The sequence below is a fragment of the Eretmochelys imbricata genome, chromosome 2 (genome assembly GCF_965152235.1).
Source record: "Eretmochelys imbricata isolate rEreImb1 chromosome 2, rEreImb1.hap1, whole genome shotgun sequence".
NCBI classification, from domain to species: Eukaryota; Metazoa; Chordata; order Testudines; family Cheloniidae; genus Eretmochelys; species Eretmochelys imbricata.
The window spans coordinates 106,280,108-106,402,003 of record NC_135573.1 but is presented as its reverse complement, the minus strand read 5'-3'; the positions used below and the strand labels follow the sequence as shown (position 1 = coordinate 106,402,003).

The 121,896-nt window shown below is 42.6% G+C and overlaps 1 long non-coding RNA gene across 1 annotated transcript; it reads right to left on the bottom strand.

The window, feature by feature from the left end:
* Window positions 1-313: 313 nt before the first annotated feature.
* On the bottom strand, window positions 314-82,853 carry LOC144261234 (uncharacterized). Its single transcript, XR_013345186.1, has 2 exons — window positions 82,720-82,853; window positions 314-956 (listed from the first exon to the last, which is right to left on the bottom strand). It is a non-coding gene; the product is annotated as an uncharacterized LOC144261234 (long non-coding RNA).
* Between the last annotated feature and the right edge of the window lie 39,043 nt (window positions 82,854-121,896).

Sequence of the window (121,896 nt, the reverse complement as noted above, 5' to 3'; positions counted from 1 at the left end):
TGTGCTCCACAATATCTGTGAGAGTAAGGGGGAGACGTTTATGGCTGGGTGGGAGGTTGAGGCAAATTGCCTGGCCAGTGGTTACGCACAGCCAGACACCAGGGTGGTTAGAAGAGTACAGGAGGGTGCGGTGCGCATCAGAGAAGCTTTGAAAACCAGTTTCATGACTGGCCAGGCTACGGTGTGAAAGTTCTGTTTGTTTCTCCTTGATGAAACCCCCCACTGCCTTGGTTCACTCTACTTCCCTGTAAGCTAACCACCCTCCCCTCCCCCCTTCGATCATTGCTTGCAGAGACAATAAAGTCATTGTTGCTTCACATTCATGCATTCTTTATTAATTCATCACACAAATAGGGGGATAACTACCAAGGTAGCCCAGGAGGGGTGGTGGAGGAGAGAAGCACTAGGAGGGGTGGTGGAGAAGGGAAGGACAAGGTCACACAGCACTTTAAAAGTTTAAAACTTATTGAATGCCAGCCTTCTGTTGCTTGGGGAATCCTCTGGTGTGGAGGGGCTGGGTGGCCAGAGGCCCCACCACTGCGTTCTTGGGCGCCTGGGTGAGGAGGCTATGGAACTTGGGGAGGAGGGATGTTGGTTACACAGGGGCAGTAGCGGCAGTCTGTGCTCCTGCTGCCTTTCCTGCAGCTCAACCATACACTGGAGCATATGAGTTTGATCCTCCAGCAGCCTCAGCATTGAGTCCTGCCTCCTCTCATCACACTGCCACCACCTTTTAGCCTCAGCCCTCTCTTCAGCCCGCCACCTCTCCTCCCAGTCATTTTGTGCTTTCCTGCACTCTGACATTGTTTGCCTCCACGCATTCGTCTGTGCTTTGTCAATGTGGGAGGACAGCATGAGCTCAGAGAACATTTCATCACGAGTGTGTTTTTTTCGCCTTCTGATCTTCGCTAGCCTCTGGGAAGGAGAAGATCCTGTGATCCTTGGAACACATGCAGCTGGTGGAGAAAAAAAAAGGAACAGTGGTATTTAAAAAGACATTTTATAGAACACTGGGTACACTCTTTCACGGTAAACCTTGCTGTTAACATTACATACATAGCACATGTGCTTTTGTTCCAAGGTCGCATTTTGTCTCCCCCCAGCACGTGGCTAGCATCTCCCTCCTCCCCCCTCCCTGTGGCTAACAGCAGGGAACATTTCTCTTCAGCTACAGGCAAACAGCCCAGCAGGAACGGGCACCTCTGAATGTCCCCTTAAGAAAAGTACCCTATTTCAACCAGGTGACCATGAATGATATCACTCTCCTGAGGATAACGCAAAGAGATAAAGAACGGATGTTGTTTGAATGCCAGCAAACATACACTGCAATGCTTTGTTCTACAATGATTCCCGAGTACGTGCTACTAGCCTGGAGTGGTAAAATGTCCTACCATGGTGGATGGAATAAGCCTGCCATCCCCAGAAACCTTTTGCAAAGGCTTTGGGAGTACATCCAGGAGAGCCGCGAATGCCAGGGCAAATTAATCATTAAATATGCTTGCTTTTAAACCATGTATACTATTTTAAAAAGGTACACTCACCAGAGGTCCCTTCTCCGCCTGGCGGGTCTGGGAGGCAGCCTTGGGTGGGTTCGGGGGGTACTGGCTCCAGGTCCAGAGTGAGAAACAGTTCCCGGCTGTCGGGAAAACTGGTTTCTCCGTTTGCTTGCTGTGAGCTATCTTCCTCATCCCCAAAACCTGTTTCTGTGTTGCCTCCATCTCCATTGAAGGAGTCAAACAACATGGCTGAGGTAGTGGTGGCTGACCCCCCTAAAATGGCATGCAGCTCATCATAGAAGTGGCATGTTTGGGGCTCTGACCCGGAGCGGCCATTTGCCTCTCTGGTTTTCTGGTAGGCTTGCCTCAGCTCCTTAAGTTTCATGTGGCACTGCTTCGGGTCCCTGTTGTGGCCTCTGTCCTTCATGCCCTGGGAGATTTTGACAAATGTTTTGGCATTTCGAAAACTGGAACGTAGTTCTGATCGCATGGATTCCTCTCCCCATACAGTGATCAGATCCCGTACCTCCCAGTTGGTCCATGCTGGAGCTCTTTTGCGATTCTGGGACTCCATCATGGTCACCTCTGCTGATGAGCTCTGCATGGTCACCTGCAGCTTGCCACGCTGGCCAAACAGGAAATTGAAATTCAAAAGTTTGCGGGCCTTTTCCTGTCTACCTGGCCAATGCATCTGAGTTGAGAGTGCTGTCCAGAGCAGTCACAATGGAGCACTCTGGGATAGCTCACGGAGGCCAATATCGTCTAATTGTACCCCAAATTCGACCCAACAAGGCCGATTTCAGCGCTAATCCCCTTGTCGGGGATGGAGTAAAGAAATCGATTTTAAGAGCCCTTTAAGTTGAAAAAAAGGGCTTCGTCGTGTGGACGGGTGCAGGGTTAAATCGATTTAACGCTGCTAAATTCGACCTCAACTCCTAGTGTAGACCAGGGCTTAGATTCAGGCTAACTTGAAGGTAGGTTCTATCGGCTAGAGGGCACCAAAGCAGCTTGAACACTGACCTCAGGACTCCTGCTCCACACTCAAACCCCTGCTAAGCAAGTGAGAACAGCTACTTTTGTACTGCAGCAGTGACATGACAGGCATTGCAATATATTCAGCAGTCTATTCCAGGACTGGCTGGCCCAGAACAGGACTTAAAGATCCTTGGTATCTGTGTGGTGAATTTAGGCAGCATAGACAGTGTTTAAATGTGGAACTATTGAGCTAAAAAGCACAACAGGGTCATGGCTGTGTCCAATTGCTGCAATAAAGAATCTCCTTACTACTCATTGCAACTGAGTCCTGTCTCTTCTCTACCCCAAGGGAAAATTCAGACATTTTCACAGCGAGAGGGTAAGGCCTGTACATCCTCCCCATGCTTCTGCTGCCCATTTGACCAAATGGCATTTCTGATGGCCTTTCAGGGGCAACTTATTATTGCCTGAAAGGGATGTGCCACAATGGTTACTTCAGAGGCAAAGAGATAAGACAGGAAGGGGTGAGCAGCTCATTCAGAACCATTGGGAGTAACAGACCCATCTACAAAATGCTCCTTTTCATAACAAATGTACAATTCAATGTCAGAAGAAGGGTAGCTCAGGGTTTGTCTCCTTGTGTGTTCTCAGGGTAGAAATACTGAGCTTTTCCAGATTTAGATTCCTGAAAATAAAAACTTTTAACTTCATTGTATACCTTGGACTCTATTGGTATATTTTGTTATCTGGTTTTGTGCCCCCCCAACTATTACAGTTTCTTTCCTGATGGGTCAGATATCTGGGGCCTACAGGGAAGCCCATTGCTCTTGTACTAAAGCAAAACTGCCAGCTGACTGAATGCATGCACTGAGGCTTATGCAGCTCTTTACCCTGGGCTGCTGTTTGGTTGAGAATGGTCAGATTCCTTGATTTCCATGGACACAGTGGGCAGAGGGCCTTGTGGAGTCTCCAGTAGCCATGTCCAGTAGTTTCCACTTAGAGAGTCCCTGAAATTAGTGAAACCTGGCTGATTCCTGAAACATGCCTGAAATCCTGCTTTATCTTTGAAATGCAGACATTATTGCTCTCCAGACAATGCACCTTAAGTCCCTTTCCACCAGTAGATCTCAAAGCCCTTTACAAAGCAGGCAATCATTAGCCCCATTTTATAGATGGGAAACTGAGGCACAGAAGTCAAGTGCCTAAGGTCACACACAGCAGGCCAGTAATTGAACCCAGATCTCAAGTCCCAGTCCAGTGCTCTATCAACTAAGCCACACTGCCTAAGCAGATTATGGGTACTGCTCAATAACCAATCTCATTTCCCACTGCTTATCAATCCTGTATGAGGCTGAGGAATTCAATACTGGGAGATATTCATTGTATTTTATTGGTCCTCATTAATTACTGGCTGGTCAAAGCTCCACCAAAATAGTTTGCCTCGGGTAAAAACCAGACACAGTAGTAGTAAGAAGCAATGAAAATTTTAAGAGACACTAGATTTATAAACTGTGTCCACTTTAAACTGTCCATATCCCACAATCTGTTATCTGCAGTTTTACAGCTCTTACCACTCAAGTCTGTTTAAAAAAAAAAAGCAAAAAAAAAAGCAGTTTTTACAGAAACAACAAATTAGACTAAAGACATTTTTTATTGGCCTATGAGGTTACGCTCACAGGAAACATTTTAATAGATCAGATTTGTCAATAAATACTTGTAGAACAAGAATGAGGTTTTGTTGATAAATTGTCTGAGTCCACGTCAGATGTATTTATATCAATGGATGCAGAATAATGAAAGTATACTTTGATTGAAAACCAAAGGCATTGTCAAAATTACAAAACATAAAGATGAATTCAGTATTATTAAAAAGTTGTCCTGATGGTCTGGTAACTGTGACAACAGGATACCTGCTCTTTGACCCCCTTTTGTCCTTCTTGAGTGCAGCCCTCAGTTGACAGAACCTGCGTCCTTTACTTCTCTCTGAGTGGAACCCTGGAGACCAATCGCTCTCTGAGACTGGAACTTTGGGCTATAGTCTCTCCCCCATTTCCTAACCCAACAATTTCAGCTAAGTTTGGCACCTGTAAGCCCTTTACTTCTGGGGACCTGTGACAACAGTAAAGTAGATTCACTAAAAAACCCAGCTTCCTCAATACACAGCATTATTTATTCTTTCACCCAAAGGTGGGCAGAGCAAAGGGGTACACATTAAAGCTCTAGACACAATTTTTTTCCTTGCAAGCATTTGTAAGTTCCCTCAGCCCATATAAACCCCATCTCTGGCTGCGAGAAAATTGACTGTCCCCTGCTCTGTCTCTCATCTTGCCAGCCTGGCATCTCTCACTGACTCTCCCTTTGCTCACTCAAACCCCCTTTTTGAAGCCCAGGGTCCTGTAATGGTTTACTATTCCCTTTGATCTGTGTGTTCTCAGCCTTGGGAAAACAGTTATGTCACCAGGGTTGGGAAACAGGAGTCACCTCTTCACAGCTATAAACCTGGCTATTGCATCTGAGTGTTTGTTGGGATGTTCCTTATCTAGGCCTGACTGAGTTGCCTTTCCTGTTTGGTTCCGCTAGTAACCTCTTTTGATCTAACTCCACAGCAAGTAACCCTATCATAACCAAACACACAGAAGCATAAACAATATTCATAAAAAATAATGCAGATATTTCCCAGTTTGTCACCCCTGTGTAAGGCTCTTTAATTGGTATTTTGTCTTCTGCACCCTTTGCATGCAGCTAAATTGTGTCCAGTGTCTAACTCTTGATTCTTAGTTACCACACACACACAGTGTGAAATTTCTATAAATAGACCTTCAAATTCTCCACAAAATTTGCATGGACTCTTGCTGTGTCAGCAAACCCTACATTTGCTCATGCTACATAAGTAATTGGATGTGTGCACACAATTTTATTCACAGTTACCTGTTTGCACATGCATTTCCTTGTTTGAGCTCACAGATGTAGGATTTGCATATACCAGTTTTCTGGGTGCCACTTAGGTGGCCCAGCTTTGAAAAAAAATGGCCCCTAATTTTAAGTACTTATTATTGAACTAAAGCCAGGAACACCTTCAGGAAATCAAAATACAACACCCAAACCAAACTTAAGATTTATCAGAGCTGCGTACTTTCAACACTACTTTATAGTGCAGAATGCTGGGGAATGAGAAAGTATGACATGTCCAAACTGTCTTCATTCCATACAACCTGCCTCAGAAAAATCCTCTGAATCTTTTGGCCTAGGACAATCTCAAACCAAGATCTATCGACACAGTGCAGCAAAGAGTATCTGAACACCATCATTGTCAGGAGGCGTTAGAGATGGATTGGTCATGTGCTTTGGATGGAAACTGATTCCATCACCAGAGTAGCAATAAGATGGACACCTGAAGGAAAGCGAAAATGAGGCCGCCCGAAAACAACATGGCAAAGAGCTGTGGAAGCCAACCTGAAAAACCTGGGGCACAGCTGGGAAACCACTGAAAGACTTGCCAGAAACAGACAGGAGTGGAGGAGCTTTGTCACTGCCCTAAACGCCAGAGGTGTAATAGGAACATGATGATGATGATGACGATATTGAACTGCAAATAAATGTAGGCTGTAGAAGTAAAATGCAGCAATTTGCTGGTCTCTTGCTATCTTGGTCAGCAGAGCGTGTGGGGAGCTATGAGGAGGGGTATATCAGCCCCTGAAACAGAGGGAATTTCTAATGCTGCTCAGTGACTGATTATGAAGGGGCATGATGGGTTCTGTTAGGATGTCCCATCCATCTTCGTCCTCATCGAGAAAGATTTGAGCCATAAATTGTGCGGTTTGCTGAAGGTGGGAAATAGGTGAGGGTGAGTCCTTAGAGCCCTGCAGGGATGCAGAGGAGATGAAAGCTTCAGGGGGAAAACATGCACTTTTGTTACTGAATGAAAAAGGCCCGATGAAGACTTAAAAACAGTGATTATTTCTGAGGAAGGCCACGTCCACATACAGCCCTGGTCTACACTATGAACTTGTGTTGCTATAACTATGTCCAAACTTCCAGTGTAGAGCTTCTCCCATCAACATAGCTCCTGCCTGTCGAGAAGGTGGAGTAGCTACGCCGATGGGAGTTCTCCCACTGGTGAAGGTAGTGTCTTCACTAAGCACTACAGCTGCCACTGCAGTGTTGTAAGTGTAGACAAACCCTGAGAATTAGCCCCGATTCCAGCCATCGGTGACCACCATCAGTGTAGCTGAACAGTGCAGATCCCTAAATGAAGGCAAAGAATGCAGTAATTTTCACAGATTGAGCCTTAGCCTGGCTTGAAATTGGAGTTAGCTCAAATCAGTGCAAATTATAAACTTTTCTTGCCTACACTAGGAATTTGCTCTGATGCAGCTAGACCAATTGCTGGCCTCTTGAGCTTTCAACTGGGGTTAATGCCCCGAGTAGGCAAGGCCTGAGTTACCCAACAGTGTTTTAGTGATGTGAGAATAATATTGTATAATGCACTGTGATTACTACTAATTCTTTTGAGCCAAATCTTGAAGTCCCCACCTCATTCCTTCCTCAGGCAAATCTTCTATTGGCTTCCACACTGAGTTTTGCCTAGTCTCACTACACATATAGGTGGCATGAAATCCCATCATCTTTTTGGAGTCCAGTGAAATTTACTACGGTAGCACCAAGATCAGCACTTTTATCCACCAAGATCCATTTTCACTACCTTTACATTTGCACATTTTAAACATGACAAACTTGATTTTTTTATGTTACTTAGAGGACTGACAGATCTTGCCATTAGTAACCAAAGATTTAATTTAAAGCAATATAAACGGTGCTGTAGAGCTGAGCTTGAAGAAGTGGCAATTAAAATGCATCTGCTATGATGGAATTAACTTTAACAAAGATCTTAATGATGATATTAGAAGTCATGCGTGAAGTTTTATTCCCTATGTGTGGAGTAACAGTAAAAATGATTAAAAAAAAGTCACAAAAACCTTGACATAATATTAAACATGACATTTGGGAGCCTGATAGAATCACCTCTCAGACATTTTACCATAATGACAAAGAGAGATATCCTCCTCGTCTGCCTGTGTGTCATTTGAATCAATTTAGCCTAAATTTGCTTTTTCTTCTATTAAAGGTCATTCTTTTGTAAAGTGATTGTTATAATTGTTGTCATTCTAGATCATTTATGTCAAATTTAGACTCGATTAATTTTGAGAGAATCACTCTAATAGATGATTAGCTAATAGATTTGTGCTACAGTTCAGGCAAAATATGCAGTCAGAGGACTGTCAGCTGAAGAACATATGAATTAAGCAGAAGTTTGTCTTGCACATCTCTATATTGATTTTTTGTTCAAGGGTTGGGATTGGAGCGATTGCTATCCCCCTGCCCAGTCTCTCTCTTCACCAGTTATTCACCACTGATTTTTGCTTTTAACCTGTGTACCAGAGGCAAGACAGCCTCTGAATTGTTCTAGGAACAAACAGAAGGGCAAATGTTTCACAAGGTTGAAAGGTTCAACCAGTCCTCTGAGCCGATTTCCAGTTTTAAGTATTTATCAGTACATCATAATACATCAAATAGGAACTCCAGGAAGAGCTGAAAAGCCAAACAAAACTGAATTGCCATCCTCTGCCTGCCAACTTGATTCCTGACTACTGGTTACTTGGCAGAGTCTATTACTAACAATATCTGAGTATTTCGGTACAGAGAACAAAAAGGAATGGAGTGTAGCAAAATCGTTAGAGCACTGGCCAGAGAGCAAAGGTACCACAGTACTAATACCAAATCTGCCAGTGATTCTCTCCTATGGCCCCGAGAGAGGAATTTAATTTCATGCCTCACTTTACCTATCTGTAGTATTAACACAGTTAAGCCTGTATGGCTGCCTGCTAGCCACAGTAATCTGTTTTAAATCTGCAAAATCACAGTTCCTGCAAGATTTCATATCCCCTCTAGATTAACTTGTCTCATGCTTGGATGCCATCTGGTGACCCATCCAGTGGTTTAATTGCATTGCAGTCAACTTGCTGAGGTAGCAGCAATGGGAAGCCACTTCAAGATTAAGGTTTCTCTTCTTCTACTCCATATATGAAAATTGCAATTTTAAAATGAAGGCAATTTAATTTCCAAGTAGAGATCTGCCTATTTTTATTTGTGTTTTAAACACACAGGATGCTTTGGAAGTGCGTAAAAGGAAATCACCTTGCGAGTATAATAACCAGCTGCAAAATATGGTATCCCGCTGGTTACCATTATTAAGCAGATTCCATCATGTTAGCAGTACCTGCCTCAGAGGACTATGGCAAGGCTTAAACAAGTAACATTTTAAAGCAGTCTGAGGGCTTTAGATAAAAAGTGCTGTATAAGAAGTCTGGGGGCCTGACTCTGATCTCAATTAGGTTCTGGTCCAATCAGTGTCTTCCTGTTGACTTCAGTGGTCATTGGATCAGGCCTTTACACTAAAGTAAGGGCCCCTCTCCAGCAAAGTACTCAAGCATGTGCTTAACTGTCAGTAGGGTGACCAGACAGCAAGTGTGAAAAATCGGGACGGGGTGGGGTGTAATAGGAGTCTATATAAGAAAAAGACTCAAAAATTGGGACATCTGGACTCCCTAACTGTAAGCAAGTGAGTAGTTTCATTGAAGTAAATGACGCTGATTGCATGCTTAAAGTTAAATACTAACTATGTGCTTTAAGTCCATCTCTATTGAGCGAAGCACACAGCAATGTGCTTAAGTGCCTTGCTGAATCAAAATCTTAAACTGAGAATATAGTATTGCCAACCTAAAGCATTCAAAAATCATAGTCAGGTCCCCCTAAAAATCTTTTCCTTTGCCTTCTGGTTTTTGAGTCTTTAAGGTGCACTCAGGTCATGTTTTCCAGCTTCTCTTTGCAAACACACAGATCAGAAACTGACAATACTGCTAGTGATTCTCCTAAAAAACAATGGAGTTATGACTATACAAAACTGTTACGAGAACATGTGGGCTGTTTCTTTTCTACCCCTATTTTTGATGAAGCTACCATATATATGCCATCAGTTTTGTTTTGTTAGGGTTTGAAATCTGTTTGGCACGTCAGCTTTTACCAGTAGTGAAACAGTCCTCCCTCAATCATCAACTTTGCCTCACCCCCTCCCTTTTCCTCTGTTTGAAGAGGTCTCACAGCTTCCCATCCCTGTACTGCTATCCCTGTACACCTTCTCCAAAACAATGAATGTGAGGCCACAATCTGTACCAGCTTGAATTGGAAAGAGAAGCCTCCTGGCCATGCAGATTGCATTGGTTTTGTCTGTCTTCATTTATTTTTTACTGGAGTGGACAATGTTGAAATGCTGCCACCTTCTGTTAGACTCTTGTGCTGCTAATAGGCTGCAGCAGCATGCTTCCCCCAGCTTCCCTGAGACTGGTAAGCTGATTTATCCTGATCCTGAATTGCACTACTGCCATATAAAACATGACAAGTTAAACGCAAAGCCTGCCAAAAAATCTCGATAGGCTCAGCTTTTGTGAAGCAGCACTTGAAAAGACCATTACTACCACCATCCAACTAAAGCATGCTCGATATTTTTGACAGTGAATTATCTGAACAGCAGTTTATCTCAGTGTTCACTGGGTGTTATAACAATTTAAGGATTCAACAAATGGAAGATAAAAAAAGGTGCCATTGTTCTAACTACAGGTAGTTAGTGCGAGGTTTCTCTTTGAATTTTGAGATGATTCGGATTTACTCCCAGCTACATTTCATACGGGACCCATGAGCAGTTAGTTACTATAGGTTTTGGATGTGCTTAGTTTTTGTCATAAGGCCCCAGGAATACAAATACAGGCTCACACTGGTTCCTAGGCTGGTGTGAATTGTCACTGCTCCCAGGACAGGGACTGCAAGATCATGTCGGAAAGAACAGGCACTGTAAAACTTCCCCCTTGTCCTCCATTCTGGACCAGCATTTCTCACACTGATACCCCTTACAAGACAGAAGCAAATGCATAATGGCACCCATCCCTGCACAGGAGCAAAGGTTTAAAATCCCCCTGAAACCAACATTGTTCTAGTCTAAGCCATCTCTTAAAAGCAAGATGCTCAGCAATGTAGCATCCATTTTCTCCAACTCCCTCTCTCCCCTCCATGCCCCTCCCTCTCTAGAGGGCATCACCTACATCCTTAATTTGCAAGCTCCTCGTGAAGTCATCCTCAAATCTAGATCTGGACAACAAAAAAGACTTTCTGAAGAGTTATGTGATCCTGTAATAATCAAACTGTTTGCTTTTTGCGATGTGAGGTTTGGCTTCTTTTTAACACCAACCATTCCACAGAGAATATCTCATTCCTTTCAGAGCTTTGAAAACTATCTAAACTGTCCATTATGTTTATAAAGGCACCTGTTACCTCAGTGTCTAATCTGAGACTAGTCTCATAACAGGATTGAAAAGCATTAATATGAAAAAAGTATGATGCGAGAGTCATTTCCAACAAAACCCATTCCTTTCCACCCTACCAGAGTGCTGACTACACATTCATATGCACACAGTAGTAATTTCTCCAGTGCACTGAACATATTCTTGCCTTCACCATAAGCATCACTCACTGGAGATATAACGTAAATTACTGTTGCAATAGATGGGAATACAACGTTCCTCTGAGGTTACCTTGCTTTTATTTTCCCTATTATAGTATGCTACGGACATCAAAACTGAAACATAGTAAGGCTTGACACATCCATGTTACCCCAGCAAGTGATTAAAGTACCTCTGCTCTGCTTTTTTACTTAGCTGTGGAGAAACTGTAATTTCCCTCGACCAGAGGTGTCCCAAAATACATTGCATATTCTGAAATGGAACACACATAATTTGATTAAAATACAAGACCTGAAGGGACTTCTTTAGGGAATTCCAGAGCAACTGAGATACTTTGATGGACCTTGTGGGACATCATATCACCAAAGGCAAAGGGGCCTGTTTGAGTTCAGAGAAAAAGAGGAAGGCAGCACTTATCTAAACCAAGAAGTTTGGGGCTCATTTTAGCCTGGGCACTAAGGATTCCCAAGGGGATTCTTTTATTCTGACTCAGCTCACTGGATGTTTGCTGTATTTATATTTTAAATAAACAGCAAGTGATCATTATCATTAACACTGCAGTATTTTGATAAGGACCACTCTATCCTCACTGGCGAGGATGGTGAAGACTGGCTAGGATATACCATGTCAGACTCTCTTCTGTTGGTGTAATCGGCATCCCTGCAGTGTAGTCAGTGGAGCTATGCTGATTGACAGCAGCTGAGGATCTGGTCCAGTCATTTTAAAGTGTACTTTTAATTACTGGTGTTATAGATGTGAGAGGAAGTAGTGGGCCCTCCCCCCACCAACCTGGCAGGATAATCAATGGTATTGCTGCTTGAAAAGTGCAAATGTTTCTGTCCAACATTTTCAAGAAAAATTGGCCCCTGTGTTTCACTGAAAAATTTCAGAATGTGGGGGATTTTTAAAAGCCATTGCTAGCGAGTAGGTGAAAGGCGCCTGGTGTTTCCCATTCCCTCCAAATCTAATCTCTGTATAAGTTACTCCTTCATATCAGTGCTCAGTCGAAGAGAGTTTAAACAGAAAAGGCTGTATTGGGGCTTTCTTTTCAGCTACTGTCCACGGTGGGCAATGATGAGGAGATGCACTGTCCCCTGGGGAGCTCCTGAAGGCATTATCCCTGACTCACTGGCAGTGGTGGTCCTTGCTCCAGCCTTTGAAAAGGTGCACCGTGCACTGCCTCTGAACAACCCAGCTCTTCTGGTGAGTGCAGAGGGGGATGTGCCCATGATCACACTCTCCCTTTATTCCTGTCTTTTGGGAAACATCTTGCCACTGCTCCAAGCTAGTGTTGACAATATTGTTAGCTAGAGATAGGTCTAGGGACAGTGGACATCTTCTTCCGTTCTCTGCCTAATGTGTTTATAGGCTGTTCATTGCCGACTACTGTTTTCTCTGCATTACCAAACATTATAGGTTTCCATTTTGTAATTCCAACTTTTCCCCCTCATGTGCTATCCTGAAGTGCTCAGTTGAATCAACACTTCCCCAGTTATTTGGTGTGTTTTTTTTGAGTAGGATTTGTGGTTCTTTGACCTTTTTTGCCCCAGGCTTTTCCTTGCTGACCCAGCTTCACTGCAAGAAGCTTCTTAGAAACTGAACTCAGTGCCCTGAATACAATTATAAGCTGGCCTTTCATTTCTGAAAGATGTTGGGCTATGGTATGTCAGCAGTGAACTGCTGCATGATCTACACTTGGCCTTTGTTGGCTGCCCTGAGCAATATTAGCACTGCTTGCAGATTTCCTACTTGGGCCCATTTTTAATTTTGCAATTCATGAATGCTGGAATACATTGCTAGAGTATAAAATCTGTTATCAAAATCAACTGCTATTCCATTCCCTTTGTAACTCACACACTTGTTTTCTTTACATAGACTCTCAGCAATTGTAGGTTTGATGGCATCATTAATAAAGCATTGTTAATAATAATACTACTTTATACTTTTCGTCTAAAGAGCTCCAATTACTTTTTAAATGAAGTCACAATCCTACAGTGAGACACGGGCCACCTGCATGCATCTCATTTCAGGGGTGGGTCCTAACTAATTAAGCCTCACCACTATAAAGCAGATTGGTATTATACCAATTTTACACACGAGGAAACTGAAGAACACAGATGTTAAGAGATTTGTCCAAGGCTAAAGTTAATCAGTGGTTGACCCAGGAATATAATTCAGTAGTCACAACTGCTCTGCAATCACTTATATCCTTCCCAAACTCAACATTATGTTTGACATTTGCTGTTCAGTTGGAGAGGAAGGATGATTTAGTGTATAGGGCATGAGACTAGGACTCAGGAAACCTAGGTTCAGTTCCTGTCTGTCATAGAATTCCTATGTGACCTTGGGATAGTCATCTAATCGCTTTGTATATCAGCTCCTTACCTGTGAAATTTTTGTCCTACTTCCAAATGAGGTGGTATGAGGCTAGGATTTATTAATGATTGCGAGGGCTCTGAGTTACTACAGATAATTCTTTGTCAAGAGTCTGGCTGGTGGGTTTCACCGCATGCTCAGGGTCTAACTGATTGCCATATTTGGGGTTGAGAAGGAATTTTCCTTTGGGTCAGATTGGCAGAGACTCTTGGGGAATTATGCCTTCCTCTGCAGCGTGGGGCATGGGTCACTTGCTGGTTTGAACTAAAGAAAATGGTGGTTTCTCAGTAACTTGAAGTCTTTAAATCAAGATACGAGAATTTCATTAGCTCAACCAGAAGTTATGGGCCTGTTACGGGAGTGATTGGATGAGGTTCTGAGGTCTGCAATGTGCAACAGCTCAGTTGATCATGATGGCCCCTTCTGGCTTAAAGTTTATGAAGTGCTCAGGCTTAATGTAATGAAGGGCATTAAAAGTTGATAGCTAGAGCTGGTTGAAAAATCTGGTGGATTGGTTTCCCTCCCCCCTCAGAAAACTTTGTTTAATCTCTAAATCATAACTTTGCCTAGGAATGTGGCCATTTCAACAAAATCTGACAGACTTTTTTTAAACAATATGGAGTATTTCATTTAGATTTGGTTTCATCTCTACTTTTACTTAAGATTTATATTATGTTTCAATCTTATTAAAATGAATAAACATTGAAACATTTCATTAAGGCCTTTTCAATATTTCTAAAATTGAATATTTCCAAATTTCCATTCCAAAGTACATTTCAAAATGTTGAGTTTTTGTCCCGGTTCAGGAATAAGAGAATTTTTGAAATATTAGGGATTGAAGCTCTGTTTTCCAACCAGCTCTGTTAATAACTTTTATATCTATATTTTAGAATAGAAGAATGAATTTAATAAAAACTAAGAAAGAGCTTTAGCCCCAAATTGAAAATGGACCAGACAGAATTTCTGGTTGAAAATTTGAGACATTTGTTTTTTAAAATTAGAACATGTCTCTGCAACCCTGCATTGCATTCAGGATGAGAAGCACTGGACTGAAGTACTCAGAGAAATGAGTGCATTTGGCTCTAAACTGGCTAGAACCAGGAAGTGGAGGAGATCTGTGAGAAAGCCTGATCTCATGAGATTTCCACAATAGAGAGATTTGAATACAGTTGAATGAGCAGCAAAATTTTAAGGTAGAATACATCAGTAGGGTAAATCTGAACAGAATAAACTACAAGACAGAAAGTTTGCTACCCCTGTTTGTCTTAGTTGAACTGTGCTTTTAATTTTCGGTCAAGTCACCAGAGTAGGCTTTTAAAAATCCCTCTAGGTTGTAATGTAACTAAAAGAAGAAGAAGATGATGCAAACAAAGAATGGTCTCCTAATGAGTGTGTTGTTCTGTACACACTGTAGCACTGACAGGGTTAATAGATACGAAGAGCTAAATACAAGGTGATTTGCACAGCTCCAAAAATACCAGCTAAGGATCTGGCCCTACACATTTAGTGCAGCGAGAAAGCAGAGCTCGCTGGATATCTAGCATCTGATTCCCAGCAACTCTTCCACATTCTTTTCCTTTCGTCTTTCATAAATGCAGAAAGTAACACCTTTTCCATAGAGATGGCTCAAACTTCATGCTATGTATTCATTCTTCCCTTCCCCTGTGACACACTCCTCCCAAAGAGTCAGGCAGAAATGATTAGCATAGCTTCCCCATCCCCCAACATACAGCAAGGGGGAAAGAGGGACATTAAAATTGATGCATTTCTTTCTCCCAGCAGCTGACAGAGAGCTGCAGCCAGCCTCCCATTAGAAGTTGGAGAAAAGGTGAGCTCATCTTATTTGATTAGGACTGTCACCATCAGACAGTGTTTGCAATTAGTCCACGCCAGCCTTATTCAGGCTTTGGATTCCTTTCAGCAGTGAAAAAGGGAACACTTGAGCACCATTGAATTGGAGCGTGGCATCTGCTGCACACTGAGGGGAGAGGTTGGGGGTCAGCGCTTGATTTTGATAAAGCGTGCCAGATTAATTGTCTTCGGTAATCCTGTTTGTCATGGTAGATGTGCAGAGAAGTCTTTGTGGCACAGCCTGACATATGGGCTGGCCTGCTGCTTGCCTATTCAGTCACTCCCAGCACATGCTCTTCACAGTTGGCCTAGTTCCCAGAGCCTTGTTTTCCAGGGGAGTGGGCCTCCTGCTCCTATTCAGCTGGCCCCCGTCTCTACAAACCGGCTCCCTAATCTTCAAGCCTGTCTGGACTATTCAAAGCAATTGCATTATTCAGAGAGATCGGGGGGGGGGGGGGGTAGGGAGACAGAGAGAGAAAAGGAGAGAGAGAAAGAGAGAGAAGAAAGAGCAACGTAATTAAAAAAAAGAAAAGCATCGAAGGACTTCAGGCAGAGCACTTCAGGAGGCTGATTATAGTGCTTCTCCAAATCTGAATCAATCACTAAATTATACCCTACCTTTTCTGTAAAATAAATGCTAATAAGAGGTAACTTGGACCCTGCTAATTATTAACGGCAATGGAGAGACTTTGTATGTGTGTTTTTATTATAAAATCTTGGATTCCCCCCCTCAGTACAATTTACACTCAATGGCAGAACATGAAACAAAATGCTACGAGGCCTCACTTACGTGCCTCAGAAGTAGGGCAATATAGCGTTACAGTCACAGTGAAAAATCTAGGCCGACAATCTGGCCTGGAGTCCACTGAGGGGACAAGAATGGCTTTAATGGCCTGAGATCAGGCAGAAGCATCACCCAGGAGATTTAGCTTTCGCTCTGTATCACTGTGATCTCATTGGTTGAAATGCAGGCCACTTCATGTACCTACAAAGTCATTTTATGTAAGTGAATTTCCTTCAGGAGCTGGGAGTCTATATATTATATAGGCGAAGGGGGAAGAGAAAGAAGGGCATTGAGATGTGTCTGAGCCAGGCCTTTTAAAAGCCATTTGATAATATACTTAGCTATGAGTCCATGAACATTAAAAGGTATTATACTCTCCAGATTAGGCTGCGAGAGCATTTAGAATATGTATCTTTCACACCAAAAGTAGTCTTGACAGTTTAGCATATAAAGCAAAGCCTACTTAGAGATTTCTAATGGCTTTACCCTGAACTCCCTCAAAATTCCTACTGAAGTCAATGGGGCCAGGATTGATTTCACCCCCAGGGATTTCAGTAAGTAGGTGTGCATCCACTGGAGCAAATGGGAGTCTTTCTATTGACTTTAATAGTTGCTGGATCGGTGCCCCAATGACCAGATCACTACCCAATGACCAGATCCCCCATTCATTGTGAAACAAAATTATGCCAATTCTTAATTTTGTAATTTGCACCTATATAACACGGTGATGGCTTATGGAGAGAGAAAGATGTAGAAACAGTCAAATGGATTTAGTTTAAAGTGTGAACTGCAAAAATCAGGTGAGAACATATGAACTGGACCAAAAATAAACACTTGAGAAGCAGAATATGCACATGCTGGCTGACCTCTTTTGCAAGAGTGTAGCTGCATGGAGCCTGGTTTCATGTGTGTATTATTGCCGCTTGAAACCAAGTTATGTGTAACATTTCACAGGACTATTTAAAGTCAATTCTACTGGAGGAAACAGCATATGCGGAATTGCTAGTTTTGCTTGTAAGACTCTGTGTGTGTAACACATGACTCTTGCCTGTAAAGCTGTGTAGAACAACCCTGAAGTTTCACTTCATGGTTATATTGTGTGAACTTTTTCAGTTCTAATCCATGTGAACTCATATCCCCTGAGCTTTGATTTCAAGTTTGGCATCTTAAAAGTAAGTCCAATTTATTCCAAACCATCTAGTTCCTCACAATTTTGACCCTAAACCATGACTTGGGACATCCTATCTTCCTTGTATACTCTCTCTTCAATATGTACCAGGATCATTCTCCTCATTTACTTTTATCTGACTTCTGGTGAGGGCAGAGGTGACCTGACAATCCATCTCCAAGGACCACCACCTCCTCCCAATGTCTTCAGGAACATACAGCTGTCTGAGGCTCTCTCTGAAGTCTTGGAATAGAGGTCAGCATGGTCAGGTTGACCACAATCCACAGAAATTATCTCTAAGGGAGCTATGAGAAAACTGACTGCCACCAGATGGAAAGATTTAGCCTGCTTCTCCTAGATAGAAATATTTTATAGCTACTTCTCCTCTGTCTATAGTATTTCCTCATTCTCCTTTGGCTTGAACCTGAGAGGGTCAACACCTCCACCTCATACCAAAGTCATTGGTAGTTAAGGACAATTGGCACCTCCCAGAACTGGGACCCTATTATCTTGCTCAGTTACACTTACCAGGTGAAGTCCTGGCCCTATTGAAGTTATTGGAGTTTTCCATTAACATAAATGGGGCCATGATTTCACCCTCAATATCTTGCTCCTCATCACCATTAGTATCATTATACTCCTAATGCAACAATCATCAGTAGAGCTGTCCACAGGATGACAATTCTGTTTCATGGTAACTTTTTAAGATTATTTGCATTCCACATTAGAATGAAAAGAAAACCTTCTGAATGTATTCAGGAAAAACCCCTAAAAACCAAACAGGGTGCTCTGGTCTGAGAGACTCTCTCTGACATTCGATTGCCTGGTGGTTGCGCCATTGGTCTAAGATGTAGGAGATCTATGTTCCAGTCCCTGATATTTCCCTGAAAGTGTTCTGACCATCTCTAGTCATCAGTACGTACGGCAGCTGTCTTGCAAGTGTCTGCTTCATGGCTGTTCTGGTACCCGGTAGGGAGTTAAAATACAAATTCCCATTTTAAATAAAACAGCCGTTTGTCTTATGGAGTAAAAGTGACTGGCTGATAAGTTAACAAGGATGAAGACTGCTCCCACATCAGGCCAGAGTACCCTGGTTATACAACATCTCTCTGACAAATATATTGTGTATTTTTGTATGAGGGGCAGCTCTGCTATTTCTGCTGATGATGCTTCTACTGATCGTCCTCTTTTTGGGGGTGGGGGCAAGTGTTATGAAATAGATACTGCAATATAAATAGTACCAATCCTAGCCATACGGGGAAAAGGAAAAATTCTTAGGTTTCTTCTTCTGTGTTGATAGGTGGCCCAATAATGAAAAAACCTTGGCCTGTAAAACAGCATTCAAATTTAATACTTTCTACTCAGATGAATTTTCCTACTGATTCCAGTAGGCAATTTTGGCATCAAGTCTTTTCCTGAGGCTGCTGGTCCTTCAATAGAAACAAACAGGGTATTTGAATGATTCTAATGCAGTTCTAGAATTTCCACTAGGATGGCTAGCCAAACACAATACAATTTTCTAGTGAAAGTGTCTGAGACCTCTTCACTGAGTTTGTGTATGGCCTAATAGAGAACTATGGCCTGCGCAGTAAAATAGTGTATCCACGGGATGATAGAAGGCCACCAGTAGCTTTTCTCCCCCCCGACTCTTTCCCTATAATACTATGCTGCTGTTGGCCTCCCTCCATGTTCTCTGGAAGTGGAGAAGGATCAGGCCACTAAATGGTTCTCTCAGTAAGAGAGAAGTTATTACTTCTGCAGGCAATAAGCTAGACTTTATTAGCTTCCCCCACGTTGCTGCTGAGCCTGCAGTGTAAGATCAAAAGCTTCTCAAACACCCGACTCAGCCGAGCCTGGTGGCACTTGAACATAGGTATCTTGTATGATCTTTCCAGACTCTGATGAATTTAAGGCTGTGATAGACTGGCTGAAATAGAAATTCTACCTTTTTATGGCACAGGCAACCGACAGAACCTGAGAGGGCAATGTTACTGAGGAGATATGTTGGGTGATTTGGAAAACCCATTCTATGCTTACAGTCCTGTGCCTCCAGGTCTTTTTGATAACCCTGTAATTAAAATCAGTATTTAGAATGAAGCAATAAGCTAAGGTATTATCACACTTTTTAGCATAATACTCAAGAATGGCACTCAAATAATGGAACCAAACTAATAATCCAAACCCCTTGATAACCACAGTTATCACTTTTCAAGAGATGGTAGTGGCTGGTCATTTAAATTTTAAAATTGCCAAAGAACTATGTAACATCCTCCATTAAAAATGCATTGCCTCTTTTATATCTTCATAAAAGAATAATGATATTTTAATTATATATGCTATCCGTATTTACACAAGGAGGAACAAACATGAACTGGCCTCATTCCCTCTCTCTTCTTCCATTAGCATGAATCTGTTTCCTCATGAGTAGCCAGGAGATATGTGCTGCTGACTGAATTTTGGTCAGCCCACAGATCACATGGTGTTGAAAAGCTACTCATATACCCATTCTCACTTGTCAGTTCTTGAGGCAGTCAGAGGACTTATGGAAGGGTGAAGAGGAAAAGCATAAAGCTAAAGGGAGAATAAGCAGAAAAGAGAGGTAGGTACAACACAGAGAAACTCCTTTTACTGGTGCCACTTCCTGTTCTAGCCAGCTGGAGATCTTGACATGAAAGTACCATCATGCCATTTCCTTCTCTTGTTATTGTCTATGTGAGAGGGCTGGTGTATTAGGGTTTAGGATTGGGCCCTGAACTGTAAGGACTCATATGTTCAATGAACAGTAGTGTAGAGCCAGCTTAATTTATTATCTATTTTAACTGGCTAGTTTTCTTATTCCCGTTGCTCTGCTCCTTTATGATCCACAGCAACCTTGGAAAAAGCTAATTGTTACAGTACATAAGCAAAAATACATTAGAGAACAATGTACACAACAGGTTAACTTCACCCAGGGTGAAAATTAAATACAAAAATAAAATGGAGGGTGACACACTGTAAACCCATAGACCATTATGGTCTGTCTGGCATGTCTTTCTCTTGTTAGTACGAGGACAACTCCTGAGGTCTTTCGGACATCAATGGGACCATCCCTCATCCCCAGTTAAGACATTCAGTATTTGGGTCAACCATTATTGTTAATCATTTCAGTAATGCCATAAGGGTACAAGGAACTTTAGAAAATATAGCGTAATACATAGTCCCTCTGCTAAAGAGTTCCTCTGCTAAAGAGTTGACAATTTGACAGGTCGTACCTTGCTGTGGTCATGGATACCTCTTTACTCTTCCCTTCTTTGCGCGGTATAATAGGATATGAAGTTTACTATATCAGAAGACACAGCACTCTGTTTATTACCAATGATGCTAATATAAGAAGTATGTGGAATGTGTGTAGCCTCCCTTCAAGTTCAAGGGGATCATGTGTATAATAAATCCTACCAGTTGCAAAGGCATTTAAAAGGAAGAGTAATCAGCTGTCTCTGGGAAAAGTGGTCCCTTTGGGGCTCTAATCCTTTGCCCCTCTGCCTCAGCATCCATTGCACCATCACTATTTCCCATGTTGGCAATCGGATAAGCAAACTGTCCCATTTCTCAGAAATCTCCCTGCAAGCAATTGGCTCCCTCCTTCCCTGCCCACACATACAATGTGCTGGTGACAGGTGGTTGTTGGTTTCTGTAATTCTGGTTACAGCCCGAGTCAGACCCAGTGGCCTGTAAAGAGAGCTAGACTTTCTGAAAAGAGAAAGCTCTGGCGCTGAAAGTGCTGAGACAGACTGGTACGGGGAATCAGGACAAAAAGCATTCAGTGCTAAAAGCCAAACCCAAACTAAAAGAGCGGCTGCCAGGATCATCACGAGGACCTCTGCTGCGCAGATGTCTACTGAACTAAGCTGAAACTGATAAAGGCCCCCCTTTTCAGACAACCCTAGCAAGACTCAGCTGTCTTGCTTGATTAATATTAGTCCAAGGGTCACAGATACGTGATAGACATCGGACACTCAGAGCACACAGCCTAGCTGGGAATGGCTGGCAAAAAGTGTTTAAGCTCAGTCTTAGCAAACAAACGGAGCACCAGATTTGCAGGAATGAAAGGGGTTAGTGCTTTTTTTGATAGTAGAAAACTCTGCAGAAGTGACATTTGTTTTAAGTGTCATTCGACCAGGATTGAGCTAAATGAAAAATAATAATAATAAATAATAATAAAAAAGAGATAGCCCAATATTTTAGTACTTGCAGTAGGTATCCATGGACTATAACATTTATATTTTACTGCTTACCTCAGTCTACTTTCACATGCTTCAGGAAGCTAGAAATTGGACTTTGTTAACAGTGTGTTAACAGGCACAGTCTGTGACTTCACAAGGCATTTTATCCACTTACCCCACCGTGCGTTTATGTAAGCTTTCCCCACAACATGCTGACTCTCAGGTTGTGTTCAACACCTCACCAGGCTCTGATTCAGCAAAACACTTAAGCCTATCCTGAAGACTCATTGGGTAAAGTCAGTGAGACTTAAGCACACACTTTATTTCAATAGCCTTAAGAATATGCTTTAAAGGTAAATGCCTTGCTGAATCATGGCTCATGTTCTGAGAGGTCAGTGCACCTGCCAAGCACCTGTTAATCCCACTGAAGTCAATGAACACAGAAGCCCATAGAGCACTGGGAATTGTGGGTGCTCAGCACCTTTTTGAAGGCCTGGCCATACAGACACTCTTGGAACATGGAAAGTAAATGAAAGGAGAGATGCTGGTGGTGGTGGTTGGGGATTTCTTGTGAAGAACATTCAAAATACATTGAAAAGGCAAAAGGTAATGATTTGGTTTGTTTACATTACAATGGAGGGCATGGCTGGCTTTTCATTTTAACCCTCTGTCTTCCGGAGTTTAACACACCGCCATAAAATCCCACTCCCTAATATCTGTTTAGATCACTAGGACACACCTCTTTTGGAAGCCAAACAAAACACACACCCTAGGATAACATAACCTACTGAGCAAAAGACATGCATTTCAAAAAATGTGTACATGATGACTGACTGCAACTTATTTTAGAATCTTTTGCATTAGGATTTGTAAGGGATGAGTTTCAGAGTAGCAGCCGTGTTAGTCTGTATCCATAAAAAGAAAAGGAGTACTTGTGGCACCTTAGAGACTAACAAATTTATTAGAGCATAAGCTTTCGTGAGCTACATGCTATTACCAGCAGGAGAGCTGGGGTGGACCTTTTGTAGTTATAATCAAGGTGGGCCATTTCCAGCACTTTACAAGAACAGTAGGAGGGGAAATAAACATGGGGAAATAGTTTTACTTGGTGTAATGACCCATCCACTCCCAGTCTTTATTCAAGCCTAAGTTAATTGTATCCAGTTTGCAAATTAATTCCAATTCAGCAGTCTCTCATTGGAGTCTGGTTTTGAAGTTTTTTTGTTGAAGAATTGCCACTTTTAGGTCTGTAATCGAGTGACCAAAGAGACTGAAGTGTTCTCCGACTGGTTTTTGAATGTTATAATTCTTGATGTCTAATTTGTGTCCATTTATTCTTTTACGTAGAGACTGTCCAGTTTGGCCAATGTACATGGCAGAGGGGCATTGCTGGCACATGATGGCAGTGTCATTGTCTGGTCAGTAATCTACTGACTCCAGCACGCAAGGATGAATTTAATTTAAAAGGGAACTGCAGGCTCCATCGTGTTCAGTTATGTTAACTTTAAGAAGCATCCATGACAATTATCTAAGCCTTTTCTTTTTTTGAGCCAAACATTAAAAACCAAACAAAAAGCTAGCTTAACTGAGTATTGGGTTAATTTGAGTTAATTTGGGTTAACTATCCCTTTGCCTTGGAAAACCTAGTTTCACATTTTGCTCGGCTCATAAATGAAAGCGAGTTACTTGCTCTGTTCTCCCCAGTGGATGGTTGAGCACCTAATTCATTTCTGCAGGTGCACTCTTTTCAGGGCAGAACTGGATTTGAAACGATATTATGGTAAGAATGGCAATGAACTCTATTTCTACAACTATCCCACTTGTTTTAGTCAAGAAAGTAGAGCTTCAAAAATGGGACTAAGAATTAAACAGAAATCATTGCATCTCAGATCACCCACTCTTTGGTGACTCCCTGGGACGTCTACTTAGATTGTACACTCGTTGAAGTTGGAAGATACTGCCGTCTATAATACAACTTGCACCCTGGGGGTGCGTAAAAAACAAATAAATAATAATTCCTAGGCTCTAGAACATTAGATATGGACACATTTTCAGTCTCAGTTCTGGAGTTGGGGGGGGGGGAGAGAGTTTGTTAGCTGAATAGTAGTAATACTCTGCAATTTCATAACATGTTTCATTGGAGAATCTCAAACCACTTTGCAAACCTCATAACACTCCTTGGAGGTACATTTCAATTTAGACAGCAAGGTCAATGTCATACAGCCAAGAACAGAACTTAGTTCTTGACTCCCACTGTTTACCCACACTGTTTCCTTTCATGTATTTAAAATTCTGTTTTGTAATTATCACATGAAGTGGGGCATTTGTCATGCAGTGGTTAGGGCAGGGGGCTAAGAGAGTCAGTAATCCTGGGTTGCACTGTTTTCACTATGTGACCCTGTGAAAGTCCCACAGCCTCTCTGTGAGGAAAATAAAGCTTACTCATCTTTGGAGAGTGCCTTAAGATTAATCGGTTTTGAAAAATGTTAATAAATACAATTAGTGCCAAGACTGAAAACCACAGAGGGATTTTCACTTCAGAAAAACAAAAACAAAACCAAAATGGCTAAATCCAAACTTTCTAACCCCAAATGAAAAAGTCTCGTTGTTTTGCCCATCTCTTTTTTTCTTTTGGCCAATACAACAAACAAAATTAACTCCAGCCATACAGCTGCGGTTTTCTGACTGCCTTCAGTTTCTGCTTAGATAGCTCTGACTCAAACAATGCTTTGAGACACTGGGCCACATTCATCCCCAGTTTAACCCCACTGACGTCAATGGTATTACACTCAGAATGAATTTGCCTCATTGATATTATTTTCTGAAAGTTCTATCTACTCCCTAAATGAAATTAGTACCCAACTTCCTAAACCTTTATTTTGCAGATAAGTAGCCTGACTGTTATCAGTTATACTGGTATAACACCAAAATAACTCTACACAAGTAGATTAAGTGGGAAGGGAACCAGGCCCGTTGGTTTTACATCATTGAATTGCAGCTGTCTGTTGGTATTGTGACATTAGTCCACACCACTAGATTTGCAGCATAGTTAAGTGCCCTTTATTTTGTTTAGATCATTTTTGTTCATCTCTGCAGCTTGAGTACAACAAATTAACTCATTTTACTGAGAATTTACGTGTGGATCTCAACAATGTGGCTCAGACATACTGCAGTGCCATTACTCAAAGAATATTGACTTTCTGTATGCCATTACAGAGGATTACCTAAACAGACAATATTGAGCAAATGTTTATTATATTAGGTTTTAACAGTGACTCTATTAATCAATGTACTAGCTGGTCCAACACCCACATCAAAACCACATATGGTAGACCTAAATGTAAGCTCTTTTAAAGGAACAACAATTTGAATGTCTCACTTTGAAATTAGTTTCAAAACACTCATTTTTGTCCCATCTCTTCTACTAATGCACAGATTTCTAACAGGGTCATAAGAGAGATTATTTCTTCCTATATGATCAGAGTTCAACCCTAAGTATGCTTTCCACATAGTGGCTTATGCTGCAGTGCCCACAATATCATGGGAAGACTATGCTGTGATTTTGCTTATAAATAGAAGAACTCCCACAAAGTTAAAAATGTTCACTTCAGGCAGATAAAACATAAAAAACATTCCTTTATAAAAGTATTCCATGCCCCAATGCCTCTGGGTATCAGATATATTGTACCCTGTCAACATATAGCAAATATTACACATAAAAAAAACATGATCCAATGATAACCAGGAAGAGGGTGCAGATGGAAACCATGAGCAATCTATTCTTCTTTAAAGTGAGAAACCACCCTACCAGCTCACACAGGGCTTGATCCTGCTTAGGAATACTCAGGAATATTATTTTCATATGCCCAGTAGCAGGGCATATGTGTACTATGTTAAGGGTACTCACAGGTTACCCATTGTAGCAGCAGTTGCTCTACATGTTGCAGTGGGTTGTGTAGCTTTACTGACTTTTACTACACACACTGTAAGAAAAGAGAGTATATTGGAAATGGGGCGAGGGGGGAGGGTGGATGTGGCTGGGCAGGCCACGAGACCATGTACCTCACATGTGAAGTATGTAATAAGTCTGCAAAACAGTGTGTGTGTGTGTGTACACACACGTATATACATCACTACTTTACTACCAGCCTCAGCGCTTTGGGTTGGTGACTGATATAAAGTGCATCATATGTAGGCAGGATAAATGCACAGAAATCCCATCATAACCCTCCACCTTTTGTCAATTTTAGTTTTCTTGAGTACTTCCCAGCCACTTCTAGTCACAAACACTTCTCTATATATTCCAAAACAATGAGTGTAGCCGCTGTAAAGTACATGCAGAGGAGTGGCCAACTCCACAGCCTTTCCAGCCTGGGCTGGCATCCTAGGTCAGAGTGTCTATAGAAAAAGAGGAAAGCTAAAGTACAATGGAGTAGTTTAACTAAATGCTATTCTCTTTTACATAATATGGCATTTTTTGGGGCATCTAACCAGATGCTGTACCAATCATCCTCCATTATTCCCTCCTCCAGCTCTCTACTTCACATTTCACATAACCTGAGTGCCACCCATGCATCCCTAACTGGATCACAATAAAATTTAGACAAAGTCTGGACCCAAAGAATCCCACAGAAGGAACTAGAAATCTCTAGTTAAGTCATTTGGATATAAGTGCAAAACCCAATTTCTTGGCCTGTAATTACCGGTAGTTAAAATAGGGGTCAAGCTAAAAGAGTTATTGATTTATTGAATGTAATATATCATGTAATGTAAAGACATGATGGGGGAAAGGTCCACTGGAGAGAGAAGAGTCTCAATTTTGATAAGCTTTTTCTGATTCTACTCTGTAGCAACAGACTAAGAATGGGGCTAAGAATGACAGCACAATGATAACATAGGACCAAATTCTGATACCCTCACTCATATTGAATAGTATCTTAGTCCATGAGAGGCCCCACTGACATCAAGGAACTACTCAACATGAGTAAGGATGTCTGTCCTTCACAGTTTGCCAAAGTTAACTCCCTTGATTCTTTTCTTAATGCATTTACTAAGGGGAAGACTTTTAAAGACACAAATGGGGGTTGGGTTCCTAACTTCCATCGATTGTACATGTAAGTATGGTGCCTAACTGTTTGCCTCTAAAAGTCTCCCCCTAAGCTAATTCAGGGTTTCCATTCCATGTGGACAAAGTCCCGTGTAGGCTCACCAAAAGAAAAAAAACAAAAAACTACTGGAATGTGTTGAAAGTACAGAGGCGCTTGAACTGGGGGTGCAGGGGTGCTGCAGCTTTTTATGTGGGGATCTGCTCCTGGCCCCGTGCATGGGGCCCTGGCCAGACCCCTGTCCGTATCCTCCCCGAGACATGGCCCTGCTCCCAGACCCAGCTCGGTCCGGTGCGCGGGGTGGGGAGGGAAGGGGTGAACAAGGGTAAAGGGCTGGCTTTCAGCACTCTCACTATTAAAAAAGTGTTCCAGCACCACTGTAAAAGTATAATAATTTAGGAACTGGTTTATTTAGCTGATTGAAAAATAGGAAGCTCAGAAGTGATCCAAGGTCAAATAGTTTTGATCCCTCAAACTCTAAAATCCTCAGAATCTGTATAAGGATGATATTAAGTGACTTTTAAAGCAGCATATTTTTATATCACATACAGATTTGCATTGATATTGTTATTCGTTGCTTGCTTATTGCAAGAGTAGGGACACCAATCAATGACCAGGCACCCATTGTTAGGCACTGTACAAAAAGGCTGTAGAAAGACAGTCTCTGACCCAAATAGCTCACAGTCTATGCTGTTACACATTTTGATACATAAACCAAACTCTACTGCTTGAGTCATTGACTTGTCATGATTTAACATTATTCATATGCAAGACTTTTTTATGTAATTTTTCTAAGTGTATGTAATTTGAGGAGGCTTTTGAACTGGCATATGAGAATTTGAAAAATCCATTTTTGCTTAGTAATTATGCTGCAGGTTAATGAGATGCATGAATATGTTCTGCTTTAACTACATTTGATATTTGTTGACTGCTTTGGGAAAATAGGTGAGAGAAAGAACCATGAAGACAGGGCCATTGCTTCAGGGCAACTCAAATGTGTATTTTTTTTCTGTAATCACATATATATGCTTTGGGAGAGCATAAATGAGTCTATTCTTCAGTTGTGTCATGGGGCCAGTACCCCTCCTTGCCCTGGGATGGGGTACATGAGTGCTAGCCCCATAGTTAAGTCAATATGGTTGCGCTCAGCCACCGGGCTGCATAGTCCAATGGCCGGAGTCAACAGGACTCCCCTTGTCTTCAGGGAAGTGTGTCCCAATGGCTGGAGTCAATATACTCACCCTCAGAGGCATGGTAGTATGGCCTAGCAGCCAGAGTCAATACAATCACCCTCAAATGTAGGGTAAGGTGCCCAAGTGGCCAGTTCCTGGGGGCTGTCACCAGGGGGGGTGGTGGCCCCAGTAGGGGGCCTCAGGCCCACCTGACTCCATTAGGCACTGACCCAGGGCCCTAACAGTGGAGGAGTGGTCCACAACTAGGTCAGCGGGGAATCCCACCGAAACACACTGACCTCATGAGGGTGAGAGGTACCATTCCCTCACCCTTCCTGGGTCACTTCCTACCAGCTTTCCTGCAGCAGTGGTCCATGGGGTATCGGGGCCTCCAGGACCCTCGGTGCTGTACATTCCCTGGGGTTCTGATAGCGGCAGGCCTCTGGTCCAGGTCTCAGGCTCTTCGGCTCCTGCAGGTAAGGGCTGTAACATCCTCTGGGCTGGAGCCTCTACCAAGCATCCCTCCTCCTTGGACATCCACCCAGACTGAGCTATGCGCTCCCTTTTATACTGCAGCAGCAGTTGGAGCATGCCCAGCAGGGTCAAGGGGGTGTGGCTTCTGCTACTAAGAGCGCTGCCTTAACCCTTTCCACTCCAGTGCGGAGCCAGTCCACCCCGTCACAACTTGATACACACATTTAACTACCATTGATTCTAAAAGGCTCAGATTCATAGTCACACATTTTCACTATAGTCCCTTTCCCTATTTATGTTGATTAGCTTCTACTTTGCACAATGCATCCTGACATAAGCACCTAAAACTTGCAGTCCATACTCTGGCAAGACTTTCTCATCCATCAGTGGGTGTTTTGCCTGAGTAGGTATTGCAGGATTTTTTCTACTAAATGTATATCACCAAAGTCCCTGTCAAACTCTGAATTATTGGGGACCTGTCCCTGATATTTTTCCTCAGGAAAAATTCCCCCTGATTTGGAAGATTTGCCCGTGTAAGGACTGGTTAAAAAACTGAGTATGAATTTCAGAATTTGCCTCATATACAGTACATATATCTCTACTAACTCCAGATTTCCATCATCCATCTATACAAAACAAAACAAACAAATAAACATTACTTCCAAAAAATACTCTTGATATACTCTGTACAAATAGCCCTCCATAGAGCAGTCACCAGCTTTTTCTGAGTCCCAGAACAAGACTGTACAGTGGCATCAGTACACGCAGATGAAAGCCAAGCCGCTACCACCTCTCTGTCTGCCATTTATTCTAAAAAGTGCACTAACAATATTTGTACACATTTTGGAAGAAATGCTGTTTATATTTGAGGCTAATCTATATCTAATCTGTGGAAAAACACACACAATGCATAGACACACACAAACACAGACTCTAAATGTCATAGCTATATTACACTCACCTGTCTGGCCTTTGGGTTACATTGTCAAACTTCAGCCCTTTTCATTCTTATTCACCCTCTCCATGCTATTTTCTGGCCCAGCTCAATTAAAGGACAAATCCATTCCAGAGTGTATCCTAGGGGCTAAAATGAAGTCAGCTGTCAAACTGCCATCATGCAGCTGCCCTACTGCTGTATCTGATGGCCACTTGTCAGCTGTTTCACCCAGTCAAATGCAAACAAAGGGCCCTTTGATGCCCTGCCTTTCTCTAATCAATCTACACCTTTTCCTGTTGGACTTCAACATCTGCTTCAGTGTAATTTGATTTTACATTCAGTACAGCCTGACCCTATTGATAAATTAAATCTATCTGAACCTGATATCCTCATGCCACCATGGGGTAAATGACTCTGCTGTTTAATTTTTGATTTTTCCAGAATTGAAGTGGTCTGATTTTTTTTTTAATAATTCAGGCTTCATATCGCTGTTAGGGTAGGGGATAAGGGACCCTCTTCAGAAACACAGTAAAAGTAAATCAGACAGATTCTTACACAATTTTTGCATCTCCGTGCAGCATTTGCCAGAATTAACATTTTCCTGGTAACCCATGTCTTATCACTCTGACTTTTAAATATAACCTCCCTACAGAAATCTGATGTTAAATATTTGGGAGTATTTTAGAAACAATGATGCCTGGTTAGAAGGCTGGAGCTGAAATTCATATTATTAAGCTATGTAGTAATAAAACAACCAAGCCAGAAAAAGGGGAAGAGAAGAAGGAGATTAGACTCAACACAGTGTGTGGACTGTTTAAGAGCAGTCTCGAGAAAACACCAGCTCATAGTGCAATATCACCACACTTCACAGGCACCATTATTTCTGACATATCCAAACTTTGGAGTGTTCAATTTTGCCACCTTAACAGTATTCTTTTAATTTTAATGTATTTTCTTTATACCTAATTATATAAGGATTGCTGTAGAATTTTTGCACACAGCTAGATGCATTCCATTGGCCAAGAGACTAATCATTAATTTTAATTTGTTTTGCATTATATTCCAGAATAGAACTACAACTGTGCAGGTGCACAAGGGAGAGAGGGTGCAAGCTTTCCTCTCATTTCCGTGTAGCGTCACACAGTCCTTGCGCATTCCCTGAGCACAAACATCGGGTGAGCTTATCACTCAGCTGTGCTAGCCTCCCTGTAGAGTCATAGATTTTTAAGGCCAGAAGAGACTATTAGATCAACCTGACTTCCTGGGTATCATAAGCATTCATGTTTCACCTAGTTACCCCTATACTGATCCCAATAACTTGCATTTGACTAAAGAATATCTACCACACAGTCACTTAGTTTTGATCCGAAAACATCAGGAGATGGAGAATGCACTTCTTCCCTTGATAGTTTGTTTCAATGGTTAATTATCCTCAGTGTTAATTTGTGTACTTTCTAATCTGAATTTGTCTGTCTTCAGCTTCTAGCCAGTGGGTCTTGCTATGTCTTTCTCCACTAGATTAAAGATTTTGACTTGGGTTGCTAAAATGTAAACTACTTCCACTTTAACTGGAGAGAAAAATGTCAGTGTAATAGAATATCCTGAAGAAAACCACCCTTCTTTATTTGTGCTTGATCTCTAGTTACTCAATGGCATTTCTCATGTGTTGTGTGCAAGCTCTACAATGATTAAAAGAATTATTTAAAACATTAGTCCCTTTCTAAGCAGGAGAAGTTTCTACATTGAAGCCTTGCCACCACAAACATTTCAGGTACAGATATTGCTCAAGAAACTGACTGCATTTTAAAACAAGAGAGGGGGAAAAGACCAGACATTTTGTTTGAGTGTCTCTTTTGGACTCTTCTGTTTAAAAGAAACACTAGCATTAGTGTTTAAAGGAAATGGAGTGTCAAAGTCGCATGGATTGTTAAAGCAATTTGAGCCAAATTCACCTCTTGCTTACAGGAGTGGAAGGCTGGAGTAATTCCACTGAAGTAGATAGTTCCTCCAGCTTTGTGCCCGTATAGCAGAGCAGAATGTGGGTAGTCTTTTATACTGCTGCTTTTTTCCTTTTATAAAATTAGTACTAGATTTAGGTCTCCCGAAAGGTCTCTAATAGACTGGAAGGTCAAAGCCTTTCATCGGTTTATTTACTAGTTAATACTGTGAGCTAAAGCGGAAAAGAGTCCTGTGGCACCTTATAGACTAACAGACGTATTGGAGCATAAGCTTTCGTGGGTGAATACCCACTTCGTCAGATGCATGTCGTGGAAATTTCCAGAGGCAGGTATAAATATGTAAGCAAGAATCAGGCTAGGGATAACGAGGTTAGTTCAATCAGGGAGGATGAGGCCCTCTTCTAGCAGTTGAGGTGTGAACACTAAGGGAGGAGAAACTGCTTTTGTAGTTGACTAGCTATTCACAGTCTTTGTTTAAGCCTGAGCTGATGGTGTCAAATTTGCAAATGAGCTGAAGCTCAGCAGTTTCTCTTTGAAGTCTGGTCCTGAAGTTTTTTTGCTGCAGGATGGCTACCTTTCAATCTGCTATTGTGTGTCCAAGGATAGGACACTCCCTACACTAACAGAGGAACAAATCGACATACCCTTAGGGCCCCGACCAGGGTTATTCTCTCTATTAGAGGCCCTCACACAAACATCCCACACACAGATGGAATACAAGCTGTCAGGAACAGTATCCCTGATGATGCCACAGCACAACTGGTTGCTGAGCTCTGTGACTTTATCTTCACGCACAATTATTTCAAATTTAGTGACAATATATACCTCCAGACCAGTGGCACTGCTATGGGCACCTGCATGGCCCCACAATATGCTAACATTTTTATGGCTGACCTGGAACAACGCTTCCTCAGCTCTTGTCCACTCATGCTCCTTCTCTACCTACGCCACATTGATGACATTTTCATCATCTGGATCCATGGGAAGGAAACCCTGGAAGAATTCCATCACGATTTCAATAGCTTCCACCCCACCATCAACCTCAGCCTGGACCAATCTACATGGGAGATCCACTTCCTAGACACCACAGTGCAAATAAGTGACGGTCACGTTAACACCACCCTATACCGAAAACCCACCGACCGCTATGCCTACCTTCATGCCTCCAGCTTCCATCCCGGACACATCACACGATCCATTGTCTACAGCCAAGCGCTGAGGTACAACCGCATTTGCTCCAACCCCTCAGACACAGACCAACACCTACAAGATCTTCACCAAGCATTCTCAAAACTACAATACCCACACGAGGAAATAAGGAAACAGATCAACAGAGCCAGACGTGTACCCAGAAGTCTCCTGTTGCAAGACAAGCCCAAGAAAGAAACCAACAGAACTCCACTGGCCGTCACATACAGTCCTCAGCTAAAACCTCTCCAACGCATCATCAGTGATCTACAACCCATCCTGGACAACGATCCCTCACTTTCACACGCCTTGGGAGGCAGACCAGTCCTCGCCCACAGACAACCCACCAACCTGAAGCATATTCTCACCAGCAACCACACACCGCAGCAGAGTAACTCTAACTCAGGAACCAATCCATGCAACAAACCTTGATGCCAACTCTGCCCACATATCTACACCAGCGACACCATCACAGGACCAAACCAGATCAGCCACACCATCACCGGTTCATTCATCTGCACGTCCACCAATGTAATATACGCCATCATGTGCCAGCAACGCCCCTCTGCTATGTACATCGGCCAAACTGGACAGTCCCTACGTAAAAAGATAAATGGACACAAATCAGATATTAGGAATGGCAATATACAAAAACCTGTAGGAGAACACTTCAACCTCCCTGGACACTCAATAGCAGATTGAAAGGTAGCCATCCTGCCGCAAAAAAACTTCAGGACCAGACTTCAAGGAGAAACTGCTGAGCTTCAGTTCATTTGCAAATTTGAGACCATCAGCTCAGGATTAAACAAAGACTGTGAATGGCTAGCCAACTACAAAAGCAGTTTCTCCTCCTTTGGTGTTCACACCTCAACTGCTAGAAGAGGGCCTCATCCTCCCTGATTGAATTAACCTTGTTATCCCTAGCTTGAGTCTTGCTTGCATATTTATACCTGCCTCTGGAAATTTCTACTACATGTGTCCGACGAAGTGGGTATTCACCCACGAAAGCTCATGCTCCAATACGTCTGTTAGTCTGTAAAGGGCCACAGGACTCTTTGCCGCTTTTACAGATCCAGACTGACATGGCTACCCCTCTGATACTGTGAGCTAAGGTCATCCCTTGCTCCGGATGATTGCAATGCTGATGGAGCAGGGGCCAATATAGTCCTGTGCATGAGTGCACCTGCACAGATACTCTGAATCCTAAAATATTTCAAGGCTGCTGTTTCCTTAAAGCAAATGAGTTATCCACTTTTGCCTTGAATCTTCTGAAGACTAAACCATTAGAAAAAGCTCAACTGTTACTATCACGTCTATTGTTTGTAGTGCTTCGCGATCAACAGCAGTGAAACAGTTCAAGGTTTGGATCCTTATTTCAAATTATTTAATGGGACTGGTCCAAGTTAACAGAAGGGCTGCCTCATTCAGCAGAGCCATGGATTTCCCCTCAAGATGGAACTGTCAACCTCAGGACTGAGTCCTACGCATAGGACATGGTTTTCTGGCATGCTGTTCTACATTGGTTAAGAGTTGCTTCCAGAAGAGATCAGAATGACCATGACTTATTTCAGAATAAAATGTAAAACTCACTTCTTCCCTCAAGCCTCCCTTCAATAACCCCACCAAAAACCATTTCCAGACACGGAGAAGGGATTTATACATCATTTCATTGAATCCCTGGCTTCAGGACTGACCTTAGGGGTAGGCGATCAAGCGGTCACTCATTTCTGGGAGCACCAAAGGGGGGCATTGGAGGCAGGGGGTTGCTTGGCCTTTCAGGCAAGGATTTTCCACCCTGGGCAGCAAAACACTTAGGGCCAGGCCTGCCAGGCTTCCTGCCTTTGCTGGGATCCATCTTAGTGCCTCAGCAAGTCTAGCAATCTCTATGGATCCAGATGCTTGACTGAAGCTTTGTGCATTCTTGGACTTCTCCAGGATCAGACAGGAATTTTAAAAAAAATGGCACCTGATTTGTGCAGTAGAAAGTCTGTTTAGCCTGCCGTGAGTAACTACATAACCTGTCCCTGAATGAGGTACCAGTATAAATAGGTTCCAAGAATAGTATAGCATTTTAAGGGACCAGGATTGACAGTTGACTCCAGCATGAGTGGCTTTTGCAAGGGCACTACTGGAAAAAAGAATAATGAGCTCCCTCATTTTGGGAGAGAGGGGGTTATGTCTTGGGTTAATGGTTTTTCAAAATAAAATATACTTTACAGTTGCAAGGCAAGAGTTAAAAAAAAGTAATATAAAGAAAGTTTTAAATTGTTGTTAAAGCAATGAAAATAGTGTTTGTTTCACTTTAGGTGCAAAAGCTTTTTCCATAAAATTTCTGCTGTTGGATAAGTTTTGACAGCTGTCAGAACTGACAGATTGATAATGCTTCCATTCTGTCCTAGAAGTTTACAGAACAGATTTCTACAATCTAAGTATCCTCTTTCAGCTGTCTTACTTAGTAGGATAAAGTTACTGTTTGTTTCTGTGGCTTTTCCTTTTGCTGCTTACTCTATACGTGCATGGAGGAGTTGGTGTGACACTATCACATAGAAAACAAACATGGGGCCAAGTTCTGTCCACAGTTACTTCCTGTGAAAATCTACTGAAGACAGGATTTAGGTCTGACCCCAGCTCTTCCTTTTAAGGAAAATAAAAACTTTTTAAAACCTTGTATTCTTGCCCGGAATCCCAGCAGAGAAGACACTGTATACCCATCTGAGACTTGGGTAGCTCCACCATACCTCTGGCATAACAGCAGCAGCATGGTATCATGTCCTTCACTATCATGTCCATAGGAGAATGCCCTCAATACAAGTTAGAGAGGTGGGTGATTTGGAGGGAGCTATTTCAATATTTGTATTGTACATCTCTTCTGGTGGGTGAGGGGAAAAAAACAAACTAACTAACCCTCAGAACTAGTTTAAAAGTGGGAAGTGTTGGGCTCTCAATTTCAAAAGTCAATTGGAACTGTACGTGCTCAGCACCTCTGACAAATATGACTTTTAGCCAGATTATTAATTAGCTTCATTTTACCCAAACATCCTTTAATAGAAATAAATGGAGATATCAATGGAACCAATATTGTGCTAAAGCTAAGCACATGCTTAAGCGCTGTACAGAATGGGGGCCTAAAAGATGGAACTTAACTGTCCCACAAGCACTCAGATGCTCTGACGAGGGGCACAGCTTCTTAGGAATCTGAATAGACTAGAAAACCTTGATTTTCTAGGTCTCTTCCTTTCTACAGATCTGCCCATTATTTTGAAGATACTGGACCTTATTTACTAATGTGTCGCACCAGTTTTACACTAGGATGAGCCCCTTCAGGCGCCGATACAGCAGTGCATTTAGTTTGTTTTTTAAATACAGATATTTCCAAGTGTTTCACTTGAAGACACTAATGTGACCATACTGGCAAGCACAGGCAGAAGTTATCTACACTGTAGAGTTTGTTCTCAAGCATGCTGCATGCAAATGCAGAGATTTTTAAGGCAAGAAGGGACCATTATGATAATCTAATCCATCTGTGTAACAACTAGCCCTAGTTCCTCTCCCAAAAATGTCTGCATTAAGCCCACAGCTTCTGTTTGAGCTGTAGCATCTTTCTGAGAATAGCTTCCACTCTTGATTGAAACACTTGGCAGATAGTCACTTCGGTCTAAACAGTGCTCGAAGACAAAATGAACATTAGGTCCAGCAGTTATACTGAAGACCTTGGATTTAAGAGATTCCTGTGTTGCAATAGCAACGAGCCACTGACTCATTCTGTGACTTGGGTCACCATGACCAGCTGCCTTTTATTTCTAGCTGTTTATTCAAGCATCTTCTGCATTTAGGATCTAAATTTGTGATGTCAGGTCACTTCCCCCTGCCTCGACTCCCCCCAAAAAAACAAAACGAAAAACCGTGGCCCTTAAAGTGGTGGTGAAGGCTACTAAAAAGTATGACCTGGAATCATGATCAAATAAGATGAGAAATTAAAGGATATCCATTCAAGGCTTGGTTTGGTACATGACAACATGTCCTGATTTGAAGTGAACAGAAAGGTGGGTAAATCAGAAGAGACAGGGTCTCCATGCTTGGCCCTTTTGCTGTTGGTCTTATGCTCTGTAGCTAAGCAAAGCAGCCAGAATGAAGCCCTCAAAGGGCAGCCAAGGATTCATCTTGACACAGTAGAATCTCTCAGGTGCACAAAACCAGCATAGATCAGTCTATGACACCTGTCCCTGCCCTTTCTGCATAACGGAATGTCAGTGGGTTAAGGGGATATGCCAGAGATGGGATGTGGTAGAATGCACTGGGCTCTAAGTTATGCCAGTTACCATTGCAGATCCCATGCAGCCGCAGAGTTGGGGACAAGAAAGGTGGTTTACAACCACCTCTCCCCAATTCTCCTCAGCTGTTTAACTGTAAGTTCAGTGCAGTTTAGAATTTAGCCCAGGATGTTTAGCATAAGAAAAGAAAAATTCTTTACTGTGTTTGACTTCTCTAGAAGGGAAGACCATGTTTAATTAGGAACTTAATAGATATTTTGTTCCCATTAATAAACTGAATCACTAATGTATAGTTGAACTAATGTCATATAACGTAAGCAGGTTACCTGGAGAGATAAAAAAGCCTCTCTTCTCCATAAGTGAAGAGGTCCCCTCCTTCCAACACCACCAGCCTCCCCGAACGTGTCTCTGAGTTTTACTACTGACAGGCAAAGGATACGTGAAACGGCCTAAATGTGCTGGAATAAATGAGGTAACTTGTTGCTTTGAAATATTCTCCTTTCCAGTATAAGTGCTAGCACCATCCTTTGAAGGCTTTAGACTCCGGATAAAGTTAGATACAAAAATATCCATTAGGGTCTCTTTCATTTCTGCAATTTGTTGCTCATGCTGTCCCCAAAAGAAACCTCACAAATTAGGGATCATTTATAGCACATTACATTCTTATTTGTTTAGTTGTAGCAAACAGATGGAGGGGAAAGAATGGAGTCTTTACAACACAGGCTATGTCTACACTATGAAATTAGGTCAAATTTATAGAAGTCAGTTTTGTAGAAAGCGTTTTTATAGTCGATTGTGTGTGTCCCCACACAAATGGTCTTAGTGCATTTATCCGGCATTTAGTCAGTGGAGTGCATCCACAGTATTGAGGCAACCGTCGACTTCTGGAGCGTTGCACTGTGGGTAGCTATCCCACAGTTCCTGCAGTCTCCGCCACCCATTTGAACTCTGGGTAGAAATCCCAGTGCCTGATGGGGCAAAAACATTGTTGCAGGTGGTTCTGGGTACATGTTGTCAGGCCCTCCCTCCCTCTGTGAAAGCAACAGCAGACAATTGTTTTGTGTCTTTTTTCCTTGGTTACCCAAGCAGATGCCATACCACAGCAAGTACGAAGCCTGTTCATGGTACTGCATTGCTACACAGCAGCCGCTCATTGCCTTTTGACAGCAGACTGTGCAGTATGACAGGTAGCCATCGTTGACGTACTCTAGGTGCTCTTTTAACTGACCTCGGTGAGGTCAGAGGCGCCTGGGCAAAGGTGGGAGTGACTCAGCCAGGTCATTACCCTTTTAAGTTTCATCTCATGGTGATTCAGTCCTGCCGGCCGTCCTACTGCGCCGTCTTTTAATGAGCAGCCAGGAGACGACGTTGGCCAGCAGTCATACTGCACCGTCTTCTGCCGAGCACCCAGGAGATGACGATGGCCAGCAGTTGTACTGCACAGTCTGCTGCCAGCAAGATGTATAAAGATAAATGAAGTGGCTCAAAACAAGAAATAGACCAGATTTGCTTTGTATTCGTTTTCTCCTCCCTCCCTCCGTGAAATCAACAGCCTACTAAACCCAGGGCTTTGAGTTCTATCCGTGAGGGGCCATTCTGATTCTCCTTGATGGAAAGCCACCCCTTTGTTGATTTTAATTCCCTGTAAGCCAACCCTGTAAGCCATGTTGTCAGTTGCCCCTCCCTCCGTCAGAGCAACAGCAGACAATCTTTTCACGCCTTTTTTCAGCACTGACGCCATAGCACTGGGAACGTGGAGCCCGCTCAGATCACTGCAGCAATTATGAGCACTATAAACACAATGCGCGTTATCCAGCGGGATATGCAGAACCATAACCTGCAAGAAAAGAGAAACCAGGAGAGGAGGAGGTGACTGCGGCGCGGTGATGAGAGTGATGAGGACATGGATTTCTCACAAAGTACAGACCCCTGCAATGTGCACATCATGGTGTCAATTGGGCAGGTTCATGGTGTGGAACGTCAGTTCTGGGCCCAGGAAACAAGCACAGAGTGGTGGGACTGCTTAGTGTTGCAGGTCTGGGATGATTCCCAGTGGCTGCGAAACTTTCACATGCATAAGGGAAATTTCATGGAACTTTGTGACTTGCTTTCCCCTGTCCTGAAGTGCAAGAATACCAAGATGAGAGCAGCCCTCACAGTAGAGAAGCAAGTGGCGATAGCCCTGTCAAGGTTCCTCCCCCACTCTGAACTCTAGGGTACAGATGTGGGGACCTGCATGAAAAACCTCCTAAGCTTATCTTTACCAGCTTAGGTCAAAACTTCTCCAAGGTACAAAGTATTCCACCCGTGGTCCTTGGAATGGCCGCTACCACCACCAAACTAATACTGGTTACTGGGGAAGAGCTGTTTGGACGCGTCTTTCCCCCCAAAATACTTCCCAAAACCCTGCACCCCACTTCCTGGACAAGGTTTGGTAAAAAGCCTCACCAATTTGCCTAGGTGACTACAGACCCAGACCCTTGGATCTTAAGAACAATGAACAATCCTCCCAACACTTGCACCCCCCCTTTCCTGGGAAATGTTGGATAAAAAGCCTCACCAATTTGCATAGGTGACCACAGACCCAAACCCTTGGATCTGAGAACAATGAAAAAGCATTCAGTTTTTTACAAGAAGACTTTTAATAGAAAATAGAAGTAATTAGAAATAAAGAAATCCCCCCTGTAAAATCAGGATGGTAGATATCTTACAGGGTAATTAGATTAAAAAAACATAGAGAACCCCTCTAGGCAAAACCTTAAGTTACAAAAAAGATACACAGACAGAAATAGTTATTCTATTCAGCACAATTCTTTTCTCAGCCATTTAAAGAAATCATAATCTAACACATACCTAGCTAGATTACTTACTAAAAGTTCTAAGACTCCATTCCTGGTCTATCCCTGGCCAAGACCAGCATACAGACAGACACAGACCCTTTGTTTCTCTCCCTCCTCCCAGCTTTTGAAAGTATCTTGTCTCCTCATTGGTCATTTTGGTCAGGTGCCAGCGAGGTTACCTTTAGCTTCTTAGCCCTTTACAGGTGAGAGGAGCTTTCCCCTGGCCAGGAGGGATTTCAAAGGGGTTTACCCTTCCCTTTATATTTATGACAAGCCCTCTGGAAGCTTGCAATGCCAGACAGCTACCGGTCAGTTGGGAATCAATTTGGAGTGGGCAAATCTACTGTGGGGGCTGCTGTGATGCAAGTAGCCAACGCTATCACTTAGTTGCTACTATCAAGGGTAGTGACTCCGGGAAATGTGCAGGTCATAGTGGACGGCTTTGCTGCAATGGGATTCCCTAGCTGTGGTGGGCCAATAGACAGAACCCATATCCCTATCTTGGCACCAGAGCACCAAGGCAGCAAGTACATAAACCAAAAGGGGTACTTTTCAATGGTGCTGCAAGCACTAGTGGATCACAAGGGACATTTCACCAACATCAACGTGGGATGGCTGGAAAAGGTACATGATGCTCGCACCTTCAGGAACTCTGGTCTGTATGAACAGGTGCAACAAGGGACTTACTTCCCAGACCAGAAAATAAAAGTTGGGGATGTTGAAATGCCTATAGTTATCCTTGGGGACCCAGCCTACCCCTTAATGCCATGGCTCATGAAGCCATACACAGGCACCCTGGACAGTAGTAAGGAGCTGTTCAACTATAGGCTGAGCAAGTGCAGAATGGTGGTAGAATGTGCATTTGAGCGTTTAAAAGCGCACTGGCGCAGTTTACTGACTCGGTTAGACCTCAGCAAAACCAATATTCCCATTGTTATTACTGCTTGCTGTGCACTCCACAATATCTGTGAGAGTAAGGGGGAGACATTTATGGCAGGGTGGGAGGTTGAAGCAAATCGCCTGGCCGCTGATTACTTGCAGCCAGCACCATCGGTGTTGGTGATTAGAAGAGTACAGGAGGGTGTGGTGCACATCAGAAAAGCTTTGAAAGCCAGTTTCAAGAATGGCCAGACTACGGTGTGAAAGTTCTGTTTGTTTCTCCTTGGTGGAAACCTCCCCCCACATCCCAGGTTTCACTCTACTTTCCTGTAAGCTAAGCACCCTCCTCTCCACACTTCGATCACTGCTTGCAGAGGCAATAAAGTCATTGTTGCTTCACATTCATGCATTCTTTATTTATTCATCACACAAATAGGGGGATAACTGCCAAGGTAGCCCGGGTGGGGTGGTGGAGGAGGGAAGGACAAGGCCACACAGCACTTTAAAACTTATTGAATGCCAGCCTTCTGTTGCTTGGGCAATCCTCTGGGGTGGAGTGGCTGGGTGGCTGGAGGCACCCCTCCCCCCCGGCATTCTTAGACATCTGGATGAGGAGGCTATGGAACTTGGGGAGGAGGGCGGTTGCTTACATAGGGGCTGTCGTGGCTGTCTGTGCTCCTGCTGCCTTTCCTGCAGCTCAACTATACAATGGAGCATATGAGTTTGATCCTCCGGCAGCCTGAGCATTGACTCCTGCCTTCTTTCAGCAAGCTGACGCCACCTACCATCTTCAGCCTGCCACCTCTCCTCGGGTTCATATTGTGTTTTCCTGCACTCTGACATTGTCTGCCTCCATGTATTTTGCTGTGCTCTGTCAGTGTGGGAGGACAGCATGAGGTCAGAGAACATTTCATCACAAGTGCAGTTTTTTCACCTTCTAACCTTTGCTGGCCTCTGGGAAGGAGAAACATATCCAGCTGGTGGAGGGGAAAAAAAAAGGGAGAGTGGTAGTTAAAAAAGACACATTTTATAGAACAATGGGTACACGCTTTCACGGTAAACCTTGCTGTTAACATTACATAGCACATGTGCTTTCATTACAAGGCCGCATTTTGACTCTTATGTAGGGTACGCCGGTTTGGTGTGAGAGATCACTTATGCAGGGCTGGGCAGCAGAATTCGGCTTGCAGGCAGCCATGGTAGGCCACAGTCTTTTGGCTTCTTTAACCTTCATAACAACATGTGGGAATGGCTTCAAACAGCAGCGCCCTCATTTCCCATATGAAGTAGCCGTTGGGTTGGCCATTTAAAATGGGTTGGCAATTTAAAAGGAGAGGCTGCGGTTTCCGGGTTCACGGACAACAGAAACCCAACTAACCCCCCACCACCACAATTCTCTTGGATGATGACTTCACCCCTTCCCCCACCATGTGGCTAACAGCGGGGAAGATTTCTGTGCAGCCCAGACAAACAGCCCAGTAGGAACGGGCACCTCTGAATGTCTGCTTACTAAAACCACCCTATTTCAACCAGGTGACCATGAATGATATCACTCTCCTGAGGGTAACACAGAGATAAAGAACAGATGTTGTTTGAATGCCAGCAAACACTGGGACCATACACTGCAATACTTTGTTCCGCAATGATTCCCCACTACGTGCTACTGGCCTGGTGTGGTAAAGTGTCCTACCATGGAGGATGGAATAAGGCTGCCCTCCCCAGAAACCTTTTGCAAAGGCTTTGGGAGTACATCCAGGAGAGCTTTATGGAGATGTCCTGGAGGATTTCCACTCCATCCCCAGACACGTTAACAGGCTTTTCCAGTAGCTGTACTGGCTGTGAATGCCAGGGCAAATCAATCATTAAAACATGCTTGCTTTTAAACTATGTATAATATTTACAAAGGTACACTCACCAGAGGTTCCTTCTCTGCCTTCAGGGTCCGGGAGCCCACCTTGGGTGGGTTCAGGGGGTACTGGCTCCAGGTCCAGGGTGAGAAACAGATCCTGGCTGTTGGGGAAAACCGGTTTCTCTGCTTCCTTGCTGTGAGCTATCTTCCTTGCCTCCAAAACCCGCTTCCATGTTGGAAGGAGTCAAAGCACAGGGTTGGGGTAGTGGTGGCTGCACCCCCTAGAATGGCATGCAGCTCATTGTAGAAGTGGCATGTCTGGGGCTCTGAATTGGAGCGGCCGTTTGCCTCTCTGCTTTTTGGTAGGCTTGCCTGAGCTCCTTAATTTTCACGCAGCACTGCTGCGGGTCCCTGTTACAGCCTCTGTCCTTCATGCCATTGGAGATTTTTTCAAATATTTTGGCATTTCGTCTTTTTGAACGGAGTTCTGCCAGCACGGATTCGTCTCCTCATACAGTGATCAGATCCCGTACAGTCCATGCTGGAGCTCTTTGGCGATTCTGGGACTGCATGGTTTCCTGTGCTCATGAGCTCTGCTTGGTGACCTGTGCAGGTGAGCTCGCCACGCTGGCCAAACAGGAAATGAAATTCAAAAGTTCGCAGGCCTTTTCCTGTCTACCTGGCCAGTGCATCTGAGTTGAGAGCGCTGTCCAGAGCGGTCACAACCGAGTACTCTGGGATAGCTGCCGGAGGCCAATCGAATTGCGTCCACGCTACCCCAAATTCGACCGGCAAGACCGATTTCAGTGCTAATCCCCCCATCGGGGGTGGAGTAAAGAAACTGATTTTAAGAGCCCTTTAAGTAAAAAAATAGGGCTTTGTTGTGTGGACGGGTGCAGGGTTAAATAGAGATAAAGCTGATAAATTTGACCTAAACTCCTAGTGTAGATCAGGCTAAAGAGGAACTGTAGCCACTCATCCTCACCCTAAGCCAACCTTTTCCTGCAATCTTGTGATGTGTGTCCCTACACCTCTGGCTGTCAGATGCTGGATCACTTGATAATTGCCCTGTTCATTCCTTCTGAATCAGCTGGCATTATCCACTGCCAGAAGACAAGATACTGGGCTAGACAGACCATTGGTCTGACCCATACGGCCATTCTTATGTTCAACATTCTTATGATGGACAGACACCTCCTCCCTATGCAAAGTCAAAACTACCTAGCCAGATGCCATCTGTCACAACCAGGCCTGGCCCTGTGGCTTCGACCAAGAGTCATGCTTCACTCCTATCGAGAGGGTTAGAATCGCCACTGAGACAGACTCCAAGTAGTGTCTGATTGTGTGTAGCTGGGACTGAGCGATTCACTGTCTCAATTCTAAGAGATTTCAGGGAACCCTTCCCTGCCTACCATTCTGGCCTAAGTTTCCTCCTGTACAGACTAACTCTGCTCCAAATTTGCAGAAAAGTCTCATGAAACATGTGGAAATTCAAATAGGATTCTGGCTGAGCCCAGACAGATATCAGTGGTCAGTTAGTATAACACAATCAACCACTGAACATTAGTAGCCGGCGGGCATGACCCAACTGCTAGCCCTAAGCTCTTCCCCTTGGCACATAGTTGGGAGGAGGGAAAACCTTTTGTCAGCAGAAAAATTTGAATGTCCTGTTGCTCCTTCCCAGCTCAGCTTAAAGAGGGAAGGAAGGGCAGCTCTCTCCCTTTCAGTCAACGAGGCAGCTTATTAAAACCTGAGGAGCAGCCTTTGGGACAGCTCCACACCAAGATGGGCTACAATTGGACAGGAGGGATAAGGAGCCCTGGCATCCATCCTCAAAACCCCCTGGCAAACCCAACTCAGCTGGCTACTGCTCTGCAAAGGAGCTGGTGTGGTAGGGTGTACAGTAGATGTGATAAGGGAGTAGATGGGAGGTAAAGCTATTTTAAAAACTGAATTAAATTATGTGACCAGACTGGGGATTGCAGGGCCTTTTGTGGCTCATTATTGTAAAGTAAAGGGTATGCTGGTCTTAGAGGAGGCAGAGACTGTACCATGCTCAGGGCAGTGAGGTTGTGGCTTCTTTTCAGCATGATACCATAGAGGGTCTTGCTTATGGGCCCAAATAAGTAACAAATGATACATGTTGTACACCAGTGTTATACATGCACACACCCTCCTGGTGTCTCAGTCAGCATTGTGAGAAACTATGCAAAGAAAGAGAAGGGTTTCATTTAAAAACAAGATGTTGAACCTGTAAAAGAGAGAGAGACTCCTTGCTCCTCTTCTCTCGTTAAGCCACCTAACAGACTGTAGACACCTCTCTGCTTAAAACCAGGGGTTATCCCCTGCTCCACTATGCCCTAGGAAAAGAGCTGGGTGAATTATTCATAACAAATAATTTGGAGACAGTTCCCACCGTTTTTTCCCCCTCTTCATGGATCGTCCATAAATAGATTATAGTTCAACTTATTAGGTAATATCAAACAAATTATTTCTGCATAATAATTCTTGATTTGTACCTAGTTTACAACCTGGTAATTGCCAACATCTGACATCCAAAATTTTGAGCAGGTTTGATTGGACAGTGTATTTGTTCCATTAATGGATAAACAACTCAATCAGATTTCTGGTTCAGAAACAGATTACTAGTTTACATCTTACAAATATTCTGAAACCGTTGCTTAAACTTTCTTGTTTCATCCAGAGTTCCTTCTAGAAAAATTAATTGGCTGGAATTTTCATGGAAAGAAAATACAAAAGAAGTGTTGTAAAACACAGACTGAGCAAATTTGTTTAATGAATAGTTACAGAGCAAATGGTTAAGCAACATTAGCCCTGTTTTACCTGGGAGATACAGCACCCAGCTTATAAGCAGAGACTCCACAGCTTTAATTCTAAAATCCCTCTGACTACATTTTCAGCATCCCCAAGTCGTTAAAGTCGTTAAAATCCACAGATTTTAAATTCATTCATTGTTATAGCCATAGCTTCTGGTTTTTGTAGGCCCCATGCTATGCTAAAAATGACCATTTCATTATTACCACTAAGAGGTCTAGATCAGCATAGCACAATACAATAGAGTATCACAGAGGCTATAATAGATAATTAGATTCAAAATCAATGGCGAGTTTTAAAGAGGAGAATGACGAGTGTTAAGGGGAACACTTAAAAAATACATCTGATGTTGTTCGCCCTCCCCCTTAAAAAACAAACTCACTCATTTTTTCCAGTGTTCTTGGTACATACATATAAACATTCTAAAAATCAAGTAAAGTCCATAGCTTTATTGTTAAAAGTTGGGCAAGATTATGCTTGTTAGATTTCTATGCTGAAGGCATTTTACCAGACACATTTAAATGGATCATTGATGTTCAGCCCAGATGTCTTACACTAAGGAAGAGTCTGAGATAGAGACAGCAAAACCTGGTTGCCAAGGAGATGGCCTATCACAAAATTGCCTGAAAAGGAGCACATGTCAGGGCTTGGGACCAGGCAGCTCAGTGATGTCAGCCTTTCACGGCCTGAGGCTTAATTGATGAGGATTCATAAGAGATTTAGCTGTTGTTGCTGTGCAGGTTCATAGAGAGTACAACAAAACAGAGCTAATACTTGCCTGTAATGCTGCGACTTGCTCAGCTCTCTCATTTTCAACATCACATTTTACAGATCTCACACTTGAAGCTGGACAAATGTGAATCATTTAGGAGATATGTTATATTTGACTAGCCATGCACATTAAGGGAAACAGCATAAGAGGTAATGCAATCCTAGGCACATGCCCTATATGATCACGCTGCAATGTAGCTTTTAAAGCTAATCATATCTTTGTGGCCAGTTGGTTGGATTAACAGTTTAAGGACCCCAACAATTCCAATTACTTTAATTTTTAGTTCAAAATTGGGCTATTAATTCAAGAACATTGATGATAGTTACCTGTTGGAAAGCAGAGATGTAAAATTATCTCCAGATCCATAGCTCTGTTTATATACTTGTCTGTCTGTATTATCGCCTGAGATATCTCACTTCCTCCCCACTCTCCAACTCATACTGAATGTTATTTCTTGAGGATTTTGATCAGGTAAATCCCAAAAGGGGTGATATAGTAACAGTCGCTTTGGTTATTAACAATTCATATCCTCTTCACAAGTAAGTTTCCCAAAAACTTCAGAAAACGGGGGCGGAGGGGGGAAATCATATAATATCCAGTTTGTAATATGAGCTCTAAAGGTGGGTGGTGTAAGATATTAAATGCACACAAACATGTATGATCATGCATAGGTATAATACATAGAGAAATGTATACAAAGTAATATTTTATACATACAACACATAGGCTCCCTGACTAGTTTGGGGTCTCTAGGTGCCACTGTAATACAAATTACATTACTGATAATGATTATAAATATTGTACACACAAGATTACACAACGAAGAGGCTGATCAAGGAGGCAGATCAGAGAAAAATAAGACATTTTAGAAAAAGTCCTGATTCACATTTGCTCTAAGGCCCCTTTTATATTTGTGGCAGTATAGAGATCCCTTAGAACATTAAGGACCTGATTTTCATTTACACTATTTTGCCTTCTGTCCACTTATGCAAATTCCATGATAGGGAAGCCTCATGAATGGACTAACAGTGCATTACAGTCCTTCGTATAGAAGTTTGGATACTTTTAAACCCAGTGATTCACCTCCCTCCCCCCATCCCCAATTTATTTCTAATCTGTTCTAGGTAGTTATGTAGTTTCCATCTCTGTAGTATCTGAGCACCTCAATCTTTAAGGTATTTTCCCTTTACTATTATGCCCAGTTTACAGATGGGGAACGAAGGCACAGAGAGGTTGAGTGGCTTGCCCAAGGTCACACAGACAGTCTGTGGTGGAGCTGGAACATGAACCCAGGTTTCCAAGGTCCCTAACCACTGACCCATCCTCTCTGTGTTAGAATACAAGTGCCGAAATAGGGAAGTCCTAGAGCCATGTAGGAAGATTCTTGCTGTCACCCCTTTGAGAAAGCTAACGAAAACACCTTCCTCTCAATTTTTCCTTCCTTTAAAAAAAAAAAAATTTGAAACAACCAGAGCTAGTTAGGTTGTTTCTAAGAATGGTCTCCTTCCATTAGAGAGGGAGGTTTTTCCCCCTTCTGGCTCCACTGAAGACAGCAGCCAAGTGAAAACCTGTTACCTCTGATGTGGAGGCTGAGCTTTGAATTTAGATGTCTCATGTAGCATGTGCAACGGTGTTCTTCAGAGTTCCCTAACATTTACACTGAGCCCTGAAGAAACTGGTGTATGTGCGGGCAATTCACGTTCTTGTGGAGATCTATGTGAATTGATCATTTACTGACAGTTTTTCCAAGGAACATAAGATATTACAAATTCATTTGCTTCTATGTTCTATCCCCATTACCTTCACTGTATCGGTTAGTCTCTTTAGAATAGCAGGAATTATCACTTTGCATTTGTGCAGTGCCCAGCTCAGTGGGGCCCTAAACCCAGCTGGGATCTTTGTGTTACACTGTATTAGGAATATTTATGCAGTACCAGAACATATAAATGGTCCATCTGAGAAGTGGCCTGTGTCAGGAATGAGAAGAAATCATACAATTAGGTGAGCTAGGGGAGTTGTAAGTGTTAGGAGTGATGACAAGAACTGGCTCCCATATGATTAAGAACAGAGGTGTTTGGAGGCCAGCAGATAAGTCGGACAGTCTGGCAGCACTATTCATTTGTCAGGCATTAGAAGCTATCACTTTCAACCATTTTGAAAAGCCCCAACTCCATACATGAACAGTGGGGAACACTACTACACTTTTGAGCTCTGGGCTATGCTGATCGGCTGCTTTCTGTTGCTAATACCTTCTACAGATAGCTTTTCTGGGAATACAGTCAAAGTATAGAGACACCCCAGTTCCTTCCAAATAGTGCATGATGTCTGGTAGTAGGGAGTTTTCTCAAAAAAATACCCAGTCACAGGGCCCGCCGATGGGGTGGAAGCAATTGCCCTGACGCCCCCAGCACAGCAGAGCTAAGGTCGGTTCCTGCCTTCCCTCACTCCATATTGCTCCCGGAAGGGGCTGGAACAGCCCTACTGCCCCAGAGGGAGGAAGTCTCTGTGTGCTCCCCCGCCCCCAGCGCTGACTCCGCAGCTCCCACTGGCCAAAAACTGCAGCCAATGGGATCTGCGGGAGTGGGGCCTGGGCCTCCCACCTATGATCCACTGCCAGAGGGGCGTGCCAGTCGCTTTCGGGAGCTGCCTGAGATAAGCACTAACCCCTGACCCTCTCCTGCACCCCAGCCCCCTCACAGAGCCCAACCCCCTGCCCCAGCCTGGTGCAAGTGAGTGAGGGTGGGAGAGAGCAAGCGACAGAGAGGTGGACTGGAGAGAGCAGGGCCTCAGGGAAGGGGCAGGGCAAGGGTCTCTGGATTTGCGTAATTAGACAGTTGGCAACCCTACTGGGCAGGCATGCAGAAGCCCTGGCCATGCTGGAAGAGCGTGCCCAGTAGTGCAGTCAGCAGCTCACTGGGTACAAGCCAGCGTAGGTGGAGCACCACCCAAATGTCAGGTGGACCGCATCCATGGGGGCCCAGCTTGTGCGTTCATGGAGGGCCCATTGACTACTCTGCCCTGGGGCCTGGAATTGCTGTAGGTGGGCCTGCCCTGCCGTTTCTGTATTGGCTCCTCTCTGGGTTTCCCTCCTCACTTTATGCACTTGTAAGTTCCATTGCACTGCAAGTGCACATCTGTCCTGTGGGGGATGGGAGAGGGTAACCTTCCACGTATTGTAAATCCTTCAGACCTGAGCAGTTAGCAAATGTTTGGGGGCTTGTGGATTGTCTCCATTAGGAGGAGAAACTGATGAAGTCAGGTATTTCTCTGATGCAGCCCTATTTATTTATAAATGTACAACAAAGTCTTGTTTCCATGATCACAGTAGGGATCAACAAGCAAACTTCCATGCTCAGTATTCCAAAATTTTTTCCAGCCAGCACTCTGCCCAAAAAGCTCTTTGTGATGCTATAAGTACTTCTCTGGCTGTCCTGGGCTTTCTGCTACTTTCTCCATGGTGTTCCTAAGCGTATACATATGCACACCCTTCCACCTAAAGAAATATCCATCCCTCTCTGTATTTGCATTCAGCCCCCAGAACTCAGCTTCTGATGAGCCTTACATGTGGCTCATGTTTTGGGCAGTGGCTCCTATTGTTTCAGCTGTTTTACTCCAAAGAGAGCCTAACTGTTTCTTACATTTATCCTGAATGAAAAGCAGCTGCTACATTAACCAGCTTCAATAATGCTGGAGGTTGGATGAAACCTTAACAGTGTTTTAAGTGTTCTGCTCTCTTTATGTGGCTGACAGCATTTATGTACAGCACTGATTTCAACTTCTGGTAGGAAAAGCAGAATAACGCAGTGACTTCATGTTCTCTCTCACACGCACCCACCTCCTGTAAACCCTTCTTCCTCCGCGCCCCCTCCCCCAAACTCACAAGGGCAGGGAAGCTAATTGTCTTCCTCTCTAAATGGAATACAGATTCGAGACCTAATTAAATCTATCAGTCTGTGGTGTTGCTCCCACCCCCATGTCCCATGCTCCTAGCTGGATTCTAAACAAAATGTCATTTTAAGAAGTCACAGCAATACAGGAGGTTTACTGGCCCAAAAAGGAGGTTTTAAGAAACATTCTTATGAAAGTTCTGTTACATACAGTATAAGGTAGGCAGTTAAAATTGCCTTTTGGCACTAATAGGGCCCTAGTGGTCAAAAGAACTAGAGTACTAAAGTGCCAAAGATCATGAAGCTTTATGGAACTGAAACTACTACGACTTGTATGCCCAAGTGTTGTACTTTTTATGGAAGTATTTATAAAGTCAACAGGACTAAGGGTTGCAGGATCTGACCTAAATCTCCTGATTGACAATGGAACTCAGCCTGTGCAGAGGGGCTAGCACCAGGCTAATAGTCCACTTACATCTATTTTAGGACTTAGGTAGGACACATAATACATTATAAACCTCTTTGTTAAAAGTTTCAGATAACCAGGTAATCCCATCATGTCTCCTGGGAGGGATGGAAAGTGGAGGTTTTTTGGATTTTCAGGCTACTCAGCTGGAACACATATACAGATTTGAGATTTCTTTCTAAAAGTTTTATTGATCAAAATAGAATGTAAAAAGAAATCACAGAAAATATGGTAAACACTATAATGGAACAAATTTAATCCCAGACATTAACAATAGTAAACCTAAATCTTATTACACAGTCATATCACATAGTTATCACAAACTTCATTCTATGTTATTCTGGGTAGTGACTGTAACACTGAACTACAGATCTTTATTGTGGGATCTTATAAATTGGCCAGTCAAGATTTGTATACAACTCAAATTAGGGGCACAAATCTAAAGTTAGACTTTAGGGGGCAGATCTTTCAGAAGAACTCAGCTCCCACAGGGAACAATTAAAGATAGAGATATTGTTCCATATAATATGGTGATTAAGAAGAAGGGACATTTCCGGTTAACAATTCTCTTGGCAATGGAACTGCCTCAGGCTGAAGGGATTATGATAGCTCTGCAAAGCAGGGTACTACACCTTCCATTAGCCCCTTCCCCACTGTGCAGCCCCTTCCCCTGGTGAAGAAAGGACTATGTTTCCCCATCAGCCCCCTCCCCCTTGCACTTCCCTTTCCTGTCCTCCTAACCAGGGAAGGGGAAAGATCCTGAACTAGGAAATGGCCAGGCTCTGTTTGGGAGTGGGGGCTGCAAAGACACCTCAGGAACTGTGAGCGGAGCAGCAGGTGGAACAGACTGAGTGCCAGACATCACAGCTGGGGCTGGCTGCAGGTCCATGTGAGACTTAATGGGGGTGCAGCAGCAGCTGAACAGGGAGCCTGAGCAAACAGGCCCAATGTGAACAAATAACTGAACATTGATTTGCTTGGATCAAGACTGAACTAGAGAAGACCCCTTAGGCAATAGGCCTGAAGAGCCCTGACTCTCAATTGGACCACCCAATTGGAGACCAAAACAAGAACTGTTATTGCTCCCTTTGAACGGTAACCATTCGAGCCTCTGTACCTAGGGTATCTGCAACCTTTCCCTTCCCTGCCAGCCCTAGTAAAAACATCTTTCCCTTAGCCATGTGTCCTGGTGATTACTGAGAACCACCAGGGCTGGCAACTACAAAGGTATGTATACACTGCACACTCAACTTATGGCTGTGTATAGAGTACATATGCGGCGTGCCCTCCTAGCACGCAGTTATAAATAGTGCTGGCCGTGAGGCACGGCTTAGGCCAGTAAAGGCATGCCAGAACCTTACGATATGTACCCTACACAGCTCTCTACACACTCAAGCAATGCCTCCCCCACCTATACTGTTATTTTTATCAGCGTAGCTCCCTCCTGCCAGACCTTTTCCTCTCTGCCTCCCCCCAACCAGAGCTTTTCACTGCCATGTGTAGCTACACACTGCAGTATGGATGCACTTTCACTGCAGCGTGTGTCTACATGTACCCTACACACTGCTGTTATGTGCAGACGAGGCTCAAGACCTAGTTGCTGAAATACCTATAGTGCTTGCTTGCAAAACACAGTGCATCAGGCGTACTACCGGCAGCCTAGGGGGTTGGGGTACAGAACAAACCCAATAATTACAGGATCTATTACTGAATGCACTACATAGAAACAACACAGAATTAAAGCCATCTTAATGCTCTGTGATACAAATCTACTTTCTATAAATAGTCTTTTTACTTCATAATAGTGTATCAAATACACTACCTTAAAATCTATGTTAAACTAAGTGAAAAATTAGAGATCATGCAAAGGGGAAGGTCAAATTTTTCACAGCTCACAGTGAATTGCAATTAAGCTTTTTAGACAGCCATTTCTCAACATCAAAAGTCATTCCAGAAACATTGTGCTTGACACATCAGGAATTCCCTGTATCAGATTTTCAATATTTAATCATTAAATCCATATTTCAGTATAGTCAACCACACTTTACTAGGCCACTTTTTAAAAAATTGGTATAAAGTGCCTTCATCCCTCTTCCAGAGGGGGGAGGTAGGGGAGTGGGAGACTAAAAACAGTGTGACAGATAAGGAAGCCCAGACCTTGGCAAACATTTACTAATTCAAGTCATTTAATTGAAGACAAGACACTGTTCACCTTAACAAGTGCTGATCAACATGAATAAGGCCTATCCCAGTCTGAGCATGACAGACAGTAATTCTAGACTGGATATTTATCTCCCCGCAAAGGCTCCTCCCCAAATATTAGGATTTTAAGCTTCATTTTTCCCACTCCTCCCTTATCCTTTGCTTGTGATCGAGTACTGCAAGGTGAAAACAACATTTTAAGAGGAAGGGTAGCCAAGATAGGACATAATTTTCTCCATTCACCTGTATGTTAATTAAGGAATAGGAAGATGTGAAGCGACATCTTCTGGGAGAACAATTTACTTTATTTTGCCAGTTTCTGCAGACAGAAGAGCTCTCTTATGATCACATTGCACTATAATCAGAACTGGGATCGAAAAACCAGTGGATAATTAGATTAAAAATACATGCAGAGCCTGAGTCATGGTGCACTAATTTATCACCAGCATGCAAGGAAAAGATGCTCCAAGCTTTCATAAAACATGCTTCAAATCGGTGATTAACTCCCGTGTCAGAATTTTCACAGATGCTTTCTGGGCAGCTGATTTTTTGCGGCATCAATAATTGGTTGCAATTTATATTCCTCCCTCACTCCCCCTAAAAATATCTAATAAATGACTGATTTCTCAAATACAGTATAACTCATTATTTCCATCTTACAAAATCATAAATTTAGATGCACTGGCTTTGCTTGCTTGCAGGGTTCTGCAAACTTCATTATATGTTCTCAAATAGTTATAATTGTTTGATTGTATTCTGAATGCCTAATGAATACACACTAATAATTTGCTGTAATGCCAGATTCATTAACTCACTTACCAACTACTTGGGACTTTTGTGCACATCTAGGAAGAGTGCAGAATGCGCTAATACATTCCTCATTAATTTGCAAAACCATACAAGCTACAAAATATGATCAAGAAAACTAGAACTGCTCAATAAGACATTAAGGCCCAGATCCTCAAAGGCGTTTAGGGGCCTAACTCTAATTGTTTAAAATGAGAGGTAGGCCCCTAAATACCTTTGAGTATCAGGGCCAAAGATATTGAGTTTACATTATCACATTGTAGTGCCATGATTTTTAAGACAAGGTGTGAATCACTTAATGCAATGGCTCAAGGCCTGGATCTACAAAGGGACTTAGGCATTGCAATGTTCAGTGTCACAACACCTAACCTTTGGGCACCTAGAAAAAAAAATCACTAATCAAGAGAGCCTGAGTGAGATGCCTAGGCTTCCTAAACAATGAAGGGGAAGAGACAGGTGCTTACAAACGGGATCCACAAAAATCCAGCATGCTAAGTGGCTTGTTGCTAAGCTAGATAATAAGGCATTCCCTCCTGTGGATCTACTAAGTCCCCACCCCTTTTGCACTGGGTTCCTGTCAAGGGACCATATAATCAGCAGCCAACGCTGCTGTTTCCCTAGGTTTCTTCCTGCCCTACGTTCTCAGGCTCTTTCCTTACAACTCCTCTATCTTCCAGGGCGAAGATCCCAAAGCTTATTCATCTGCTCCCACAGAGTGACTGTAGACTCCCTCCTCACAGCCCCCTATGGCTACAGACTTGCTCTCTTTATAATAATCAGTCTGATTCAGTCTAGCTGGGCTTCATGTTCAGTTAAGCCTGGCTCTCCCACCGGATGAGGCAGCTAACATAATGTGGGCCTCTCAGGTCCACATTAACCCATTCAGGTCCCCACCACCAGAGGTATTACAAGTTTTAACCATGTCTGTGCCTCTCCACCTCATTCTCCTTCTACTCTTCTTGATTGCCTTTCCCCTTTGCCATGAGCTTATAATATAATGGGCTGTTTCTTCTGTGAATTACCCTGGTGTAAGTCTCAATAGCTCCGCTGAGTTTGGGAAACTTATGTCAGGGTTACCAACTACTGACTTTGGCCCCTTCTTGTCAAAGAGAAGGGGCAGATGGGTATGGAATCAGAAAACAAGGAGGAAAGCTGAGCCCTGCTATAGATTTTGAACAGTTCAGCAGCTAATCCGAGTTGATTTGGACAGATCACCCAACCTGGAGTATTTGCTGGGTTTATAGACCCACAATCAAATGGAAACTACCCAATAATAATAAAAGTTAATAAAATAGAAATACAAAGTATTATCTGAGGATCTCAAAGCTTTTCACAAGCAGCGGTGATATCAGCTCTGTAGTCACAATACACTGTGAAATAGATAAGCATTATCTGAATTGTTCAGGTGAGCAAACTGAGGCACAGGGGTTAAATAACTTGCCCAAGGTCCCACAGCAAGTCAGTGGCAGACTTAGGAACAGCCCACATCTCTTCAATCATAGTCCCATAACTGAGTCATTAGTCCATATTTTCTATGTGCCAAAGACAATTAAACTGTTTAAATTACAGCACATACTTTTACACTGCTTTGTTGCAGCCCAGAATAATATATCTGGAATCTGGGACAAAAGTTTAAATGCATTAAAAGCACACACATGCAGTTAGTTGTATCATTAAGCACCCCCCACCACATGAGTAATATTATAATGTAGTTTTTGAAATACTAGAGTGGTTGAAATGGGTTTGAAGAAAGGATTCATTAAGATAAAGTGCCAGCATCCCACCAGAGGCCAATAAAATTTTTCTATGGAACCCCGTTCAAATTAATTTTTCTTCTTGAAGAACATATCCTGCCTAATTATGTTTGGTATTATCCTCCTTAAGGAATTCTGATTCCTCATTGCTATTAAGGGCGAGGGGAAAAAAAGGATATAGAAGAAAGACACTCTAGGCCAGATACACAGCTGGAGTAAGTCATTGGAGCTCAACTGAAGCCAGAGGAGCTATACTCAGTTATAGCTGCTGAGGATCTGGTATATACCTATAAACACAGAGAAAGATACACAGAAAATTGTATAAATATAAAGGGCCAAATGAAGTTATGCCAGTAGAAAATTTAAGCCAATGAAGTTACACTGGCAAAGAATCTGACTGCAAAGCTCTCATGTAAGTTCAGGTCTATAAATGAACCATAGCTGTGTTGAGCTTTCTAGTTTTTTGCTTTCCAGAACTGAAGATAAATATAAGAAAGAGAAGTGTGTTAATTAGACATTTGGCTTTAAAAATCCAGAGGTTAGGCAGCTAACATCTGTACATTCTTTTTGTTCTTGAGTGGCTAGGCAAACAGATACAGTAGTTGCAACCATACTATATATAGATTGCATGCTTAAAGTGTAACAGTGAATGCAATTTGGTGGGCATGACTGATTGCTGGTTAGTTAAGTTGTTTCATCTTGGCTGTTATAAATTATGTATTTGTTTTATATATATTACACACACACCTCATGATAGTGGAAGATTTACAATGACAATGATGGCTGTAGACTGGGCCCAACTGGAAATCCAAGAAGGCCTTAGGTGTTGAACTACCTTTAACTTTAATGAGAGTTGTGCTGAACTCACATAGGCTCCATTGAAAATACCAGCCGCAGACTAGTCTTTTCTATCCTATACAGGTTATTACACCACCCTCCTGAGGAGCACCTTCTTGCAGTGCATTAAGTGACATGACTAACATCAGTCACTGTCACACAAGAAAAATATGGGCAGACATTCTGTAAGGGTCAATACCCATCTCTGTAAAACCACCTGCATTTCATTAAAAAAGTTGCATTGTGAGACAAAAGGAAAGAAGATTAGAGGAATAGGTTAAAAAAAAAAGCTTCCTAAGGGCACGGCAGGGGAGTTGATGATATTGTGTCATGTGGACTAAACAAACATAGCAGCAACTAAGCAGAAAACAAGGGACATGGCCGTGGGGAAAAGGACTAACAGGTAAATAGGAAAGGCACATAAGTCCAAGTAAAGAATGCTGTCTGAATCAGCTTTAATTTAAGCAGAGCTCTATGAACAATGGGGTTTGGAGCAGGTCTCTCAGCTCCACATTCTGTAGGGATTTCCCATTGCCTTAGATGTCGCTGGCCCATGACAGCAACCAGCTCCAGTGCACTGCTATCACAGGCTAATGCATCCAACCCCTTAGCTACCTTGGCCTTATATCCTGCACTACCGCCCCTGGCCCCCGGCCCCAAGTTGTGCACTTATTCTCCATGAGTTTCCCATGCCTTCAGCAGGGATTTTAGACCGCAGAAATTGTCTCCTCTGTCCCTTAGAGGATGGAGGAGTGTTTGGACCCTATGGCTTTGAAGTTGCAGACATTTTGCTTTAGTTTTTATCCTCCAATGTGTTTAATAATTAAAAAAGATAATTCAAAAAGGGATGCCAAGTGTAGACAGTGCTGGTTGTGTTTCAAGGGTTATTTAATAAAAATTACTTTTCTTTCCTTCATATTTATTATTTTACTTTCTTGGAAATAGGAACCGGAAGGATTTGATAAATGGATCAAAAGGTCATTGGACTTCATTTTCTCAGCTTCTGGAGCTGCTCCCGCAACCATTAGTGAAATGCTATTTTATAATTTCCTAGAGCATTGCTTTTCAGTGAATCACAACAGACATCCTTCCCCTCTTACAGCACCAATGCACTATGAGGACACTTTTCACTCTCTGAAGTGGTAGGCGCACTCATCTGTGTCACAGTAGGGTGGTTTATCTAGGAGTTCAGTCCTCTACTCAAATATTAAAAGAGCCTGAACTTTTAAATACAGGCTTAATAGACCTGCCCAACTCAACACAGGGAATATTTTCAGCTGTGGCTTAGCTGTTTAGCAAATGTTGAACATTTAATTACTTATACAACAAGAAGACATTCAGTTTAGGTCCCCAATTGTGATTTCACCCTTCCTCCAAAGCATGCCTGAGAGAGAATGACAGACTTAAGTGATCTGAAATAGCGTGGTAAATCCTGTGATGTGATTCTGCAGTGTGACTCTTGTGAAACTATACCCATTCAACTGAGTTACCCTTGATTTACACTGGTCTGAACAAGATGAAAATTCAGGTCTCCTCTGACAGTCCACTCATCCCCTTGCAATATCAAGGGAGAAAGAGTCCAATTGCAGTTCAGTACCTATGTTTTGGTTCAGGGTCCAACACATACCCTGAACATTATTGAATTATAAATAGTAAATTCCTGGTGGAAACGTAAGCGGAGAAAATGAAGAAAGTGGAAATGCTGTTGGAGGTCCTTATGGGGAAGACAGTGGGGGCTTCAAAGGGGAAGCAGGGACTGGAGGCATTTGCAAAGTCAGCTCTCTGACTGTGGGACAAAGTTATTCCACTGCTTGATTTCCCCTTCTGATCTCAGATGCTTTCTCCATCCCACCACTAGGCAAGGGAACCTGTCTCCTAATCAGCCACCTGCTTTAGGCTCCTGAAGCCTAGAGCTCTTCTGGCCAGATGGCTTCTTCCTACGGCGGGACCCTGCAGAGCTCTGGTGCTCCTGAAATGAAACATTCTAGGCAGCACCCAGGCAGCCTATGCCTATCATCACCCCATCAGGGAGGGTTTAAATTTAAGATTTATCTCCAGAACAGCGTGTACAACAAATAGCTTTCAGCACATACAATTTGCAAAGTTACCAGTTTATCATGAATAGAGCTATTTGCAGTCTAGTCATATTATAAAATCTTGTAGATAACACAAAGAAGCTGCTCACTTCTCAGTGATGGTGCTTTTGAATTAATTTGAATCCAGATTGCCTCCTGAGTATTGTTTGTTCTAATATGAAACAGTTTATGGTGAGAAATTACAGCGGCATCACTTGAGAGCTCCCTGGAACAGCATATTGCAGTTAAAGTTGAGTCAGCTTTTGCATATTGTACAGCTGTATAGAGCATACCCTGATTTTGTAGGTTAGGTGCTAGATATTGAAATGGATTGCAGATAAGTCATTTTGCCCAGCTAGAATATTTATGAAATGTGCAGCTGTAGGGAAACGAAGAATTCCCGTACCTTCCGACAACGGAAGCAGCATGATGTGAGTGTTGAAAGCCTAGCAGTCTGCCTTAACACATGTGTGCACCCACTTCTCCCATCAACCAGACATTTCCTTCTGGTCTAGCGTTGAATGCGCATCTTCAAAGATTTATACTAGGCTGTTTTAGTTGTACGTTCAGTATTTAGTCACTTACTACATATATAGAGGGCATTACATAGCAAAGAAATTTCCATTGTTACCCTAGGGGCTAAGTGCACCGAGAGTGAGATGTTTCCATAAGGTGGACACATTAGAACTTCATTAATGCACAAACACACATAATTGGTATTCTCCCTTCATCTCTAAAGCAGATTTAATAGCAGAGGCTATAGGAAAGTCTCATTAGTAAGACTTAGCTCCACAACATTGCCAGTATACTCTGAATCATGACCATAAATAATTAAGACCAAACTGTACAAAAAATAAGTAGAGTACATTCTGTGATTATCCTTGCATGTGTGTGTTCACTGTTTAGGGCCTACTCCTGGGAGGTACTGAACACTTGTCATTTCAGCTTAAATCAATGGGACTTGAAGGTCCACAGCATCTCTCAGGATCAGGCCCTTACTTGCTAAGTCTCAAAATTCTGTGAATTGTCAGGGCTTTCCTAGTCATTGGAAGAAATTAACAATGCTTCTCTTTGAGCCAAGTACTTACCAGTATTTACAAACATAGCCTTACAATTGTTATGTAGAGAATCACCCTGTACTGTTGGACCCAGGCAGAAGAGTTGCAGCTAGTATAGCATACTTAAGATCTTTTATTTCTTGTTTAATAAAATTAATGAACTTGGTGAGACTTTAGGCTAAATTAATCCCAGGTGTGTTTCCACTGAATATAATCAGTTACACAGGAATTAATCTGGGTGAGTGCAATTATCTCCTCATTAACTCTGAGGAGTTGGGATTAACTTTAGTGTTCAGGGTTAAAGATACACATGTATTTTGTGATGGGAACTCCCAAACCACTAGTACTACAAGGTTAACACTGACCAAAATGTCTGCACCAGAACACACATAGGATACTAAGCAAAATACTGTTATCCCTTTTTACTGGAGCAGTTAGCCAATTTCTAGGATCTTGTGGGTAGTTTCTGCTAGAAAGAGAAATTGATGGAGGCAGGTATTTCTTGGATGCAGGACTGTGTACTTATGAAGAATATATTAGGAATCAGACAGTTTCTTTGTTCACAGTTCCAAGCCACTTTCCAGCCAGCACTTTATCCAAAAGTATTTCGCTGGCTGGTTTGCTAGTTCTAGTGTTTCTGCTGCTTCTGTCTTACCCATGATACAAAGCTGCAGTCAAGTCAATCCCCCACACTTGCATTTGTTATTAGGCCCCCAGGAAACTCCTTGGACCATATGGCCCATCCATTGCCCAGGCTTTCATGTGGTCTAGTCCTTGAGTGGGAGTTTTCCATTGTTTCAGCTATCAACAAAGGGCACATTTATTCCTTCATTTATCCTAAATGGAAGGTGGCTATCACACCAACACCTTTAACACCCAGAAGAACAATCCCATAAAAAGACCCACTCAGAGGGCTGCATTTGGCAATCTTATACACTTCATACAAGAGGCAACAAGATGACAGAAGTGAATTAGGATCAAAATACTGATGAAACAGAATATTTCTAGAATATTCCAGAGGTATGGTGAACAGCCACATCACAGTTAACGCCTCACAGTGATAATCTGGTAGGATTCCCTAAACAGACAAGAAAAGTATGGTTGTAGGCATGATGAAGAGTAGCAGACACAGTACAATTCCCATCCTGACCGCCTGTGGAGATCTCATCATTGACCTCTAGCTCTTAAAAAATTAAACTACAAATTCCCTTAAAACCACAAGGATTGCAGCATGCCTTTCTATGAAACCAAGGCTAACAAGTTAAAAATAAAATGAGTATCCCGACACAAACCTACCCAGCCCACAGAATCCTTAATGGAACACCATTGCACTTAGAGCCGTCTGGGTTGTTTTAACTCATTTGGCTTATCTCTGTAGGAATATACACACGATAGCCACTGGGTTGTTTAAAGCAATTCATCCTTGTTTTTATAACTGTTGTCCACTGTAACTTGATTTTTGCAAGAGCCTACAAAGGGCTTTAGTGGGCCAAAAAAAGAAAAAAAAAAACCTGATAGGACCCTAGTCCCTAGGCAGGAAAAAAGGAAAGATAGACCTACTTCCCGTTCCACCCCCCACAATTTAAACATACAAAATGAAACACACACCCATCCATCTTTTCCAGCCTGCCAGGATCCTGTTATTAAGTTACAGAAGGACCGCTCAGTTCAAAGGTTAGCTAGAGAATCCTGAAACAATTTGTGAGAGCCTTCGCTTTATTTAGAGTACTCATCCAGACTGGACCCCAGTTTAAGAATGCAACAAGTTGAACTGTAATTGCCAAAAATATTGACATCCTTAGAAAGGTAGCTTGCAGTGGTGATGTAGCCATGTTGGTCCCAGGAAGACCTGAAGAAGAGCTCTGTGAAGCTCAAAATCTTGTCTCTCTCACCAGCAGAAGTTGGTCCAATAAAAGATATTACCTCCCCCACCGTATCTCTCTCAGAAATGTAATGTAATTTAACAACTGGACTGTACAAGATATTCTCATCAGTATTAGAAAAGGACCTGGGATGCATCACCATTCAACTCTGAATCACAGCCAGACTTATAACACTCATAAAAGATACTTTTGCCATATGCTAACCACTACAGGATGATTAAAATGCATGACTCGGCTCACCATCTCAGCTAATATGGTGTTTGTGTGCACATACAGTTAGAATATACATTGAACAGGTTACCCTCCTCAACAATTCCAATCATCCAGAGTAATTACTTGCATATGATAATTTCTACCCTGCTTGAGAATGTTTAGAGTATAACTTCACTTGGTGTGAGTGCAAATTGTTTCACAGGAACCTAAAAACAAGCACATTTTGCATATGACTAGAAACAAAGCCTAGAAATCAATCAGTCAATAAAAGTAATAAATAAAAGTCCCCCTTTGGCTGCTAGATTTTGTAAGTTCTGTCCAGAATTTTGCCAGCAAGAAGTGAATGTAAATGATGCAAAAGTCACTAGCTAATGCAGCGTTTGCAAAGTTTGTAGTGCAAAAATGTTAACATTAATACATTTTGATTTACGATGAGAAGCAAAGTTTTTAAAAAATAAGTGGGGTGGGTCAGGTGGGAATGCTAGATTTTTCCCCAGTAGGAGAAAAACTTCACATGAAAATTTTCAAGCCTAGAGTTTCCTCTGAATCATTCAGTGGAGAAGGCGCATAGTTTCCCCATTCCTATCCCTTGTGTGGAGAAGGCAATTGATCCAACTCGCTAAGGACCCGGTATTTAGGTCCCTAAAGATGCAGATAGGCATGTGTTGGGATTTTTCAAGCATACCTTGTCATTGCTCTCTCATCCTTCTGTGAGAGCTCAGGTGTTATCGGAACAGAACTGCTGACTGGGAAAATGTTGACAGGCATTAGCGTTCTCTGTAAAATCACCACGAAGTTGGGGGTGAGGGAGGGAAAGTACAATAATGGGACACTGGCTATTTGCCACACACTAGCTTGGGTTCACTTTCTCTTGAACTCCATCTTTGTGGTGCACCCACAGAAGTGCATAATCAGGGAGATGCCAGGGATTATGTTTCAAAGCCAACACTCCTCCTTGTCCATTTCCTTCACCCAATACCTTTGTGTTCCTAGTACTCACAGAAACAGAGGAAACAACCCAGCCCCATGGCCCATATTTTGCTTTCAGGGTTTGCTAGCTCTAACAAGCACCAATGGTTCAGCAGAATTTGACCTGGCCACCTTTAATTACAGTTTGCATCATTGGTATGGGTGCTATCTGAGAAAGAACTGCAGTCAAACACAGGAATTGTCACACTGGGCTCAGTCCACTGGTCTATCAAGTCTGACAGGATTCAGTACCAGAATATACACTCTCCTCAGCGACAAGAAAAGGAAAACGTAACAGTTACAGTACTTACAAAATGAAAGAGCAAAATGCAAAATGTCTGCTTTCAGACTGCAGCTGCTTGACCCAACCAAATTTAAAGAGCCAGTCCTACAGAGGCATGCTGAGAGAAGAGGGAAACATTGTAATAGGGAAAGAGATAGTAAGGAGTGGGCAGCCACAAAAAATAGTACTCCTGTGAAAGGGTTGCTTGTGTGTGACGTGCACAACCACTATCTCACATGGGTCAATAAGGGAAGATTTTCCCAATCCCCACATCAGTTACTGGTTTCCTCATGCCCTGAAGCATGAGAGTTTCTATCCCTTCAAAAATAAACAAACAAGCAGATTACAGCTTTTGAAATACACTAGCTTCTGGCTGACACAGTCCCAATTAAGGAAGGTTACTGGCAAATTTGAATCACTGAAGCACAGATGCTTTCAATGCACCAACTTTCTTCTTCTCCAGCTACACAAATAGTCAGTCCTTTCTTCTAAGGTCCTCTATAGCACTGATCACCCTCCTCAGAACAGGTCAACAAGCACTGTGAATTAAGTGATAGTGCCTGGAGCACATATATGGACAGAGAAACTTAATGTTGTGTTTAATGGACCATGCCGCATACATAGAAACCTAGTGGTCACAGCAGAGATAAAACCTGCGACCTTCAGCACCAACTGAGATAAAGAGAACTCCAATAGGTGTATGTATACATAAGATGCAGTAATTTGTTCAAAAGTGGGCCCTTGTTTAATACTTTTGCTTTAATTCAATTTTCATTTGCTCTGCAATGTTAGATCCCAGAGTGCCCATGTAATCACCACAAGCTGAATTCCTGTCGCACTACTACATGCAACCCTAGTTAAAAGCAGGATATAATGCTGATCATTTTAAAATAAAATTAAACAAGAAGTTTAGTCTAACATGGGAGTTAACAGCATTGAGGCAAGAAGCAAACCTAATCATGCAAAAACCCATATTCATTTATTAAACAGTTTCTCTTTTTATATAGAGTCCTGGGGCACAAACACACAGCCAACATCACTCAAAGTAAATGTACAAATTATACAGCTATGAAATAATAATAATGCAAGAGGCTAAAAATACCATAACCAGAGGCTTCGGACCACACTTAATTGTAATTGTTACTAAACACAACATATTTGCAAAATGATTGTCATGTTCTCTTACCACAAAGGTTCATAACTCTCATGCCATATAAAAGCCGTGTAGGTATTAAAAACGTTACTCCACAAGTTCCGCTAAAAATGGTTCCCAGTTCACCTTCCAATATTCTGGATGGGTATCTGTAACACAGCTAGCTGATTTGAGAGGCATGTGATCCAGAGGTTAGGGCTAGGACTCAGGAGACCTATTCCCAGCTTGGTCACTGAGAGTGCCTTCTAGGGTTGCCAGTTTTGGTTGGACATATTCCTGGAGGTTTCATCACATGACATAACCTTCAATTAAATCATAGAATCATAGAATATCAGGGTTGGAAGGGACCTCAGGAGGTCATCTAGTCCAACCCCCTGCTCAAAGCAGGACCAATCCCCAACTAAATCATCCCAGCCAGGGCTCTGTCAAGCCTGACCTTAAAAACCTCAAAGGAAGGAGATTCTACCACCTCCTAGGTAACGCATTCAAGTGTTTCACCACCCTCCTAGTGAAAATGTTTTTCCTAATATCCAACCTAAACCTCCCTCACTGCAACTTGAGACCATTACTCCTTGTTCTATCATCTGCTACCACTGAGAACAGTCTAGATCCATTCTCTTTGGAACCCCCTTTCAGGTAGTTGAAAGCAGCTATCAAATCCCCCCTCATTCTTCTCTTCCACAGACTAAACAATCCCAGTCCCCTCAGCCTCTCCTCATAAGTCATGTGTTCCAGTCCCCTAATCATTTTTATTGCCCTCCGCTGTACGCTTTCCAATTTTTTCACATCCTTCTTGTAGTGTGGGGTCCAAAACTGGACACAGTACTCCAGATGAGGCCTCACCAATGTCGAATAGAGGGGAACGATCACGTCCCTCGATCTGCTAGCAATGCCCCTACTTATACAGCCCAAAATGCCATTGGCCTTCTTGGCAACAAGGGCACACTGTTGACTCATATCCAGCTTCTCGTCCACTGTAACCCCTAGGTCCTTTTCGGCAGAACTGCTGCCTAGCCATTTGGTCCCTAGTCTGTAGTGGTGCATGGGATTCTTCCGTCCTAAGTGCAGGACTCTGCACTTCTGCTTGTTGAACCTCATTTCTTTTGGCCCAATCCTCTAATTTGCCTAGGTCCCTCTGCATGCTATCCCTACCCTCCAGCATATCTACCTCTCCTCCCAGTTTAGTGCCATCTGCAAACTTGCTGAGGGTGCAATCCACGCCACCCGCCAGATCATTAATGGAGATACTGAACAAAACCGGCCCAAGGACTGAAGCCTTGGGGCACTCCACTTGATACTGGCTGCCAACTAGACAGGGAGCCTTGATCACTACCTGTTGAGCCCGATGATCTAGCCAGCTTTCTATCCACCTTATAGTCCATTCATCCAGCCCATATTTCTTTAACTTGATGGCAAGAATACTGTGGGAGACTGTGTCAAAAGCTTTGCTAAAGTCAAGGAATATCACATCCACTGCTTTCCCCTCATCCACAGAGCCAGTTGTCTTGTCATAGAAGGCAATTAGATTAGTCAGGCATGACTTGACCTTGGTGAATCCAGGCTGACTGTTCCTGATCACTTTCCCCTCCTCTAAGTGCTTCAGAATTGATTCCTTGAGGACCTGCTCCATGATTTTTCCAGGGACTGAGGTGAGGCTGACTGGCCTGTAGTTCCTCGGATCTTCCTCCTTCCCTTTTTTAAAGATAGGCACTACATTAGCCTTTTTCCAGTCGTCCGGGACCTCCCCCGATCGCCATGAGTTTTCAAAGATAATGGCCAATGGCTCTGCAATCACATCCACCAACTCCTTTAGCATTCTCGGATGCAGCACATCAGGCCCCATGGACTTGTGCTCGTCCACCTTTTTTAAATAGTCCCAAACCACTTCTTTCTCCACAGAGGGCTGGTCACCTCCCCCCCATGCTGTGCTGCCCAGTGCAGTAGTCTGGGAGTTGGCCTTGTTCGTGAAGATAGAGGCAAAAAAAGCATTGAGTACATTAGCTTTTTCCACATCCTCTGTCACTAGGTTGCCTCCCTCATTCAGTAAGGGGCCCACACTTTCCTTGACTTTCTTCTTGTTGCTAACATACCTGAAGAAACCCTTCTTGTTACTCCTAACATCTCTTTCTAGCTGCAACTCCAAGTGTGATTTGGCCTTCCTGATTTCACTCCTGCATGCCCGAGCAATATATTTATACTCCTCCCTGGTCATTTGTCCAATCTTCCACTTCTTGTAAACTTCTTTTTTGTGTTTAAGATCCGCAAGGATTTCACTGTTAAGCCAAGCTGGTCGCCTGCCATATTTACTATTCTTTCTACACATCGGGATGGTTTGTCCCTGTAACCTCAATAAGGATTCTTTAAAATACAGCCAGCTCTCCTGGACTCTTTTCCCCCTCATGTTATTCTCCCAGGGGATCCTGCCCATCAGTTCCTGAGGGAGTCAAAGTCTGCTTTTCTGATGTCCAGGGTCCGTATTCTGATGCTTTCCTTTCTTCCTGGTGTCAGGATTCTGAACTCGACCATCTCATGGTCACTGCCTCCCAGGTTCCCATCCACTTTTGCTTCCCCTACTAATTCTTCCTGGTTTGTGAGCAGCAGGTCAAGAAGAGCTCTGCCCCTAGTTGATTCCTCCAGCAAATTGTCCCGTACACTTTCCAAAAACTTCCTGGATTGTCTGTGCACTGCTGAATTGCTCTCCCAGCAGATAACAGGGTGATTGAAGTCTCCTATGAGAACCAGGGCCTGCGATCTAGTAACTTCCATTAGTTGCCAGAAGAAAGCCTCGTCCACCTCATCCCCCCGGTCCGGTGGTCAATAGCAGACTCCCACCACGACATCACCCTTGTTGCTCACACTTCTAAACTTAATCCAGAGACTCTCAGGTTTTTCTGAAGTTTCATACCGGAGCTCTGAGCAGTCATACTGCTCTCTTACATACAATACAACTCCCGCACCTTTTCTGCCCTGCCTGTCCTTCCTGAACAGTTTATATCCATCCATGACAATACTCCAGTCATGTGAGTTATCCCACCAAGTCTCTGTCATAATTCCTTGACTGTGCCAGGACTTCCAGTTCTCCCTGCTTGTTTCCCAGGCTTCTTGCATTTGTGTATCGGAACTTAAGATAACTCGCTGATCATCCCTCTTTCTCAGTATGAGGCAGGAGCCCTCCCCTCTCGTCCTCTCCTGCTCGTGCTTCCTCCTGGTATCCCACTTCCCCACTTACCTCAGGGCTTTGGTCTCCCTCCCCCGGTGAACCGAGTTTAAAGCCCTCTTCACTAGGTTAGCCAGCCTGCTTGCGAAGATGCTCTTCACTCTCTTTGTTAGGTGGAGCCCATCTCTGCTTAGCACTGCTCCTTCTTGAAACACCATCCCATGGTCAAAGAACCCAAAGCAGTCTCTCCAACACCACCTGCATAGCCATTCGTTGACTTCCATGATTCAACAGTCTCTACCCGGGCCTTTTCCTTCCACGGGGAGGATGGACAAGAACACCACTTGAGCCTCAAATTCCTTTATCCTTCTTCCCAGAGCCACGTAGTCTGCAGTGATCCACTCAAGGTCATTCTTGGTAGTATCATTGGTGCCCACATGGAGAAGCAGGAAGGGGTAGCAATCCGAGGGCTTGATGAGTCTCGGCAGTCTCTCCATCACATTGTGAATCCTAGCTCCTGGCAAGCTAATTCCAGGAGACTCTGGGACAATCCTGGAGGGTTGGCAACCATACTGCCTTCCTGAGATGTAAGGGGGAGCATGTTTGTAGATCTATCTAAGGTGCCTCTATGGCCCCAATTACCATAGTATCTGAGCACCTCCCAGTCTTTAATGGATTTATCCTCACAACAGCCCTGTGAGATAGAGTTTTAATGTTTTGCAAAGCACTTCCCCATTGTCTAGGGTTCAAGGTACAGACAAATATTTGTTCCAGGCCTGGTGCAGGAAATCGAAATTAGGGAAAGTCTTTTGGGCCAGGAAGTTGTAATAGGCTGCAGCTGGTCAGGTGAACCTATGCAGCTGTTTCTGTATCAATAACAATTGTGGAGTCTCTGGGTTTCCTAGCAAATAAGGACCAAATATGTCCTTCAAGAGATGCTTAAGCTGCATCTCCTAGATTCAACTTCTTTATATGAACACTTGTTCCACGGTGGTCACATATGAGATTATTTCAGAAGCATTCCCACCTTGCAGGGGTATGAGACAGGGCTGTCCCCTCTTGCGTCTGTTGTGTGACTGAGCTCTAGTGCTATCCATACAGCTCAACATATACATGGCACCAGGATAGGCCTAACAGAGCCCAAGATCATGCTTTATGCTGCTGATGCTTGTTCTTGTAGGTAAATCTGAAGATTCTGTTCCTAACCAATTAAATCTAATTAATGCACTTGGCCCTCTTGCAGGATACAAAATAAATTGGGAAAAGTCAGTTTTCTTTAAGTAGAGCTGATTGAAATGTAACCCTTCTGCCCGTCAGAGTTGGCAGCAACAAGGACCGGGTTCAATATCTAGGGGATCTATTCCAATAACACAATGCAAACCGGCTCGAGCCCCCACCCAGTGACCTGGGACAAATATATACCACCCCTGCTGGGCGCCTCCAAGAGGCAATACTTCCCCTCTCACAAGCACATAGTCTGAGTGTAGCAAAAAGCCTTTTAATAACAGAGAGAAACAATGTGGCATTATGTTGGGGAAACACCACCAACAGGATTCATAACACAACCCATGAGCAAAAAAAAACCCCACCCCAAGCAAATTGGGGCATGCCCCTTTCCCTTTGGCTCTTGAGTCCAGCAACCCCAAATCACCCAAAGTCCCAAAAGTCCAATGACCCAAAAGTCTCTGTCCCTGGTCAGGGCAGCCCCAGAGTTCGAAAGTTTATCTGCGGAGCTTTACCTCCCAACCTGGGTGGAGATGGGACAGGGGTAAGAGGCACCTTACATGATCTGAAGCTGACCGCCCCACAGCTCCCTAGTAACTAGACTCCTAATGGAATCAAAATTAGCTCTGATATTCCACAGTAGAGAGAGGAGGAAGTGCAAGTAGCATGTAAGGCCCTCACCAAGGGGCCCATGCCAGCAAGTATTAATACTTGTCCCCAGCCTCTCTCAATTCACAGAGTTTTGGAACCCATGACCCTTGCCTAGCGAGTGATACTTAGTTGATGGTGAGTCCCTCCATCATAACAAAAGGCCAAGTACAGTTCCAAGCACAGTTCCCATAATCAGGGTAATAACAATTTATTCTTTCTGCCCCAATAACAGAGACACTGGGGATCCCACAGCAGCCAAAGTGACCATTTGGGCAGCTATGGCCTCATTCTAGGTGGGGTGGGTGTGCCTATGCAAATGAGATCGGCCCCTGAAGTTCTTTTCCACAACTTGCCACACCTCACCACCAGATGTCAGGGTGGAGCTCATCCTGACACTGCTTACAGAAACAAAATTTGTCAAAATCGTTTTGTCAGATTTATTTGAAAATCTCAACTTCTTTTTTCAGGAAGGAAAACCTATTTTTGGACAAGCTCTAACTTTAAGACAGGGAAAGGGAGAGAGAATTTTGAGCTGACATACCTCAGGAGTTCAGAGTAAAGAGTTCAGGCTGATCAAGGCCAGGGAGATTTTTATTTCTACCATTCAAGTGCTGCATATTTCAGCTTGATTGGGCCTTTTTGGAAGGCCTCCCAGTCAAGCTGATCACTGAGATCTAACTAGTTTAAAAATCAGCTGCTAGGCAGATAAGGAAATCTGAAAAGCATCATCATCACAGCTCCAGACTCAGCCTTCTCTGACTTGATTCCATTAGGGACCAACTTTAAAAAGGGACTAATAACATTAAAAGCTCTTACACAGCCCGGCCCCCAATTGTTTTATCAAGTTCATCAGCATGTCACTCTCTGCTCACATGCCACAATGAAATGATGTAAACTGCCTCTTTGTTCCAAGATGGAGGAGCCAAGCCTCAGGTGACAGAGCCTTCTTACACTATGCCCTGGGCTACTCTCCTCCTTCCTCTGTGTTATGCAGATTCTGTGCAATCATTCAGTTCCAGCCTTATCTATTCCCAATTACATGTGGATTAAATGCTGTGTAGCCATTTTATTACAAGTGCAAATTCACTGCTGTTTAATCTTGCCAATGCTCTATTTCATTTTGATATATTCTGACTGGCTTGCCTGTTAACAGTAGGCTGAAGAATATTAACCAGCTGCACACTTGGTTACTAACTCAGACTTTTCTATATGTCAGTTATTTATATTACAGGACTATTAGCGGATATATTCACATCTTTATGTTTATTTTGAGGAAATCAGTTCAGGAAAGATGGTCCAGGGAAGTGTAAATTCTACTTTGTACGACCAGCAAAAGCACAGATCCTCAAAGGGATAAACACAACAACAGGCTATAGTGGGTAGCAGTGGGGAATGAGACAACATTAAACAAGAGAAAAAATTACACCTGTAAGGGAAGAAATACAGATTGTTTGCTTCGTGTATTTCTTGTTACAGTTTGTATTTGGGTATTTTATATTTTTAAATGGGCTAGGGACAGTGAGAGAAGACTAAAGCTGGCTGATAGAAGTAAGCTTCGAACTTTGTTGAACTTACACAGATAGGTCTGAACAACAGTCTTGGTCAATGAAACATTAAATGAGTTAAGTTTTCCCCAGTTGGAACTTTAGAGAGAACACCCATAAAACTGCACATCAAAACATTCACCACCAAGCTTTGTCTTTGGTCATTTCTTATCTACAAGGTCAAAATCAGTATAGTAGGTCAGGATTTAAATTTCAGTGACAAGGTACAAAGGAGCAGAATGTGCCAGTGTTCTTACAGGATTATGTTGAAGGGGTTCATATGGAAATAGGACAGTAATGGAGAGTCTTATCATGAGGCTGATTTAATACAATGGCACAGCAACCTTTATGTATGCCAAGAATGAAAGTAAATTATAGTAAATTTCTTCCCTGTTGTTTCTTAAATATCTATTTATCTTATAGTGTAGTGTCACTCTTATCTCCCATAATCATCTGCTTAAATTTACCTAATAATATTTTATACATGGCCCATCTAAGACTCTCAGACCCTTAGTGAGCTAATGGGCCAGATCCTCAGCTGGTGCAAACGAGCATCACTCCATTAACTTCAGTGGAACTATGACAATTTCACCAGCTGTAGACCTGGCCTTTTATTTCTCAAAGCTATTACAAGATAAACATACGTTCTTCCCAACCTGCTCTACAAAAACAATCCACATAGTATGGAGGGTCCAAACCCTCTCCTTTTGTGGGGTTTGATTGTATTAATAAAATAAAGAAAGCAGAAATGTAACAAAGATCAGTTCAAACCTCTCCAGGTTTGACTGCTTATGAATTTCTTCTCTCAGGATGACTCCCCCAAAGAGCTGCTTCCGCCACTCCTATATCCATGTGGGATAATGGATCCCCTTCATCAGTGTGTCAGCAGAATGTATTTAACCCTTTCCCAGCAGAATGAACATCTGCTAACAGGGTAGAGAAACCTGTAACAGTAACTTATATATAATCCTCTCTTTTGTGCCCAATTAATTTTATAATGAAATACTGAACATAACCTCTTGTGTATTTCAGTATGACTACAGAAGAGACTCCCTCTCTCTGAGGTTATGTCTGCGTTTCAGCTGGGAGGTGTGGGTCCCAGCTCACATAGATGTACCTGCATTGGCTCTGTTTGAACTACAGCAAATAAATAGCAGTATAGCACAAGTGGCAGCTTGGACTAGCCACCCACATAGCTACCCAGAGTGTCTGAGTGGGTACGTGCCCCAGCAGGTAGTTCTGCTAACGATAGCAGTATAGCCCAGGTAGCATGGACTGCGGCTCGGGCTAGCTGCCTGAGTACCTACCTGCCCAGAGCGTCTGAATACATACTTGGGTGGCTTGCCCAAGCTGCCACCTGTGCTACACTGGGCAAGATAAGCATTCATGCACCTATCTCATGTGCAGGGGCCAATGCAGTAGGTGGTCTCTGAGCATTCAAAATCTGGCTGGAGGAGGAGGGTGGTGCAGGGCTTGACCTTTGGTTTGAGTTCAAGAAGAGGGCTCTCACCTACTATTACTTCAAGGGGTTTTCTTTTGGAGAAGGTGGGGGTAGGATTATTCCAACCAACACAATGCCGAAAAGCAGGAAATCCATCGGAACAACTGCATTCTCTTTTTCTCAGATTGGGTACTTCAGTATCTTATAATAATACTCATCACTTCTGTGGTGCTCTATAAGTAAGGCTGTATGTCTGTCACAGAGGTCAGTGGGGGCCCTGGGCAGCTAAGATTTAGTCAGGGGTATTTATAGTAAAGGTTATGGACAGCTCACAGGCCCGTGATTTTTTTGTTTTTTGCCCGTGACCTGTCCATGACTTTTACTAAAAATACCCATGACTAAATCACAGCCTTATCCATAAGCCAGGGGTGGGGAACCTTTTTCCTATCAGCAGCCACTGGCCCCCAGAAAAAAATCAGTCGTGGGCCACCCACAGGCTTGGGGCTTCCACCACAGTGGGGCGAGCCAGTGCTCGTGGTTCCAGCCCTGCGGGGTGGGGGAAGGGTGTGGAGGCTTTGGGCTTCCCCTAGGCTCTGGGGTGGGGCTAGGGATGAGGAGATGGGAGAGGACTCTGGGATGGGGCCAAGGGGTTTGGAGTGAGGGAGGGGGCTCAGGACTGGGGTGCGGGTGGGGATGTGGGGTCTGCGAGGGAGTTAGGGTGTGGCAGGGGGTTCTGACCTGGGGCAGGAGGTTCGGGGTGCGGGCTCTGACAAGGTGTCACTTATCTGAGGTGGCTCCCAGTTGGTGGCACAGCAGGGCTAAGGCAGGCTCCCTGCCTGCCCTGGCTCTGCACTGCTCCTAGAAGTGGACGGCACGTCCGGCCCGTAGGTGTAGGGTCGGCCAGGGGGTTCTGCGTGTTGCATGGCATCTGCAGGCGCTGCCCCCACATCTCCCATTGGTTCCCGGCCAATGAGAACGGTGGAGCTGGCGCTGGGGGTGGGAGCAGCACATGGAGCTTCCCTAATCGCCCCTCCTCCTGGGAGCTGTGTGGGGGTGGGGCAGGAGCTGAGGCTTGGGACTTCTGGCCCACGGTGTGGAGACTTGCCACGGGCCAGATTAAATTAAGCAGCAGGCTGGATCTGGCCCATGGGCCAGAGGTCCCCATCCCTGCTATAAGCCAAACTCCACCCCTTACAAATAGTTAGAGTAACTGGAGAAGGATGACTGGCCCATCGGCTGCTCAGGTGAGTGTCCTAATCACCAGGCTACAGAATCATTCTCGCTCATGCTCTTTTTCTACCCCAATGACTCTTGAAATATTTATCCACAGAAGAACAGCTTCAACAGGAGAGACTGAGGGAGCACCACATCAGGTATCAGAGCCATCCCTTGGGTATGGCAAATTGGGGCGACTGCTCTGAGCCCCGCGCTTTGTGGTGCCCTGCAGGCTGGTGCAATTGGCCAGCATGGTCAGTCCCAGAAGTGATGGGTTTGTCACTTCTGCCCTGGCCCCCAGGCCCTGCACCCCCCTAGGGACAGCCCTGTCGGGTACATCCTATAGCTCAGTAGTTAGAGCACTGCTCCTGAGAGGTTGGAGATCTCTGTTCAATTCCTTTCTTCTGCCTGAGGGTGAGTTTGAACCTGGGTCTCCTACATTGCAGGTGAGTGCTCTAAGCACTGGGTTAAAAATTATAAGGTGCCCAGCACCACCACTCCTCCTTCTCCAGTCACATTTTGAATGGAACTTGATCCAGTAGATGTGCTCAGAGGCTGCCTACTACATTGGGCCCGGCAGGGGATGCACCAGTATACATGACCAGAGGCAGAAATATAGGCTCCTAGAGAATTCTTACCCTGAAAACTTAGGCTCTGAGTGATTTTAGGCACCTACAGGGTTTGGCAGAAGTTTTGTGAATTGCGATGGAGCCTAAATCTGGACTTAAGCACCTTAGTACCTTTGTGAAGCCTATCCATTGTTGCCAAAGATATCAACTGAAAGACAAAAGAAAAACAGATAACTCTAATGAAGAGGAAGAGCGAGTTGAAGAGTGAATCTACATTCACAACTTTAAGAAACATTTAGGCAAAAAATCAAGTCATTTTAAACAGCTTGAGATTTGCCTTGAAAACATTAAATACTGACTTGGCATGAATTATTTTGATTTAAACAGAGTTGATTTTATTTTATTTCATTTAAAATCATATCAGATGTTACTAAAATATCCAAACAGATGCTATATCTTCTCTGTGATACTACGGTACTGTATATTAATAGCATAGTGGGCTGAAATATTAACAATGCCTTTCTCTCAGCATGACTTCATTTAGTTTTGTTCTAAATTGATTTTTGATTTGAAACCAAAACCTAAAGGTTTGATTTAACTTAAGTCAAACTTTTTTTATCCTGCTGTTTTTGCCATCTGTTTTTGAAGCAATTTTTTCGCTGTTCTTTATCATTCATTTGGTTGCATCCTCACTCCTCCATAGTACCAATTTTTAGATTTATGTCCCAGCCTGCTAGGACTGACAACAGGTGCTTCGGGACGAAGGCCCTAGAACTATTTCATTATGAAGAAGACTAAGCGAAAGTGATTCTCCTCCATTCCCCTTAGGATTCTAGCAGTGTGCAACCAGCACCAGTGGCCATATTTGGACAATGGACTTCATAGTACTCTGATATAATAGTTATATCCTCGTTACCAAATTCCAGGGCCTGCTGTCCTCTAATAAACACTTGTCTTCTGTCTTTGAACCAGGATACATTCACAATTTCCATGTTCACAAGCAAACCAAATAAAAATCATTACTATTCATAAATGTGTGCACAGTTGTAGCAACAAAATCTGAAATTTAATTAATTACAACATCTTTTTAAACTCTTGGGACTATATGCAAAATTGAGGGGAGGAAAACTGGAAGTCAGCCAGGTGATGAGGACAGGAGAAGCAGCTGCTCTACAGTATGGTCCTTTCTCCCCCTAATCCCATGGAAGTGGCTCCAAACACCAGGGGAAGCATGCAGAATCACAAAGGCAGGGCTGAGTGATTGCTTCTGTCTGTGGCCTTATTCCCTTATAAACCTGCGGGGATTTCCCAATAAGGTAATTCTGAGCCACCATCTTTCCTTCATGGGTTTCCTTCCAAACACTGAAATGTTCTGAAGGGAGTTTTAGGGCAATCCTTGGGATGGAGCCAATCAGAGCATGACTTCTAGAGAAGGGGCCATCAGCAGCAGGGAGGAGGAAAAGTCCTCTGCCCTTTATGTGTCTCCCAAGGTCAGTTCAAATCTACTGGTGGTGCCTTCCATGGGGGACAGAATCATACAAATGTAAGGCTGGAAAGCACTTCATGGGGTCATATAGTTCAGCTCTCTGCGTAGAGGCAGGACCAAGTAAACCTAGACCATCCCTGACCCATGTTTGTCTCACCTGTTCTTAAAAACCTCCAGTGACAGGGATTCCACACTCTCCCTTGGAAGCCTATTCCAATGCTTAACTATCCATATAGTTAAAGTTTTCCCAATATCTCTGAGTTTAGTATGGCTCACCCCTTCCCCGTCCAGATGGAAGGGTGGGGGCAAACTCTGCCTCCCAACAAAATGATGTGAAATAAACTGTTTCCTGGCCCCTGTGAATTCCTTTTCTCAATCTCAACCCTGATATGGTCTTTATCTTTTTATTTTTACCGGATCTATTGCAACACAAGATCTGTTTTCTCTACTGAAAAATTACCCTCTCCTCATATGAATTCATTGAATTCAACATTTGGACCACACACGTTTATGGTACCAGTGGCATGCAAGTAGCACATCCCATCCTTTGGCTTTAATTCTAGCCTTTGTCCTCCAACCTGACTGGTTGCATCCCTACTGATCACCACCATCATCAGCTATCTCTGGGATCCTGTCTGCCTTCTGGTTCCTGACCTAATTTATCAGCTTCTGGAAGGACATTCTGACCTCTAAGTGTAAACTCCTTCTACAATAAGCTACCAAGGGCAGTTTATTCAAGTTTTCCTGATGAATGATGAAAGACACACTGCCCTCGGATGCACAAACAGATGTTGGTGAAATATTCGGTGTAGCACAGCCACCTCATCTCTCAACCATCTGTACTTTCCTGGGCAGTCTGGGCAGAAACAGTGGTCAGTGCAGGCTCAGTTGTCCCACCATCTAATATGACTGTCCAGGAGGACTGCATTGGAAAGATATCTTTTAAGCAAAATACTGCTTTAATGAGCTTTGAGAAGGCAAGACCTTAAGTAGGAAGGCAGTTTCTGCCTTAATTACACCATTATTCTCAAATGTTTTTTAAACTGAAAATTGGAATCAGTGGTGGATTAGCCACTGGGCCAACGGTGCCCAAGCCCAGGGGCACCGGCCAATTGGGAGACCTCCGGAAAAATGGGAGCTCCCGCTCCCCGCCCCACCCTCCTGCCTGGTGTGGGGTGCCAGGGCTTGCCTTGCTCTGCCTGCTCAGTGCTCGTGCTGGGGAGCTAGAGAAGCCCCTGCACCTCAACCCTGTTCCCCAGCAGGAGCGCTGCGGGGGACTGCAGGCGGAAGGGGCGGGGAGGGGCCCCCACTTGCTCTGGCCCAGGGCCCCACAAACCCCTAATCCACCTTTGAATGGAATGCATATAAAATTTGGCAAGGTTGCCAGGGGCAACACAGGCTTTGTCCAGTCCATGTGCAACAAAGGCACAGTCCCAACTCCCAATGATTTTAATGGAAATTGGATCATACCCCATTTTCTCTACCCTCCCCTCAAAGAAGAAATCTGTATTTCCACAATAAACTTCAATTTGCTTCAGAACGGGTTCTGAGAAGCACAGAGAAAATTTGAGCAACTCTTTTTCAGTGGAAAAAAAAAAGACATTTAATCTGTGACCTACAGTAAAATGCTGGCTGTAATTCTGACCAAAGGAGATCAGAAAGACTCTGTTTTGCCAAGCTGCAGACTGTTAGAAACCAGCAACTGTGTCAGGTTTATTACTAGAGCTGATCTTATACTAGAAAAAATAATTAATTGAATAATTTATTGAATCAAAAAAGTAGAGTTTCTCTCAATACATTCATTTAATAATATTCAATCAGAGCCAGTAAACACCAGTGCTTCTGCACTCTGGAAAATGAACAATTCCTTGCCATAATGCTGTCAACAGAAAATATGAATTACATACATTATTCACAGGCAACTTGATTAACCTCATACAGATGAAATGTTTCAGGTATACCTTAGAATTAAAGAACAAAAAATGCCAACAAAACAAAAAAGTAATTTGCACTTAAGTAATCTAAATCAGAAATTACATCCAATATCACCGGTAATATATGTCAGAACTAAATTATGTTGGAAGATATTTATACTAATAACAAATATATATGAAATTGAAAAACACATTATTTTGCATATCCTAATAGTCTCCTTCATCTTAACAATTTGCATGTAAATAAGGGTTCTTTAAGTGTATTTTAATTGCTACACTACTTCCAGAAATACAGAGAGAATTTAAAAGACATATTTATTATTGTGCAGGGAACAAAAAGGTTAATATTCACCAAATAATTACTTAATTTGCATAGTGATTAGACTTATTTGCAATAAAACCATCTTATAAATATATAGAGGGAACACTAAACATTGGGAAGACTGACAAGCAGAATAACAGAAAATATCATAAAGAAAAGGTGAATTTTCAGGTGAAAGACTTTAAATATGTGCTTTTTAAATATAGCTTTACTGCTAATCTCAGAGTAATAAGCCACATCTTTAAAATATTCAGTGTGTGCTATGTTTGTTAGGCAAAATGCAAATGCAGATGGTAAAAAACCTCTGAAACACCTGAACATGATGAGCTCCTTGGGGGCTTTAATTTTTGCAATTACACAATTTAAAATAGCCTCTGAAGCCATTTTTTTTAATTTGTCAAAAATAAATATTGCTTTCTCCAAGCGACCTTGTATGTTAAGCTTTAGCCCTGAAGGAGTATTGACAACCTGTGAAGGAACACTCTTGAATCTCACTATTGCACTGCAAGTTCCCTCTTACCATTTTTCAAGAAATAAATACCCAGTGCTCACTGAAATTCTTGTTCCTGCAAATCTGCCAGAACAGTTAGAACCTTTGCAACTTAAAGAGGCTGGGGCAGATTCTCATTTGCACTGCTGCTGCTTTACATTGCTGCGGAAGTGCAAAGGGGCCCTAAAAGGGGCATAAATTACATTTACGGCCATTTTCAGGACCCTTTACACAGTCAGAGCAGTGTAGAGCAGAAAATGAGAATGAGAACCCATATTTGAATAAGGAACTAAGGGTTAGATTCAGCCTTTAGGCACCACCCTGTGGATGGGGTGATGTCTAGCTGCCTCATGATAGGAGGAACTCTGTGAGCCACACTTCCTCAGCAGCTTCCCTTTATATCAGCCCAGCTGGGGCCATGACTCTGCCTACTCTCTACCCCTCACCACTTTTTTGCACATAGCTCATGCTCTCCTCCATTCCTGCCCATAGAGAGAACCACAATCCAGTGAAGTCCTACCCAGCCACATCACTGGCACAGCTATGTAGGAAAAGGGCGGATTCTAGCCCCATGTGATTAAACTATGTTTACCTCAAGTAGCAGCAAGGAGCAAATGGGGCAGTTAGAGCAGAAACTGTCTCTCACACTCTTGCATGTACCTTTTCTACAGCTGAACTGGGCTCCCACCTTGACATGTCATTTGAATTCATTTTCCTTACTTAGTCTGAAAGTTTCGGATAGCTGTTTCAGTCAAAAAATTGAAGTCATATTTTGAGCTGTGTGAGCAACTCAAATGGGCCACAACACTGCTCCCAAACATGGATATACAACTATCCACTCTGCTGTTACACAAAATGTTAAACTATGGATGCCTCTAACCACATCAGACAACAATGATAGCAAATGGTTATATACACTAGATGTGATCTTAGTTTGTCTCTGTCCTTCTTAATTTCCTCTCAGGAATTATGAAGCAAATTATTGTAAGTGGGCCTGGTTCTTTGCACTTATTCCGCATAATTCCTCCCATGCACTGCTGCATCACTTACAAGTGGTTGAAATGTTCTCATTGCTTGTGCTTTGGATTTAAATTAAGAGACAGGTAAAATGGGGGATGGTTTTGGTTTGGCAAAATCAAACCATAAACGGGATGGTTAGGATTCAGGTCCCATTTTAACTGATCATTTCCAGTTTGGCAGTGCTAGTGATGATGAAGGATACGATAATTTTTGTTGTTGTTCTGGCCAAAGTATCGTTTAGCTTTTGGAGATGAGTGGCAGAACATTACGAAATTCTCAGGTCTGAGCTTCTCTCCCTCTTCTGGTACACACTAGAAGGGTGTGAGAGATGTGTATGTGTCATTTTTCTTTTAGTTTTAGGGTCACTAGCTAATAGGGTATTTATCATGAATGTATTGAGGTGGTAAAGGCAGGAGGATGTGTCTTTCTTAAACCCATCGGTTGCCAGTGTTGTGTTTTTAATGGTAAGCTTTTGAAAAGTTACGTCATCTAATAAATTGGGTACAGGTCTCGGGCGAGGAATTCCGATGTTCTGCTCTGTGTTGTGCCCCTGAGTCACTGTGGGCAAGTCAACCTACCTGTTTCCTCACTTCCTCATAAGTGGGGGCTGATATAACAGTATTATCTAAAAGGCTTCAGGGGTCACCCAAAGCAACAGATTTTGAAGACAGCATTCAGGTTCATAAATACAAATATCTCACATTCTGAATGGCACATTTAAAGGACTGACGCAGCAGGACTTGACTAACTTAGAACTGCAGATACTTCTAGTGGTGACAGAACATTTACAAGCAAGCAATAATCATTTACAGTAATCATTTCAAAACCGTGATGTATGATTTCTAAGTCATTGGGGGTAGGGGGACAACACCCAACATGACAAGCCCTTTCTTCTTCTTGAAAACACACTACCAGACAGTTTGCTTTTTCTCCCTAATACTTTGCTTTCTATAGTTGATGCTTCATAAGGAGATTTGGTTTTAAACTGTTCCTGTGTCTTTAAAACTCTTACTAAACCAGAAGAATGCAGTGTGTCTATTTGTGTAGAAATGTTCAGTAACTGTGATGGAAAAAAATACCCAACCTCCCCTGTCCCCCCCAGGAACCAGCTGTAGCCAAGCATATATAGCAACATGTACAATTTTCCATGACTTTAAGCAAGAATTCTATGCATAGAAAAATTCATATGGAGTCAGAGTAACCAGAAAAGCATTAAAAAGTAGATAATTAGAGGCTGATTATGAAGACTTACCAGATGGATATGAAATTAAAGTTTAGAAATGCTTTTGTAGTTTTACAAAAGCAAAATTTAGCTGCAGTCAGCAATTTTGCTGTCTATAACTGTTACTCTGTATGATCAATTACACAGTTACTCAAGTCAGCTGTGGATGCTGGGACTGCAGCAAACTCACTATGTGCCTGATCCAATTTAAAATGTTTCACTGGCCATTGGATCAGGCCCTTTATCCACAAATCAATCAACGGGATAAAAAGGAATCAGGAAATAAAGTAAACAAGCAACAACATACTTCTAATTTAGAATATGTAAGTAACAAGCACTTTAATAAAAAAGCAATTCCTTTTATAATTAAGAACAATGTTTTCTGGCTTCCTTTCAATACTTTCTTTGAGACAGGAATGTCTATAAGGTATAACAAAAAATTACATTATTGAAGCAGTAATGTTAAGATTTTATTACAAAAATGTCAAGAAATGCAATGTTAAGATTCCCATAGTAATGTTCACTTTGACCTCATTTGTATGCAGTACAAAGGTATCTTTTGCTACATGAAAGTACTAAGCAACACATCATACTAAGAAAATAATAATTATGGTGAAAGAATTGCACTATGTGACTTTTTACAATTGTATGTCCATTAGATCAGCAAGGAAGAGTAATAACTCACTGAAAAGCTGAGGCTACTTTCAGAGAACATGGGAATTGAGAAACTCTCTCTGTTTCATTGCAACAAGACAGGTGCATTGTTTTTTTACCGTACTTTGCAAAGCACAAAGTGCACTAGAGACAAAAGTTCTCTATTTATTAATGGAACAAATGCTGTATAAACAAGACAATGGCAGTGCTGTTCCCCGGACTGTCTTGCCACTGTGCCTCAAATCAGATCCAACAGGACTACTTCTGTGGATGAGATGTCTATTCAAGCCATTGCCTCTGTATTGAGATTGCCAGTGGGAATAACTATTTGCACTTTAACTGATATGGACATCTCCCCACTAAACAATGAATTCATTTCACATAAGTCACTAAACTGATGGTCACAACTTTTGGTCACTACCACGGGATATGAACTAGTACCCTAGATTTGAAATCTCCATATCCCATTTCCTGCAAGTTCCTTTGAAGGTCCATTTCAGATATAAGCATGTCATGCATAAGCTTCTGTGACTGTATTATGGGGCAGTGATCCTGATGTACAGTGCTCATGAACTTCTGCTGCAAAGAAGCCCCTTCCCCCAGTGGGTTGTACAAAGAAATATACTGAACTCATGGAAAAGGTGTTATGAATTTTAATTTTGTATCTTCCAAGAATAATGTCCTTTTTGCTGCCAAATTCTCAGGCTCAGGACTCTTGAGATTCCTCCAAACTTGATTGTCAAGTGCGGCCATGGTGGCCACCAGGGACTTCATGTACAGCCAGAACAATTGTCGGAATAAAAAAAGTTCATGGATATTTACAACTACTTTGCTACCAAAAAAAGCTATGAAAAAGTATTTTTACATCAAACTTTTAAATCGATATAGTTAGTAATAACTGTGTAACGTTCGTAGTATTAGTACAGTAAATATTCTTTCCACTGAAAAGATTCATTTTATTTACATGACACTTACAAATAACCACACAACTAGACTGTCACTTGTATAATATTTTAACAGTCAAAACTGCAGCCACTCTGAATTTGCTGTGGCTGCACATGCGGCCACAACAAACATTTATTTGCGATCCACTGCTCCGCTTAGTCATCTGACAAGGAATAGGGTGGAGAAATATAATATGCCTACCTATTACTGAAGGAAAATCGATTTGGTTATATTACAATGAAGAAACTGATGAAGAACAGTCCATCTGTGTACAAATATGACCCCTGCAATGCCGCCAACATCAGGGTGATCTGCCAAATGAGTACCATCTGCACAAGTGAAAGCTCTTCTATGGGCAGATTTAACTCACAATTTGTATAGGATTTTAAAGGGACACCATTAGCTTGAAATCTGGGCAGTCCTAAATGCAATTGCAATTGCAGTGTACCTGCTCCTGAGTCCCTTTGCCAATTTCTCTGGTTTGACAATCACATTTTCCAGTTTTTAAAGTGTATTTTCTCCCCTGTTGCTTTGTAAAAGACTCACAGAAAAAAAGAAGAAAACAACTGGCTGAGTGGGAAAACTGACGACACGAAGTACTGCCGAATGAAAAAAGTAAAATAAAAAATAGAAAAATATATTTCCTCTCTCTACTTTTCTTTCAGTAATAGTAATTTTAGGCGTTACTTGTAACAAAAATGGGTAAAAATTTTCAGACGTAACTGTGATTTATGTCTATGGTGTCCCTTTAAAAGAAAAGATGCAAAGGGAAATTTTTCTCATAACAAAACCTTAACTGTTTTCTATCTCTGATACTTATGTGCCCCCACCCCATTATCCTAGTATCTGTGCATCTGCTGATCGTTCATGTAGTTGTCCTCACAACACCCACTGTGAGGTAGAGAAGTGTTATTATCCCCATTTTACATATAATGAAGCACAGAGAGGCTAAATGACTTGACCAAAGTTACCCAGGAAGTCTGTGGTAGAGCAGGAACTAGAATCTAGATTTCTGAAGTTCTAGGCTAGTGTCCTTCCTTCCTTCCTTTCTCAGGACTCCTGTAGGCCACAGGAGGTAATTGCATTGGCAGCCATATACATGTGAGAGATCAACAAGCTGATAGGAGGGACTAAGCATTCAAAATGGTGGTAGTGGCCTGCCTCTTCTACAACATATTTTGTTCAAAAGAAGTGTGACGCTATTCATTTTTTAAAATTATATATAAACTTTAAAAGATAATTGATACATGCTGTCAATAGGGTTGCTAACTTTCTAATTACACAAAACTGAAGACCCTAACCCCGCCCCTTCCCTGAGGCCCTGCCCCTGCTCACTACATTCCCCCTCCCTCGGTGGCTCGCTCTACCCCACCCTCACTCACTTTCACTTAGCTGGGGCATGGGGTTGGGGTGCGAGAGGGAGCGAGGGTTCCAGCTAGGGGTTTGGGCTCTGGGGTGGGGCCAGGGATGAGGGGTTTGGGGTGCATGAGGAGGGTTTGGGGGGGCTCAGGGTTGGGGGGCAGGAGGTTGGGCTCGGGGTTGCGGTGTGGGCTTACCTTGGGCAGCTCCCAGTCAGTGGCGCAGGGGGCTAAGGCAGGCTCCCTGCCTGTCCTGGCTCTGAGCTGCACCCCAGAAGCAGCCAGCAGATCTGGCTCCTAGGTGGGGGGTCCAGGAGGCTCCGCATGCTGCTCTGACCCCCCAGGCACCACCCCTCAGCTCCCATTGGCCGCGGTTCCTGGCCAATGGGAGTGAGGAGTCGGAACTCAGGGTGGGGGCAGCGCGCAGAGCCCCATGCCCCCCCCCCCCCCCCCCCCCCGGTTTAGGAGCCGGACCTGCTGGCCACCTCCAGGGCGCATTGCGGTGCCAGGACAGGTAGGGACTAGCCTGCCTTAGCTCCGCAGCACCGCCGACCAGACTTTTAACAGCTCGGTCAGTGGTGCTGACTGGAGCCATCAGGGTCCCTTTTCAACTGGGTGTTCCGGTCAAAAACCGGACACCTAGTCACCCTAGCTGACAATGGACCAGGTTCCAACTTGACAGTGACAGCTCTTCCAATCAGCAACATTAAAAAAAATCCTCCATTTTGAGGGGAGACATGATGTATCAGTATAGGCAATACAGAGTGCTTTCTGTTCAAGATGATTTTTCCCCTTCCAAGAAATGTTTTAAATGTTGACAACTAGGCTGTATCAGAAAACTAAATACATCAACATCTCAGAGTCTAAAACAGAATGCACACTCCACTTAATTTGAATGAGAGCCACTTACTGACACTTGTCTATTGGAAGAAAAGATGGTCTCATGATTATGGCACGATATGAACCAAACCACCTGTTCTCACTATACCTTAGTTTCCCCCTCAGTAAAGTGAGCATAGGCTAATTCATTAAAGTACTCTGAGTTCCTCGAATGAAAAGCAGCACAATATTATTATTTAAATGTTGCAACCATCCAAGCTACATAGGGACTAAGTAAGGGCAGAATATGGGCAGCTTATGTAGCATAGCACAAATAGTCATCTAACTTTCAAGGGAAATCCATCTCTGAGCCAATGGTCCTTTGAAGAAAGCTTCTTCATAATAGCTGCCCCTGTTCTCAAAGACAGAGTTCTTAAAATGCCACACCAAAAGCATAATCTAGTGATTAGATCATTAGATGAAATGGAAGTCAGGATTCACTTCTATGCTTCAGTTTCTTTCTCTCAAATAGGGATAATTTAACCATCTGTGTAAAGTGCTTTGGATAAAAGATGCTATATAAGTGAAAAATATATTTTTAGTATGGATATTTGAAGTTAGTTTATGCTGTCAGAAAACAGTGGCATTATTTACCTTATGTAAAATGCTAATTTGCCAAACTATTGGCCAATTTTTTTTCTGCTAGTACAGCTTTTTAAATTAATACAGCAGAAGTTATATTTTCACCATGGAGTACCAGTAACTAGCTGTCACTGTTAATATTTCCATTATAGATATTTACCTCTTGATGTTCCTTATCCCTTTGCTCTGTTATTGTAATGCAGCAGATTCACAGTTGAGTTGTCTATTAGGACAAAAAGTTTGTCTTGGGTTTTCATATTCACAGATAGCCAATGCAAGTGAAGACAGAAGGATGGAAAATGATGTGCTATGTGAAGCAAAAAATAAAAATAAAAATCTAGGAACTTGCACTTCTCTAGGTTATTTGCACACTGGGGAATATCCCAAGGCCACTCAGGCCTTTTATTGTCAGGCTAGTTTGTGAGCTCTAAGAAGGCAGTGCATTCCAGCTAGGTGAAGGTCCTTCCTGAAGGACAACTAATTAGGTCCACCGGATCAAGATGGCACTCCTGTTTGATCAGGAGTGTTGTTATTCTTTCTGCCAAGTTAATGTTAGCTCCTTACAGCTTCACATCTCTTCTCCTGTTTTAACCAAGGATTCTACACAGCCTCCTTTCTCATAAGATGTGGATCTATATGTATACTTGCAGGCTCAAAACTGTATGAAGGGAAGCAAGCATCATTCAGGCCTTACTGTCTTCTGCTCTTTCCACCACCCTACAAGATTAATTTGTTCAGTTTCATAAAACAATAACCAGTTCTAAAATTTTACTACCTGATTGGAATTTAAATGATCACGGGTATTTAAAATGTATTGCCCCAAAGCATGAGGCAGAGAGGAAGTCAGGATTGATAGCCAGCTGGCCTCAGGTGTCAGGGTCTACTCCCACTAGGCCCCCTCTCCAGTATTATGTGATTGCATGATAAATTTTAGGCCATTTAATCTTTATGGAAAAAAAAATCTTACAAATATTGTGAAGAGTACTGTACTAGTGTGGTTACCCTTGCAAAATTAAAAAAGATTAATTGACCTGTGGGAAAGAGATGGATTACCATTGATTACCATGTACATGTATTTGAGATGATAGATGAATGCAGTCACAACATTGATCTTTGCAAATTAGCCTGACTTTAGTCATCTATGATTTGTCTTTAGGCTTTCTACCATTAGTGGTTATCCATAAACAATCCTACATGGTTAACTGAATCCCGTGGTTTTATCTAAAGCATAATCGATACAGCGATGGTTCACGCAGAGTTTGAGTGCCATTCTGCAGAAACATACAACGTCTTTTCCTATGGGGTGAAGTTTTCTTAATGTAACATTTTATTTAGAAATTATGAATTTCAATTTAATACATATATAGATTAAAAAGTAACAATACCTTCACCAGAGTTAAAGATTTGCATAATCAGAGCCTTGCTCTGGGCCTGATTCTGACCTTGTGACATACTCACAGACTGAAAAAAACTCATGGAATTAAGGTAAACTTTATTGAATTATGGAATTAGGGTTCATACCTTTGGGATCCATTCTATTAAAAATGCAATTGTGTATGTGTTATTATATGTACTTTCTCTGGTAGGACAGGGATACTTCCTCCATTATCAGCCTTTTGAAGTCACCCCGTTGAGAGTCATACCAGTTACTAGTACAATAACTGGATTGAAATAGTTCAAACTGGATTTTCTAGGGGCCAACAGACAGAGAAAGGATTTTTGGATAAATAGAGTGATTTTCAATGGACCCAAAGCCACCACATGGACTGGACTCCTGGCCAAGAGAAGGCCACAATCCTTAGAGTAGGGTTAGAAGGTGCTAGTTCTGAGCTGAGGCCATGATGAACTTGTAACTGCAAAAGAAACCCTGTGGGTGGAGTGTTGAAGGACTGCTCCCGTCAGAGCCCATATTAAAGGTGGTGTGATGTCACCTAAAGAATAAAGTAGACTTGCACAAGAAGTGCTGTATGTTACCTTATGGAAAATTATGATAGTTTAAAATTTGTTTGCATCCTAATTCAAGATGAAAAAGTCAAAATATCAAAATTTTTCATGGAATGTAACTTTTTAAAAAATGGTCTAGAAATGTCAAAATGTCATTGACATTTAGGGTCAGAGCATAATGTTTTGACATTCCCAAATCAAAATGTTTCTTTTGTTTAACCAAACTCAAGTGTTTATTTTTGGCTTGGTTCATCATTAATCTGTGTTCCCTTGTGCTGCTGCGGTGCTGAATGGGAGTTGCAGTTTGTATACCTCATGCTCCCATTCTTCTCTATCTATTGGGATGCCCACCCAGACTACATCTCCCATGATGCTCAGGGTCATGTGACTCCCATAAGGCACCACATCAGTTCAGTTAGAGGAGAGGCTGCAGCACATCCTGGAAAATTCAAAGGATATTTTCCTATGAAAATTTTGATTTTGCAGAAACTGCAAAATTGATGGAAAATTCCTGAGCATCCATGCCCATTCTACATCTTTGTGAAGGAGTTAGACTTAGAGAAATGTCTAATTGGGTGTGAACTTACTAGATATGTCTACACTGAGATAAAAAATGACCTGGAGTACCAAGTCTCAGAGCCCAGGTCGGCCGACTTGTCTGCAGGGCTAAAAAGTACCTTGTGGACATTTAGGCTTGGGCTGCTCCCTGGGGGAGGGTCTCAGAGCCCAAGCCCCAGCCTGAGCCCGAATGTCTATTCTGCAGTGTTATATCCCTGCAGTCTGAGCCCTGAGATCCCGAGTCAGCTGCACCAGGCCAGCTGCGGTTATCACAGTGTAGATGGCCCCAGTGTAAATGGACATTCAGCAGTCCATGCAGGATCTGAATTTCTGTTTTAGTCTTTGCTCGAATTGTAGAGTCATTGTTTTGACCAGTTTCTCTGCTCAGAAGGCAATTTTAGTTGTTTGAAACTGACACCTGTCTTCCACTTTAAAGTTGTTTCTTTCTGTTTCCGAAGCCTCCAGAACTGCCCCTGCTGTTCATCAGCAATGCTTCTCCTATCATGGTATCAATAATAATGCTTTTATTCCTGAGAGAACTTCTAACATCTGTAATGTTGTGCAGTGAACTACTTCTGGCACTGAACATATTTTGGAAAGTAATCTTAAGAAGCCGTATCTGCCAAGTGGCTTATTGAAAGTGCAAATCTTGAAGCTTTGTGTCCAGGGAATCTGCCAAAGCTCTGCCAGTGCACCCAATTTACCGAAGAATTTGGCTTCTTCCATCTCAGCAATCATTTCATTCCTCATGGGCAAAGTGGAAATGTTCCTTTTTATTGTTCTTGTTCAGCTTCTAGGGATTAATTCAAAGTCTGTGCCCACCCACTTTCTTCTATACAATTACCATGCAGGGAACCCAGTCTGTTGGCTCTTCTATTCTATGAATGATACCATCTGTTAAGTTTTGCAGCTCTTCCTTCTGGTTTTTGTTTTTATACTCGAGGAAAGTTTTGGGTAGCATGCACAACAGGCACTGTGTTCTTCCATTACTAAATCTTGTATATCACCAGGAGACACTCCGTTCCTGTGAACACATCTTCAAACATTGCAATTAAGCCCATACAAACCTCGTTCAAGATTGATACTAGAGTTGTTATTTTGACTGTCTAAGGCAAACATCCTTCTAACTAGGCCAAGTATCTCACTTGGGCATACACTCACTACTGCTTGCTTTCCACAATGAATTGTCACTAATTCTTGCTTTATGGTATTTGCCTATGTATGTCTATTCATTGCAACTGTCCTAACACTAGAGTGCATTCCTCACCACAGGATTTCAGTCTTTAGACTTACACTTTTTCACTTTCTGTTATTACATTCCCTTGTGCCCCTGTGTCCATTTTGCATTTCACATGTAGGCCATTTATGCATATTTTTAGGCAGGCATTCTCTAGAGTTTGCATCTTTTCTTTGCTTTTATAATAATACCTAGTTCTTACATAGCGTTTTTCATCCATAGATCTCAAAGTGCTTAACAAAGGAGGTCTGTATCTTCATCCCTATTTTGCAGATGAAAAACCTGAGGGAAGTGATTTGCCCAAGGTCACCCAGCAAAGCAATGGTAGATCTAGGAATTAAACCCAGTTCTCCTAAGTCCCCACCCAGGATCCTATCCACTAGCCCGTATTATCATTATCAAGAGTGTTTAACCTTCACTTGAGCAATCCTTGGAATTCTGCCTTTTACCCATGCATTTTCCTGCTTTGTCTGCAGATTTTGTGTGGATCAGTTGGCCCTATTACAGTCACAATGTGGATTCCTAAATGCTAGACATTTTCTTCGCTCATGCCTGGTGCCACATGACTGATATCTTTCCTTATATGGCATGCTTTTCCCCCACCTCCACCCCCCACCCCCACCCTCTTTGCTTGTTTATATTCCACACACTGTATCCTCATTCATAAAACTATGGGGTCTATAGGCATGCGCTCTGTGACACATGAATACTGATGCTTCCTACATCAGCTACAATGTCCCCAAATAGCATTTCATGTACCTTTTATTATTTTTTTTCACCCAAGATTATATGGGCTTTCATGAAGGGGTCTTAATATTCCATAGAATTAAAAAGCCAGACATATGATTATGTTTGTGGCAAACTCCTCTATTGTTTCTCCTTCCTTTGGGATCCTCCTCCCCTACTTTGTTGTCCTTCCACTGCCAGCTCCACTCTCTCGGCAATCCACACTCCCCTCCCTCATTCCCCTCTCCTTTCTCCTGTCCCACTTCTTTCTCCTAATAACTAGGGCTGGTCAAAATGTATCCATCAAAACTATTTAACAGACATTTGGATTTTTGACTAAATTAAGTATTTCTTGAGAAGTGGGGTTTTCAATGGAAATGTATCACTTTTCATGGAAAAAAATGAACAATTTTGATTTGGAAATGCTGCCTCAACACTCTATTCTGCTTTATGGACCAGAGTTTCCAGCTTGACTATATCTCCCATTTTGCACTGTGGCTGGGGACTCCCAGGATGCAATGGCAGCTCAGCAAGAGGATGGACCGTGGTGCATCATGGCGGATATATCTGGCTAGGGAGCCCAGCCCATAGAGGAGAATGGGGACACGAATCACACAAATGACAACTGCCAGGAGGCACTGCAGTGGCATTTCCAAATGGAAGTTTTTAATCATCCACTGAAGATTTTGGGGTTTAATTTTTCACTGAAAATTCAGTTTTGCCCTGAAAAAACCCTAACATTTTCCAAATAGCTCCACTAATAACTCATCCTCTCATGCCTTTCTCTCACCCAACCTCAGCCCGCACAAACCACTTCGAAAACTCACTCCGCAAACAAAGCAACAAAAGGAGAATACAAATTTAAAAATGGAATTAGCATGCATCACACTGCTTGCATGTTGCAGCCCTTTGTCTCACCCTTTGGTTCTCTTCTCTCTCAGTTGATAAACTCTTTGGGCAGGATAGCAGGTATCTCTTACTGAATGTTCAGAACCCCGGTGCTGGTGAGAACCTCAAGATATTATTGTAATAAAAACAATTCAAAATGATAATGGACGCACCCCTGGAATGGGGCGCACAGACTCTGCTTGGAATTTTATAATGTTGTAATTGTAAATTAGAATAGTTTTAGGGTGATGGGTATGTCACATATGGGTATGTAGACATATTGCTGCAGCCAAGAGAAATGTGTAAGAATTCATTTACAGACAGCATATTGTGCTTTTAAGGTGATTTAAAACTAGAGTCAGAAGGGCCAGGGAGATGCCAATGGGAGGGTCAGATTCTGTTTTTTGTTTGTTGAGTTACGACTAGTCAGCATGTTAAATAAGCTTATTAGTCAACCGATATTATTGATTTGCATACGCCAATAACTGTGCTGAGGCATTTGCCTAGGTGTGTAATTATTTAATTTGTAAAATAATATCATGCTTCCTGGAATTTAATTTCCTATGTGTACTCTCAGGTAGGTTTAGCATACCCCACGTAAAGCTGAAAACAGGCACATCAGTATCACAAGTACCAAGTCAGTGCAGATTAAATTACACAGTTTTCAAAGACAATGCACAACAAAAAAAGCTATCCAATATACAAACCTAAACCTGACCGTGGCAGCTCTAACTACAAAATTTAAATAGGTCTCAGTAAATTGGTTCCTCTCATCAGTGCTGGGAAGCACAGTATCACTGGTGCCTCCAGGGTACAGGTTTATTTCATTATCTACATGCAGCATACAGTATCTAAGTACTGAGGACTATGCAGTTATCACACTGGTGCTCAGTTTCTTTTGTTTAGAAGGCATGTGGTACCGTTGGTGAAGACAGATTGGAGGCATATGAATTACTCTTCTGTATTTTGTAGAAATGGAATATATGACTCAGATAACTTTTTGTCAAATGGTTCTTTATCCTTGAATTCTGTATGGTGTTTGCAACGTGAATTTTTGTATGTGTGCTGGATACATGGTGGTTGGTTTTTCAGAGGGAATTTATTGCTTATCTCAGAGATAGGCTTATCACTGAGGGACGGTGTGTGATTTACATGCTTGGGCAGCCAGTGCATGCTTTTTAATATGTCAAAACTACTAGGCCCACAATTTTGTGCTGTGCCACGTTTTAGTTATTCCTGCTAATCCCATTTCTGTTGCATATAGTGAGTAGGAGTTATCATCCTTACATATAATTTGTAGGGCTGTCAAATGATGAAAAAAATTAATTGCGATTAATGACATTTTAATCGCACTGTTAAACAATAATGGAATTCCATTTATTTAAATATTTTTGGTGTTGGGGGAAGAGTGAGTGAGTGAGTGTGTGTGTTGTTGGAGGGGAAAGTGAGTGTGTGAGTGTGTGTGTGTGTGTTGGGGAAAGAGTATATGTGTGTGTGTGCTTGTGTTGGGGGAGCACTGTCTCTTTAAGCAGAGCACTTAGGAGCCTGAATGCTTTTTCAGCTAGAAACAGCCGCTGTCGGCAGCACTCATGCCTTAGCTAGCAGCAGACAGGTTTCCCCTGGTTCCCAACCCCAGATCAGTGGCGACTGACATGGCTGGGAGAAGCAGGACACCCTGACATCAGCCCCCCGCGCCTCTGCTCTGCACAGCAGACAGGAGTGGCTCCATGAGGGGGGCAGCAGAGGAGGTGGGTGGAGCAGGGCAGCGGGAGGAGGGGCACTCCTGCCCCAGGGGCACGCAGTGGCACCCCCTTGAGCACAGCACCCTAGAGTGTGATTAATGCTCGTTTTAAAAAAACATGTCAATTTGTTTTGAGTTAACCGCATGCGTTAACAGCGATTAATTGACAGCGCTGATCATTTGTATTGCAGTAGTATCCAAAGGCCCTAATCAGTATTGCAGCTCCCGTGTGCTAGGTGCTGTGCAAACACACAAGAAGACATGGTCCCTGAGTCAAAGATTTTACAATCTAATTTGTGTCTGCCCCTGGCAGAATGGAACATCTAATTATGAAGAATGAACTCAGAGCCCACTCTGCTGCCACTCTGCCTATTACACATTTGTTTTCTCAGCATTCATGGACAGTACCTTATTCTCAGTAGTTACGTAGATTGTAAACTCTGTGGCAGGGACCATCTTTTAATCACGTGTATATAGTGTTTAGCACAGTGGGGCTTCAATCCCGCATAATAACAATAGAGACCCTACTAATATATACTCTGGGTGGCAGAAGTTTGTTTAATGCAAAGTTTGTTCTTTTAAGTGTTACTTATAAAGTTATTTCTTTTGTTTTTAGAGGATCGTGGTGCAGCTTCCAGTAACCTTTTCTCTGTGTTTACAGTCAAGATTTGCTGTGTGATTTTGTTGGAAATGACCACTCCCAGCAGCCCCTAATAGCTGACTTTCTCTTCCTTCTAAATGCTCCAGGCTGAGCATCAGGGAGGCTAATGAGGCCCAGCTGCTTCCAAACTCTGTACATTAACTTTTACTTCCTCAACCTGGAGCCTCACTCTCACTCGGCCACACTCAAATTCAAAGACTTTAAGGCCAGAAGGGACCAACATGATCATCTAGTCTGACCTCCTGCGAAATGCAGGCCACAGAACCTCACCCACCCACTCCTGTAATAGACCCCGATCTCTGGCTGAGTTACTAAAGTCCTCGCATCGTGATTTAAAGATGTCAAGTTACAAACAATCCACCATTAATTTTAGTTTAAACCTGCAAGTGAACTGTGCCCATGCTGCAGCAGAAGGCAAAAAAACCCCAGGGTTTCTGCCAATCTCACCCAGGGGAAAATTACTTCCAGAATCAAAATATGGTGGTCAGTTGGATCCTGAGCATTTCAGCAAGACCCAACAGCCAGACACCAGGAAAGAATTCTCTGTAGTAACTCATAGCCCTCCCCACCTAGTGTCCCATTACCAGCCATTGGGGATATTTGCTACTAGCAGTCACAGAGCATCTATATACCATTGTAGGAAGTCTCATCATACAATCCCCTTCATAAACTTATCAAGCTCAGTCTTGAAGCCAGTTAGGTTTTTTGCCCCCACTGCTCCTCTTGGAAGGCTGTTCCAGAACTTCATTCCTCTGATGGTTAGAAGCCTTTATCTAATTTCAAGTCTAAACTTTCTGATGGCCAGTTTATATCCATTTGTTCTTGTGCCCACAAGCTCTCCCTCCCTGGTGTTTCTCCCTCTGATGTGTTTATAGAGAGTAATCATACCTCCCCTCAGCCTTTGCTGGGTTAAGCTAAACAAGCCAAGCTCTTTGAGTCTCCTATCATAAGGTAGGTTTTCCATTCCTTTGATCATCCTAGTAGCCCTTCTCTGGGCCTGTTCCAATGTGAATTCATCTTTCTTAAACATGGGAGACCAGACTTCACATAGTATTTCAGAGGAGGTCTCACCAGTGCCTTGTATAAAGGCCCGAAAACATCCCTGTCTTTACTAGAAATACCTCACTTGACTGCAGGACTGCATTAGCCTTTTTCATGGCTGCATCACATTGGTGGGTCATAGTCATCCTGTGATGAACCAATATACCCAAGTCCTTCTCCTCCTCTGTCACTTCCAACTGATAATTCCCCAGTTCATAGCAAAAAATCTTGTTGCTAATCCCTAAATATATTACCTTGCACTTTGCACCATTAAATTCCATCTAATTTCTATTACTCCAGTTTACAAGGTCATCCAGATCTTCTTGTATGATATTCCAGTCCTCTTCCATACTGGTAATAACTCCCAACTTTGTATCATCCACAAATTTTATTAGCACGCTCCCACTTTTTGTGCCAAGGTCATTAATAAAACTATTAAAATAAGATTAGTCCCGAGACTGATTCCTGAGGAACTCTGCTAGTAACCTCCCTCTAGACTGAGAGTTCACCTTTCAGTATGACCCAATTTAGGCGCCCCTTTAACCAGTTCCTTATCCACCTTTCAATTCTCATATTAATCTCCATCTTCTCCAATTTAGCTAATAATTTCCCATGTGGAATTGTACCAGGTGCCTTACTAAAATCCTGATAGATTAGATCTACTGAATTTCCTTTGTCTAAAAAATCATTTATCTTCTCAAATGGATGGAGATTATCTGGTCTCCTGGATTAGGTCCCATTAAACTGTTTGAGTTTGACTTCCACCTTGGATGTGGTAAATTCTACTTCTGTATCCTCATTTCCATTAGCCACCCTGCCACTACCCCTAAGCTCCTGTTATTATAAAATGAGGCAAAGCATTTGTTTAGGTGTTGGGCCTGGTCTAGATTATCTTTAATCGTCACCTCAATTTCAGTGTTTAGCAGTCCCACTATTTCATTCATTGTTTTCTTTTAATTTATATAGCTATAGAACTTTTTACTATTGCTTTTAATTTCCCTTGCAAGGTCTAACTCTGCTTGCCTTTTGGCAGTTCTCACTTTTTCCCTGCACTTTCTGTCCTCCAGAAGGTAGCTTTCCTTGCTGATCCATCCCATCTTCCATTTCTTGTAGGCTTTTTGCTTTCATGTAATCACCTGTTTGAGATGCTTGCCTATCCAGCTTGGTCTGCAACCCCTCTCTGCGATTTTTTCCCCCTTCCTTGGGATGCAGGCTTTGGATAGTTTCTGCAACTTTCACTTAAAGTAATTCCAAGCCTCCTCCACATTCAAATCCTTGAGTTCTTCAGTCCAGTCCACTTCCCTAAATAATTCCCTTCATTTTTTAAAGTTTGCCCTTTTAAAATCAAGAACCTTAGTTGCAAACCTATTTTGGTTTATCCTTCATTGTAGTTTAAACTGAATTAGCTCATGATCACTCGAACCAAGCTTCTCCCATACAACCAGTTCTTCTTTGAGGTCCTCACCACTCACCAATACTAAATGTAAAATGGCACCACCTCTTGTTGGTTTATTGACTATTTGGTGAAGAAATCTGTCAGCTATCCCATCCAGGAAAAATTGAGCCCTACTATTAGTAGTAGCGCTTGTCCTCCAATCTATATCTGAGAAGTAAAAGTCTCTCATAATCACACAATTCCCAGTGATACTTATTTCATTAAAAATACTAAAGAGGTCTCTGTCCATATCCAAATTGGATCCTGGGGGACAGTAGCACACCCCAAGCACTATCCCACGGGAGTCCATGGTAGCCTTCTTCCCCAAAGTGATTTTGACCCAAACAGACTCTGTTTAGTCCATTCCATCACTTCTAATTTCTTTACAGTCTACCTCATTATTAACATATAATGCTGCTCCACCACCTTTACCTTTATTTCTGTCTTTACTGAACAGCACACATCTTTCAATACCTGTACTTCAGTCGCAACTACTATTCCACCATGTTTCTGTTTCCCTATAATACCTGGTTTCACTTCTTGCACCAGTATTTCTAGTTCCACCATTTTGTTCCTTGCATTGGTGTACTGATTTCTTAGTTGTTTCTGTTTGACTCCTCCCAGATTCCTCACCTGATTAGGTAGTCATTCTGCTACCAGTACTGCATACCCAACTGTTAGTACCAATACCAATGAAGCTTTCTCCTTACTGCTTAGCACTGCTGATGAGCAATATGCCCTGTCACAACATCCCATAAAATTACAGAACAGGATTGAAGCACATTGAACTGAGATTTCAGTGTGGTTGCATTTTGAACCTGAACTCTAGCTCTGGTTCTTCCTTGTAATTGAATCCTAATCCTAATTTGGGCCCAGACACTAGTTGGTTAGCCAGTGTCTATTTTTTTTTTTGGACGTATAAATATTCTCTTTATTATGCAAGTCTAGCCAGTGATGAGCTGCCAAAATCTTAACAACGGGTTCCCTCCTCACCCCACGAGGGGGTCGTTGCCCACCCCCGCCCCCCAGGACTCCTGCCCCATCCAACCCCCCCGCGTTCCTTGATGCAGAGCTTTACCATGTGACTGGGTTTGATAACTGAAAACAGAGTTAGTACAATGGAAATGCTCACATGCTTTTGCAACAAATAAACCCTGACCTGAATTTTTGTCTGCCATTGCCTCATTCTTAGTTAGCAGTAATGAAACCATTTCAGGTACATCCTGAATTGCTGTAAGCTCTTGTAACATCTTATAAAAACATACTCCCAAATCTAAGCCTCCACAGAAATTTCACTGTAGTTGTTGCTGGTTTTAACATGTGTATTTGAGAGATTGTTTATTGATCCAAACACCTACCTTTGGTCCTTTACTTGGTTAAGACACAGTGCAAGCTAGTGTAGCACAAATTCTATACAGTTGTTACAATACAGTAAGTTACTTAGATTTTGGCACCACGCACTCTACTACCAAAAAACAATGCATTGCCAGAAGGGTAAAATCAAAGCTAAAAGACAGTGAGAGGTTCCAGGTCTTTAGAGATTCTCTGTAGGATACTGATAAGAAGATGGATAATACAACAGTGGTTTTGGACAGCCCCAAAATTAGAGTTATTCCTCACATACAGGAAGAGAGGAACCCGAAGTGACTAAGTCTCCAATGTTCTGTCAATGAATGGGTGTGTATATTAGATAAAGCCAGGGACCAGCCAATCTTCCCCTCATAGCACAATCCCATTCCCTTCACTGGTCAACTCTGTAGGATATTACTGATCCCATTCTATCTCCTCCTGACCACAGACCTGGGGCAAGGCCTATTTCCTTCCCTTTTTCAATGAGGCTCCTTTCCAGCTAAGCTCCTCATACATTTACATTCTCAAGAATTAGCTACTCTTTCTGTGAGTGAATCCTCAAAAAAAAAAAAAAATACACAACAGCAACAGAACAGATCTCAGTGCCTTTAATTATGTTTTCACTTGCTCTGCAAAATCACCAGGCAAAATAGAGCTCTTCAGACACAAGATTAATGCAGTAGCTGACAGACCCTGATTTATCGCTAGGGCACAACAAATAAAGTGCAGGGTTATTAGGTACATATCTGTTTACCAAAAAACATAGGCTGATCTGCAGGGAGAAAGTCCAGTACAACCATTGCTCTTTTAAAATATTTATACTTGTCCTATAGTCACTTATGAACCTCTGCTGTGGTTAATTGGAGGCACTTAGTCCTACTGCTGGCCTCTCACTGTGATAAATATTTAATCACAGAGGAAAGTGCTCCTTTGCAAGAGGAGACATCAGTCACTGGCTCTTGAAAATGGAACAAAGGGCGCTGTTACCTAGAAGGAGCCTTGCACTCTATAGTCCAGAAGTCAAGAAAGGTCCACCTAATTACTTCTGCTGTGAAACAGCAGTCTCTGTGACTTTGACATTTATTCCTTCCAGTCTGTGTAAAAATTAATTGAATACAAAGCTATAGCCCGCTCTTGGTAGTTTATCACCCAGTTTTGTAGTAGATGCATGGTGCTTCACTAAGAGGCCAGTAATAGTTTAATTGGTTTTTAAGTTTGAACTATATTCAGCCCCTCCATGCTTAGAAGCAAGTATCAGCCACAGCCCACTAACCAACATCCTCCTAAGAAATCTCACTACAGGCCATGCTTATACCTCCATGTAAAGTTGCTTAAGACAGGATAAAGCATCTCATCATCAGCCAATGTACCTATGGCATGTATGAGTGCTATATTTCTTTATTAAACAAAATGCTTGACTAAACCAAACAGGCAGAGGAGAAGTTGATGACAATGCATTTTTCTAACATAAAGAACATACTTCTAACCAAGTTGCACATAGGTCAAACCAAAGCAGAATGAGCTTTAGAGTACCATAGCGAAGAATAACTCCCGGAATAAATGTACATTGGGGGACTGTTATCAAGAAAGCAAGGTAGTGATAAATATTTAATCACAGAGGGAAGTGCTCCTTTGAAAGAGCAGACATCAGTCACTGGAACAAATGATGCTGTTACCTAGAAGGAGCCTTTCACTCTATGGTCCAGAAGTCAAGAAAGGTCTAATTACCTCTGCTATAATACTTTATTTATTACCCTATTCCACTTTTTTAAAATAACATTTATTAATATGCATCTTAATTTGAACTGCAGGTTGACTGCTAATCAAGTTATTTATATAATGTTAATTAACTAAAAATACATACTTTTCTGGTCAACTCTTGAAGGGCTTACGCTGGACAACTGGCTCTCATGTTGAGGGTAGTGACCCATTTAAGACAATAAAAGAATATTGATATTTAATCCCTTGCCTGTTTTTATACTGAATAGTACTGTAATTCATTCAGTTTGAAACAAACTTAAAATATATTCCCCTAATTTTAATGTTCAGAGTTTGGTTCCCATTATAATTGATGTGCCAGACTCTGCTGTCAGGTACGATGGTGTTATGCTACAGTAACATCCTAGCATTTAGTGGAGTAATTCTGGATTTACAACAGCATAACTGGGAGCAGAATTTGACTGACCAATTTAAGTTCCTTTTTTTATCTGTTGCAGTGCCCTAATTTTACATGAAATCTGTTCCAGGAAATCATATTAATGTATTTCCATTGTTTCCTTTTTGCAGCTAAAATGCATCTGTATGTATTACTAATATGTGTGTATGTCTCTATATAAAATAAATAAAATGTGGGCAAGAAAAAATGATGGGGAAAGGATCTTTTATTGCTAAGAGTGTTTCACAAGGAAAACACAATATATATTGCAATGAAAGTGAAGTGAGTATTTCTGAACTGCCCCTCACCTGTACCTTCACCCTCAGGAAATACATTTAGATCCTTAATCCAGGAATGATAGATATGCATTATTTAGTGCAGAAAAATTTTGAAAACACTGAGGGGATATAGTAGCAGACATCAATAACAATGTGGTTCTTTGCTCTGCTACAGTGGGCTACTAGAAATGTCCAGGAGCTGCAAACTCAGGATAATCCCACAACCCATCCCTCTTTAAGTAGAAAAACTGCCAATGCCACACACATCCTTTTTTCCTCAATTTACATCTATGTTATACAGAAGAACATAAAACCCCACAGATTTTCATCATGAAAACCTCATAAACAAAAGCAGCTTTGTGGCTGGGGGGATGGGGGTGGAGAATGATGAAGAATCCGTAGGCCACGCACAATCACATACACTTCTCATTTTCAGATAGCAGTAAGTTGCAGTTTGTGGTGTTCAGCAACAGAAGATGGAAATTTCACTAAATTGATTTGTGCTTAATGCTCTGGACAGAATGGATTTGGGATACTGCTAGCAAAAGGGCAGAGTTCTCATTGTAATACTATGCACTTAAATCACTGCTGAGATGCAGGCTATCATTTCCATTATTGACTAGTAAAAACTACTCAGTCCTATAGGACAATGATACAGATCCCTAGCTTGTAGTCAAATGTACCGCTCGCTTCTCAGTTTCAAAGATGGAATTTCAATACTGGGTTCTAGTTGCCCCAGAAAGAAATATGGCAATTCAGAACAAAATTACAAATCATATAGACAGATGAATTAAGTATGTAACTGCCCTGGTAGCAAACTGATGCAGAGATAAGCCAGAGACACAACGTTCAGATCCAGATATGAACTGACCGAAAAGGTAAGGATATTCAAATCTGGAGTTCCAGTTCAGCAAGTTAGAGAAGGGGTCAGATATGTGAAGTTCACATCTGGGTCTAAACTTAGAGAAAGTTGAAAAGGCTTGGCTATGGGGTTTTGGTTCATGCCTGTCTTGACAGAATTTACACATTTTTATTTATGAATAGTATTACTGCAGTAGTGCCTACGAGCCCCAGTCATGGACCAGGACCACATTGTGCTAGGTGCTGTACAAACACAGAACAAACAAAAATGTTGCGTTACTAAAGGATAATTATTACGCCCCATCAATAAATTATTCAGATTTACCTCTGTATTTTGAATTCTTTTAAATCCTTTTTAGCTCAGTGCAATGCCAGCTCCAAAGTAAAAATGGCTCTTCAACTTTTTAAGGTTGAAGGTCACTGCCGTGGATGCTGCTTGAACATGGGCAGAGACCAGCTTGCATACTGGGTGATGCTGTGTTCTACAGAACACGTAACCACAGGCCAACTTCTTTACCAGCGAGGCAATGCCACACCATTCACTGCACTGAACTCATTTTATGGAGGTGTGAGTGCATACACATACACACCCACGTGCACGCACACACACACACACACACACACACACACACACACACACACACACGGCTTCTTCTTACCTGCTAGGAAATGCCATGTCCCACGCTGTGTAGAATTAGCAATACTATAGATGTGTGGGAGGACATCTGCACAGACCTTCTTACCTGTTGAGCGATGCTGTGTTCTCCAGAGCAATGATTTCACAGATCTCGACTTTGGCAAATCAGCATCTCAGCATCATTGGCACTGGTATGAAGAACTATCGGGTACTGACATTTTCAGTGTGACTGGACACATTATCATTCCATTGCAGATGTTCCCTGGGTTAGTGAGAGTTTCATTACTGACACATGTCAATGAAGACCATGTTTTACAGTTAATGGCTACAGACATTTTTTCCTTAATTTTTTTAGGAAATTTAATGGCTAAGAGAGAAATGTTAGTCTGTCAGTCCTAGACATTCATCCATAAAGCAAGTCTCTGTCCATAAAGCAAGTGAAGTGTGGTCAGAAGCAGTTGAAACTTCCCCTTTATGTCCCACGCCAATATGACCACAGATCCTCTCAAGATGTCAGAAGGTATTTCATTCAATATTTAATCAATATTATTATCATTATTATTAATGTTACCGTAGTGCCTAGGTACCAGAGTCAGGATCAGGACCCCATTGTGCTAGGTGCAGTACAAACCCGTCGGCTGAAAATGCAAACAAGGGTGCCACTTAGGGCATGCTTCCTTATAAAACCACTGCTTCTGTCATTGATACTCTCATTTTGCAGATGTACCTGTTAGCATTCAGCTTGGCAGGAGAATTTCTTCGCACAACCACAGATTGCACTAGTGCTCAGCCTGGCTCATCAGACTGAACATTGGAGACCATGTTTTGGAACCAGTTGGTGATCTTTGATATTGCGACGTACTAAAAGTGATGGTATCACCCAACAAGATGCATTATCATGCAGAGTGTACCATTGAGCTAGAAGAGGATATCTGATTGAAACACAAATTTCCAAGTGTAGTGCGGTGTTCACCCGCTCCCTGGTCTGGAAAGGGTTACAGCCAGCCCTGGGAGAGGGCTGGAGCTGCTCTCTAAAAGTTAGGCTGATTGGGGAAGAAGCCACGGCTGGGCCATGCCCCAATCAGACCTCAGCTGGCCCTGATAAAAGAGCTATGAGCCAGGAGCTAGACAGGATTCTCCCTCTAGCTTCAGGAGTTGAGGGTGCAGGCAACCAAGCAGGGCTGGGGAAAGGTGAGAGGAACAGGGGAGCTCTGGCCTGGCAACTTCCCAGGCTGCAGGCCTTGTCAAAGGCCAAACCAGGTACTGGGGTTGCAGAGGCTGCGGCCCAGAGGGTAGGCAAAGGCAGCAGGTCTAAACCCCCCCACTTTGCCAGTGATGAATGGCTTGTACAGTGCAGTCTGCCCAGTGAGTGGGGGCTAGATGGTGACTAGCAGTAGCCTTAGACTGAGGTGAAGTGTGGTTAGAGGGTTGGGGGTTCCCCTGGGTGGGGAGACTCAGAGAGAGGGTATATTGCCAGAGGGCAGCACACAAGATAAAGGAGCACCGGGGTCTGGGAGGGACACGGGGAACTGAGGCAAGTGGGACACCAGCCTGCAGAGGGCACTCTGGAGGCTGGAGAGCTAATTCCCAGGACAACCAGCGGGAGGTGCCGCACAGGTGAGTCTCACATAGCTACACCAAGTAAATCCCAGGACCACAGACAAGAATCTTGCACGCTCCATACATTAAATAAGTCTGTTTTCAACACCCAGAACAGGTCCCCACACTCTATAAATCTATATCCTAGGTTTGAGACCTCTTTAGGGTAGGTGATTAGTGAATCAAGGAGGGGGAAAATAGTTTCCACAGTAACTGAGGTTCTTCAAGATTGCTTATATGGATCCACACTCTTGGATACACATACACTTCTGATGCATGATCTCAGTCTTCCAGAAAGCACTGTCCTTTGGAACCTCTCACCTCTCCCCCTTGCATAGGATTTTCAGGACACGAGAAGAGGAGAGATCTCCACAGCCTTTAAATTCCTTCCACTAATTCAGCAATCATTTAATCCAAGACTCTGAGGAAGCATGGAAGGTGGGTGGGGAGTTTGATCTTTATAGGCAAACATCATAGAGGACTGCTGTTCCTGTAGCTATTTTCTTTCGAGAATTGCCTACATGGATTCCTCACTCTTGAGATATTAGCAAGCCATCCAGCAACCTATGAGGTGTGGCTTTGAGGGGTATTAGTTAGAAATTACCACAAGACTGCTCTCCAAAATTAGGCACCAGGTCTGAAAGTCAAGGTGAGTGCTCAGTGCTGTATGTGTAATAATGTATAGAAATCAAAAGAGCAACCTGGTGTATTTATTTATAATGATGCCATACAGCCTGGCCTCTGGGCTACAGAATAGTGAAGAGCCCATGGCTTTCTTCTGGATCACACTCAGCTCTAGATGTATAGATGAAGCAAGATATCCCAACAATTCCAGGGAGGCTTTCATGCCATCAGAAATATGTGAAGCGGAACAGAAGTCCCCAGACATACCCAGTGAAGACAACAAAGGAAGTGTTTCTAACTCATCAGCCACATCAAACTCAGACTCCCATAATACTTAGCCTTCGCACTCGACACCAGCTGTGGAGAAGCCAACCTTGCCACCATAGGATGGGAGTCCAGAAGTACTGCACAGTTTCAGAGGAGTTAAGTGGCAGAATAGATGCTGATCAAGGATATGTGTAGTCTGACCCGTAGAGCCAGGGGTAAAAGGCCTGGCTGAATTTGGGCACTAACAAAACCCCAGCATGAGCCCGAGCTTCATTCTTGATGGCAGTGAGACCATCACTGGGGCCCCTGAGGTCTAACATCTCCCAGAAGAAGTTACAACGTCAAAGCCTGGAGAGAAGTAGAAAGGAACGCTGCTAGATTGAAAAAGAGACAGAATCAGCCTTGCTTATGTCAATAAGGGTATGATTGGTATTAATTCCCCAGAGGATCAGAGGCATTGTCAGCAGCGGCTGATGCTGAAGCCTTCACAGACCTGGCCACCGAGGTATCTTCCACATTCACCACCCACAGCTCCTTAAAGATGCTGGAGAAAGATAGCACACAGGTCATAAAGTATCTGGCCAATTGATACCTTCAGAAGCAGATCTGACCAAGCTTTCTGATGCTCTGACACATATATCCCTTGTTATCGATTTCCTTGACAGCGAGTGTGTTCGTGTCAGGTACCTGGCAACTACATCACCTCCTTTTGCTCTGGTGCAGTCTGAAGTGACATCACCTTTGGCCCAGAATCATCTGACACACAGCCCAGGGACAAAGGGCATTGACACCTAGTTGGAGGCTCAATATGGATGTTACCGGATGTCTGGCACCAGAACCAATCAACGCAGAGGAAACCAGGATGCTGCTGGTCCACTTAACCAATTTGATAAGTAGTTCTTTGGAGTTGTGAAGCCCCTCAGCAATGATGATGCTGGATGCTCGAAAGCAGACTCACTCAACTGGGCCTGAAGAGCATCCCACATCAATAGAAAATTGAGGTGGTCCTCCCACTCTTCATGGGTTTGGGTGGAAGGAGAAAATATATGGCCTAATAAAACTATCATTAGAAAAAAGAGGGGAAGTAGCCTCAGAGGCCTTTTCCTCGGACAATCCCTACAACAGTATAGACACCAAAGAACAATTCCAGGTTTTAAATTACAAAAACTGACCAACTATCCGATTGATGAACTCTAAACGGAATTAGTCCCCATAGGCTGACAAGAAAAAAAAATTCCCATGATAGTGTCAAGGACTGAGTGAACTCCAAGCTCACTGCACCTTGGATGGTTAAAAGAACAGAACGGTGGTTAGGGTCACCAACCTTTTGTACCCTCAGAACCTCCCATGAGGGGGATTAGCCCCAACATACATTGCTTTGTACAAATTCAAGCTCACATGCTTATCCTAGGAGGGTGGACTCATAAAGACAACCCTCAAAGGCAATCTTCATTATTCCTGGGTTTGAGAATCCCCAAATTATTATTCAGTTATCCACCACCTGAAATTTTTTTAAAAAAATTGCACACCCAAGTGTGAGGTTAAGAAGCCAAAATCAACTAACGAAAACTACTCCTGGGAAGAAAAAAGGCAAAAAGTAGAGAAAATGCAAAACAATTTTTTTAAACATGACAGCATAATAGCAACAGAGTAATATTTCCATCTCCAAAGGTTGTCCCACTCAGAGGAAAAAAGTGAATCATTTTGAACATTTTAATAAAAATAATGGAGCTATTAAACAATTTAGCAGCACTCTAAAAAGCAAGTATTTTTTTTCTCTTCATAACCACTATGTACAACTTCCCCAAGCCTTAGCATCACAACTTCAGAGAGTTCTAGCCAAAGGAAAAAGAAGACAAAGAAATGATGTGTTTCTGGCACCTATGACTCCTTAACACCTATTCAAAGTGGAAGAAATCAAGCTTTGAAAATGTTTTAGAAATGCACAGATGGAAAACGTTCTTGACAGAAGCCTAGATATAATAGGCAGCTTTACTGCAGGTATTCGAAAGCCTTTATGCACTGTGTGAAAACAGTTTTGTGTTTTGATGCTTTCCCACAAAACCAAAACAGAAATCTTTTTGAAACTTCATCTTCAAAAGTGACTAGATGATGATAACCCCATCTTCAGTCTTAACATTAATTGTAAACATGCTAAGTATTACTCGTAATAAACAATTACCAGTGCAGAGCAAAGCCAGTTTACACAAAGCTTTGCAGGGAGTGCCTAGAAGAGATTACAGTCAAAGGCAGATCAGACAAACACCAGACACGGGGTAACAGTTCAAGTGAATGGGAGTGAGAGTCTGTGGAGAAATTACTGGAAGGAGACTAATGTATAAAGGTTTCCTGGAAGGAATAGGTCTTAAGGAGAGATTCAATTTGTAAAGAAAACAATGAATGAAGCAGTGATGGCTATTACCTGGGCTGACACCTGCAAATTCCAGAGCAAAAAGCATGAGTTTATAACTTGAACTAAAGAGACAGGCTCCATAGTTGTTTGCTTTTTTTTTTTTCTTGACAGGAGCTTAGGTGGGAAGGCTGTGACGGTACAGAGGCAGAAATGGCAGTGACTCAAGAAACAGAAGAAACAATGAAGATAGCTGGATGTGGAAGCTGTGGGGGTGTACATTTTCCTAGAGTGGGTATCCGAAAAGAGCTTCATTTGTACAAAGTGCCAGCTGATAGAGCTGATGGATGAGACAATCCAAGGTTGGGAGATGCAGGTAGAAACTATGGTTGTATTTTGAAGGGGATTTGAGCAGATGATGGAGGGAAGGTGAGGAGGCTGAAGGGAAAACTCAAGACTCACAGATGCAAGCTGGACTGGAGAACTATGAGGGTAGACTGCTGAGTGAGGAAAGTGGCCTGTAGAAACATGTGACTACAAGAACCAGGCAGAGAAAAATACCAGCTAATGAAGGAGAAATAGAGCTCAGGAACATGTTTCCTGAGTAGGAAAACAAAGAAAGGGCGCATCAGGCAGTAACAGAGGGTGGGACAGCAAAGAAGACAAGAAGCGAGGCCAGTCCTACAAGAGGAGAGGAAGAGTCAATGGAGGTAGCCAGAGTTCGGAGCACCAGTAGGATAGGGGATGAGTCACAGAAGATTGCAAGTGAGAACAAAAGACAAGAGGACTTGCAGCCAGAAGGAAGGAACAGGAGGCAGGCCGGAGAATGACACCAACACCAAGAAGAGGCAGATGTATGTGACTGGGGACTCCCTAATAAGAGCAGACAGTCCTGTCACCAAAGCTGATCCAGAGAACAGAAGGATGTGCTGTCTGCTGAGAGCTAAGACACAGGATGTGGAGCCTGAGGCTGAAGAGCATCTGAATGGGAGCAGGAAAGAATCCACGGGTTGTTCTTCACGTGGGAACAAATGATACTGATATGTTCCAGTGAGAATCTAGCAAAGGAGACTATGCCAGGCTGGGGAAGATGGTTAAAGAAATGGAGGCTCAGATGATCTTCAGTGGGATTCTACTTGTCCCTAGAGGGGGAAAGTGAAGATGAGACAAGTGGTGGAGGGCTTCGGAATATTCAAACACAGGGAGGCATTCATGGACAGAGGACTGTTCTCATGGGATGGACTCCACCTGAGGAGGGAAGGAAATAGACTCCTGCTATTGTCACAGGATATTGTCACAACTGCTTACAAGAGTTTTAAACTAAGAATTCGAGGGAAACGGTTGGGAGATGTTCATGTAATCTTCATGCTTGATTCTAATATTGAGTGAGAGAAAAATCAAGAAAGAGAGTATACAACAATGGAGAAAGAAACAGCAGAGGTAGGAGAACAGACATCGAGAGCAAAGACAGTGCCAATAACAATGAAGCAAAGAGGTAGGCGATACTGGCAGTAGAATGACTGTACATAATTTGGTGAGGGATCTGGGCAAAGTGAAGCAGAAACAACTAAGATGTCTGTACACCAAGGCAAGGAGCCTGGGTAACAAAACGGAAGAACTAGACACATGGTGAAATAGAAGTCATGACTGGAATACAGATACTGAAGGGTATGTGCTATTCAATAAAGATAGAAATAAAGGTAAAGGTGGTGGAGTCGTATTGTAGATTAATGATGAAGTAGATTATGAAGAAATCATAAGTGATGAAATGGATAAAACAGAGTCTGTTTCTGTCACAGTCACTTTGAGGAAGAAAGCTACTGGAAGCTCTCCTGGGATAGTGCTTGAGGTGTGCTACTGTCCCCCAGGATCCAATTTGGATATGGACAGAGACCTCTTTCATATTTTTAATGGAAAAAAAACCTACTGGGAATTACGTGAACATGGGAGAATTTAGCGTCTCAGATATAGATTGGAGGACAAGTGCTACTAATGATAGTAGGATCCAGATTTTCCTGGATGTGATAGCTGACAGATTTACTCATCAAATACTTGCAGAACCTACAAGAGGTAAAGCCATTTTAGATTTGGTATTGGTGAGTGGTGAGGACCTCATAGAAGAACTGGTTGTACTGGAGAAGCTTGGTTCGAATGATCATGAGCTAATTCAGTTTAAACTACAATGAAGGATAAACCAAAATAGGTTTGCAACTAAGATTTTTGATTTTAAAAGGGCAAACTTTAAAAAATGAAGGGAATTAGTTAGGGAAGTGGACTGGACTGAAGAACTCACGGATCTGAATGTGGAGGAGGCTTGGAATTACTTTAAGTGAACGTTGCAGAAACTATCCAAAGCCTGCATCCCAAGGAAGGGGGGAAAAAATCGCAGAGAGGGGTTGCAGACCAAGCTGGATAAGCAAGCATCTCAAACAGGTGATTACATGAAAGCAAAAAGCCTACAAGAAATGGAAGATGGGATGGATCAGCAAGGAAAGCTACCTTCTGGATTAGGGGATTGGATTATTGAAAATGATTAGGGGACTGGAACACATGACTTATGAGGAGAGGCTGAGGGAACTGGGGATGTTTAGTCTTCAGAAGAGAAAAATGAGGGGGGATTTGATAGCTGCTTTCAACTACCTGAAAGGGGGTTCCAAAGAGGATGGCTCTAGACTGTTCTCAGTGGTGGCAGATGACAGAACAAGGAGTAATGGTCTCAAGTTGCAGTGGGGGAGATTTAGGTTGGATGTTAGGAAAAACTTTTTCACTGTGAGGGTGGTGAAACACTGGAATGCGTTACCTAGGGAGGTGGTGGAATCTCCTTCCTTAGAAGTTTTTAAGATCAGGCTTGACAAAGCCCTGGCTGGGATGATTTAGTCGGGGATTGGCCCTGCTTTGAGCAGGGGGTTGGCTTAGATGACCTCCTGAGGTCCCTTCCAACCCTGATATTCTATGATTCTGTGGAGGACAGAAAGTACAGGGAAAAAGTGAGAACTGCCAAAAGGCAAGCAGAGTTAGACCTTGCAAGGGAAATTAAAAGCAATAGTAAAAAGTTCTATAGCCATATAAATTAAAAGAAAACAAGAAATGAAAAAGTGGGACCGCTAAACACTGAAGATAAGGTGGAGATTAAAGATAATCTAGGCTAGGCCCAACACCTAAATGAATACTTTGCCTAAGTTTTTAATAAGGATAATGAGATGCTTAGGGGTAGTGACAAGATGGGTAATGGAAATGAGGATACAGAAGTAGAAATTACTACATCCAAGGTGGAAATCAAACTCAAACTGCTTATTGGGACCAAATCGGGGTGGGCGGGGGAGGGGAAGGGGCAGATAATCTCCAGCTAAGAGTATTAAGGGAATTAGTGCATGAAATTGCAAGCCCAGTAGCAAGAACTTTTAATGAATCCGTAAACTCAGGGATCATACCCTATGATTAGAGAACTGCCAATATATAATCTTTTTTTAAAAAGGGGGGAAAAAGTGATCCAGGAAACTACATACCTGTTACTTTGACCTCAACTGTATGCAACATAGGTGCAGACTCCATGGGTACTCCAGGGCTGGACCACCCATGGGGCAAAACCAGCAGGTGCTCTGCACCCACCGGCAGCCAAGCTCCCCCCTCCTGGCCTCCTTCCCACCCCCTGCGCACACCACATCGCTGCTCCTCCCCCTCCTTCCTAGCGCTTCCCACCCCCTACCACCTAACAGCTGTTTGGCAGTGCTTAGGACTTTCTGGGAGGGAGGGAGAGGAGTGCAGATGTGGCACACTCAGGGGAGAAGGCGGAGAAGAGGAAGGGTGGGGCGGGGACTTGGGAGAAGGGGGTGGAATGGGGGCAGGCCTTGGGTGACTTAAGGTGGGGTCAGGCAGGGACTTTAGGGAAGGGGTGGATTAGGGGGTTGGGTGAGGGTGAAGCAGGGGTGGAGCCAGAGGCAGGGTGGGGTCAAGGACCCACCAGGCAGAGGGGAAGTCGGCGCCTATGGTATTCAGTGTCTTGGAACAAATTTTGAAAGAGAAAGTAGTTAAAGACATAGAGGTAAACTACTAACTGGGATAAAATACAACATGGTTTTACAAAAGGGAGATTGTGTAAGACCAACCTGATCTCTTTCTTTGAGAAGACAGCTGATTTTTCAGACAAAGGAAATGCGGTAAATCTAATCTGCCTGGATTTCAGTAAGGTATCTGATAGAATTCCACATGGAAAATATTAGTTAAATTGGAGAAGTTGGGGATTAATATGAAAATTGAAAAGTGGAGAAGAAACTAATTAAAGAGGCAACTACAACAGGTCATATTGAAAGGTGAACTCTCAGCCTGAAGGGAGGTTACTAGTGGAGTTCCTCAGGGATCAGTCTTGGGACCAATCTTATTTGACCTCAAATCTCATTATCATTAATGAGCTTCGTAGAAAAAGTGGTATTACGCTAATAAAATTTGCAAATTACACAAAGTTGGAAGGTATTGCCAATACAAAGGAGGACCGGAATATCATACAAGAATTGGATGACCTTGAAAACTCGAGTAATAGAAATGGGATGAAATGTAATAGCAAAAAGTCATGCACTTAGGGACTAACAACAAGAATATTTGCTATAAGATGGGGATTTATTAGATGGAAGCAACAGAGGGGGAGAAAGACCTGGTTGTGCTGGTTGATCACAGGATGACTATGAGCTGCCAATGTGATGTGGCCATGAAAAAGGCTAATGCAATCCTAGGATGCATCAGGTGAGGTATTTCCAGTAAAGATAGGGAAGTGTTAGTACTATTATACAATGCACTGTTGAGACCTCATCTGGAATATTATATGTGGTTTTGGTCTACCATGTTTATGAAAGATTAATTCAAAGTGGAACAGCTGCAGAGACGGGCTACCAGGATTATCTGAGGAATGGGAAACGTACCTTATGAGAGGAGACTTAAAGAGCTTGGTTTGTTTAACCTAACCAAATAAAGGTTGAGGGGAGATATGCTCAGGGAGGGAAAGTAGTTGCTTAAGTTAAGCACCAATGATAAGAATCAATGGCTATAAACTGGCATGGCCATCAATAAGTTTAGGCTTCAAATTAGACAAAAGTTTCAAACCATCAGAGGAGTGAAGTGCTGGAACACCTTCGAACAGGAGCAGTTGGGGCAAAAAAACCTAACTGACTTCAAGATTGAGCTTGATAAGTTTATGAAGGGGATGGTATGATGAGACTGCCTACAGTGGCATATGACCCATCTGTAACTGCTAGTAGCAAATATCCCCAAAGGCCAAAGATATGCAACTAAATGGTGAGGGCTCTGAGTTACTACAGATAATTCTTTCTCAGGTATCTGGCTAGTGGGTCTTGTCAACATGCTTTTGGTTGGGAAGGAATTTTCCTCTGGGTCAGATTGGCAGAGGTGTTAGGATTTTTGAGCCTTCCTCTGCAGCAGGGGTTACAGGATCCTTGCAGGTTTGAGAGAGTAAATAGTGGATTCTTTGTAACTTCAAGTCTTTAAATCATGATTTGAGGACTTCATTAACTCAGTGGGAGGTTAGGGGTCTATTATAGGAGTGGGTGGACGAGGTTCTGTGGCCTGTAATTTGCAGGAGGTCAGACTACATGATCACAATGGTTTATTCTGGCCTTAAAGTCTATAAGTCTATAATTGTGGGCTTTACAATCCTCTCTGAATCAGGCATAGAGAAGGCACACATCACCATTATGTTATAAACCATGAAGCTAAGAGTGGGAGAAGGGGACCAAAAGGAGGGGAAATGAGAAATGACAGTGTAGGGAGCATGTAAGAAAGTAGAAGGAAATGAAAGTAAAGAGGTTCATGAGGAGATTGCGAAATGTTTTGACAATGATGATACAGATCTTAATTACAACAAAATAAACCAGACTTTACTTTCTATTATCTTTATGTGCCAGATTTTCTATAGTCATCAGTAAGAGCAACTCCAGCTTCAGTTGTGTACAGACAGAAGGGGGTGTGGGAAGCCTGAGTTTGAATCAGGGCCGGCTCTACCATTTTTGCCTCCCCAAGCAATGAAAAAAAACTGTCACCGCCAAATTGCCGCCACGGATGGCAAGAGAAAGAGAAGCTGCTGCCGAATTGCCAATGTGGAATGGAGAAGCTGCCACCGAATTGCCGCTGTGGACGGTGGAACGGAGAAGCTGTGGCAAAATTGCCACCGCAGCGGAAACTCTGCCGCCCCTTTCTGACTGCTGCCCCAAGCACCTGCTTGGAACACTGGTGCCTGGAGCCAGCCCTGGTTTGAATATATAAGCCTGAGTTTGAACTGTGGGCTTATATTGCAGTGTAGACGTACCCTTAGATAGCTGGTAATGGGTTCTATGTTAAAAATCTCATTGTGTAGAATTATTGTATCACTAGATAGAACCGTTGTAGGTAACATTACCAGTGCTCCTTACTGGCATGTATAGGTAGCTAAATCTTGGAGTAACGATAAATATTGGCTTCTGAAAGAAGCTGGGATCTCTCACCAGGGAACTGTCTAAGGAAGTCAGACTGAGAGAGGAAGACAGAGCCTGAAAATGGAGTTTCCCTACAGCTTGGCTCTGGGCTCTGGACTGACCAGAATAGACTATGCTTCAACCTTCATTCTCTATGCTTCTCTAAGGACTTCCTATGTTGTGTTCCTGTTGACTAATAAACCTGACTGTTTTGACAATGCTGTTTGAGTGTCACTGTAAATACTTGGTGAGGTGTTTGGTAATGCACTTGGTAACCCCTGAACAGTATACAAGTCTCTACCAGGAGTCTATTTCACTTGGACTTGCTCAAGAGAGCTCACGGTGTGAAGAAGGCGTGCTTGAACCCAGAGGTACAGTCGCAGCAGGCAGCAAGGCCATGTGGCCTATCCTGAAGAAAGAGTGAGACCCATTGGGGGTCAGGCACATGGAAGGAGTTCCTTCCAAAGCTGGGGGTGTAGCACTGATCCTCTGGATCCATAAGAATGGGGGTGGTAGTGGTGGTTCAATTATTGTTAGAAGCTATGCATGTCATCAGTAAAATATGATCTTTTCCCAAGTTTGTGACCCCAAATCATTTCTTATATGCACAGGTATTGACTAGAATAAATAAAAACATTATATGGTGCTAAAACATTACTACATATTGTAGATTTGTTTCCCCTCCATGATCGTAGAACTTATCTGGACCATGTTGGTTCTGAGGAGTCTGGGTTGTAAAGAAGACCTGGTCAGTATTTGGCCCAAGGATTTTTTAAAAGCTTAGATTTGACTGAAGAGTACCCCTTTAAAAGAACACTGTCAAGTTTTATAGGCCCACTTTTTCACCTACTTCTTGTTTTTTTTTAAAACCCCATGTGAATCGTGTCAGATGTGATGTCCTAACTTGTGTTATCGTTAAAGACAAATATTTCAATGATCTCAATTCTTTAAAAAATAATAGTAAAACAAATATGCGAACAGCTCAGTAAATCAATTCATATACAAGGGAGGGGAGAAAAAAATTCAACGGAGAAACAGGTTTCAGTCTTCTGAAGGTTTTTTTTTAAAAAAATAAACCTTGAGGGATAAAGTGTTTATGCAAAATACCTTGACATGGTCCTTCTAAATGAGCTCCGCTTATAAAGCTCATGAAAATATTACAAAGGAAATTGAATCTTTGTAGCTTGTCCACCTCATCTGGGTATTTGGAACCCACCCGCCTCCCTGCTTTTGAGCACTTAGTAATATCTATAAAAAATTTAAAGTGTCCATTAGAAGCAAAGTTTCTATCTGCTACATTCGGGAGAGAAGCATATTGAACTACCTATGTTTGGGAAATCTGTTTTTGTCTGTAAGCAGAGTCCTCCCTAATAGGAAGATGAACCTACCACTCATTGCCTCATGTGGTTTTGTGTGTCCCAGGAATACTACTACAGTCTACAACGACAAGGCTCCATCTGGCTGCTCAATTAGAGCCCAACGTGACAACTGCTGTTCATGCACAGGCAATTGATTAGATTTTTATGTTCCTCAACAAGCCGAGCTGATTACAATGAGTATATTTTTTCTTGTTTGGTTTATAGCTTGTTTGTTTTGTTGTTTTCCAGTTTTGCCACTGAGGTCTATGGATTATCAAATGCCCTTGCCAGGAGAGAATGCTGCCATTTTGAGATGTCGATGGTTTGTGAAGGGCTGCTGGGATGGCTCAATAGTTGCACTGCCAAAGAAGAGTCATGTTCTCTGTGTCCAGACAGAATTTTTCAGTAGTTCTGTTATTCTGGTTTCCAGAACAATTAGAAGCTGACATAAAAATGAACTTGGAGTCATTATCTCTTCACAATTTGGAAGTTAGCCTGCTCTTCCGATTCTTTGGATCTCCACCTTCAGTCTAGGTAAAAATTCCTAGCAGCAAGGCCAGCCTGATCACTATGCACAGCCCTACACAGGTCCCATGTCCGGAGAAGAAGGATGCTTTCTTTAGGCCAGCTAGGGTTGTGAGCTTCACTGAACTAACACCTCAGGGCCTGATTTTCTTCTCACTGACATTGGGGCAATTCTGTTTAGTACACTGGAGTTATTGTGAGTTACACTGGTATAATGAGAGCAGAATCAGGCCCTTAGGGTTAGATTCTGCCTGGGGCGTATGTAGGGTCCCAGAGAGTTGAAGGAAGTAAGGAGCTTCTTCCTCCGACTTGTGTGTCCCACGTAAGGGCTATACAGAACTGCAGTCACTGTGCTGAGAGAGAAAGGGGACTGTTCTAATTATCCCCATAAGGCCACACAGTGCGCCAAAGAGGGTATGAAGGTATAGAGAGTAGATAAAGCCATGACACCAATCCCCTCACATGCCCTGGCCAGTACAGCTTGCCAGCTGCTTGCAGAAAGGAGAGGAAGTGCAGTATGCTGCACCTATTGAAGGGAATGTAATTGCTTCTGACTTCCTCTGAACCTCTAGGAGACATTGTACCTTTCTAAGGCAGAATGCCTCTGGTACTCCAAACTGCCCCCACTGCCGGACAAACCCAGCTCAGAAGAAGGTGCAAGAAACCACATAATAGACAATTATGGAAATATTTCTACAGTGAGTTGATGGATTGATGGAAAAGTTCTTGCTTTGTATGCAATTGACCACAGCTTCAAATCCCACCTGTTTTCTCGCAAAAATGGTGGAACTTTTAGAAAGGAAGGATGGTCCAGTGATTGGGATGCTAGTCTGGCACTTGCGTTTAAGTCCCTGCTCTGCCATGGACATTCTGTGTGACTGGGGACAAGTCACTTAACCTCCCCGTGCCTCAGCAACACAGGGAGGATAGCACTTCCCTGCCTCATAGGGGTATAGAGAGAATAAAGAGATTGTAATTGTGAGGTGTTCAGATACTATTATAATGATGGTTAGCTAAGTACCTTAGAAAGATAGAGGAAGTGTTTTCCTAATGCCCAGTAGCTGATGGATGGTTTATAAACTTAAGTATGAGGATTTTTTCTCCTAATAATATTTTCGTGTCCTAATATAATGGTTTATCAAGGTTCTTAGACAGCAGCCATCACTAAGGTATCTGAATATCTGTGGATATTATTATCCATATAAATATTTAATCCCTCTGAATATTGCTAAATTCTTTGTTTGGATTATATTTTTGGCAATGAGTTCTACGGGTTAACACAGAACGAATCAATTCCTTTACAATAGAAATTAGTACTTCTATGTGGAGGTAGAGATTAGATTATTAAATTCATCCCCCTCCAAATACATTGATCAATCTTAGTAACCCTTCTAGCTATCTCAACTCATATGGATCATGTTTGTGGAAACCACAGCAATGCCTAAAAAACATATCTGCACTTCAACAATTTAATTTTCAAGACAGTGTAATTTCCTAATAATAAAAGGAGTCTAACAAATTCAGTATTAAGGGTTTCAGACTAAATTCATCCTATCAGTCCCAACATTGTATTGGGATAGTCCCTAAACCTGTGAAATAGGGATTTTCTTCTTCATATTACATTTCATGTAGATGTCCCAGGCATCTAGATCCATCTACCATAATCAAGTACAATTCCAGTCTGCCCAAAAATGTTTTTTAAACAGAATTGTTCTGTTGATGAACATCCTTCACCTAGATCAGGATTTAACAGAATGGATATTCCTTGATTTGCTATTAGGGTCCCCATCTGAATATACCAACATTTTGGATTGGATCTGAGGATGTAATTTGGCCCATTGCAGAGAAAGAAGACAGCTAAAAAGTTGGGATTCAAAATTCCTCAACATCAGTCAGGGTGGTGGTTGGTTCAGTGGGCTGTTGTTTTAGGCCCAATTCTAGTGCAAAGTTGCAAAGGAGAGTTTTAGACTCCTCTGACCCACAACATAAGTCAGCTTGTGAATTTGATTCCTCAATTGTAATAGATAGAATTTCCTACTGCAATGTCGTTAGGCACAAAAATGTTGAGGTCCTCTCTCCATAACTGTAAGACAGCGGGACAAAACTCTTTTTCCCGGAGCTGTATACTGGTTGTGGAACCATTAGGGAAAATCGCTTGAGTCAAGGCATTATGTAGACAGAAGAGCTGTGAGTGGCACATAGCCACAGCAGCACTAAGAATGCCTTCCAGCATACAGGACTGTATATACAGTCCTTTGAGTGCTTCCCCATGTACTGTATTGTACATACAAAGGACTTTGTCTCTCAGTAATTACAGTAGAGGAAAAAGAGGGGGGAGAACAAGCTATCTTTCTCCTTACTATTTCAGTCTTGTTGCTTTGTGGGCTGGCTCTGAACTCCTGCTTTCTTCCCTAATCCCAGACTTTCCCTGTTTTACTGCAAGTGTCTGGCTAATTATTCTTTGCAAAGAGGCAGAGTCAGAAGGTTCCACTTAGTTTAAAGACTCTCTCTGAACATGATCATTACATTTTAGTTCTTGAGACTAAGCTACACAGTTGTCATCCAGAGCACTAGAAAAGCCCAAAAGGAGATTGCATCTTTTGTATTCTAGTTGTGCTTTCTCAAAAAAAAGAGAGATACACTTGCCAAGTCCTGCAGCTTTACAAACTGCATGTGACATAGTTTTAGGTCAGCACAGGGCCCTCTTACCAGCTGTAGCTGAAGATCCCTGGCTCCGCTCGAGTCCTTGAGTCACTTTCATAGATGAATCAATAAAATTACTAGAGCATCTGGGGAGATTGAGCACAGTTCACCCAGGCAGCTAGAAGAAAGGCACTTTTGTACTCAAGTATAGTCTTCTTTTTTAATTAGCATTTCCATATAAAAAAGAAGCTTTATTATATGCGCTCTTCCAAGAGAAATCAATTCAAATAGCACTGGAGAAGAACCTTTTCATTTATTTTTCCAAAGAAAGGGGGTGAGGGCCTGATGTAGGAGTGAGCTGTAGAATGAGTATGAGAAGAGCCCAAGAATAAACCCATAGAGTGAATTTTGCCAGGGACTAAAGCCCCAATCCTGTGATGAGCTCTGCAGGGCTTCAGGGGTCCACTTGCGCAGACCTTGTTGACTGACTGAGTCCAGAGAGAGAGAATCAGGGCATACGGAAGGTTTATACAGATTAACTAGTCATAAAATTAAATGTACTGTAGTTAAAAACCAAGCAATTTGAAGTTCGGGCTTAAATTGCAATGTTCTATCTAAGAACTGCAGCATCAGCGTACTGTATGACATAACTGTCGCAATTTTCTCAGAGACAAGGTGCGTGAGGTAATATCTTTTATTGGACCAACTTCCATTGGTTAGAGAGCCAAGAGAAGAGCTCTGTGGAACTCTGACCAACAGAAGTTGGTCCAATAAAAGATATTATCTCACCCACCTTGTCTTTCTCAAAGCCTGGGACCAACACAGCTACAACAACACTACAAACAATATTTTTCTCTGACATCTGCACTAGGAAAATAGTATAACGTAAGGGTGGAGTTAAAAGCCTTAACACATCTGAACTTTTTTATGTTGCAGTGAGACGTTTGTTATTTTAATGCAGTTTTTAAAAAAGTAAATAAATGTCAATAAGTTTTCCCACACAGTCAGGGAAACATTATACAGAATATCCTGTGTCATACTCTTGATGCTTCAAAGTGCAGTTGCACTCTAAACCAGTGACCACAAAAGTGGCATCACCTTACTCACAAGATCTGTGCCCTGTGTGTATTTCAAGTCATACTTGCAGATGTTAGTAACACAAACAAATTTTCACTGCTTTTAGCCCTGCAGAACCAACCCTGCTACGAAAGAGTGAGCTGGATACCATTCCTTCTTGGTGCATCAGTTCTGAACACTTAGGTCTGTGCAAATCCACTGAATGTAATGGGGCTGCACGGCTACAGCTGAGAGCCTAATCTGGCCTGCAGAAGCTTTGTTTCTAGTGACAATGCACAAAGTGGAAAGAGCAGTCTAAGGCTATGTCTACACTATGCACCTTTTAGCGACACAGCTGTGCCGCTACAGTCGTGCCACTAAAAGACACCCAGTGTACCCACTGATTGTTGGCAGGAGAGAGCTCTTCCACCGACAAAAAATTTCCAGCCCCAACGAGCGGCGATAGCGTTGTCGGTAGGAGAGTGCTCCTGCTGACAAAGTGCTGTTCACACCGGCACTTGTCTTCGGTAAAATTTTTGTCTTTCAGGGTGTGTGTTTTTTTCACACCTCTGAAGGACAAAAGATTTGTCATTCAGGTTCCAGTGCCGACAAAGTCTAAGAAATAATGGGAACTTTCCCAGACAAGTTGTTGACAAGTATTATTCTACCTCCATTATAATCATGCCTGTCTGGACATATACTAGGGTAAGTCTTATCCTAGCCTGGCTCAAACAGCTAACATTGTTGCTAGCAATGCCAGGATTTGGAGGTGAATAAAAAGCATTTTTTTTTGGCCAGTAGAAATGTGTTCTTTATGCACTGTCCAAAAAAACCAAAACAATAAAAAACCACAAAACAACATTCTCCCCTCCTCTCTACACATACACAGAGGCACACACACAGATGCGCACAAGGAGTAAAATCCTTACTCTAGTGAAGTCAGTGAGCATCTGGCCATTGACTTCACTAGGGCAAGGATTTCACACACAGGGGCTAATGCTAGGTACATGCTACTACTCCTTTTAAATGAATAAATAACACCACAATGAGAATGGTTCAGACCTCTCATATTTATCGAATTTGATATTGGGTCATCATTAGTGTTGAAGGGCTTAGCCTGTGAACAGCAGTGTGAGAGACCAGCAGTAGCTATCATTTGCCATCACAATACAATATGTGAAATAACGATCAATAGCGGTTTTAAGCTTTAATTATATATTTAAGGCACCAGATCTATAATACCTACAAATACAACAGTTACAGGAGCAGTCCTTTGCAAATAGCAACACCCTTTGATTCAAAGTGCTTGGCTGCAGTGTACATTTGAAATTTAATTTCTTTCCCATATGAAAAATTGAAATACTTAACTAATAACATCCAGCAACATCATCTGCCATCTGATAGCATACAGAAACTGGGCAATTATGTTTCGCCTTGGGTGGCTAATAGCCCCATTTCAAATTTCAGGCATTATCAGATAATAATACTGCCTGCATCTGACTATGTTGTTATAATTATTAACCATTAAAACTGGAGGGGTTGAGAGAGAGAAGGATTGTTTTTAATTGTTTAATATTGCAGTGCCATATAGCTAAACTCGTTGTTTCCCATGAGCTAACATTCAAGAATTGCGTGTTCACATTTCTGCAGATCCCAGACTCAGTTCAAACCAACCTGTTTTCAGAGTCATGAAATCTTAACACTACTATTTAGCAGGACCAGGTTTCTGTGCTGCGAGACCTGCCTATGAACATTGAACTGAAATGAAAATGGCGCTCGGTACAGAAACACAGAGGAACCTAGCATTAGCGTATAGCTTGTCTGTCATGCTGTCATTAAAGGTTGTTTCTGTGTTTTCATTTTAAATCCATATGGCCAGATTTAATAATTTGGTCAAACCAGCTTCTTGTCATGATTAGAGGGGTCAGATTTTCAGAGGTGGAATTGAACAGATATTCTGAAAAAATGATCATGCGCTAATATAAAAAATACCTACCTGAATACGCAGAAACAGAGATGTATAAGAGAAAACTGGGAAATTCTGTAGCTAAGCATCCAAAATTATCTGAAATAAGTAAAAGTAGGGTATGATAGGCACAAATGTGACGGGGCTATTCAAAGTGGCACTGGGGGGGCAGGCAGTCCTCAAGCATGGCCCAGTTAGAAAGGCACAAAGATGCCTTAAAGCCAATTTTGACCCACTCCCCTTACTCCATTCATATACCAAGTGCAAGAGTGTAGGAACACAGCATCTGCTCTTCAAGGCTTACACGATAGATATGCACATAAAAGTAAAAGGGATATTTAGGCTTTGAAACCCTAAAAGGACTTTTGAGTAGAGCTGGGCAGAAAAATTTGAACAAAAACACTTTTTTCATCAAAACTTGCTGATTAGTTGAAACTGAAATGCTTCCTGGAGATGAGGGTGTGATGCAAACCTTTATAGTTTCCTGCCAGCTCACCTGCCTGGCTTCTCAGCAGCCTGTGTAGTGGGCTGATAGGAAGCCCAGAGCCTGGAAGCCCAGATCACAGGCTTCTGGCTCCTCAGAAGCCTAGACTTCCTGCAGACTCTGCAGACTTCCCCAGAGCCAGAAACCCTGGCCCAAGGCCTCTAGGGTGCACAGAGAATTTCAAAATTTGGGGATTTTGTTTGAAATTGGAACAAAACGAAATTTGGAAATAACAAAATCCTCCAGGAAGCAGAATTCGCTTTTTCCGTCCAGCTCTATTTTTGAGTTTAAGAGGAGCATCTTGTTCTTTCTAGAGAAGAGTAAATCCATGAGACAGAACACGGCCTAAAATTAAGGTAGCGTTAAGTCACCCAGAGAAAAGTGTGTACAAATTGGTGACATTTATCTGTGTCAGGACTGGCTCTAGGCACCAGCACGTGCTTGGGGCCGCACATTTCCAGGGGCGGCATTCCAGCCATCCTTTTTTTCCCCCCGGCCCCGCTCAGTCAACCAATGAGCCTCTGTGTGGGGTGGGGCAGCGGACTCAGCGTGGGTGTCCCAGCCGGGGGCAGTCCCTGCCCTGGGCCCCTGCCACCGGGAGAGCAGGGAGATGTGGCTCCTCCCCCCCTGCCCACCCCTGCCGCACGTGTCACAAGCGGCAGAGGAGCTGGAGCTGAGCAGAGCGGAGCCTGGGATCGGGGCAGGACCTGCGGCAGGTAAGGGACCCACTGCCCCGGGCGGCTTGGTGCTGGACAGGCGCCCCTGGTCCGCCCCCGTCCCTGCAGCTGACCCTAGGCTGAGGGCCCACAGGCAGGGTGTACAGCCCCGAGCACCTCACTCCAAACACTGCTATAACATTATGCATTCTTTTAACATTACCAGTATCAGCGGCTTCTGGTGAGCGCAGTTTCTCAAAACTGAAATTACTAAAAAATTATTTGAGGTCCACCATGTCTCAAAATCGTTTGTCAGGACTCGCATTAATTTCAATTGACAGTACCATTGCAAAAAATGTAGATTTCACTGAATTATTAAAAGACTACGCAAATATAAAAACCAGAACAATTCAGTTCATATAAATTCTTTTAATTTATGAGAAACTGGGCACACCGGAAAACACTAACATTTTTCATTATAGTGTATAGTTGAACCCAAATTGTTTGTAATTTTGATTTTGTTAAAATTAAATGAGTACACTAGTAGGAAATTGTTTTATTTCACTAACTACAAATTCTCTGTTTTCATTTTTTTTTATTTTAAACAGTCAAAACAAAACACAACAACAACAAAAAAACACTGCAAAGTACAAACATGTAAAAGCCAAAAGAAAGGGGGGAAGGGGTACGAAAATTTTCTTTGCTTGGGGTGGCAAAAAACCTAGAGCTGGCCCTGATCAGTGTTGCCATCTCTTGCGGTTTCATCACAAATCTGCAATATTTGGTATTTTTTCCCTTAAAGCCCCAGCTCCTGGAATCAAGAGATTGCATGATAATTTCAATTTTCATTTAAAAGAAAGATAAGTTTCTAGCCATCCCAGTCATAGAGAGAAGCTTGACAACATGAAGGGAGTATACTTCAAAGGCTAAGAAACCAGAAAGAAATTAAAAAGATCACTGAAAGTATTAATTTTGTAAGCCACTCGCAATTTTTGGAGCCTGACTCATAAATTCACAAAATTGGTGATATTGTTATGTAATCTTGCTGTTTCCAAAAAAAAAAAAAAAAAAGAGTTTCTTTATGCAACAGTATGCTACTAGTTACTCTGAGCGTATTACCTGTAGTTTCTGGTTCCCTGTCATGAAGGCCCAGACAGGAGGTAAACCCTTCTCTCCATGCGAGAGGAGTGTGAACTTTGACCTGAGGCCTTTTGGGGAATGTAGGACAGTTTAGTAAGTGAGTGGCCATTTTGTTGCCAACATGGTTGTGACAGGTTAAATGAACAAATGTAGCTGTATTGATTGAAGGCTTCTATTAAAAGAGAATGATGTGTTACCTTAGCTGGTCTATTTGCTGTATATCTGAAATAATTTGGTGGGTTTTTGTGACTGAAGGGGAAGATTTAAATCCTTTGAGTAGAGGGATTATGGGTAATTGCACCTATAAATGACGTGGAACTTCATATATAGGAAGGGCCTTTTCTAGCAAGGTTTAAGTTCCCCTAGAGTTAGTGTTGGAGCAGGCAGAAGTTTGTGCCTACTAATAAACTCTAATGTGAAGGCTTCTAATGCTTGTGCTAGAAGTTTGGCAGATAATGCCTCAAAGCGGGTGGCAGTTGTTTATTTTTATATTTTGGCTGTTTATTTTGCTTTTAAAAGACAGAGAAGCATTTATATAATCTGATTACATCACCTTGCCTGACCCATTTGATCCTTCCAATGGTTTCTCCTTTTCAAATGCCTTACAAGGCTTTACATAAAACTTTCCCAAGCCTACATCTCAGCCCTTGTTTCTTATAACACCCCACATCAGCTGTGCTCTGCTATTGGTGCCAACCTTGGTAAGATGCTCATCCCCTACTCCCACAATCATAGCCATGCCGACTCTAAGCATAGAACACCCTCTGTGTTCTGTTCTACCAGGCACTATCATCTCATCAGTCAAATCCTCCTTTAAGGTTATTAATGCACAAAAATATTACACTGTGTATGAGTGAGGTTGCTTTACACATAACGTTCCTAACGCAAAATGCAGGAAATAGAAATTTAAGGTATGCAACACTTCATAAACTCTTCGCTATCACTCACAGAGAGACACTTCACCATTAGAACAACCAACACAACGCCACCTTAATTCTGCTCCACTATGGATGCCAACCTTTCTATGCATCCCCAAGCTCCACCTCACCACTACCACCACAAACAGACCAAACGACCCCCCTACTATCTTTTCTGGAAAAATCATATGCACTCGTTTTTGGGAAAGGGGAATGATGGAAAAATAAGATCTTCATAAAATTATTCAACCAGTTCAGGAGCTCCACTTTCACGGAGATCCTTTTCTTTGTGAACGTAGCTGCTGATTTGTTGAAGGTCTTCTTCCATAATGCATTACAGATGTTGCTGGACTAGAAAG